The 144,179-nt window shown below is 32.8% G+C and overlaps 1 protein-coding gene and 2 long non-coding RNA genes across 5 annotated transcripts; all 3 read right to left on the bottom strand.

The window, feature by feature from the left end:
- Positions 1 to 63,916: 63,916 nt before the first annotated feature.
- Positions 63,917 to 71,473, bottom strand: LOC149084736 (uncharacterized). Of its 2 annotated transcripts, XM_089235171.1 has the most exons (5): positions 71,049 to 71,473; positions 67,358 to 67,527; positions 65,962 to 66,134; positions 65,051 to 65,088; positions 63,917 to 64,368 (listed from the first exon to the last, which is right to left on the bottom strand). In XM_089235171.1, exons 1-4 carry the CDS (start codon positions 71,086 to 71,088, stop codon positions 65,079 to 65,081), a joined length of 393 nt encoding a protein of 130 aa, XP_089091297.1. In that variant the 5' UTR covers positions 71,089 to 71,473; the 3' UTR covers positions 63,917 to 64,368; positions 65,051 to 65,078. The 2 variants fall into 2 exon arrangements, with proteins under 2 accessions (XP_089091297.1, XP_089091296.1); XM_089235170.1 differs by lacking the exon at positions 65,051 to 65,088.
- Positions 71,474 to 84,369: 12,896 nt separating this feature from the next.
- On the bottom strand, positions 84,370 to 98,936 carry LOC149084735 (uncharacterized). Its single transcript, XR_016193002.1, has 3 exons — positions 98,661 to 98,936; positions 89,843 to 91,047; positions 84,370 to 84,446 (listed from the first exon to the last, which is right to left on the bottom strand). It is a non-coding gene; the product is annotated as an uncharacterized LOC149084735 (long non-coding RNA).
- Positions 98,937 to 114,660: 15,724 nt separating this feature from the next.
- LOC149084734 (uncharacterized) lies at positions 114,661 to 143,074 on the bottom strand. Of its 2 annotated transcripts, XR_016193001.1 has the most exons (3): positions 131,181 to 143,074; positions 127,793 to 131,012; positions 114,661 to 123,933 (listed from the first exon to the last, which is right to left on the bottom strand). It is a non-coding gene; the product is annotated as an uncharacterized LOC149084734 (long non-coding RNA). The 2 variants fall into 2 exon arrangements; XR_016193000.1 differs by having other exon boundaries at positions 127,793 to 143,074.
- Between the last annotated feature and the right edge of the window lie 1,105 nt (positions 143,075 to 144,179).

The following is a 144,179-nucleotide window of genomic DNA, read 5'->3' as shown; positions in this document are numbered from 1 at the left end:
TTATTTGGCAATATTTTGATGATTCCCTTTTCATTTAAAAAAAGGTTACACAAATTGACAAAATTTGGTAAAAAAAGTAGGACAAGTAAGAGCTCTGCTGATGTTTAAATAACTGGTTCTTGATGTATAACTGTTCATGCAGGTTATAAAGAAAACTGGATATTGTGAAGATATTTATTTTTCGAGATGTTGATTTTTTAAGGAAGGAAAAACTCATCTCTGCCTCTACTGGGAGTTGAACCCGGGTCCCTCGTTTGCCAGATGAGTGCTCTCATCCATCCGGCAAACGAGGGACCTGGGTTCGACTCCCATTATAGGCAGAGGTGAGTTTTTCCTTCCTTAAAAAATCAACATCTCGAAAAATAAATATCTTCACAACATCCAGTTTTCTTTATAACCTGCATTAACAAGTGGAGAGCAACATCACGTCATATATAACTGTTCATATCCTGAAATAACTAATTTGAATTTTGAATCAACTGCAGTCATTCGTCAAACAATTTTTTGTGGACTAAGTGACCTTTACTTGAATGTGGACGAAATGTGATACAATAAATATTAATTTCACAAAACAACATTGCATTCAATAATGAAAAGGAATGATATAAATCAACACAGACCTTATGATAGTTTATAATGAAAATGCTTTTCATACTTTTGCCTAAATATCTACAAGTGCCAACAGTAGAGAGCAAAAAAAACTTGAAAGGTTTAATTAGTTAATGAGTGCTTCACTTTATCAAGTAAAATCATCTAGTTTTAAGACATAGCTTAACCAGATATGTGGTGTGTGCGTGACCTTGGCCGATATATTTCTATAGGTACCACTGCCTTCAATCTTTCAATTGCATCACATAACTCAAAATTCATATACAGCACATTCTAAAATTAATTTTATTTCGAAAAAGTCTATAACTAAACAAGAATTACAGAGACGCGTGGAAAGATTGCGTGGAAAAATTTTAAATCTTTCCAGTCTTCATAACCACAGAATGTCGGGAGAATAGATGATACCGAAGAGAAGGTTTCTGGATGAAATGTTTGTTGCAATACTTGCACACATGTGGACGTTCTCCGGTATGTCTTCTCATGTGTCGACGAAAATTAGAATTGTTGAAAGCAAGATAATCGCAAAAACTACACTTATAGCAAGAAGCAGCAGGAATCGATACTGCCGAATCAATACCATCAGTCTGACATTGAAAACCTAAATTTAAAAAAAAAATACATATAGTGTACAAATAATGGGCTCAACAATTACAGATTTGAAGCATTATACATGTATAGATAATAAATCTGTGTTAGCCACCATACTGTATAAAGCTGAATTGATTAATGGGTTAAAAAACCCACCAAACTCTTTACTGTGATTATCACTATAAATTGTTTCCAGCAGAACCTTTGCACATACATTAAACTGTTGAGGATGCTCCCCCATATGTTCCGTAATGTGCCTTTGTATTTCAAAGAGAAAATCTGTAGTGTAATTACAGAAGCTGCATTGATATTCATAGTCGTTTGGTACACATGGTATTTCATTTCTTCTCTGTCTTAATACTGTGAAAGCGGAAAAAAAAAATGTTATGTGGATAATCTTTGATATAGTATGGGATGAAACATTCATTCCACATATATACAAAGTAAATTTTATATATCAATAAGTGATTTTGACATATTTAAGATCATGATAACCATGATAAAATAAGATTTATTTTTATAGTTCAAATGTGGGTCTAAAACATGTTTTACATTGCAAAAGTTACTATATTATTCAGTGCTGGAAATGGTTGCACAAATAAAATAGTCAAAACACAATTGACATATACGTCAATATATGTTAAGGGTAATGTATTGAAATTGTGATATAGTCAAATCCCATTATAACAAACTCCTAAAGAGCGGAGAAATCACTTTGTTATAACAAAATTTCTTTATGAAGGAATTCCAGATTTTTACATTGTTTCTATATAAACTTATCTGGGATCAGAAAAGTATTAGTTAAAACTAGATTTTCGCTGTAATGGTATTCATTAAAATGGGATTTGTCTGTAATTGACCAATTCATTTAGTCATACCGCTTAAAATATTCGATAGCGGTTCTACAGCAGTATTTATAGTTTATTCAACTTTAGAAAAAAAATTTATTTCAAGACAGCTATGGCAAGAAAAATATGCCAATATCAGACCTGGAAATGCTGGATTTCTCAATGGTTACAGGGCTTCTATTAATATATTCTATCTCTATAACCATAACTCCTTTATAATGATACACCACTCTAGTTCCTTGAGTATAGTTATATAGGTGTTTCACTGAATATTAATATCAATAAATGTAGATTCTAGGAGGCATTACAGGTACAGCATATATATAGTCCTCCAAACACGAGATAAGACTTGGCTGAAAATTGTCAGATGATTTTATTATTTTCTCAAAGGAGAAGCCAAACGTGAAAGCTCAGCGCCAACGAGCAATTTTCTATGCACAATTGTTTTATCTAAAAGAAAATAATTGTCTGACATGACATAGTCGAGTCTCATCTTATGCTTGGAGAACTATGCCTCATATCTATAGGAAATATATTGATTACTAAAAAAAAATGTCAAGTAATGGTACAAAAAAAAAAAAACCATGAAGATTTACATGAAAACAGCACTACTGACTAGTATGCAATGAATGCTGTTAGAGTGATTTGTTGCTTCATGGGTGCACAGGAAAAATATGAATCAGAATCGATATTGAAAAATTGCTAAGACAGGGAAAAGTTTAACCTACCAAATATAGGTTTTGAAAAAGAGAGATAGAAAAAAAATGTTATGGAATACTTTCTTTTTAACTAAACGTTTCCATACACAACAGACTTCTTGCCTAGAACAAATTTACTAAAACTAAGTTGACTTTCAATCCTTAGACAAAAAAAAAAAATTTGAATGAATATTATATTGATATTCTGAGAAATAAGTTGGGAATATATATCTAGATCATACCAGCCTCATGAAAAAATATAATATCTATTTACATTAGTTTTTCTATTCTTTCATCACAGGGTTGGAGTAACCTGTAAGAAATCTTGAAAGTCATTAGTGTTGAGAGGAACAATTGGAATATAAGTCTTAAAAAAGTTTTTCAAGTTAAAACATTTATTTTTCTCCAAAACAAGATTGATACAAATAATTATTTGCATAATATTATTAAAAAAAAAAAAACATGTGAATAATTACTACATAAACATGGAAAATGATTATGTTTAAAACCATCATGATAACTGTTGAAAATTAAAATAGTTACTGGTATCCCTGGCTTTATGCGATTTCGCTTAGCACAATTTTTAAAAGTTGATTTTAGGAATCTCAACCTGCAAAATTCGGCTTGGGGTTTAACTTTAATCAATGGGCTTGTAAATACTGAAGATATACAGTGGAAATCAGTTAACAAGGATTTTAGATAACGAGCAAAAATTTGTCACATTATCATAACTGAGCCAATGGTTTTTCGCTTTCGTCCACATGCATACTGTGAAATTGTGGGTAATATTCTCCCCAGTCTCTAGTCAGCGCGCGCACACACACACACAAAATTTCAATATACATTCTTTTTCAAAGTCGGACAGAGAATTAAGTTTGCAGAAAAAAGTGGGTTCCTACGTCTCCAAAATACTAGTCCTCCCCTCTCTCGTCGTTTAGAGTAAGTTAATTTGTAAACACATTATCATATTGCATGTTTATTTATGGCGTTATTATATATATATATCCACTGAATGGATGAACGCAACTATAGAAATATATTACGAAATACAGTTTGTCTGCTTGAAGCTATTTCATATCATTCCCCTTATGTCAGAAGCATGAATGTTCAAATTTCAAGAACTTTTTTTTTGTTCATTGAACAAAACCAAGTTCTTTGAACGTTTGTTCTACCAATATTACTCTATAGAACTTGTTTGCTCAAAATGTTTAGTAAAACATTGTCTGAAACATAACTGAATCGTGTTTTAATAGGGGAATACACATTTGCGTTTCTGGCAAAACGTAGATATCAAAATAAATGATTCAAGCAGCTGATAAACCCAAAAGTGAAAATTTATGCATTCATGTCTCTGGCATAAAGGTGACGATATGCAGAACATGCTAGCCATATCCTGAAATTTTTTAAAGTCTACGCTTTGGATCTTGTCGGTTTTTTTAAATCAGTTAATCAGTTATTTTAGGAATCATCACTCGTTTTCATCGTATTGACTTGTGGTCCCTCATGTTAAAAAATTTGATCAAAATATTCATTTAAATATTTTTAAATATTGCCGCTTATCTGATATGTTATGTATAAGAACATAATTTAAGACATTGAATCGGTTTAGCCAAGTAAATCAAGTTAAACTAAAAATTTTTAATAAGAATTTTAATCAAATTTTGATGGAGTTGATTAATTCAACTAAGATTTTTAACCATGATTAACAGTTGATCGATTAACCAAGATTAACAGTTGATCGATTAACCAAGATTAACAGTTGATCGATTAACCAAGATTAACAGTTGATCGATTAACCAAGATTAACAGTTGATCGATTAACCAAGATTAACAGTTGATCGATTAACCAATCTGATTAATCAGACTAGCCCTAATATTAACACATGGAATTTCAGATTTCAAAAATAATTTGAAAATAAGTGTTTTTAGATTTAGCTTGTAGAGAGAGAGAGAGACTTGGTAATCACCAATTAAAAAAAAATCACTAAAGAAGACTTGAAACACTCATTTGAAAATTAATTATTTTTCTTGTTTTTGCCGCTGATGCCAGTCAAGTTGTGCTTTTGTTCACTTCAGTTTCAGGCAATTTTGAATGTTTGATCTTGCTTCTTTTTACCAGAATTTAACCACATTTCATATTTAAAATGATAAGTGTTTCTTTTTGGGTTCAGTCTTCATCATTACATCAATTTGATTCAACATACTTTGAGATGCCTTCTTTTGCTGGGTCATTCTTAGAATATTTATTAAAAATTCTAAGAAAATTTAACAGTGATAAAAAACTATAGACTTAAGTTATTTTTAATTTTAAACTATAGAATAATGATTAAACTATTAGAAATTTAATAGAATGATTCTATTTTCCCAAAAAATTTAATCCGAGTACATCTGTTTCCACTCCCTATTTTTCAGTTATTTCGTGACCTTTTTCTCATTTCATTAGTTTTCCGGGATTTCATCACTTTCCCATGATCGTAGCACCCTGAATTTACAGATGCTTTTGTGTTGCAACACCTGATGGTGATGATGGATTCGTTATTGCTTTTTTTCCAGTGCGATAATATATTCTTTCACAAATTTTTCCGTTATGTTAAACGATACACAAATGTTTCATCAAGTACAGCCAGTCAAGGAAAATTGATGCTACTTAAAAAATAATTAACGTAAGGATTGCATAAATCAAAGGAGTCAACCTTTTTCACAAAAAAATAGCTGGAAGCAGCCATTGAAGGTTTTTTTTGTTTTTCTGTGGATGAGCGGCAATTCACATAGTTTCACCACATTTTATAAGTTGTCGGAAGCCTGAGCGCTGAATCCTGGGGAGGGGGCCTCAAGCTAATTCCATTTGTGATCCCAAGAAATAGAATTGAGGGGAGGACAAATGATGTTATTGAAAAGTCTGCTTCAATTGTGAAGCAACTTCAAAGTTTATTAAGAGGAAATTTTGTTTTTGGTGCAAGATGGCACAGAATTGCAGAGTTTGAGTTTTTATAGCAAATGGCCGGAAATTGTAAAAAACTATAGCAGACATCAGGAATTGTAGCACACAGCTTTAGCAGATTTTCCACCTCTACCATTTCATCTTATAAGACTATTTTATGAAACCAATTAATCGCGTAAAGCGAGGGATGCCTGTACCATTAAAATATAATAGTTTTACATGAAAAGCCATTCATTTGTTAATTCATATCTTTGCCATCAGCTCTTCACACAGTACAGGCCACTAAACCATACCAAACATGTTATGAAAGAGCTTGGCAAGCAATGAATCGAAAAACTCTGTCTAATCTCCATAGAGAGGGAAGTTTTCAGGCAAAAGTAGCATGGTTCAGTGAAATTAGAACTTCCAGAGGTTCTGGTCTCATCTGCAATAAGAATATTCAGTGGAGACAGTAATAGCATCAATGTGACTTTTTTTGCTGTCCAAAAATGCTGAGCTCTCAGTCCTAGTTTATTACAAATACAGATAAAATGTTTAGAAGTAGCATTCCACTGAGACCGGTTCTTTAGCCTGAAATCTTACCTTGATGAAGAAAATTATCTAACACAGTCTCAAATATAATGATGACATCAATATTAATTTCAAATGGAAAAAAAAAATCTGCGATATGACTGCCCAAAACTTGAGAGAGTATAATGATAACAGAAGAAATAAAACAATATGAAAAGAACTTTGCTAAAAAAATCATCTCTATGGAATAGTTTTTCTTATCTCAAGATTGTTTTATGCACTGAATACATATGGTATTTGTAGCTCGATTTCTGGATGAATCCTTTACCACAAACGTTGCACTTGAATTTCTGTTCGCCAGTGTGAATAGCTAGGTGCACTTGGAGATTGTACAGTTTATCCATCACTGAGCCACACGCGCTGCACATGTACTGCTTTTTTCCTTGAGATTGTAAATGAATGACTTTAGGTGCATTTGGATTTCCTGAAATTGAAATTTATTGCAGAGAAGTACAGGAATAACCATCACGAGAAATTCCTAACTACAGATTATATCACAAGAAAACAGACTATACAAAAACTAACTGTATGAATATTAAAGAGAAAACAACAAAAACGGTATTACTACAACATAAAGAGCAAATATAATCCAAATTTCACTCGATTGAAAATAAATCATGAGACAGTACTATAATTTATGTTTATGTGGAGCATGTAAAGATATACTGAAGCATCAAGACCAGAACACTGACTTGATAAGCTTATGATTTGATATTACGAGAAACTACTCGAAGTACAAATAAGGTAAATATAAAATGCATTTTTCTCACATGCATATGCAATAACAGTATATGCATATCAATACAAATCAACTGACTATCATTTTATGGTGAGAATACATATGGTATTTATAACTTCCTTTTTGTATAAAACCCTTTCCACACGCGCTGCATTTATACTTCTGTTCGCCAGTATGAGTTGCAACATGACTTCGAAGATTGAAAAGATTATGTGCAGTATAACCACACACACTGCACATATACTGTCTTTTTCCTAGTGATGGTAGACGAATCACTCCAGCTGACACATTCACCATAAACCCTGAAAAATGAAATGTGAAAAATACAACTTGGATCACAGCTTCTGATCAGTAATCATATAGTAAAGTTTTCGTATTTCCACGCTTTTGGAATTTGATCGAAAAAAACAAATAACATCTTTAAAATGCATATGAAGCACAGAAAAAGAATATTTAACCAACTATGTGAAAAAAATTTTATTGAACACATTTTTGAAAATGGTACAACTATTTAGACCGATGTCTGATAAAATTCATTAATGCCATCCAAATTAAAATTACCAAACATAGTGAAAAATCATGTCTTAATTTTATGAATTTACTCACTTAGCAAACAAAGCTTTACAGTAGAGGTGCCACTTTTTTTTCAATCTGCCAATCAGGTATGAGATATGGCTACCACCCACAAGCCAGAAACTGGCATACAACTAATGTAAAAATATAAAATAAATTGTGGGTAAAATAACACTTTTTAGAAACACCTTTTGCATGCCGGATGGAACCCATTGGCAGGGTTGATGTGGTAAGATATATATATGTAGAATAGTATAAAGGCGGGATGGCGCAATTGATCTGAGCAGAAAATTTGAGGGAAAACCAAAAACACAGTTGAAAAAACAGAATTTTGGTGAATAGGGCAGTAAAATCAATTTTGTAATATTCTTTGTGCACCCATGGTATAGGTGGCGTTTAACATACAAAAAAGGCATGATAGTCTAGGTCGATAAGATACTCGTCTAAAGCACCAATAGATATTTAGAGGTGTCGCAAGTTCGATAGCCAGTTCATCTTTGTCAGAAACTTTCCTGACATTGGCGTACAACAGAAATGGCGACATGACCACAGAAAAAGATTGCTACTGCAGGGAGTCCTACACGGAGGGGTTAGCGCACTAACATCTTTATTTTAAAAAAGGCTGCCGTTCAGAATCGGCAAAAAATTGTAGGCCACGTTCTAATTCGCCCTTGTGTGCAGAAAATGACAATGGTGCAATAAAAATTTTTAAAAATCATACAAAAATGAGTTCATAACATACAGGATTGTCTATATACCCTTAAAAAAATACACCTTGCATTTCTTCAAATAGTTTTCAATTGAAAATACACACTTGTGCAAGTTTTAATAAACTCATGTTTAATGAACGATTCAGCATACATTAGTTGAAAAAGTTGTGATTAAAACTGCATACAAAATTTATCAAAACGAAATACTGATTTCTTATCAAAATTAAGAACATCATATAGCATCCCTCACTTTGCACATTTTTACTATGATAGGAATTGACAAGTTTAAATGATTGCTTCATTTAAGAAAATTTATTTAGCTGAGAGTTGAGTTTCATTTCATAAAATCCTTCCGCTGAAAACCTTCTCATTAGGGTGGATGAAAAAGTATAGGAAACTTTTTTTTTGAAATTACAGTCGAATCCCGTTTTAACGAATACCATTATAGTGAAAATCTCGTTTTAACGAACACTTTTCTAATCCCCCAAATAAGTTTACACAGGAATAATACTAGGCAACCTAGAATTAATTTATAAAGAAATTTCATTTTAACAAAGTGATTCCTCCTGTCTCTTGGAGTTCGTTATAACGGGATTCGACTGTACTTTTGGCTTGGGATGGGAAAGTGTGTCCTGGGTTTATCAGTTTTCATAATTTTTTCACTGAAATCAATTCGTATCTTCCAGTGCCCCAAGCGCCCCAAAAATGGTTAAGAATTCACACTTTTATGAAAATGTATTAAAAGTTGTAAATTAATGTTAGCGAATACCACCTGCTCTTTAGATGTAGGTGCGTAGCAGAAAGACACCTGCCATGTAGCGGTACTATCATTTTAGTATCATTCGATGTCGAAGTGTGAGACCGGACGCATGCAAGAAAATGCGCTCCCGATGGGTCTCTGATGTATCATATAATTTAATCATTTAATTAAATCTCTCATATTAACGATTCTGTCTCTCCATCAAGAAACGTCTCATTCGTTTAGTCTATAATTCAGAAGTGGGATAGACATAGACATAGATATATAGTGATAACGATGATGCTATGCATATCCCACGTGCGTTGATGTTTATGAACTAGAGCCCATAATCGGCAGCTTGCGAAGTTTGTCTTCTCGACGACGAAACAAAAAAAAAAAGTTTCTTCTTTTCTACTGATGATTGCCGATGACGTCCGCTGGTTGCTGTTTCCGATGTCACCCGAGGATATCCGAAGTCTACCGAGGATTGCCGAAGTATACTAATCGCTGTTGAGGTTAAAGATTCCGTGGATCTCCGATGTTACCGAAGATATCGATGTCTCCCGACTATTGCCGATGTCACCCGAGGATTCCCGAAGTAGTCTAATGGCTGTTGAGGTTAAAGATTCAGCGATATTTCCGATGTTTCAGTGATTCTACGACCTATCCTTGCTGGTGGAAATATGATGTGATGATTTAGTGCGCGATATTAGTATATGCAGTGCGAGATATTAGTGCGTGTATGATGTATATTATTCTGCGACGTTTCCGATGTGTCGAGGTGTTGTGATGGTGAGAGTGCGCGAGTGTGATGTTTAAAATTTTGCGCAAACTTTGATTGATCCACAGTGAATTTATTTCATACATTATTATATGGTTCCACGTTTGACGATGCGAGGGTTATATTAGCGCGCAAGTGCGATGTACAAGATTTTGCGCGAATTTCGATTTATTTTCAGTGAATTCATTTTTTTTTATTCATTTCTTTTCGCGTATATGCAGTGAAGTGAAGTGATTAATTTTTTTATTGTTGCTATATAGTGGTGAGTTGAACTATTTTCGTTTCATGATCAGAGTCAATTTAATGCTATATATATCTTCCGTATCATTATTTAGCAATAATACCATAGCATTGGTCATTTTCTTTTCTTTTATTATTATTTTTTTTTAATATTGCAAGATGTCATTCTTAGCGAAAGCGAGAAAAGGTGACTTGAAAATTCTCGCCGAGGAACTTGGGGAAACAGTTGATCCCGATTTTAAAGTTGCTGATTTAAAACTATTAATTCTAAACTCGAAGAATTATGAGGAAGAATTTGTTAGGGTCCTTGTCGATACCGTTATAGAAACTAGAATACAACGAGAGATTGATGAGCGCGAGGAAAGGAAGCGTCAAAATGACATGGAGATGAGGAAGCGTCAGGATGAAATGGAGATGAGAAAGCGTCAGGATGAAATGGAAATGAAAAGGATGGAATTGGAATTGGAAAAGAAACGGTTAGAACTGTCTCTAAGTTCAATTGGTGGGGGTCTAGCGAGGGAAAATGATAGTTCATTTAAAGTAGATCTTCATAAATTGATCCCAAAATTTGATATGAAGAATGATATTAGCTTATTTATGACCTCTTTTGAGCGTCAGGCTAAGATCATGTCCATCCCGAAAGAACATTGGGTTACGCATCTCATTAGTGTATTACCATCAGAAATTGTTGCTCTCATTGCCAGAGAACCTGAGCAGGAAGCTGCTGAATATGACTATGTTAAGAAACTTCTGTTGAGACGATTCAAATTGTGCCCTGAACAATTCCGTCAGCTTTTCAATAACCACAAGAAAAGTTCGGAAATTACGTGGAAGGACTTTGGTTTCGAATTGAGAAATTATTTCGAGGAATGGATAAGCGGATTGGGAATAAAAGATTTCGAGGGGCTAAAAGAACTTATCGTGACCGATCAACTAAAACGTAGTGTGAATACAGATGTTCGTAATCATTTCATTGATGAATGGTCAAAAATCACAACCGTGGTAAAGTTGACAGAAATGCTTGATGAATATGAAAGTGTGGTCATGAGCACTTGTAAAAAAGTGTATAATAATGAATATTCAAAAGGCTCTAGACCGCCAACTCAAAACTTGACTCGAGAAAAATTTAACAAAAACAAACCACAGAAAGAAGATTATCATTGGCGAAAGGACATTGATACTGGTAAACCTGCAGACCATAATGCGTGTTATAACTGTTACCAGAAGGGACATTTTTCCAGAGATTGTCCTAAACCAAAAAGGGTGAAGTTCTGTACATCTTGTAAAAAAGAGGGTGATGGTACTAAAGATTGTTCAACAAAACCAAAAAATCTTCTGGTGAACACAGCTATGTTCATGCCGAAAGTAAACATTCCTTCTCACAACAAAACTGTTCGAATCAATGAGGTAGAAACTGAAGCTGTTGTAGATACAGGTGCTGACATATCTATGATGAAACAAAATTTTGCTCAAAGGGTAAACGCCGACGTTCGTAATGAGGTTATTTCTCCTATTAGAGGTATTGGTGGTCTTAGTAAACCTCTAGGAATTACAGAAGTGAATGTCGCCATAGATAATGTAGTAATGAGAAGTATTACATTCTATATAGTAAAAGACGATACTTTTGAGGGACCAAATGTACTCATTGGTAATAATGTTATCGATTCACCGGAATTAATCTTGATACGGAAAGAAGGAAAGTCACAGTTCCTTAATATCGATGAGTTTGATAGATTGTGTAAAATTCAGGTCGAGGAGGTATGCCAAATACCAATAGAGAAAAATAGAGGTATTTTGCGTGGATTCTGGCATGATGAGAATAGCGAGCCTGATTCCAGTGTTGATGTTTCTGATGTTATGGTTGCAAAAGCAATCACAAGCAATAGGCAACCTATTATTTGTGAAGAAATTAAAGTCGGCGATGTCATAAAGGAACAAGAAAAAAATAGGCTGTGCGAATTACTTAATGATTATCGTTCATGTTTTGCGAAAGAACCTGACAGAATCGGATGCATCAATACAGCTGTGATGCACATAAATGAAATTCCAGGAAGCAAACCGGTAGCACGATCTCCATACCGTGCTTCACATTATGAAAGACAAATACTGCGAAAAATTACAACTGAAATGAAAGATCAAGGAATTATACGAGATAGTATATCGGAGTACAGTAGTCCAGTACTACTTGTTCCCAAAAAGACTGGTGAATACAGAATGGTGATTGATTACAGGCAGTTAAATGCTCAAACCGTGAAAGATAAATTTCCCCTTCCATGTCTTGATGATTTGCTTGACCGTCTTTCAGGATTTAGCATGTTTTGCATTCTCGATGCATGTCAAGGATTCAACCAGATCCCAATGGATGATAAATCATCACGTAAAGCTGCGTTTACAACACCTGATGGGCATTTCGAGCCAACTCGTTTATTTTTTGGATTAGCAAATGGGCCTCCAGTTTTTCAGCGTGCGATGTCTGTTGCTTTGGGTGATCTATTGTGGAACACTGTAACATGTTTTGTTGATGATATATTTTTTGGCGCATATGATTTCGATGACATGATGGTAAAATTGAAAAAGGTTCTGGAAAAACTGCAAACAGCTGGGGTGACATTGAAACTATCCAAATGTGAATTTTGTATGCCTGAAGTGGAATATCTTGGTTTCGTGGTAAACAGAGAGGGATTGAAGCCTGGGCCAAGGAAATTAGTTGCTATAGCTGAGTATCCAGTTCCCAAGACTAAAGAAGAACTACGACGATTTTTGGGTTTGACTGGTTTCTTTCGGCGCTTCATAGAACGTTATGCTATCATAGCATTTCCTCTTAACCGTTTACTTAGGAACAATCAGTTATTTGAATGGAATGACGAACAACAAAATGCTTTTGCGATCTTGCGAGAAAAACTAGTGTCACAACCGGTGTTAAAGTTATTCGATCCTCGTGATAAAACAGAATTGCACACTGATGCAAGTGCGGTTGGATTAGCAGGTATGCTACTTCAACGGGACAATAGCAACAATCTAAGGCTGGTGTACTGTGTGAGTCGTAGAACTCATCCTAATGAAGAAAAGTACCACTCCAGTCGTCTTGAACTCATTGCTGTTGTATGGTCAATGACGCGACTTCGACCGTTACTACTTGGCTTGAAATTTACGCTTGTTACCGACTGTTCTGCTATCATATACTTGAACACTCAACGAAATATTAAGCCTCAAATTGCGAGATGGGCTGAACAACTTAGCGAATTTGATTATGAGGTGAAACATTGTCCTGGAAAGAATATGACGCACGTCGATGCTCTCAGTCGTTCACCTGTGGAAGAATGCGAAAATACATCGTATGACGGGATTCGTTCTAACGGTCCAAGCGAATTTAATGTAAATCCCAAGGCATTTTACATTTCCAACGAAAGAGATAGAGTTTCTCTTATTCAGTCTCAGGACAAAGAATTGCAGAAAATTATTTCCGTTCTCCACAAGCAAAGGCCACAAGCAAATGGTCAAGTCGAGCGTATAAACAGAGTTCTTATACCTATGATAACCTCGTCTGTTAAAACTGAGTCGCATAGGGATTGGGATCGAGTATTGCCTGAAGTGCAAAGATCAATAAATTGGGCACCCAGTAAGTCCACAGGCAAGTCCCCTTTTGAACTTCTACATGGATACAAACCCGAAAGACCTGGTTACTTCCCACCGGAATTATTGCCAACTTCTTCCGAATATGAGTCACCAAACAAATTGCGTGATCAAGCTCGAGAAAATATTCTGGACTCAAAAGAGAAAATGAAAGAGATGTACGATGCTCATCACAGCGTTGCTTTTAAATATTCTATTGGTGATGTGATAGTGGTACGACGGTTACCAGAGCAGACCGGAGTAAGCACCAAAACACAAGCAAAGTACCGAGGTCCAATGGTGGTTGCTGGAATACTGCCATCAGACACATATAAGATCACTGATTTTCGTCAAAGTGGTCAAGGGCGAGGAAGACGAAAAAATTATACAACAACAGCCCATGCATCTCAGATGAAACTATTCCATCTTGTTGACGATGAAGATCAAGTTATTGACTCAGAGCTCAATGACGATGATGGTGAAGTGAAACAAATCAACGATAATCATGTATCAAATGCATGTACACCGAGAGAGGAATATTGCGATCCTGACAATGATTCAAACAGAGTGAACCGTACTAAAAGGACGAGAAAATTGCCGTCGTATTTGAAAGACTATGAACTATGAGAGAACTGTCATTATTTTCTGACTTCAATTCATATTATGTGTGTTTACTAATTTTTGTACTTTGTTATATTTTGACATTTATATTGTGTATCGTATTTTATAGTTTCCATAATTTATTTTTGCAATTAGTGTATTTGTTGATATACTCCAGAAAAATTGTGCTGTGCAAAATAATGTATCATGTGAACGAGGACGTTCTTGTAGCAGGGTGGCCGAATGTTAGCGAATACCACCTGCTCTTTAGATGTAGGTGCGTAGCAGAAAGACACCTGCCATGTAGCGGTACTATCATTTTAGTATCATTCGATGTCGAAGTGTGAGACCGGACGCATGCAAGAAAATGCGCTCCCGATGGGTCTCTGATGTATCATATAATTTAATCATTTAATTAAATCTCTCATATTAACGATTCTGTCTCTCCATCAAGAAACGTCTCATTCGTTTAGTCTATATTAATGAAAAATGTTTATAAATTTTGCATAGTATTCAGGTATTAAAGTATAAACTTATAAATAATAATAATTTTATAATAATACATAAGTATAAATTTCAAAATCAAAGCAATAAATCATGAAACTTATAAAAATTGAACTAAAAAATGGCTTTTTTAATTGTATTAATTTGAATGGGTATGACATGAATATTTTCACCATTCCTTCCAACTTTTACTATACTAAATAATTTCATACATTTAATATTAAACAATAAATGATTTTTCATTCTCTGCCTATACTATTTTTCCTGTGAAATCGATTGTTTCACTCATTTTTTTTAAATTCAAAATTTGCATAAAAATTGATTTTTGGCAAATATTTAAGTGTCTTGGGGCACTGGAAGAAATTAATTGAAGTTGAAAAAATTTTGCATTTATGCTAGTATGCTTAAAAGATAACTTTTGCACCCTAAGCCGATTCTTTTATCCACATTTCGATTTTTCGATCCACCCTACTCTTCATCCCTATATTAACTATTTAAATTCACCTTACTTTATGCTATAATTGTGCAAAACTAATTAATTGCATAAAGCGAGGGACACCTGCAAAAAAAAATTAGATAACAAGCACAGGATGACATAATAGTTGTACATATCAAAGCATTTGACACAAAATATAAATTTGGGCAATTTCAGAAATAAAAATAAAAATAAAAAATAAGATTAAAAATTTTTTTTATAATTTCACTTAACAAAAAAAATTATACACAAAACTATTAAATATTCAAAATAATGCATTTCTTAATTGTAATCAAACTGCAGTAATCTCTTACTTATGCACCCTCTCGTTTATAAGTTACTCTCACTCAAAGGACAATATTCTGCATTCTGGCCCAAAGATATAGGAAAATGTTATTTTTCATTCATTTATAAAACTTTTTGTTCATGCAACATACCTCTCAGTTATGAATTGCAGAAAATTTTGATTATTTTGCTTTTTTTCCCCTCTAGAAACATTTTTTTTCCAAAGAATATAAAAAGGCTAAGTGAAAAAACCATTATGGCTGACTTAATTTCTTATATTTGTGCTAAAGAGCATATTCGCTTCCTTCCTTGGACAATATCATTGTTTAGAGGTTATTCAAGTATTATGTCAGCATTGATGGGAGGGGGGATTCCGATTTACTGACCTTTGATGATTGGGGGGGGGGGGGGGGTTGGATAATGCTTACATCATCAACCACCCTTTATGAAAATATGAAATATTCTTAGTGGCATCTTACTCTGTGCGTCAAAAAGGAGAAAAACCTTTGGATAATTTGTGGGCACCTGAAGCAATATTCCCTCCCCCATTGATAAGTGCCCTACCAAGCAACTTTAGTGATCTCAAAATGTTTCGTAAATTCAAATGATCTGGAAATGCACCTGGGCTGCTTAAGTGCTCTGGAACTGTGTCTTGCATCACTCAAGTGATCCGTAATTATGCAGCGGATCACTTAAGTAATCGGGGAATGGGCTGCAGGTAACTTGAGTGATGTAGAACTGCATTGGGTGCCGCTTAGGTGCTCTAAAACTGTGCTAAGAATTGCTTAAGAGTTCTGGAGCTGTGTCACGGGTAACTTAAGTGATCTATGAATGTGCCACAGTCCTACTTGAGTGATTTGAAAATGTGCCACTGGCTGTTTAAATGCTCTGGAATTGTGCCACGGGTCACTTAAGTGATCTGTAAATGTGCAGCTTAGTTCATTTTAAAAAAATTAGGTTTGAGGGGGGGGGGGGTAGGCCACATCAGTTACACCCCAGGGCCATATTTGATCATCGGGTCAAGGGTTTACCATATATGGCTTAGAAGGCGGGTCACAATGAATTTCTTAAAGAGAAAAAAAATTGAGTTCTTAGCCTTGAAATAGCATTTAAATTAACAGAAATATATTATAACAACATAGAGAGATATTTTCTTCAGAAATTTAAATTTTTAAAAATATTTTTTGCATTAAAGAAATTTGATAGTCTGGGGGAGGGGGAACGAACCCACTATACCCCTCCCCCGCGTACATCTCTAATCCTACCAATATGCATTAGGATTCGGGGGGCACAGTTGATGATGAAATTTAGCTGACAGGGGGAGGAAGGGGTCAAAAAAAAAATACGGCTGAACATTTGCTGACGTAATACTTGAACAGCCCCTTATGACTAAGATTAATCAGAAAGGTTCTGTTTGAAATCCTGTTTCTGAGATTCTTCTGCACTCCATACACCTTATGGGGGGTTTACAGTATCCATCATCACTCTGTCCAGGGAGGCTTATTTATATCAATGAACCATTCTGCTCCATAGGTGTTGGGAATTTCAACTGAAGGGGGGCTAGTTAGTTGAATTCATGTGATGAGAAAATGGTGATAGTGATAAGAATTTTTAACCAATAGCAAGTGTTTTTGAAAGGGGTGGTACATTTTCGTTTTTGCTGCATGTCAGGTTTGTGGCCTACAGTCATTCCAGATTGTTTAGCTTTACTATGTTCCAAAATGAGTAAAGTAAAGCATGAAAGTTTCATGATAACTGAGTTATGAGAAGTACAGAATATCACAAATAAAATGCATAATGACAGTAATAAACAATGAGGAAGATAATTTTTTTTTAAAAATTGCCACATTTGTAAAAATTTCAGAGATGTACTAGAAACTCTTTGTAATTACATAAAACTTCAAAAAACTGATGCAACTTTCTTGTAATCATAGGGACTTGAAAAAGTGGTTTCCCGGAATAAACAGTAGCAAAAACCATCTTCAATTTCAAGTTACTTAAAAAAATTACAAATGTAACAAGGTAATATTTTGATCACAGGGCGTATAGATGTTGATTAAAATATTACTTTCTTACATTTCAAAGACACACAAAACCAATACCTATATTTTACTTTGGTACTTGCATACATCAATTTTTATGCTACACATTTTTAAGTGAATTTTTTCTTATTTTCACTTATATGCATATAGTGTTTATACATCTTTTATTTTCTTGCTATGTTGCACCAACACATAAGTTAGCGATTACTGTATAATTTTTCATACAATTTTAAGTCACAAAATCAACCATCCTACGCACATGAATAAGAAAAATAATAAGCAAGCAATCAAAACTAGAAAAAGTGATTTCTCACTTTAGGACAGTAGTCTATAATGTATGTTAATCAAAAAGAATCACTTTGCCCGAAACTATAGAAAATATTCACAACGAGATGGATTACCTCAGAGACTAAGGTGAGATTCAAGAAGTTCGATCACAATTTTTTTTAGACTTTGAGGGTATTTATATAAAGGGTTTTCAAGAACAATTAGTAAATGACACAAAATCAATCTCCTCCATTCCATTGCCCTACCACATTTCATTTTGAAAAACATTTGAAGAATATTCGAAGGGGGCCAAGCAGGACATAATGTCACTAACAACAAAAGGCAACGGCTATGGCATCAAAACTGATAATAAAAATACTGAAGTGAAGGAAGCAACTCTGACCACTATGGATAGTCTTTCATCCTGATCATATTTTTCGTTGGGACAGAACGCGTTTTCAACCTTAATAACCGCACCCATGAGTGCCAAAACATATGTCGGCGTATTATACATTATTTGCTCTCATCTTGTTGTGAATATTTTCTATATAAAGTGTATGTGTTTATGTATAGATTATGTACTATTTTGATTGTACACTGAAGAGCCAGAAAAACTGGTTCACCTGCCTAATATCGTGTAGGGCCCCCGCGAGCCCGCAGAAGTGCTGCAACACGACGTGGCATGGACTCGACTAATGTCTGAAGTAGTGCTGGAGGTAATTGACACCATGAATCCTGCAGGGCTGCCCATAAATCTGTAGCAGTAAGAGGGGGGTGGAGATCTGTTCTGAACAGCATGTTGCAAGGCATCCCAGATATGTTCAATAATGTTCATGTCTGGGGATTTAGATGGCCAGCGGAAGTGTCTAAAGTCAGAAGAGTGTTCCAGGAGCCACTTTGTAGTGATTCTGGACGTGTGGGGTGTCCTGCTGAAATTGCCCAAGTCCGTCGGAATGCACAATGGACATGAATGGGTGCAGGTGATCAGACAGGATGCTTACGTACCTGTCATCTGTCAGAGTCGTATCTAGACGTATCAGGGGTCCCATATCACGCCAACTGCACACGCCCCATACCATCACAGAGCCTCCACCAGCTTGAACAGTCCCCTGTTGACATGTAGGGTCCATGGATTCGTGAGGTTGTCTCCATACCCATACACATCCGTAAGCTCGAAGCAATTGGAAATGAGACTCGTCAGACCAGGCAATGTGTTTCCAGTCCTCAACAGTCCAATGTCGGTGTTGTCGGGTCCAGGCGAGGCGTAAAGCTTTGTGTCGTGCAGTCATCAAGGGTACACGAGTGGGTCTTCGGCTTCGAAAGCACATATAGATGATGTTTCGTTGAATGGTTCGCACGCTGACACTTGTTGATGGCCCAGCATTGAAATCTGCAGCAATTTGCGGAAGGGTTGCACGTCTGTCACATTTAATGATTCTCGTCAGTCGTCGTTGGTCCCGTTCTTGCATTTTTTTTTTCTGGCCGCAGCAATGTCGTAGATTTAATTTTTTACCGGATTCCCGATATTCACGGTACACTCGTCGAATGGTCGTATGTGAAAATCCAAATTTCATTGCTACCTCGGAGATGCTATGTCCCATCTCTCGTGCACTGACTATAACATCACGTTCAAACTCACTTAAATCTCGATAACCTGCCATTGTAGCAGCAGTAACCGATCTAACAACGATGCCAAACACTTGTGTTATATAGGTGTTGCCGACCACAGCACCATACTCTGATTGGTTCCATATCTCTTTATGTGCATACGCATGCCTGTATCAGTTTTTTTGGCTCTTCAGTTTATATGTATGTATTTGTTTTGTTATTGTGATGCATGTGTTGTGTGTTCAGATATAAAAACAAATTATAGATACAAAATCTAGATTCTAAGCAACTATTCTACTATATAAAAAGCACAATGGTTGCAGCATTATTATTATTATATATATATATATATAAATAAATAACCCCAGAATACTAACTCTACACTTTAAAAACTTAGATGCATAGGCAGTTAACATGCAGTTTTTTATTTTAGTTAGTATTATAGGGTTAAAGCAACTGCTGAATTCCAATTAATGCATTTCAATGTAATTTAAAATTCTTATTTCAAGACTATCTTATGTACAGAATACATATGATATTTATATCCCCCTTTCTGAATGAAACCTTTCCCACAAATACTGCACTTGAACTGTTGTTCGCCGGTGTGTGTTGCAATGTGCAATTTCAGATTGTACTGTTTTTCAGTTGTATAGCCACATAAGCTGCACATATGATGTTTTTTCCCTAGATATAGCATGGAGACCATTTTCGGTACTTCTGATTTTCCTGAATGAAGGGGAAAAAAATCATCAACTATGAAAAATTTAAATAATAAGAAATAAAATACATACGGGAAGTGAACCGAATAGTTTAATAAAACAGGCAAAAGAAAATATTTTCCTACACTATTATATGGGAGATGTCTTCTCACTGTTTTTATTCAAAAAATTTCAATACAGTGAAACTTCGCTAGAACGATACTAAATACAACGATTAATCCCCCTACAGTGATATTTTTCAAGTCTCGTTTGGAAATGTCTATACTCTAATGTTAAACTGCTTCCCTCAATATAAAGATAATCCCTCTACATTTTTTCTTGGTCCACAGAGTAGTGTTATAGCAAGGTTTCACTCTAAATGAAAACAGCAGGTAATAATGGTACCAAAATGTATCTGAATTGAGAGGAAAAAGAAAAACTGCTGATTTAGTTCAAACACAATGTTGCAAGTGCTTAAAATATACAATCACAAAAGATTTTTATTTTCATGTGGAGATTATATTATGTGCAGAATACATATGGTATTTGTAGCTCCCTTTCTGTGTGAAACTTTTGTCACAAACATTACACTTAAATTTCCTTTCACCAGTGTGAGTTACGAAGTGCCTCTGAAGGTTATACAGTTTATTCCCAACTAAGCCGCATATACTGCACATGTACTGTTTTCTTCCTCCAGACTGTAGTTGAATCACTTTTAAGGCATCCGATCTTTCTGAAATAGAAAATTTGTTTTAAAAAGTCTTAAGAAACAAAAAATTGAAACTATACAGGCTGCTAAATATTTTCTTAGAAACTAAATTTATTTTTTTAATAACTCATATAAAACTCAGAAATTTAATTCCATTTTATCATTATAAAAAAATTATAATTTTGAAACAAAAATTATTTCTTGTAAAATTAAAGAATTCATGCAGCAAAGATCGCATTACGATGTGTTTTTACATTTAAAGAAGAAAACTAGACAGTAAAAATAAATTCACGTTTAAGAGAACTATTTTACAAGACTAAATGAAAATATAATTCAAGAAAAAAAAAAACTTCCTGCTAAACATCTCTGCATCTGAAGAATCTATATATGTCTTGCAATATCTTCCTAAAAAGATGCCTATTTTTTTAAAATAAAACTGACAAAACAGATATTTTCATTTGTTCATATTTTACTGACACATATACAATAATTTGGTACTCAAAATATCAAATGGAAAACTCTGCAAAATCTCTATAACTTGCAGCAGATTAAAAAATTTACTGTATCAAGTCTATAAAGCAAAATTTTTGGACACCACATATGATTAAGGGCATTATAATTAAACTACATTTAAATCAGCAATTAAATTCAAAATTTAAGTACATTAAATCCTTTAACCAGCACAGCAGAAATCAATAAACCCTCTTTCAAAATGTTATATCTTTATTATGGAGTAGGCATTCTTCTGATTTTCAGCAGGTGCAAAGTAAAGGGGATGAGAAAATGCATTAAGAAATAACATATCCAAAATATCTGGGCTTGTAAAATAAAATGGTTTTTCTTGGCCAGAGACACGTGGCCTCGTCCGTTGAAGGGTTATTTGATTAAATAGTTTTTTAATTCACTAGAATTTTTGATACAAGTTAAAACTGCACATCATGATCATATATGCAACTTTTTTTTTTCTAATTTTAAAGAAATGTGATTTTCCATTAATAAGACTAGTGTGGTTTGAAATAACACTGGTAGCAAGGTGATATCAACTGATAAGCCACTAGTACTTCCATAAAGAGAACTTTTACATCTAATTTTGTAACCCCTCAGATATTCATCACTGGGGTTAACAAATCTATTTCAATCTGTTTATCCTTGCATAAACAGAAATTATTATATTACTAGTTTAAAGAGGTCACTAAAATGCTAACAAGCATGTCACGATAAGTCTTTACTATTCATTTTTGACAAAATCAACTATTTTATTTCTTCTTTAATAATGTTTAGCGCAGAAACAAAACACACAATAAGAATAAATGTAAGACATTATTAATGTCTTTTACACTAACATTGTTGTTGACAACAAAAAATATAATATATATATATATATAAGTAGTATGATAGTAAAGTGTCAATCATGGCGAATGGGATTATCATCAAAACGCAACTACAAATCAGGTAATAATCGACACCAGCACAAAAAATGAACATCATTAAACTTAATAATAATACTATGATGGAACATGCACATCGTAAACACTTCTAATGGACACAGCACAGATGAAGTAAATCAAATGACAATTCTTTTACTGTGAAAGGGTTTTTAAAATTGACCATCATCGCTTTTGAGCATAGCAATATTCTTTATCCTTTACATAGGATTATGATATCAGTAGTGATGCATGAAGATAAAAATGTCAATTTTTTCCCAAATACAATAGCTATAAAAAACTTGACTTGAATACTAGCATGCAGGAAAATATTAGACTTTAAAACAAGTTATATTTATTCTATTATGTAACAACAACATTATGCTTGGACCACATGTGATACTTGTAGCTTCCTTTCTGGATAAAACCTTTCTCACACTGACCACACCAAAACATGTGCTCCTTCGTGTGAGTGGCGACATGATAACGATAGTTTGTAGAATGCATAGTTTTATATGAGCAATAATTGCATTTGAAGATGGTCTGAGGTCTTTCTGCTTCTGTCAATGACTTTTTGAGAGATTGCATTCGTTTACCTGGAAATATGTATGACAATAACTCGTTTTAACATATTCATTGTAAGTCTAATAAATGAATTCAATAACTCATTCAAAATGGATTACAATTTCTTGATTGAAGCTCATTCAATATGAAATAACAAAATTCAGAATAAATTTAGAACAAAAACCTCCAGTAAACATCAAATTGAATATAATTTTATTCAATTCTGTCAATAATAACATTTTCAGAGGACTTTCCAACAAAGCTATAATCAAGTACAATATTGCATAAGTGCATTATATTACTTATAATGCACTTTCTTCCAAGCATTCAAATAATACAGGTGGAACTGATTTAAGAAATATGAAAGATATATGTGAAAATTTAAGAAATATGCATATTTTTCATCACACATTTTTCATATAAATCAAAAAAAAAAAAAAAAAAAAAAAAAAAATATTGTACCTAAAAAACAATGGAGTTATATAGTTACATTACGAATTACCTAAAACCTTTATGTTAGAGAAAAAGAGAGACATTTCAATGTATGAGTTTCTGTAAATTTTTTCTCACAGAATTAGCATTTGAATCTGTAATCTCTTATATTAACTACCATGTGTAATTGGCCGCGATACAATTTAGAGTAACACAATTTCTTGTGTGAACAAGAAAACAATCAAGTTCTAATGCAACAATCAATTAGAACATCATATGCAACCTTGTGAAAATAATTTTTGAGAAGCAAAAAGCAGAAGACTGGAAAGAAGCTGAAGATGAGAAAGTGATTTGGAAATGAGATCCCCAAACTTGGCCGATATCTTTTATTTTTGATGACTGGCTTGGTCACAGCTTCCTACTTGGGGCCAAACATTATTGATGAACTGAGCAAAAGTTTTATTTTATCCAAAATCAAGAAGCCTAAGTCAATCCTTTTAAGAACTTAATTATCATAGAAATCTAGGCAAAAGTAAAATCACAAGCTACTTGGGAATGTTACATAAATTCAGAGTGTAAGAATAAGCATACAACAGCATAATTTAAATTCACATACATCATTTGCATATCATACAGAACATTTAATTATCGTATAACTATTTTATGCACAGAATACATATGATATTTGAAAGGCTGTTTCTGTATGAAGCCTCGTCCACATTCTTTACAATAATAAGTTTTCTCCCCGGTATGTATCGGCTCATGTTTCCGAACATCACTAGGATATCTTGATGTGTACGGACAGAATGAACACTTGTAGAGAGATTTCAATGGCTTTTGTGGTACTCCTGTCAACCGGGATGACCTTAATTCTTTATGTAAACCTAGTTATGCCATATAAATGAGAAATAAGAGCTTTTCATAACCTTGATACAAATTTTTCGTATGCAAGACAAGAATCTTGTTCTCGGTTAAAAGCAATTAACAACCATTGTTAATATAAAGACATTTATTTATACAAACAGAAGCATCATGTTATTGATGAAGAAAATTCACATATATACTAGAAATTCTCATCAAAAAATGACAAATTTGCTTCTGTATCCTTTTCTTTTATTTTTACATACATAGATCAATAATGGCAACACAACTGGGAAAATATTTTTCACTCTTTCACAGTCATTTATTGCGTTTGTAATTCTTTCAAATACAGGATGATTATTAATGCAGAAATTTAATATGTGCGATACTTTACTAACAGTATTTACAATTGCTATGCACTTTTTTTTCCAATGGAATCATGTATCAATTAAGAGTTCATGGAATAAATGCAAAGAGAGAGATATCGTGAAACCTTTATAAACTATTATAAATATAAGATATACAGTTGACTGGATGTTGTGAAGATATTTATTATTTTAGATGTTAATTTTTTAAGGAAGGAAAAAACTCATCTCTGCCTCTACCGGGAGTCGAACCCGGGTCCCTCGATTGCCGGACGAGTGCTCTGACCACTAAGCTACAGAGGAGATAGAGATTTTCCTTCGCTAGAGCGTATATATATATATTTTTTTTTTCCTTCCTTAAAAAATTAACATCTAAAATAATAAATATCTTCACAACATCCAGTCAACTGTATATCTTGTATTAACAAGTGGAGAACGACATTCATGTCATATTATAAATATAATATATATATAATATGACATTCTTCTGCATGTGATGTGAATTTTAGAAAAAAAGAAAATAAAATGACAAAAATACATAACAAAATGGTGACAGAGTATTATTTATACAAATCTTAATTTTTGATTACTAAAACAGAGTATGACATTAATTTACAGCATTCAAAAAATTCTATTGAAATTTTAAAACAATTTACAAGGAATTTAGATTAAAACTCATCGGAAATGGTAATAAAACACTGGGAAATAGAATTAAGCGTGTAAATAATAATTATAAAACTCATAACAAAAAAAAAACACATTCATTCATAATATGATAAAAAAGAAAGTTACCAATTTTGCAAAGTAAAGATCAAAAACGGAAAAGTCAAATGGAAAAAAGTTGATAATTGCTACATTACACTACAGTTCGGTGAATAGAGTACATGTGATATTTATATCCTCCTCTCTGAATAAAAGCTTTTCCGCATATCTTGCACTGATATCGACGCTGTCCTGTATGTGTATCTACATGTTTTTTAATATTCTGTTGATATCTTGTATTGTAAGGGCAATAAGGACATTTGTAATTGTCAGATTTAAATTGCTTTGGGAATTCCACTAATGGTGATTGCATACTTGAAGCGCTTCCAAACCCTGAAAAATATTTCCATTGTTAAATTCCTAGTGAATTGCTATTATTTCATGAATAATGCTCATTATCTGTATCATTAACAAAACATTTTAAGAGAGGAATCTTACAACCAAGTCGAAGTGAGACAGTTCATAATTTGAAATCATTAGTGTAATCAATACTTCACAAAGATAGACATAAAATTTTCAGGACATTTCAACAAGAACACCTCTGTTAAAAAATGAATTCACATCCACTATGGCAAAAATGTAAAAAATAAAAATATTTACCCCACAGTCTGAAAAATTCTGTTAATGGAGTTATAAGTAACAAAATACGCATCTGCACACAGGAAAATCTGAACGGTTACTTTTTTTTTGTGCTTACTAGAAAACAAAAATGTATTCGATTTAAGATGGTTAGGATTGTGGTAGGAGTGATGAACACATAAACAGAGCTATATGCACTCAAAATGAAAGCTCTTGTTTTATTTGACCAGTTGCAAAGGCTAGTCTTGAGTTTGCCCTGTACAAGTAAGAATATAGCAATTTTTTCTTAAATGTATTCTCGAAAAATGAAATAATGAAAATACAGGAAAAACATGCCCACACACACCATCAACTAGTAATTATAGTAACACATAGGAAGATTTTCCCCCCATTTACTATCTATTCAAACAAAACATTACATAATAAGAAAGAAAAATGACACCATTCCAGTCCAAAGAAATAAAAATCGCAATCTTTAGACCTTTTATAAAATTCATTCGCCATCCTCAAACGTGGAATGTTTCGCAGAGTGTGTCTGAAAGGAACAAAAGTACTACGAATGATTCTAAAATTTAAAGTGAGGTATGAAAAATCAGCAAAAAAAAAAAAAAAAAGGTAAAATTAAGCTGTGATATCGGAAGAAATTTTTTGTACGGCATTGAGATTGTATGCTAAAATGAGATTGATAGATTGATAAAAAGAATAAAGAGATAATTGTAAATAAAAGTGGCAAAAATAAATAATTTTAATAACCAATAATTTGACAAATTTTCATAGAAATATTACAGAATTGAATAAATCTTTTGGTAGAACAGATAAAAGTACAAGTTTTACTTATGGTCATTTATTTTTTATTTGAGGCCACATTGAAATTTTAATTTTTATATTTCTTCCTAATTATGAATTTGCGGAGGTAAAAAAATCACAGCTCAACTTCAAAATATTTTTATTTTAGAAACAACCATAGAATTTTTATTTCTTTTGAACACTATTCATGGAAAAACCCCATAGTATAACCATTTCACCTAAGAATATACAGTTTATGTATTAGCAGACCTATTCTAATTTACCTGCTTGAATCAGCGTACATTGATTAACACTACAATCAGATCAAAATTCAAGAAAACATTTCCGATTATACAATAAAGTATGAATTACACCAAAAGTGAAAGTTATACAATTTGACCTTGGTATAATGTCACCATTGGGGACAAAGTAAAAGGACTTCATAAACGGGATGACTCAATTAAGTATGCCCAACTTGATAATTATGCTTGCAGGAACCTTTAAAAACTGGTATAACAATGTTAAAAGCCATCAACGTTATACCGAGATCTTATTGTACGATAGCGTTATGTCTGGAGTACATATGGTACTTGAAGGTGTTCTTTTGAATGAAGCCTTTGTTGCATGCCTTGCAGTAAAATTTTCGAGTACCTGTGTGAATGGATATATGTTCCAGAAAATGAGACTTATTGTTTGAAGAATATGAGCAATATTGACACTTGTGGCGACTCTGACTTCTCATGGCATATTGTCTCTCTCTTGCCCAACGACCTGAAAAACAATACTCTATATGACATAAACAATTTATGAAAGAACCAATAAGTTTTCACCTCCCAATAACAAACAAAATCAATAAACGCAATCTCAAATATCACCAAGACCTGGTAAAAGAAATATGGAATCAATGAAAAATACTTAAACTCATACAGTAAAAATGATTCTGTAAATCACTAAATACATCCTCAGTGTACTGACACATTACTTATCTACACACAAAAAAATAATAATAATAATTAGAGGGAGTGGCAATGATGCTACCAGAAACAAAGAAGACGTATACGTCTGGTGAGGAAATATTGTATCAGCTTAGGAGAGAAATAGACTTGTTTTTCTTTCTCAGCGTAAAATCAAAATATCAAGGAAACGTATTTACAGGATATTATGCAGAGGTAAACTTGGAAAGAAAAGTCTTCTAGTCTCTGCTGGGATGCAAGAGGGCCTAGGTTCATGTCCCAGTGGAGACCAGATGACTTTTCTTTCTGAGTTTGCCTCAACATAATATCCAGAAAATATGTTTCCTTGATATCTTGGGCTGAAAAAGGAAATTCTAAAAGGACATTTTTCTATCTCTCTCTACTGTCCCACCTCAGGGCTATTTGCTGAAGTTAAGAAAGGCTACTAATGCCTCTACTTCAGCACCTGACGTCACAGTGCATGAAATAAGGAAAACAGGATCATGGTTCTAGTGGTGTGTAGATGGCATACTTGCTCAGTTTGCAAGAGGGCCTGGGTTTATGTTCCGGCGGAGACCGGACGACTTTCCTTTCTGAATTCCCCTTGACATAATATCCAGAAAATATGTTTCCTTGATTGCAACAGCTCATTGGGTGAAATTATTGCATATTATGTTATACAGTGTGAGTTGCGTCGGAAGTGTCTCTGATTTATGGAGCTCGGCTCAAGCTTCAGGTAGAAAACTTTTTACTTCTAAATTGATTCTGAGAGGTGCTTTGGTTCATGGTATAAAATGTTATCCCACAGCACCCCCTGACACTGACGCTGCTGTAAAATATTATTTTGTCAGCTCAAAATGTTTAGACATACTGTAATGTCTCTTTATAACAATCTTCAAGGGACCAAAGAAAATCAATGCTATGAGGGTATAGCCATATATAAATTTAATTAATGCACATTATCAGAATGGGAAATCTCCTGAACCAAATGGTAATACACTAGAACATCATTGTATGGAAGTTTCACAGTATATTATTGCCAATGGCCAATGTTTGATCTTGAACTGGCAGTATTTCGATTAACACTATTTTGTTACTGTTAGACTGCTAAGGTGGGGGTGTATCACAAAATTTTTTTTTATTTGAAACTGTCTAAATAAAAACTAATATGAATGAAAATAAAAAGTATGTACCGACAAATGATAGAGTATATTTGTTAGTTAAGTTTTGATGCGAACAAATTTATTTTTCATTTATTACAGGCTGCACTACTTCTTAAATAGCCTTCATTTGAATACACTCATGGTGGCGAATGACTGATTCACTTTTTAATAAGAAAAATTCGTACACAGCAGGAATCAAGTTCTTCGAACATGTGGGTAATACTATATGATCGCCGAAAAAGTTTAATACATTCATAGCACTATAATGAACAGCAGGAAAAAGTTAAATTTATAATAATAAATAAATTGTTTACAAACAAAAAATAGTTTAAAAAGAACAAAATTCAGTAGAAAAAAGATGTAGTCTAAAATCAAATACAAAAAAAAAAAAAAAAAAAAAAAAAAAAGATTTGAAATCAAAAAGTTTCAACAAATTTTCAATCTACGATATAAACTTGTATAGTATTCTCCTATATCACTATTGTATTTGAATACACAGACAAGTGAATGAGACAAATTTTAATTCTAACATCAATTATGTCTTGCCCATAAAACTGTGGCTTGAATTAGAGTACAATTTTACCACCATGATTAAAACTAATTAGATAGAATATTTATTAACCCTGCACAATTTTATGCAGAGAAAACAAATGATATTTCAAGCTTATCTTCTGAATAAATGCTTTGCCACAAATATGACAACGATGCTGCCGATCTCCTGTATGAATAGCGACATGGTATTTAAGATGAGAAGCATTTTTTGTTGACTAAGTACAGTAAGGACACTTTGATCTGGTTGTTTCCCTTACAACACGTGCTTTCTGGTGGGTGCCTGTTGAAACAGGTATCGCACATCTTCCTGTTGAATGCAAAAGTTCTAATTCAAAAAGCAATTACGATGAAAATTTCAGTGAATTCAAACATTATAATGAAAAATGCAGTTGAAGCTCATTATGATGACCTCCATCGTCTCTTCAAAAAAGTATGTTATATTAAGGTCATTATATCGAAAGGAAAAACATATAGGTAATTTGTTACATGAAAAAATTTCGGACTTTCCTACCGGCTGTCGTAATGGAATGGTATTTATAACGTGGTGCTATTATAACAAGCGTCGACTGTATTTCATGCGAATATTATTTTAAAGAAAATTTTAATCTGAATAAAATTCATTAAGAAAAAGATATAATGCAAAATCAAATAAAAATTTCTACAAGTCCTTAATCCATGATGTAAATTTTTATAACATCCTTTACATCAAAATATTAAGTTTAAATACAAAAACTAATGAACGAAGACAAAATTTTGAGTTCTAACATCTTGATTAAAAATATTTTTGATATTCTCACCACCCCCATAAAATTATGGTTGCAAATTAGAGTTCAATTCTCCTTGTATGATTGGAATAACTTCTGTATTCACATTATTTACTAGCATGCAGGGAATACCCCTATTTTCTGGCATGATCAGAGAAGTTCGAGTAACAGATTCCTGAAAAGTTTGAATTCCCGATCTTTATTCCAAAAATCTATTGAATTGGTGCATATTGTGATTCTTTTTAAACCTTGCTTCTCTCGGCATGCCAGGAACAGACCAGACCACCCCCACTAACTTTCTACGGCATGCCGACTAATGCAGAAGACTATGGTATAAAAATGCAATATTTATTAGTGCTGTACAATTTTATGCAGAGAATACAAATGATATTTCAAGCTTGTCTTCTGAATAAATGCCTTGCCACAAATGTGACAACAATGTTGGCGATCTCCTGTATGAGTAGCGACATGATATTTAAGATTAGAAGTATTTTTTGATGAATGAGTACAGTAAGGACACTTCAATCGGGATGTTTTACTTCCAACATGTGCTTTCCAGTGGGATCCTGTTGAAGCAGGTGCCACATGTCCGCCTGTTGAATGTAAAATTTACATTTCAAAATTTTTTTATGATGAATAGTGAATTTAATAATGAATTTTTATGATGAATCAGTGAATTGAAGCATTATAATGATAAATAATTCACTTGAATATTATTTTAAAAAAACAGTTTAAAGTGAACAATTTAATAAAAAAAAGAGATGTAATGAAAAATCAAATACAAGTTACTACAAATTTTTAATCTATGATTTTGTTTATTATAAGATCCTTTAAATATATAAAATATTACATTTGAACACAAAAACGAATGAACAGAGACCAATTTTTAAATTTTAACACCTTGACTAATGATATCTTCAGTATTTTTATCTGCCCCATGAAAGTGCAATTGCAAATTAGAATTATTTGTAAAATCTGATTGCAATAGCTGTACAATAAGATGCAAATATTTATTGACGCTGTACAATTTTATGCAGAGAATACAAATGATATTTCAAGCCTGTCTTCCGAATAAAGGCTTTGCCACAAATGTGACAAGTGTGCTGGCGATCTCTGGTATGAATAGCAACATGGTCTTTAAAATGAGAAGTCTTTTTAGTTGAGTAATTGCAATACGGACACTTCAATTGAGTTGTTTCCCGTCCAACACGTGCTTTCCTGTGGAAGACTGTTGAAGCAGGTATCACATGTCTGCCTGTTGAGTGCAAAAGTTCCAATTCAAAAAATTGTTGCACCATATGTCTCAGCGAAATAAAAAATTCTAATGACAAATATTCCACTTGAATATCACTCAAAAAATAGTTTTAAAAGAACAAAATTCAGGGGAAAAAGAAGCAATACACAAAATGAAATGCAAATTTTTGATGTACAATTTTATAACATCCCTAACATCATTTAACTATAACACCTCATTCAAATACAAAAACAAACAATTGGACAGAAATTTAGATTTTAACATCTTCATTGGAGATATTTCAATTATATTCTCTCCAATAAAACTGTGGTTGCAAATAAGAATTCAATTCTCCCTCTATGATTGGAATATTCAATAAAATGCACCATTTATTGGCGCTGCACAATTTTATGCAGAGAATATAAATGATATCTCAAGCCTATTTTCTGAATAAATGCTCTGCCACAAATATGACAACGATGCTGGCGATTCCCAGTATGAGTAGCAATGTGATCTTTAAGATGAGAAGAATTTTTTGTTGAATAAATGCAGTAAGGACACTTCAATCGGGTTGTTTCATTTCCAGCATGTGCTTTCCAGTAGGAGCCTGTTGAAGCAGGTATCACATATTTTCCTGTTGAGTGTTAAAAGTTCTAATTCAAAAAATTATTATGATGAATTTAAAAATTATGATAAATATTCAACTTGAATATTTAAAAAAAAATAGTTTGAAGTGAACAAAATTCAGTATAAAAAAAAAAAGAAATGTAAAATCAAATACAAATTTTTAATCTGTGATGTAAATTTTTTATCATCCTTCACATCAAAATCATACTACTACATTTGAATACAAAAACGAATGAATAAAGACAAATTTCTAGTTCTAACACCTTGACTAAAGATATTTTCAGTATTTTCCCCTACAAAACTGGTTGCAAATTAGAATCTGTTGCGAAATCTGATTGCAATAAATGTGATAAGATGGAAATGTTTATTTAATTTTATGCAGAGAATAAATTGATATTTCAAGCTTTTCTTTTGAATAAATGTTTTGCCACAAATGTGACAGCGATGCTTGTGATCTTTGGTATGATTAGCAATGCGCCCGAGTGGCACAGTGGTAAGATGCTCGTCTTCCACTATGAAGGTTGTTGTCAAGGTCCATGGGTTCGAATCCAGCCAAAAGAACATCACACAGAAGAAGTTCTTTACCTATCGAGCCTGGGATGACCACCGATAGATGGGTCTTCATTTCTCACCCAATTCTACTAGTTGGAAATTGCCATATGGCGATATATGGCTGGAGTTGGTGTGCAGTAAAGTAGTATGAATAGCAACATGGTTTTTAAGATATGTGGTTTGTTGCTTAAGTGCAGTAAGGACACTTCAATCGCATTGTTTTGTTTCCAGCATGTGCTTTCTAGCAGGAGCCTATTAAAGCAGGCATGACATATCTACCTGTTGAATGTAAAAGTTTTGATTCCAAAAATTATTATTGAATTTGAAAAATTATAATAATTATCTCACTTGGATATTATATAAAAAGTAATTTAAAGAGAACAAAATTCAGTAAAAAAAATTAATGTAAAATGAAGCACAAATTTTTAATCTATGATATATATTTGTGTAACACATCCCTTACATCATTTAACTATAATGTTTCATTTAAATACAAAAACGAAGGAATGGAGACAAATTTTGATACCTTTACTAAAGATATTTCAAGTATATTTCCCTCCCATAAAACTGTGGTTGTGAATTAGAGTTCAATTCTCTATTGTTGGAATAAAAAAAAATGCAACATTTATCAGCTCTACACAATTTTATGCAGAGAATTGCAAATGATGTTCCAAGCTTGTCTTGTGAATAAATGCTTTGCCACAAATGTGACAATGATGTCGACGATCCCCGATATGAGTAGCAATGTGATCTTTAAAAGTAGAGGTCTTTTTCGTTGAATAAATGCAGTAAGGACACTTCAATTGGATTGTTTCCTCTCCAACGTGTGTTTTCAAGCAGGAGCCTACTAAAGCAGGTATCATATGTCTGCCTGTTGAAAGTAAAAGTTGCAATACAAAAAATTATGATAATGTATATTTAAATAAGTTCAAAAATGATAATGATAAATACTCCATTTTGATATCACTCAGAAAATATTATAACCCCCATAACGATACATATAGTTGAAAGCATAACTTTATATATGTGCAAAAGAAAAAAAATCATTTTTCCCCTATACAGTGATACCTTGGCTAACGAATGGCTTGGCTTACAAATTTTTCGGCTAACAAAGATTTTTTTAATAATTTTTCTGCCTCAGCTGATGAACATTTTTGTTGATATGGATGTGCATGCTAACCTAAACAGTCCCATTGTGAGCAGAATTTTGCACCAGTCATCTCACACAATTCAGCATTACTGCCACTCGAGCCCGATAAACTGATGTCCACATTGGAATCTTTCATCAGATGTGTACATCAACTTTTCTTTCTGAAGGTTTTTGAATCATTTCGTTCCATATGATTTTCGAACTGTATCAATCAAATGATAGATTAATGATAGACACAAAATGAGTTTAAAAAATAAATAAAAGAGCATGTTTTTTCAGAGCAAACGTTCTTTCAGTGCAAGGTTTTTGGTGTCTAACCGAATAGTCTGGACTTTTCTAGGAGCTTATTTTTTCCATCTCTATGTTTCAGACACAAAAATGAGCTGACCAAATCACAAATGAATTGGGTCATCAACAAACTCGACTAAGACTTGTAAACACCTAGCGTGCCAACAAATGCATATTGGTTGTGTACATAGTGTGAAATAGAAAAATGTTATAAGTATCTTATCTTCCTACAAATTGTCATTTATCCAATTTTAAAGCTGTTAATTTTAGCTTTCGGTCAGTTTTTGTTTTTCTTATGGGGAAGGGAGCTTCCAGTGCTTTTCAGTGGGAGCCTCTTGGTGTTTTAAAAAAACTTACCCTCAAATTTTGGGCCATACCTGGAATGAATCAAATAATTTTACATATAAACCTATAGGTAATCACATTTTGGGTAACAAACGCAACTCTGGAACAAATCATTATCCAACATTAGCAGAGATATCACTGTATTGCAAATCATCATAGTTCAGCAGATCCCTAGGCTCATCATCTACTTATGATGGGAGCAATTTAAAAATTAAATAGAACAAAATTACATTAAAAAAAATAATGTAAAATAAAATACAAATTTTGACAAATTTCTAATCTGCGATACAAATTTTTTATAAAATCCATTACATCATAACTATAAAACTGTATTTAAATAAAAGAACTGATGGAAGAAGGCACATTTTTAATTCTAACATCTTTACTAGAAATACTGAAATTTTGTTGAAATTCAGTATCCTTCTAAAACTACTAGTGAATTAAGAGTTGAATTCTCCCTCCGCAATTAGAATAACCATAATCAGATACAATATTCATTAGCTTTGCACAATTTTATGCAGAGAATACAAATGATATCTTAAATCTCTTTTCTGAATAAATGCTTTGCTGCAAATGTGACAATGATGCTGCCGATCTCCAGTATGAGTAGCAATGTGACTCTTAAGATGGGACATATAGTTTGTTGAGTAGGTGCAGTAAGGACACTTCAATCGGGTTTTTTCACCTCGAGCACGTGCTTTCCAGTGGGAGCATGTTGAAGCAGGTACGACATGTTGGCCTGTTGAATGTAACAGTTTCAGTTCCAAAAACTATTAACATACATGTTAATGAATTTATAAATTATAATTATAAATATTCCACGTGTATATTACCCAAAAAATACTAACACAAAAAAACTGTCTAACTGCACAAATAATTTAAAATATACTTTTTTTTCTGTATGAAGGAAAAAACACTTTTTTTCTCTGTATTCTAAATCATCAAGCTACTATGTTCATAATGTATTTATGATAGCAGCAATTTAAGGACTGAAAAAGAACAAAATTAACTTTAAAAAATTGTAAGATTGAATACAGGGAACCTGTACACAATGGAACATGAAGAGACTAAAATAATATTCTGTTTTAGACAGATTCCCATTTTATAAAAGTGCACATCAAAGCAATAATCACTGAATATACTATCATTTAATTCCATTCAAGACACATTTCCGTCTCATGTAGACAGGTTTCTCTGTACAAGTTTCTGAAAAATTTTAATCCACATTACAAATTTTTTGTAACTATAATATAATATTCAAATACAAAAAAATGAAGACAAATTTTGAATTCTAACATTTACTGGAGATATCGAAACTTCAAAAAAATCACTAAGATACACAGTATTAACCCTGCACAATTTTATGCTTGGAAAACAAATGATATGTCAAGTTTATTTTCTGAATAAATGCTCTGCCACAAATATGGCAATGATGCTGGCGATCTCCAGTGTGAGTAGCAACATGGTTCTTCAGATTAGACTTATGGTTTGTTGAATAAATGCAGTAAGGACATTTCAACCGGGTCTTTCTACTTCCAGCATGCATTTGTTGATGGGAGCTTATTAAAGCAGGTATGACATGTGCACCTGTTGAATGCAAAAGTTTTGATTCCAAAAATTATTATGACATATTTTATTGAATTTGTAAATTATAATCATAAATATTCCACTCAGATATTAGTCTAATGACCACATATAAACCACCATAACAATTTCATTCATGTATAAATGGAGCTAATTTTCTACTTGTTATCCCAGAACATAGATGTACAACCTCCAGCCAATGAAAGCAGTGCCTGAGTGGCATGGTGGTAAGATGCTTGTCTGTCACCGTAAAGATTGACGTTATGTTCCAGGTTTGAGAACTGGGGGAAGAATATAAAGATATTTTCCCTAATGAGATTGAGATGACCAACAATAGATGGCGCCTCCATTTCCAACCCAACTTGTTAATGCCAGTAAATTGCAATGTAGCGATATGGCCAGAGTTGTTTGGTGAAGACGGCAATGAAAGAACTCCTAAAAAAGTATCACCACAATGTACCACCAATCTGTAGCCTGCAAGCGGTATCATTTATATCTCATTCACCAACTGAAAAGATTATGCACCGTTGCTCCAGAAGCTGAAAGACCTCAAAGCATTAATGATAAATCAATTGGAAAGAAATTCACTAGATAAACAGCTGCATATGTCATCAAGTATGTCACTTTAAAATGCAAACAAATAAGCAATTATGCTTTTTGAAAGATTATTTGTAGAGAAGGCTGTGCTAAATGTTGAAGCAGCTCATACATTAGTCTTTATTTTAAGAAATATAGACCTACAGATTTAAAGGAAAAGTCAACAGAACAAACTGAAGTACAAAAGTTGACTGTAAAAAGAAAAACAAATACATATTTTTAAAGATGGTGTCTATTTTAAAAATAAATGCATAACATTTGGATAGTTCAAGTTTACTTGAAACTGACTGGAAATACACACCCCTAATGTGATTTTTTTTTTGCTTCTAAGAGGCTTGCAGGTGTAAAAAAATTATTTGCTCACAGGAACAAGAGATGAGTCTAAAGAAATAATGTACACAACTGTATAAACTGCCCTGCAATATAAATTTATTCAAAAAATTTTGAAAAAAAAAAATCTAAAATGTAGAGAGGAAAAATAGAGAAAAAAAACAAAATTTTTTTTTTCAAAGAGTGAATTTGAATAAAAAAAACACTGATAAAATTAATGAACAATAATAAACACACCATAGAAGCAGCTTAGAGAGTTATGAAGCTTACAACAATAACTTTAATAAAGAACAACTCGGTTGTTTGCATCAAAACCTCACACCTATATCATTTTATGTTGAGAATATATATGATATCTCAGTCCTTGAGTTTCTGTAAATCCTTTTCCACAAAATTCACAATTGAATCTGTATATCCTTGTATGGACCACCATATGTCGCTGAACATGATACAATTTTGGAGATGTGTAATCACAGAAAGTGCACCGATGTATATTTTTAGAGTCTCTGCTTCTAGGTTTATAATAACGTGGCAGTCTTTGCATACCTGAAAAAGAAATAGAGTTAGTAATATTCTTATTTAATCTTATTACTCATGCTCATACTATATAATCTTATTAATACATAATATTAGAGTTCTCTAATATTGTATATGCAAGCATATTTTGAAACATAACTATAAGAGCCATACAGAAATTAATAAAATGCATGATTTCACATAAAACTATAATCAAAAACCTTCAAATTTGAAAAAAAAAAAAACCCCAACAGAACACACAAAGTGTTATGTTTGGCAACTTTATCAATAGTATTAGCCTGGAAGCATATCCACATCCCATATTAGAACTCATAATAATTAAACTGACATGAAATAAATAAATAAATCACATGTATGGTATTTACCTATAAAATCTTTATATCGTACAATATTATTAGTATTGATTCAGTAAAATTGTTACTTAAATTAATGAAACTATTTTAGTGCTAATCATGAGGGCCACAGAATTCATAGACTGCCCGGGGAAGATTGGAAATTTGTATAAGAAATATGTTTGATTTTAGTGAAAGATTTCCACTTTTTCAAGTGTATTGAAGTATTATGAAGGATATTTTGCAATAAAATGATAGATATCAACTTACCTTCTGAATAAGTATGAAAGATATTTGTAAATAATGCTACTTCTTGAAATATAACCAATTTTGCAAGTGAAAAATAAAATTGAGGAATAGATAGTACATAATACATAAGGTAAGTAGAGCAAACTTTAACACATGATATTTGCAGAATAAAAAGAAAAATATAATGTGTATAAGTTAAATTTTATCATGACACGCACAAATTTCAGATATTGGTCATAACACATTTCCTAATGCAAGACTTAAAGCAATTTTTTTCCTCAATCTGATAAATATGTTTCAATATAAATGCAATATAATGTAAAATTTTTATTAGTTCATTATAATTAGCTTCAAATTTGTCACTAGTGCAAAAACTCCACGATATAAGTATAGTATGACAAAAGTTCTAGGAAGAAATTTGAACTAAAGTTTTAACTTAAATTTTTTTGCAGAGGATAAATAACTACAGTTCAGGTAATTAATGTCAATTTAATAGTTGCTAAATAGCTTTAACAGTAGAAGCTTGATTTTACACACCAACAGGTGTTTACAAACTAGTTCTTTGACCCCAAACAAATTTTTTTAGAATGTTTTTCCAATTCACCATTGATTTTGTGACTAATTGATTTAGTATTTTAATTCGTAAAAAAAGCATCAAGTATAGTTATTAGATTAATACATTGTTAATTTTTTATGCATTGTGAAGTGCAAGAATCTTTTTAAAACCTTTGCTAGTTCCATTTTATAAACTTTTATTTTTTTTAATTTGTTTGATATACTTTGTTAATTTTTTGTGCCCTCAAAAGCAAATTATACCTGAACTAAAAACACTGTACATGGCTTAGGCTCAATTCTTAATTTTTTTATTTTAGCTATTGTTTTCCATAAAGGGTCTGGGTAGTACCTCCCTAGAGATAGGCCTCCACATGCTGCTCGTGACATCAGTAAGTAGTCCATTTTTCCTCAGAATATTAAGGGGAAAAATTCCCTGCTTGTGCCAACATCATCATTGTGCAGAAAAGAAATGATCGGGCTCAGAATTGGCGATTTCTATGCCCCATAACCAATCGCCATGCTGTATTTGTGAGCCAACCAGGAAGGTTCTACGCCAAAATAAGAAGAAACAAAATAGGATGCTGCGGTTCAAAATGTGGCATTACAAATGAACTTGACAATCCATGCGTAGGCTTTCTATTTCTAGGTGTTGGTCTGGGCCATGTCAAAGGCAATTTAATCAGAAAACAAAATGTATATATACATAAGTATATATATTTTCTTTTAAATGACAATAATTACACTTTGCAGCCATTAGGAAAAATTCATTTACACCGATTCTAATTTTTTTTTAATGACTAAGGTGAAAGGGGAAATTTGTGTAGACAAGAAAGTAAGTTAGACTAAAAACCTGCAGTCAGGGCCAGAACCAGGGAGAACAAGAGGGGCAGGCTGTCCCCTACTAGAAACTGGCTAATTTAAAGGGGGAGCAAAAAATGTGGTTATAAAATCATCTTTTATAGTGGAGGAGAGGCATAGTCTCAACCAGTTATGGCCCTGCCTGCAGTGTGAAGCAAATTCCAAACATGTCTGCTTTGATGTTTCTTACACAGATAAGAATTCAGAAATAGCAAAGATGAAATTAGTGCACTGTTTGACAGTTAAGCAGTCTGTTTTTGAATACACACAATTTAATTTTTAAATGTATCAAATACCAGTAATATTGTATAATTTCACTAACCAATGGTAGATGCACTAAATAATGCTGCAAATGATCAAACAACAATTTGTTGTACAAAACCATATTACACAGTTAATGGAGAGAAATACACACTTAAACTATAATCACTAAGAACATTGGTACACATTCAGAACACCTTTTTAGAAATGACATATTTAGGGGAAAAAATAACACCTAAAAAAAGCTATGGTGGCAATTTATCCAGTGGACAAGAAAATTTTAATATGTTTTCCTGACACAATTAATGAAAAAGTAAAGCTTTTCATTCAGCGTGGAGCTGAATCTATTAACAAACATTTTTGCTATTAGCCCGAAAGAACATTATGCATGCTATACAAATGGTATCTAAGTTGCCTCTTGGTAATGAAAGATTTATCACAGGCATTACAACAATGCTCTCGAATTCCAGTATGAATAGCTACGTGTTCAGTTAAATGAGAAGAAATGTTTGTTGAGTAAGTACAATATGGACACATGTGACGAGCTGGTTTGCTTCTTTTTTGCTGTGGTCTACCAATACGGTCATTCATTCCTGCTCTAACAACTCGTAAGCCTGTAAAACACAAAAATTTGAATTAGAAAAAAAATTCTTATATTTAATTTATCAAACATGATTGTGCATTAATTTAAGATTAACATTGTGCAGTTAAAAAAAAAGTTGTCTAAAATTATTTTCATGCTTTGTGTGAACTAAGAATCAACCTTACCATACTTTTCTTAAGCATTGAAAATACAAAATATAAAAAAATTCAAGAAATACAAAAACTTAATTCAAATGTGTTTTATAATGCATGAAAAAAATATATTGTTTTTGAATTCATACACGATGCTCTAATTAAAACAAAGATCTTGTGAGTGTTACAATATCCTTTCAGCATGAATATAAAGCTAATAGAAATATTATCACAAAGACATGTATAAATTAATAGAAATATTTCTTTCTTAAATGAATGAAATATAACAAAACGATTCAAAATTGAGAAAACCTTGCAATAAAGTTTGTTTTATTCAAACATATCCTGGCTAATTTTTAGGAATATGCATAAAAAAAAAAAGAAAAAAAATCAACTTTTTTTTTAAGAAAAAATTTTATGCACATTATACAAATGACATCTTAAATTAGTCTTTTGAATGAAGGCTCTGCCACAAACATGGCAACGATGCTGGCGATCACCAGTATGAGTTGCTATATGATCTTTTAAGTGACTAGAAGAATTTGTTGAGTACTGGCAATAAAGACACTTATGACGAGCTGGTTTCTTTTCCTTCAAGCATGATTGACTATAATAATTGTTCACATCTGCAGTACGGCAACCTAGAAAAGAAAAGGAAAAAATGTCAATTTATTTTATTTATTCAATATTGCATGGCCGAGACGGCCTAATAAATAAATAAAGCTCTGTCAAATAAGACAGATTGTTGTATATTAAAGATTCGGATCATAGGCATGACCAACCCCTTCAAAAAAATTTTATTATTAGCATAGGTGGGAGGGTGGAGATCGAAAATTCCCCCTCACTTACAATTTAGATATGTGAGTAAAATGGTCTGCTCTAATTTAAATTTTTATCAAGTCTTACGCGATAAAAACTTTCATTCATTTTTGACCTTGATGCAATCATTTGAAAGAAATTTACATACGAAAACTAATTATGCATGGAACTCAAAGTTTCTAGCTGATTCTGAATAGCTAATTTCATCATGCCAGTATAGGGATCTGGCACCAGAGTGACGCAGTGGTAAGATTCTCGGCTATCACTATGAAGGTTACCATCAAGGTCCACAAGTTCGAATCCAGGCATTTAGAATGTTAGAAACAAGTTCTTCGCCTAGGGCAACCACCATTAATTGGTGCCTTCATTTTCCACCCAACTCTACTGGTAGGAAATTGCCATATGGCGATATATGACCGGAATTGGTGTGCAGTAAGGTAGTGTAGGGATCTGAACTTAACCTGTGAAACTGAAAGTTATACACTAATCACTCATCTGACTATGAAAACTTTTTAAAGCATGGTATTATGAATGTATCACATAGAATTCTATCTCAATGTTTGAATATCCCCAGCTGAAATTAATAGTAGTTTTAGTTCTGAAAGATTAGTTAAAAATAAAATATGAATAACACAAAAGCCATACAATTTCTAGAAATTTCTCAACAACTTCTTCAACATAGGATTAAGTTTTTAGCTACTGTAGTTTGCAATCGATGCAATTCCTGCATACTTCAAGATGTAAAAAGTTTTAATAAATGCAGCTGAGTAATTTCAGAAAGACAGAGATTATATAATGGTGTTACTCTTTCAATAACTTCAACTTAAATGAAATAACTACTAGTTCACATATGGCCCTTCAGCCTCTGTCAACAAGGCCTCTGCTTAATTGATCTTGAATTGTAGCACCAGACATACTGAGATATCTTTACATGACCAGAAATAATATACTTCAATTACTACCATAATGTAAGTGTACTTATTTTTTCTAAAATTTATTTGAGAATATTTATACATTCAAGTTACCATGGCTGCACTAATAGTTTTCATTTTGCAATCATTTTATGCACATGGTAATTAATCAGATTGTGACCAATGCTAAGTTCTAAAGTAATACCAATTGCCTAAGCTTCTCATCAGAATTCAGCCAAGCAAAGTTGAACTGGAGGTTTTTGCTTCAACTATTCATCTGCAAGGTAGCTTCTATGATTATTTAAAAAAAAAAGCATTTAATAGTCATGCCAACAACGTAATATCCTGAAAACTCCTATAATACACCTTTACATTTTGAAGTTCTTAGAAGAATAATTATTGCAAATTTACAACTAACAATCAATGTTTCCTCTAATTTTTTTTACCTGAGCATACCTGTTTTTCCTTACATGGCAAAGCCATTTGTCATATAGACCAATGGTTAATTTTGAAATTTCGCATGAGCAAAAGGACTTTCAGAGAGCACAGCCATGCACGCACACAGCTTAGAAAGAGCATTGATGACACAAATAAAAATATAAAAAAAATAATTCATGTAATTCAAGATTTGTTTTTTTCAATATTCAAAGGAAAGTACAATCAAGTGTAAACCATAAATTTAATAATAACAGAATACAATACAATGGATGAATTTTTTGGTTACAAAATAATAGTTGATAAACCATTGGCATAATTTAATTGACAAGAAATAGACTTAATCTACGTGGCAAAGTATTACTTCCAATAGTCTTTCCCATTTGCTTAAGTTGGATTCTTCCAGGTGTGAATTGTCTAGTCTCCCACTTATATACATCTCATACAGAGCTTCATTCCCTCTTAACACTTTGTCATCACCAATGAACTAGTTATCTGCATTGTGTGTGAATCAAGACAATTTTAGTAACTCTGGTGCAGATGATAAAAAAAGGTTTCTCTCCTTCAAATTATAGTTGATATCTTCCTGTCTCCCCCAGAATAATCATTTAAATAATAGACGCCAAAGCTTTAACTTTTGATAATTTTCTCCAAATATGACATGAAACAAATTTACTCAAAACAACAAAATTTGCTGTTTTTATTTATAAAGGAAAGGAACCAATATTGCATTAGAAATTATTTGAGCCTTCTGGTACTGTACAGTGTCACCCCTCTCTTTTCCTAGGGAGGGAGGTGTTTATTAAGTAACAAGATGAACTTTTAGATGAACAATAGAATGATCACATCAAAGTTAATGAAAGCATCTTCATAAAAATAGTAATAATAGTAATATAATTTAAGCTAAATAAAATTAAAAGACCACCAAACCAGAAAAAACTGAAAATAAAATTTATTTTATTTACAGAAAAACTTTTTTTCATGCATTTCTCGGTAATACTAAATAAAATATTTAAAAAAACTCACAATCAATTTTCAAAAAAACAAAGGCAATCAATTGGTTATAGTATGATATTGTGACGGGCATACATATGATATTTTAATTTTGATTTTTGAATGAAGGCTCTGCCACAAACACTGCAATGATGATTGCGTTCCCCGGTGTGAGCTGCAATATGACGACGTGCCGTAGTAATGTAGTTTGTTGAGTAAGTGCAATAGGGACACTTATGACGTGCTTGTTCCTGCAATTGTTGCATGCCATCAGAGATGATCATTCTTGCATTCCAAGCTTGAATACCTACTGAACACAACAATATGGATTATAAAAGATCATTCATCCAATGATTTCACTGTATGAACTGTCTAAAATTAAACAATGAAATTATTCAATAGAATTATTAAAAGTGATCAGTTTCAAGTTTTCAGTTTCCACTAAAAGTTTTTATGAGATAAAAAGTTTTCTTACGTGAAAAACATGAAATGCAACTGGGCGAAAGTCACACTGTATGTCACAGAAATAAACAACACATTTATAACTCCTATGAAAATAATACTGCGACTTCAATGTTTTACAGAAGAAAGATTGTCACAAATATTTAGCTATGAAAACCCCTTGCAATTTGACAGGATTTTCTTGTTAATGATGGAAGGACCACCCCACCCATATCGTGAGCTTCGGCAAAGCTTTATACACCTCGGCCAAGAAAGGATTTTTCAACTATTTGCAACAGATAGCACTGCAATCAGGGTTTAAGCTACGGTCGCATTTTTTGCAAAATGTGAAAAAAAATTGTAGAATGCGAAAAAGTAGCAGCCACTTTCGCAAAAATGCATACAGGAGGTATGCAAAGAGTAGACATCCAACCATCAATCATTACATTAGTATTGCAGCATTTTGCTGAAGCTTTTTCCCCCATTTTTGCTTTTTTGCGAAAGGAATTTTTTATCCAGCTTAAACCCTGATTGCAATTCACATTCAAAGACCACTCAGGCTCAACAAATACAAAGGCGAACTCTCCAGGCAACCAACCAAAAGTAAATATCACACCCCCTCCCCAACGGTTTAATTACTTGTGTATGGTTTTTGGCCACAGGGTTCTGATGACGGCTCTCCATTGCAAGGCAGAAACTCGTAAACCAGTAAAAAGAAAATATTTATTTGTCTTAGAAACGTGTTAATTATTTTTCTGTGAAAATAAAATACGATCTTTAATGTCTTATTTGTAAACTTATGACATATCCAGCAACACATCTGAATATATTAAAGTGTAAAATTTACATATAATGCATGAGGTAGCATCCAAAACATATTTCAAGCATTTTTTGCATGACATTCCTTTTTTTGGAAATTTGACGATTAATTTTTTTTTTTGGTTTAGTTTGCAGTCTCATAAAAACTCTATTTTAGGAAGCAGGTTTGAGATGCACGAAAATTAATTGAAAGACTGTTTCTCTCACGAGTGAATATTTGAGAGAGAAAAGGGTTCCTTTATCTTCTTTTTTTTCACAATCTTTTTCTGTGTTAAAAAGCCGAATTTTAGACTTTTGCATAAGATTGCCAGTGGTTAAAAAAATTATAGGCTTTTAATGCACAAATAATTTTTGCCTATGTATAGCATACGCCTATAATAATAAATGTGGAAAATTTTCAGAAACCATATTTAACTGATTACAAGAGAGCTTTCTCACCCCCTCCTGTGAAGTAAATTTTGTAAAAATATTATAGAGACAAATGTTAAGAGACAAAGAGAAAGAAAAATTATATCACATACAGCTTTTTCACCCTACATACTATCATACATTGTGATAATTACAACTGTAAATTCAATTACACATTCACCAGACCTTCAAGATTTTGAATATTGCTAATCATTTTATCTAATTTTATCTTCACTGTTCGTATATCGTACCATAAAATATTTTTTCCAGGTCTTGTCAATAACATGTGAATACAAATGTTTTATCCTCTCAATAGTGTTATACAGGTCCAGTGGACCACGCTTATAATATTCCAAAAACTATCATGAACAAACATTGTATGCAGGAAAAGGCTTTAAATGAGAAATCATGATGACTATTAGCAAGAGTTGGGACCACAAAAATAAGTCATACTAAGCAGGAAAACGTTCCAAGGGGGAACATCATAAGCTGGATACACCTTTTCTGGTGTTTTAATCTTGAGATATCAACTGCAATAATATGTTTTTAATTTCAACTATTAGTGGATAGGAATGATTTATAATTAACAGTTATTCACTATATTGCCTCGAAACACAACTCCATAATAGTTAATTTATGATTAAACACCAGACCTTAAGTTGACAAATCATCCCAAGAGTATCCATTATAAAATCAGAATTCATTCTTTGGGATAAATAGATATAATCAGAATTTTGGGGATGCATCCATCTTGAAACCAGATGCACAGTGAATATCATAACAAAGAGCTTTCTGATGTGAATTTTTTTAATATCATATAAGATGACTCTTGTCGTCTTATATGATATTAAAAATTCTAACATGATAACACTTTGCAAGAGAAAAAAAAATGAGGAAAAAATTCTGTCTTATAAGTTAGCTGAATAATGTATTTATCATATACATTTGTACAATATAACATGAATGAAAAAAAAAATATATATATAAACAAAAATACTAAGAAAAATAAATAAAAAACATGAATCAAAATACTTTTAACACAAAGGAAGAAATGCTCTTTCGTTTATCATCCAGTCAAGTTTATGAAATAAAAAGGAAAAATATGTGATTCAAAGTCAACTGCAAACTATATTCATTGAGTATTTTTATGCCAAGCCAAGCATACAAATGGTACTTCAAATTAGCCTTCCTAATGAAGGCTTTACTGTAATCATCATGGCAATGATGATTATGTTCTCCTGAGTGAGCCAATATGATGTTATGCAGTAGAAATATACAGGGTGAGCAAAAAGTCAGTAGAAACTTTAAAACTTCATAAAAACTGGAAAAATAACAAATAAAAATGGTTTGCAGGGTTTAGCATCACTAGGTCACCAGATTTTTTTAAGACAGGAAAAAAAAAAAAAAAAAAAAAAACAACAGCCGATAGCTCGCTATGACATATGCAAGTCGAAGAAAAGATATGCAGATATGCGAATAACAAATAGAATGTCTCCAAATCGGTTATTACAGCAGTGTGTGTTCCACAAGACCACCACCACAGGGGATAGCATATTGCAGGCGTTACTGGATTTGTGATGCAATGTGTTATTCCCTGTGGTGGTGGTCACTGGGAACACATACTGCTGTAATAAACAATTTGGAGGCATTCTGTTCCTCATTTGTGTATCTTTTCTTTGACTTGTGTATGTCAGCACCACTTATTGGCTGTTTTTTGAGTTTTTTTCCTGTGATAAAAAAATTCATGACCTAGCGATGCTAACCCTGCAAACCATTCTTTATTTCGGTTATTTTTCCAGTTTTAAGTTTCTACTGACTTTTTGCACGCCCTGTAGTTTGTTGAGTAATTGCAATAGGGACATTTATGCCAGACTTATGTCTTCAGTTGGTTGTGGTTTGCCTTTAGATGCATTTTTCTTTGCAGCAGAGGCTTGAAAACCTGTAAAACAGAAAAAAAAAATAGTTAGGAAGGGTTATCATATGACATGCTGTTATTATTTGAACGAAAACCAAAACAATAAAATGACATGAATTGAAATTATGAAAACACAAATGAAGTGCTTATTTCAGAAACCCCATAACCAACAAAAAATTTTAAATTGAGTTAATACTGGTTTCTTGTAGTTGATTGATAAACGCTTCGTTTGGAGCAGAAGCCCACTGAAAAACCATTTTGCATACTCCTATTTTGCATCCCTGAAATATATTTGTTTAGTACAGAAACCCCACAAGCAACATCGCTTATGGGAATTTTGCACTAAAAACTTGTGGCAGGTAGCAGCCTTGACATCACTGGAAGGTTTTATGAGATAACAGGGGGTTAAACAGGTTGTTTCTGCTTAGTCTGCATTTTGAAAATTTGTTTTGAGGATTTCAGCAATTATTTTCGTTCTTTGTTTTTTGTTTGAAAAAACTGTCTAGTGAATCGTAATCGGACATGTAAATTCTGAAGAAAAGGAGAAAAAGTGTCGTGAATCCGGGCACTTACAAACGTAATATAATACACAAATCATGAGTTTAGGGGTAAAGAATATACCACTTACAAAGGTAAGACAATCACTCTCAAAACTCTTCCTGACAAAATCTATTGCGAATGTTTCGACAAGTGTTTCAAACTTGGCACCAAAGAAGTTCTGAGTGAAATTTGAAGTAATTTCTACTTAATGTGTGGAAGGTAAAAATACAAGATGAGTATCTTTGAAAAGTAGTGGCCATGCTCATACAAGAAAAAACATCAACTGACGGAATGTCAGGAAGGAGCATTCGAAAGGAGAAAAGAATCCCATTTAAAATATCTACATACGAATACTTTGCCTTCAGCCATGGTTTACCTGGAAAAGTGAAAGCAAAGATGTTCATTAATGGCTTGACCACGTAAACATTTACTTTGAGGAAGATCACTTGTTCTCTTGAACAGCCAACTACGAAAGACTACACTGCTGGAAAAACTCCCAATCAACAAGAAAATTTGTAAAAACACAATTTGTAATCTGCAAAAGCTTGCTGAATATACCACAGAGGCTATGCTGAATTCTACAACATGGTTTTGAGTTGGCCGCCATCTGAAGTTAAAATAAGAGACGATTCTGACTATACATATATAGTTAATGATATACAGATTGATTGAAAACTCAACGTAAAAACTTTTAGGGGAGGTAGAAAAAACAAAACATAATAACATAGGAATGTATGACTGGAAACCCCAACCTGATCAGCTGGAGGATAAACGATGATGCAGAAATGACAAGCCAATAATAGGTGGAAACTATTTAGGGATACTTTACGTGAGGACAGTACGTGTAGCCTACACAGTCTACCTACACGTCTAACCTAGACAGTACGTTAGGTTTCACAACAAGTGCTCAAAGTTCTTATCATAAGCAATTACGCACAAAAAAATGGGGGTTTTTTTGTTTTTTTTATACATTCCTATGCAATTCTGTTTAGTTTTTGTTTTTCCTACCTCCCCTTAAAGTTTGTATGTTGAGTTTTGAATATCACCCTGTATATATATGTAGCGAATAATATTACATATGAGTATTTTATTTCTACAAAATATCTGTAATTCACCAAAATAAGATTCATTGTTATTAAGTCAGTTTTGTGTTTATTTTTTTCCCCTAAATGAACCTATTAATGTCATAAAAATGGTAAAACAGTATTGTAAATTTAGTCTATTTGCAGAAACCCCATAACTGCCGAGGCTGGAATTGTTTTACTCCTCTACCCCGAACCTTAATGAATATATCACGTTTCCATTTTACGTATAGAACCATCCTTTACATTCATGAAATTTTTAATAAAAAATATCTATTTTAGTCAAGTTAGAAAGTTTTTCTTGATTATATCAAAATTAGAAATTCTGCACTTATGGGGTTTCTGAAATAAGCGCTTCAAATGTAATATTCTGCAAAAGGCGTTATGTTGAAGTATCTGTGTAACTTCTTGTTTTTCACATATGAATGAATGAATACATACAGTAGACTCTCTGTAATCCAGCACATATCAGACCAGGGATATCCCGGATTACTGGAAAGTCTTCGAAAAAATACATTCAAATTATTCAAACTACTGTATACCACAGTTTTATTGACAAAATGCCATAAAGCTAAAAAAGAACTGAACTTTAAATATGGATTTAGAATATTGTATATTTTATAAATTCACTGAAATGAGTTTGCATAATGAATCTGCACATTCCTTTTTCATAACAAAACAAAAAATATAATTATACCTAGTAACTGTATTATTTCATTGGGGTAAAAAAACTGGAGTTGCGTTGGGCATATCCCTTGCCAATCAACTTCCTGCCTTTCTGAAGCTTTTTAATATAATCTCTTCTTTTTTTCTTGAATGAGAGTTAATGTTTTATGCTTTCATTTTGACTGCAAGAACATTGCATATAAAAGAGATACAACAGAGTTGCAGACAAGACAACATCACAAATGAAGGAGGCAGAATAAAATCAAAGCAAAGACAACTGTATAGACACAATGGATGGGTTAGAATACGGAATATTGTCTGGTATTGTTTTTCCTCCAAACAGCACACACAGGCAGAGGCATGTGGTGACATTTTCCATTTCTCCATGCATGCAAGGAGTTAACACTCCTACTAGCTAATATCTTCATGGGATATAGTCCCCGAATTCTGCAGAGGAATGTGTACAAAGTGCATATACGGTTAAGTAGTAGTATATAAGGCTCTTGAGGCCACACATGCAACACATAGACTGTTTTTTCTTTCATTTGTCTTGTATTTGTGGAATATGTGTATACGCATATGTTTTTCATGTAAAAAGTAGTCTGGCAAGAAAATAAAAGAACTGGCAAGAAAATGTTGGATTACTGGACAGGCCAAATTAACGCACAGCCAGATTACCAAGAGTCTACTGCACTTAGAAAATTAAACATATGACAAATAATCACTAATCACAAAAAGATTTTTTCAAAGCACACATCACTTATGTCATAAAATGCATGCGTTTCATGTCATGTCATTAGTTTGAAAAAACAGAGTAACTATATTAGCTTCAGAATCTGAATCATCAATAATTTTTAAATAATTAAATAATTGATAATTTTTCAGTGTGGATCATAAAAAATAAATTTTAACTCAACTGGCCGCCTCATCAGAAAATTTAAATTTTTATCAATAACAAAATTATACAACTATAAACACGGAAATCGATGCAATTAATATATTTAATAAATAATCAATAATTTTTTTAAATTAATAATAATTTTTAGTTCTCACTTGCTAATAAAAATTATATGCAGATTATAAAAATCTTAGCTGCCTGGTTATATTTTTTTGGGCTTTTCATTCACCATCTAATAGAGCATATTGACCAGTTTTCAGTAGAGATCAAGTTCAGAAAATAACAATGGCACAGACTGATTTAACTGTGGATCATAAGGTTTTGCAACAAAACATTGCCAACAAAAATCTCACCAAATGAAGATTTTAATATTAAAAAATGGATTACAAATAACTAAAATAGATTAAAAACATCTGACGATATTTTTTTGATGACAATGTTTTGACGGATAGTAGATCAAAATAATGAGCATCTAATGAGAGAAAGGTTGAAGTTTTCAAGGAAAGGGAGTGTTAATATGCATACATTAAAAAAAATAAGTTATACAATATATCCACCTGACATACTATAAGGTACAACCCGCTTTCTTTGGAATGCATTCTCCAATAAAAAAAAAAAGAGCTAAAATAAGATCCTTGAAGGTAATAATGTGATAAACATATTTGAAATTAGTTTTTTTGTTCACAGGCTGTCACATATAACTGAATAAATTTGCTCACAAATCATTTGCACAACTTCTTTACAAAAATAAAAATTCAGTTTTTTCCCAAGCATCTTTTCAAAACACGGTCTGTCACATAGAAATTTCTTCATATTCTTCAACATAACATGGACAAAGACAACATCTGAAAAAGACCCAGACCGGAAATGTTAACTATAATATTACTGGGATTTTACAATGTTTTTTGAACTTCAGAAGGTTAATATAATCAAGTATTAAAAATTCTCACCTCGAGTAAATAAAATCTTTTTCTTTTTGGCTGTCATTTGGTTATCACAGGTTTCAGTGTTAATGCCTTTCATTGAGATACCACGTGTGTCCACTATGCCATAATGTATATTTTCATGTACACCGTCTCAGCAGCAGTGTCTTTGAATATGCACGTGTAAAAATCTATTTCTAATGTTTCAGATATGAAAGGTTTTATGGAACTTTTATCAATTTTATGAGTGTAAGCTTGAGTAATTAATGTTATTAGAAGATATGTGTAAACGCAATATTAACCCTCTATGGTCCAGTGTATGTTTGCAAATATAGTCAAAAACCCATTATACCAATTTCTTTTTTCTATTTTTTTTAGTGTTTTAGAAAGTACAGTAGAATCTTGAATCTTGATAATACGGCCCGTCCAGTAATCCAGCATTTTTTTTTAGTGGGCTTTCTTTGAGCATAACTATATTTTCTCTTGTGAAGAGGAAAACATTGCTTGTCACTGCTTGTCTTTGCACAAAAGTTTATATTTTTTAGCTGGGCTTTTTCAATTAACTTCCAGTAATCCAGCTCACCCTGCGTCTGATATGTGCCGAATTAGCAAGAGTCTACTGAATATTTTTTGACGTCATTTCATACAGCTATATGAGTACAAAACCTTTTTTTTTAATAGAAAGAATTGATTCCTTGTCTGGTCATTTTTTGAGAGCTGTTGAAGTTTTATGTGTTCAAAGATTTATAAAACTGCACCAAATAGAGGGATTTGGAAATAAAATTCAAGATAAAACTATTCAAATTAGCTAAGAAAGATTTTATCTGTTTATAGATAACGTTAAAATCAAGGGGCAACTGTATATTTTACCCTCAATTAATTATTAAAGCTAATTGTAATTTTTAATATGTCCTTATGGGAGGGGGCATGGGGGGGATAAGCATTGAATCTGAAACACATACACAAGGCTAAAGATAAATATTTCATTTCATAGGTATATTGCTTATAAGACTAATTTTCACTAATCTGTCAAACAGTTTTCATTAATTAATTTTTACAAGCTATTTTTCACAAGATAATGCAATATATGCAAAATTTTGTATTCCACTTGGGATAAAACTAATACTAACTAACAAAAAAAAAAACCATTGAAACATATAATTACCTTTATTCTAAGTAAAGAATCATTCTTAACAAAATTCAAACTACTTATCAAGCACAAATTTGTGCACAGCATACATCCTTAGCTGACACTCACCTGATCTATAGCCAATTGAGTAGATATGGGACCAGCCAGGATGACGACTTCATCAAACTGTAAGCATGCAGAAACTAGAGGCCCAGTTGCAACAACCATGGACAAATCTGCCTCAGCCCAACTTACACACCTTGTATGCATCAGTGTCAGACAGTATCTATTCTTGTATCTGCGCAAGAGGTGGTCATGTGCAGTTCTCCACAATAAATGATCATTTATGTGTTCTAATACGACAAAGTTTTCCTTTTTGGTGTGTTAATTTTTTTTACCAGGAGTATACATGTTTTGAAGCATTACATCAAATTAATAAATACACAAAACAAGAGGAAATATTTTGCATGCACAATATCATGTATAGCATGAAAATGATATGACTCTTTTCGGAACAAAGCGTTTATCATATAAACATAAAATATCATCTTAAGGCAATATCAGTGATATATTTTAAAATTAATTGAAGAAATATTCATGTGACATTATAATAAAACAACGCCTAAATAATAGAAGCCATCTACAAAAATAAGTAAAATATGATAATATTGTCTCGAATAAAAACTATAAAAATCTTATCACATAAAATAATGGATAATTTATTATATCTGCAAGGCTCCCACTCAAAAAAATGAGAAAAAGTAGGAAAATGCAGGACTAAAAAGTAGGATGGGGGAGGGTAACCCCCTTAGACAACATAATCATAGCATAATGGAAAAAAATTCCTAAAAAACATTTTTTTTTTGCAAAAAAAAATTAATTTTGAATTAATCCGGGTTCGAACCCCACAGTGGTGGTCGGCTGAAGTTGGTTTTCTGTGGTTCCCAACTTCAAGGCGCAAATGCGAGCCGATCTCCCCGTTAAAAAGTCTCGCCACAGAGAGCAACAGTCCTACAACGATAAATCATTCACCCATAACACTTCACTCATAGTTAGTAAAAACTGGGGGCAGATGACAGCACTACACATAACAAGCATTACACAGAAACAAACTTTACGTCAGGTTGCACTACACGTACACGCACATTCCCGCATGTACCGATTCGTTGGGGGGTTCCGTGGGGGGGTGCAGGTGGGGGTGTAGCAGTAGTAGGTAGGGGCTCGGGGATCCATGATGTTCTTAAGTCAGCCACCTCGGTGGGCAATTTGCCTGTTGTGGCGTTGTATTTGTATTTGTAACTTTTTTCCCCCCTTGCACTATTTCAGTCAAGTCAAAACAAAATGACAAATGACTTGGTTACAAAATCAATTTTTGGCCAAAACAGTGCACTAGCAACCACAGATAATTCTTTGCTGTCTCTCCTCATATATATTACATTCTTTTTTGGAGTCTTCCAAAGTGAAGAACTTGTCAACTCTCTTTGACATTGCACAGCAAATTTCGAAGACATAAGTTTTTTAAGAATGAGGCACCTTCGAGACCACTTTCGAAAGTACAATGCAAAATGTGTAAATTACAAGATCCAACGTAAATAAGGCGAGGTGAACCAGATAGTTTTACTGCGTTGTTCATCATTTTTAAATTTTACTGTTTTGTTCACATTTTACTGTTCAATGCCAGTGTAATCATTTTTGACAAATGAAGCACTTCCATTTCTAGCTCTTTGCTCAGCATTGTAAATATTGTTTATGCCTCTTCATGCCTTAAAAATACAGAAGACAACTGAATGCTATTGGGTAGCAACTGAATCACCAAACCTAGAATACGCCTATGTATCCAACTGCTTTGAAATGCAAACTGTTGTTTCACCTATTTGCACCATAATTTTGAATGATGAAAGTTACTGTCCAAGACCATGAAGTAATAAATACAAAATCATTTTTCCATCCAGACAGAAGTTTTTAATGACTACTATAGTTGTTGAACATCCAAACTAAGCAAATGAAAAATTTATCAATCAAATGGTCCACATACATCCCCCTCCTCCAAATTACCTTAAAAATGATACAATTTCTGCTTTGGCAGAATCATTAATTGCATTCTCTAACATTTGTAATATTTGGCAATATATAAATAGTTTCCGGCTCAATTAAAATCAATTACAGAAATTTTGTTGATAGGATTTGGTAAAAAAGTAGGACAAAAGTAGGGCATTTCACCAAAAAGTAGGAAAAGTAGGACGAGCGGGAGCCTTGTATCTGTTCTATTTACTTCGGCTCTATACAGTTTAACCCTGATTTAACGAATCAGATAAAAGCTTACATCTTTATTCCCTAAATTGGAAAAAAATCAATACATGGAGGGGGGGGGGGAGAGAGAGAGAGAGAGAGGTTGAGATCAACACAAATATACACATGGAAGCTTTAAAAAAAAAATTGTTAAATTAGAGTTTGTTATATTGGGGTCTGACTTCATATGATGCACTACTACAGTACAACTGCTTGTTTTTACAAACAAAATAAATCAATAACCAAATGCTCATTTTTACAATAAAATATGTGTGACTTATCTTTGAAAAATATGTACAACACTGAGCACAGAAAACCCCATACTTCATATGAAGTTAACGGATTAAAATGAAAAAAAAAAAGTTGCAGGCAATTTGTAAGGTTCAGGAGAAAAGAGTGGAAAGAAAGCCTAGGAGAAACAGGAGTCGCGAGAGAAACAAAAGAGAATGATTTAAGACATTCGCAAAAGAGAGTAGTGTGAAATTTTGTACTGAAGAGACATGATGGTTTCGTGGGGAATGTTGGATAAAATAAATGAAATAAAGTGTTGTTTCTTCTTTTGGGAGCCTAGAACCCAGTCATTTCACTCTGAAATCGTTGTATAAGGACAGCCGAGAACCTATGACCGATAAGAAGACGGGGGAAACTTTACTCAATTCAAAGCACCAACAAACTAATATTGTGCAGTTTAATGCCAATCATACAAATTATATTTCAGTTCAGTCTCTGCAGCAATACCATAAATAGGTGTGAAACATATCCATGTTTGTAATACAGTTGCTGCTCAATTTTTCCAACCTCCAATGCACATACAAGTTAATTGTTTTTGTTAAACAAAACTCTGGTCCCTAACAATGCGGCATATCCTTGAATGTCTTTTTCATTCACAGATATTTAATTTTACGAAATACAGTCGAGTACACTTACAACATACACTGCAAATATAACATATACTGTTTTGTAATTCAGTCTTTTGGACGATTCACTTCTACATATTTTCATTTCTCTGATATTACATACCCCACTGTGGATATAACATATCAAAAACACTCTCTTAACCCACAAAATGATTCAGATTTAACGTACTGCAAACAAAAACCTGGAAAAATGAAGCCAAAAACTGACTTATATGAGCAACATTCATTGTATTCGACTGATTTCTTCCCCCCCCCCCTCCCAGATAAAGCATGGGGATTTTTAAAATAACAAAAATTTTACTGTCAAAATAATTATATTAACAGTGAGCAGATAGCATTGTAATGATCTACAGCTAAAAAGCACTACAAACATTAATTATTTTTCTTCATTTAGTTTTTGTATAAATGCTGACAACTTTGAATGAAAACAATTAACATAAACTAATATAATACAAGTTGAATTAATGGAATTAAGAGAAAATGTAAGTATGCACCATATATTTCTGTATGAACTGTACTATAGTAAATTTTCAAAATTTCCAGGAGATATCAATAAAAAAGTATATTTATGGTATACTAAATTTAATTATGTGCTCAATAAACTCATTTCATCTGGGACAATCTTAATAATGCACTTTACACATGCATACAGATGTTATATAAGCTAATTACAAGACCTTGCTTATAACATACACTTCTCAAATCACCAGGAGGGTATGTTATAAGCAAACTTGCCTGTAATTTTTAAACTCTATTTGAGCTCATAAAAACAAGCTTTCACTGGAGACAGTATTAATGAGAGGACTTTAAAATGTTTAGTTTCATACAAAGCAAAGCACTACCATAATTTCCTACTTAGAATCTGCAAATTAAAGTAAGAAATTATGGCGGTTCTTTGAATTTGCATGTGTAGATTATTTGACACTGTAAATCACAGGTAGGAAATCATGACTGCCAAATTACAGGTTCTTATAAATGCATTTAAAAACTACAACACACAATTTTCATCCACATGAAAAACTATTTGGCTAGCATAATTTTATGCACAGCGCATACATGATATTTTAAGTCTAATTATTGGTTCTTTACAATTTTGTGTAAAGCATACAGATGATATTTCAATTGAGCTTTATGCATGAAGGATTTGCCACATGCATGGCAATGATGATTGTATTCCCTGGTGTGAGTTGCTATATGACGCCGTAGATTATGAGCATAATTTGATACGTAAATGCAATAAGGACACCTATGGCGGCTTGATTTCGTTCCCTTTGGTAGTGGTCCAACTCGAATTGTGGTCTCCAATTTGCTTACAGTAGGATGTAGAAAGCCTGCAAAATGTAATATTTCCAGATCAGAGACATTAGCATACACTATGTATCATATGCTATTATTCTTTGGGGAAGAAACTAAAAACCTTTGAAACAACATATATAATTTTTAAATTTTTTTTCTTGTTTTCAAAACACGTACACAAAAAAATAGATAGCAGGAAAGAACATTCAAATTTTAAGCAGCTCAACAGTCTGTTGATAAATTTACCTGATATGCTTTTGATTAAATATAACCAACACCAGTTGATTTTCAAATATTGCAACGATATGTAACAATGTATACTGCTCATTCGTAGTTTACTCTGAAAGTTTATAATTTTTTGATGGTTTTTTTATAGGTCATCTCCAAGTATTACTTTGTTGCATTTGATGCATTTTCATCTGCAAAAACCAAGAATAAAAAGCACCAAGCCCATATATCTTTCCCAAGTACTTGTGTGTACACTTGTACAAGCCAACCCCTTTCCCCCACCAAAACCAAGATGCGGATCAAATATTTTATCAGTAAAAATTTACCTGTATATATATACACCAGAAACTTTGGAATGAATTTTGAACAAAAAATATTTGGTTTATACACAAGTATAGCAGTCAAATCTTGTCGTAGCACCACCATCTTTCCCAAATAATTTTAGCGCTATATCAGATCATGGTAGGAATAAAGTTTCAGAGAAGCTCCATTGCATAAATTCACACATTTATTATGAACTACGGTATTTCAGTGTCTTATTAGTGTACTCCATAAATAAATAACCTATTTCATACTCGTTCAATTTCAATTAGAGAAAATTCATATACAATTGTAAACACTGTACACACAATTACTTAAATATTTCTTGATATAAGACTTGACAGAAAAACAAACACTTATCTTTGAAATTATTTTAATTCTGCATAAATTTAGCAAACCATTTTATAAGCACAAAAACAAAATAAACAAAGGAAAATAAAGGTGGCATTGCTTTCAGTCATACCGGTTCTTTATAACCACAAAAATTTCCCATTTTACTGATATTGGAAAGAACATCTTTCAAACCTCTCAACATGATTAAATGAAGCAAATCAAGGGACATGATACCACTTGAAATGTAATGATCAGCAAGTAAAAACATGAACTGTTGAAAAACTTTTCTTGCCAACCTTGAACAAACGGTTGCAGTCACTCATTGTACACTTTGCATTTTCAATAAATTTGTTTCTTTGAATACGTTAGTTCTTTCTGTCCCTACACACGTGCAGGTATTCAATGTGCTTTTAAAGACCCTTCCCCCCAACCTCACCATTTTTTATTCTACAAGTCATTTGCTCAAACGGTTATTATGTTGACTAATAATAACAGTGGAATGAAAAAATGATAAATTTCCAACTCCTTAAAAAAACCAAAATGATGAAAAGAAATGTGGAAATATTTAGAAAATGACACATTGACAACATCCAAACAAGGGTCGATGTTAAAAATAGTTGAGACTAAAATAGTTTTTTTTTACATTATAATCCTCATATGACCGATCAGTTCACTGAAAATTTGTGGCGCCAAGTGGGGTTGATGCTATAATGGGGGTCAACTGTACAATATATAAATAGAGCAGTTTAATGTTGGCTATATTTTCCTGGAATAAAAAGTACTTGCCTTTGACGATTTCACATTCTGTAACTTAATTGTAAAAATGAATTACTTCTGGACAAGTCTGTAGGATGGATATAACAAGTTAGAAATTCGACTCTGGCAGAAACTCAATTATTCCTGAGGGTTATTAGTGAGCTGTGCTGCACTCTAATGGGGAAAAAACACAGTTTATCTCTATCTTTGGACACCTTTCACAGCTTTTGAAAAAAATAAATGCAGGGATATAAAATAACATACACCATTTAGCACATTGATTGTCATTATATTTTTTAATGGAACAATGACTATAGAAAGTTGCTTTTTCCAGAGGAAAAAAAACCCATATTTGGCTCACTAACCTACTAGAAGATTTTACTTTCTTTTGTGTCTATTCATTTGCAAAATGGAACTTCAGACTTCATTTTTTACTGGATTTTATTGGCAGATAAAGTTTCAGCAACTGTGATGATAACCCAAACAGGTCTTGAACCAAAATTTTCAATTTCAAGTGTTTTTTCAGTGATCTTTCAATGAGTGAGGACAAGTGTTCCTGAAAAAAATATACAAGTTGTTCTTTGCTGAGCTGAATGCTAAAAACTACCCTATTTCTGAGTTATGTTGTCTTTACTCATTGTGGTGTCTATACCAGATCATTTCATTTTGAGGAGGGTTCACACAGCTGTACAAGGCATCTTACATGGTTCATTATAGTCCAAGCCTGTTCTGTGACATTCAGACAAAGCAAACCAGCTAAAATTGTGTGTGATCGAAAAGAATTTTAAAATGCAGAATGGAAAAATGTTCATGCGAATGTTGTATAAAACAAATATATATATATATATATATATATATATATGCTTGGTATCATACAAGAGTTCTTGAATAAAAGAAAAAAGGTTTTGTCTATCTATCAAGCTCAATAATCACAAAGGATGAATAAATAAAATAATATCTAACACAGTTGCCATTCGTTGTAATGTTCCCTTCCTCATTAAATGGATAAATACACAGTATATTGAACATTTAGAAAAAAATGAGCTTTTTAAAAGAATTTATATTTTGGATGAAACAAAAAATTATATTATTCATTTTGTTATTCCGTAAGCAGTTGCAGTGAAAATGCATATCACGTTAGAAAATAATATTTAATAATTACATGCAAACACCTATGTACTGAATTCTCCCATATCAAGGGACCAGGTTAAACACAATTTTATTTGAAAATTGCATCAGACTAAATGGTCTTTGCAGGTCGTTATATTAGGTAAAAACAACATGAGATGAATACAAAAAATTTGGAATCACAAGACATTATAATGGAACTGTCTCAATACTGCATGATCATTGTAATGAGCTACAACTGTATTGGGATCCCAGGAGTTCTTTTTCATATTCCGAAACCTTCAGACCACCTTATGTACCAGGAGTGGCCAAGAGCTGGCCCCCGAGAGGAGATTTTGTGCAGCCCGCAACAAGATGGAAAAAAACAAACAAACTATTATGTTTCTGACATTGGTTTCAATTGACGAAATTGTTGTTAATGTAGAAAAAATAATTTCTGATTTGACAAAAGCAATTTGCTTTTCAACACACAAACACAAAACCTCTTTGGGGCCGTTCCAGTATTACGTCATCATCGATGGGGGGGGGGGGGGCAGGGGGTTTCCAATTTGCTGACTTTTGATGACAAGAGGGGAGGGGGGTTAGGATAATGCTTACCTCATCAACCACCCTTTATGAAAATATGAAATAGATGACATGAAAAGATATGAAAAAGATGCCATTAAGAATATGAAATATTCTTAATGGCATAATAATATATATATTATATGAAATATTCTTAATGAAATATATTAATATGAAATATTCTTAATGAAATATATTAATATGAAATATTCTTAATGAAATATATTAATATGAAATATTCTTAATGAAATATATTAATATGAAATATTCTTAATGAAATATATTAATATGAAATATTCTTAATGAAATATATTAATATGAAATATTCTTAATGAAATATATTAATATGAAATATTCTTAATGAAATATATTAATATGAAATATTCTTAATGAAATATATTAATATGAAATATTCTTAATGAAATATATTAATATGAAATATTCTTAATGAAATATATTAATATGAAATATTCTTAAATATTATCCACTTAAATGTTCTGGAATTGTACCACGGGACACTTAAGCAATCAGTGAATGTGCTGCTTAGTTCATTTTTTACAAAAGTAGGTTTGAGGAGAGCAGGCTGCAACATATCACCCCCAGGGCCATATATAGTCCACGGGTCTTTATGCGATTTATCATATGAAATATTCTTAATGGAATCTTAATTGGTGAGCCAAAAATGAGAAAAACCTTCGATAGTTTGTGGGCACTCGAAGTAACATCCCCCCTTATTGATAAGTGCCCTACAGAGTCACTTTAGTGATCTCTAAATTTTTCACGCATCCAAGTGATATGGAAATGTGTCTGGGCCGCTTAAGTGCTCTGGAACTGTGCCTCACATCACTCAATTGATCAGTAATTATATGCCGCGGATCACTTAAATAATCTGAGAATGTGTCGCGGGTAACTTGAGTGATGTAGAACCGCACTGGGGGCCAGTTAAGAGCTCTAAAACTACATCACATGTCACTCAAGGGATCTCTAATTGTGTCACAGATCGTTTAAGTGTTCTGGAACTGTGTCCCAGGTCATTTCAGTGATCTGAAAATGTGCAGCAGGCCATTTCAGTGATCTGAAAATGTGCAGCAGGCCATTTCAGTGATCTGAAAATGTGCAGCAGGCCACTCAAATGTTCTGGAATTGTACCACGGGACACTTAAGCGACCTGTAAATGTGCTGCTTAGTTCATTTTTTACAAAAGTAGGTTTGAGGAGGGCAGGCCACAACAGATAACCCCCAGGGCCATATATAGTCCACGGGTCTTTATGCGATTTATCATTATATGGCTTAGAGGGTGGGTCGCAATGAATTTATTAAATTTCGAGTTCCTAGCCTTCAAATAACATTGAAATGAACAGAAATTGATTATAATAAAATATAAAGGTATTTTCTTCCAAAATTTCAATTAAAAAAAATTTTTTTTTTGCATTAAAAAATAAATTTTTGATCGTGGGGAAGGGGGGCACGACCCCCCCCCCTCTTCCGCGTACGTATCTGATCCAACCAATATGCATTATGATTTAGAGGGGCAGAACTGATGATGAAATTTTGCTGACATGGGTAGGAGGGGGTCAAAAATGGCTAAAAACTTGGTTACGTAATACTTGAACGGCCCCTTTAAACACACACAGACCACATGATTGATTTCAAAAACCTACTGTGCAAGTTATGGAAGTAACAGTAGCAGATTTTCTTGCACAATCATCCGAGGTCAGTGATGGTAATCTCGATGGGCAAAATTTTTTCTTTTAAGTAGGTTTTTCCATAAAAATTCAAAACTAATGTGTTGCCGCCTATTGGAAAAATATTCAGTCAAGTATTTATTTAGCAAGAAAAAAAGCAAACTAGAAAAGCATTGCATGAAATTCAGAATAAAAAATTTTAAAATATCAAATCGCTTTTTTTGTTCTATATATTTTAAATGTTTTATGTTAGAAGTTACATTCTCTACACTGGTTAGAGTATTAACATTCGTAATTTGCTGAGAGAAAAGAAATGGAAAAAGTTCTCTTAACAAAATAATTCATTAATAATTACTACTTAATTAAATGAGGAGCTTAGTTAATTACTTAGATCCCATCAAAAAATGCTTGTGGCCCACGATCCCGTAGCAAGTGATCATACTGGGTGCGGCTTGGACTTCTCTTCCCTGTGCATGTGACTTATATACTAGAGTTTTGCCCCTGGTGTGGCCTGTGACACTGCATCTAACATTGTGATGGCCTTTGAACAGAGGGAAGTTGGCCACCCCTGTTATATACTAAAGACTCATTGTTACAAAAACAGAGTATTGGTTGAATGAATAAAATTTTGTATTCATAAATTTTAAAAACTTCATTTTTTTGAAAATTAAAAAAATTCAAAAATACGTATATTTAAAAATGTTTTGAAAAATTGTAAGAAATTCCTAAAACCTTTGAATAAGCAGAAAATTTGTTTAGTTTTTGTTCACATGCTTGTCATGCTCTCTCACAATACTGCTTTCACAAGTTGTTAGGAAAAATAGTGCACTTTATCACTTAAAAAAACGAGTATTTCCTGTTATTTTCAGAAGATTTGCATGTTAATTTTATATTAGCAAATTTTGCAATGTTCGAGAGATGTCAGCATTTAAATTAATTGTTGTCAATAAATACAGGGTTTGTGACATACAAAGTATGCACAGGATACAAAATTACACTAGCATCCTTCAAAGAAAATATATAACAAATTAATGGAAAGATAAAATGAGGAAAATAAAAATAGGCGACTTTATCGAAAAATCGTGTTGATTTGTGTATTTGCCTTTTTTTTCTAGAAATGGTATTCCCTATTCGATGTTTTTTCTATATTACATTTTCAAACACAGTAGCTTTTGAAGTTTTCTAAACTTAGAATGAGACATGCCTGGAGCTAAAAAAAATTATTAAGCATATTTACTTTCTTATCTTATGAAAATTCTTAAATGGTATTTGAAAATTAGTGACAAATTTAAAAAAAAAATTTTAATCAACATACAGTAAGTATAATGATGTATATAATAATACTGTATAATGATACCATCTATAACGACTATTGCCTATATGTAACAATATAACTCTCCTGTCCTGGCACAATCCTAACAGAGTTGATACATTTCATCTACAACGTTAAATCCTGTACAAAGATTATTTTTTATTCCTTGAGCAATTACATAAAAGTTTCATTGTATAAACCAAATAACAATAAATACAAACATTTATATTTCAGAATATATTTTGAGGAATGGGCTGTCTTTGACAGAAACTTCAGACAAAATCACTCCTCATAGTCTTAAGTGATTCCAGGTTTTGTCATCATCGTTTCTTCCATTCATGTAAAACAAACCATAACTTTTAGAAACAAATATCACAAAAGAATAAAAAAATCATGCAAGTCAAATCAACGAGTAGCAAGAGTGTGCAATGAAGGTCTTTAAAACGTATAACATTCTCAGAGAAGAAGTAAGGACCATTACTTCCACTTTTCAGTAAGATCTTATAATTCAGGTTATAAAGAGACACAGAATCTAATTCAGAAGAACCAAGAAGAAAAGCATGAAAAAACTAGAGTTTCAATAACTTAAAAACTCACATGAGATTAATGACGAGTTTCATGAGGACCAGACTGATATCTACAGGTTAAAAAATATCTTCTAGCTGTACATTTTCCCATTCTATCCAGATATGTAGGAGGATTAGTGCACTAGAAAATAACTCAAAAGCAAAACTTAGGCTAAATAACTAATGTAAAATTTGACTACATTCAAAATTTGTAGATATTACTACTTTTTTTTTTAAAGTAATCTCTCGAAATAACAAAATGCAAAGTACAAGGAACACAACAAAAACCTGCTAGCACAAAACTCAATTTTCTCTGTATTCATTACAAGCAGAAATAACCAAAAGGAGTCAAAACATTACCTTTATTCAAAGCAAAGGAGTGTTTACTGCTAATGACAAAGATTCACAAGTATGTCTTCATGCGTTTCAGAATAGCACCAGCTTCAATTATCACAAAATCAAAAACTATCGGTTCTTTACAATTTTGTGCAAAGCATACAAATGATATTTCAATTGAGAATTCCGAATGAAAGCTTTGCCACATACATGGCAATGGTGATTGCGCTCTCCAGTGTGAGTTGCAATATGACGTCTTATAGTAGTAGTATAATTTGTTCTGTAACTGCAATAAGAACACTTATGGCGGCCAGATTTATTTTCATTTGGTAGTGCTGGTTCAACTAGATATTCTTTTTTCCTTGCAGTAGGAGGTAGAAAGCCTGCAAAAAATATAATACTTTGGATCAGAGAGATTAGCGTACACTATGTGCATCTTATAGAAGAAACTAAGAACTTTGAAATTACATATAATGTAAAATAATTTATCAATATGATCTTATGAATAGTTTTTTTGTTTTTTTTTTTTTTTTGCCTCAGGCACACACACACGAAAAATAAAATAAACATTTGCATTTTATACAGCTTAACAGTCTGCAAATAAATACACATTATAAAAGCTTTCACAAAGTTATCAACACAGTGATTTTCAAATATTGGTGCAACTATATATAGTAACAATGTAAGTCACTCCAACCGGAAAAAACACAGTATCTCTGGAAACCTCTCATAGCTTTTGTAGAAGAAAAAACGCTGGGGAATAAAATAAGATTACATCATTTAGCACAGCAATTTTCTTCATTATTTTTGAATGAAAATAAGAATAAACGGCTATTTCTTCTAACCAAGGAAACCTCTAATTTAGCACATCAAGCTTTTACAGCACTTGACATTTTTCCCGTGTCTATTCATTAGCAAAGTGAAACTTCATACTTCATTTTTCTTACCAGATTTAACTGGCAGATGCAAGTTTCATCAATTGTGATGATAATCCAGACATAGAAACTAATTCAGAACCAAGAAAAGCATAAAAAAAACTAGGGTCTCAATAATTTCAAAACTCACATGAGATTAATGACAGGCTTCATGAGGACTAGTGATATCTAGAGGTAAAAAAAAAAGACAATAAAAATATGCCTACAAAAATATCTTGCACAGGTGCATATTTCCCCCTCCCTTCAGATATGCAGAAGGATTGGTGCATTAAAAATAATACAACAGCAGAACTCTTAGTTTGCCACAGAGTAAATGAAAAACTTGTTCATGTGTGAAATTTGTAGATATTGAGGAGTTACAATTGGTTTCCGAGCTGTTAGGCCATGGTCTAAGACATTTTCTTCCTGGCATTTCATCCACATCTGTGGCAGCCAGCTTCTGAGACACACAGGTGACAAACGAGAAAGGCCTCATACACATCTAGTGTCATCAAGTTTTTCTTTAAATAGATCTGAGGCTTGATTGACAGAAGAGCTTTATTGGCTTTCTCGCATGTTGTAGAGACCTATGTGTGTTTAACCTCAGAAGATGCCCACCACAGATGTGGGCGAAACATCAGGAAGAAAATGCCTTATACCATGGCCCAATAGCCCAGAAACCGTTTGTAACACATTGAATGCCTGCCATGAAAGGCTCAGACAGTTTTTTGTAGACATTGTTACTGTTTATAAACAATGAAAATAACAAAATACAAAATTCAAGGATCACAACAAAAACTCGAACAAAACTTCATTTCATCTGTGTTCATTATAAGCAGTAATAACCTGAGGATTCTAAAGATTACTTTTATTCATAGCAAAAGTGTGTTTACTGCTATTGTTGAATTACAAAAGTATGAAATCGCAAGTATTTCTTCATGTGTTTAAGAATAATAGCACCTTCAATTAATACAAAATCAAAAACTATTGGTTTATAATTTTGTGCAAAGCATATAAATGATATTTCAATTGGATTTTTTGAATGAAGGCTTTGCCGCATACATGGCAATGATGATTTCGTTCTCCAGTGTGAGTTGCAATATGACGTCGTGCAGTAGCAGTATGATTTGTTCTGTAACTGCAATAAGGACACTTATGGCGACCTGATTTATTTCCATTTGGTAGTATTGGTCTACCAAGAGACTCTTCTTTTCTTGCGGTAAAAGGTAGAAAGCCTGCAAAATGTAATATTTTCAATCAGAGAGATCAGAATACACTGTGTATATTACACCATTGTCCTTTGGATGAAACTAAAGACTGAAATTACATAAAATATAAAATAATTTACTATTATAATTTTTTAATAACTTTTTTTTGTCTCAGGCACATGCAGAAAAAAATAAATAAGAACTGTAAAAATATTTGCATTTTATGTAGCTTAGCATAGTCTGCTACTAAGTATACATAATAAGCTTTGGATAAAATTACCAACACATGGTGATTTTCGAATAGTGGTGCAACTGCACAGTAACAGTATACTGTACATATGTAAGTCACTCTGAAAAGTTTTGTATACTCAGTTATTTTTATTTCATCATCTCCAACCAATTTTTCGTTGCATATGATAAGCATTTTCATCTGAAGAAACCAAGAATGAAAAGGTGACAAGCCCATACTTATTCCTTTCCCAGCACACTATATAACTAGCAGTTTTGATGTTGACTATATTTTTTCTGGAATAAAAGTACTCCATTTTTGAAGACCTCTCATTTTTTGTAATGAAAACGAATCAATTTTTGAAGATTTCTCATTTTTGATAATGAAACTGAATCACAGTTTGGACAGTGTGGGTTGCAATATGATATCATACATTGTATTTGTAGTCAGCTGAGTAACTGCAAAAGGGACACTTGTGGCAGGCTTGTTTATTTTCATTAATGTTTTCTACCGTAGGATGCATTCATTCTTGTAGTAGGTGCTTGTAAGCCTAAAATGAAAATACGAAATTGATGCGAAAGATATTAATATACAGAAAGCCTTTATCCTTGGATTTCTTCTTTTTTATTATTGATAATGATCTTCTAAAGTTTTTCTACTACAAAATATAAAAAACTGATTTTTATATAGTTTATTATACAGCATGCCGTTTCTTAGAGATACATCTTTTTATGCATCCCTGCCACAAGCTTATAGCATCTTATAATTAAAGTATGCATTTTATGTATTTCAACTATTCAGAACTGGTTCTGCGCGATTGGCAAGAAAATTTCAAGCAAATATTGATTTATAGAACACAAGAAAAAAGTAATTTTTGACGAGTGTCTTCACGTATTTAGTAATAACACCAACTTTAATTAATTACACAAAAAATCTAAAACTATTGGTTCTTGACAATTTTGTGCACAGCATACAAATGATATTTCAAATGGGTTTTCTGAATGAAGGCTTTGTCACATACATGGCAACAGTGATTACGTTCTCCAGTGTGAGTTGCAATATGATGTCGTACATTAGATTTAACGTCAGTTGAGTAACTGCAAAAGGGGCACCTGTGGCAAAAAAGTTTATTTTTATTCATTCGTTTTCTATCATAGGATGCATTCTTTTTTGCAGTAAGAGCTTGTGGGCCTACAAAGAAAAAAAAAATTGGATCAGAAAGATAATATCAACACTACCAGCCTTTTATTCTTGGATATCACCTTATTGAAGTTTAGTCTTTTTTTTAATTTTCTAAGACAAAATAAAAAATATTTTTGATTATAAAGTTTATTATATTGCATGCCGTTTCTAAGTAATACATCTTTCTACACATCCATGACACAACAAGCTTATTAACACTGTCTGCTAACACTGCTCTCTCTCAACACTGATTTTGTTCTCAAATATATTTTAGTGATTTTAGGGAACTGATCATGAATCAACCATTGATTTTGTCAGATTGGCTCTAGTTGTTAAGATAAAGTGAAAATTAAATTTCAATGGTAATACATAAGCAGAATACAAATCACATTGAAACTGCGCGTTATAAATCAATCCAGTAAATCATTGGCAAAGATATTTCAGTGATTTTAGAGTCATTTTGGGACTGATTCTTTATTTGCTCTAGTTTTTCAGGAGATGCATAATCTCAACAATGTGATTTGTATGCTGCTTATGTATTACCGTCAAAATTTAATTTTCACTTTATCTCAAAAACTAGAGCCAATCTGACAAAACCAATGCCAGATTCTGAATCAGCAACCCCAATATACCCTAAAACCTATTAAAATTTTCTTAAGAACATGAATTTTTTTTTGGATCAGTGTAAATACAATTATATACTTTCTGTATTTGAATGATCCAGAATTGGTTCTGAGATATTGGCAAGTAATTTCTAGCCCATATTGGTTAATAGATTACAAGAAATGATATTTAAATAAAAGTTAAATTGCACCACAGATACATGTGGCGGATATGCTAATGCATATTCTAATAACCACTCATTTTTTTATAACCTGAAAAGCATTGGATTATTTCCAATAAAGCTAATAGATGTACTGATTACTATGATGATTATTATCTTTTCATCTTTTTAAGTAAAGAATGATTAGACATGAAGACAACAAACTATCATTCAAGTAGAAAAATAATAATAATCAAACTTTATACTTAAAAGGGCAATACAGCAAATATTAAAAAAAAAAAAACCAAGTGATGAATGTTACTTTCATTATACACCATATTCTTAACATATACATCACCACTTTAAATACATTTATTGACAATTTCACTCATGAAACAAAAGAGAAAATTTGATATAATTAATGAATATAAATTGTGATTTATAGTACAATGAAATAAAGCAGAGAAAATTTGAAGGAGACTGGCATCCAGCAGTAGCTTGAAAATGGCTGTTGATTATATAGCATGATCAAAAATATGTTGAACAAATACAAATACAATGCCACAACAGGCAAAATGCCCAACGAGGTGGCTGAGAAAAGGTGCCCATAAAAAAAAAAGGATTTCATAAATTTAAAAATACAGCAACCCAATTAAAAATGCAATTAACACAAATTATAAACAATATATACACATGATAAAATATTATATAATGCCCATAAAGAATACTTATGGTTGTCTTATTCTAAGAATGGATAGCTTCTCGATTTACCCCAACATGTTTATCGTATTTCTTTTTAAACGTGTCAATTGTGTTACAATTTACTACCTTCGGGGGTAAGCTATTCCATTTATTAACAACCCTATTAGAGAAAAATCCCCTGCGACACCATAACCTTGCATTGTCCCTCACCAATCGATACTGGTGTCCCCTTGTAAAAGCAGTCGATTGGCTGTGTACTAAAAGTTCATGGTCCATCCTATCCATCCCACTAATAATTTTGAACACTTCGATCATATCTCCTCAACACCTGCGTTCATCCAATGTAAACATATTCAAAAAATGAAGTCTCTCTTCATAACTCAAGCCCTGTTGAGTTATGAAGTGTTTTGTCAATCCAACAAAGCCTATTTTTAGAAATAGTTTTATTACAATAATGAATGAAATAGGTTCATTTTTACATTGAGGTTCAAATATAGAAACCATATGCCAAAAAAAACTATTTATAGACTATAAAATCACAAATGAAAACCAAATTAATCTATTTCTTATTCATCAAAAATGAGTGCCGAGAGTACAGATGATATTTTAAACCCCGACTCTCAATGAATCCTTTTCCACAGAAATCACAATGGTGTCTTCGCTCTCCAGTATGTGTTAAAATATGGCGACGGACATCAGCTTTTCGAACCGAGACATATGAGCAGAAATTGCACTTAAACTGTTCCTTTGAGATATGGACAACACATTCAGAATCATTCTGCTGATAGGGATTTGATACACAACCTAAGAATAGAAACAAGTTACTGAATAAAAACTTTACTAATGCTAATTAAATGACTGAAATGTAAAATCAGTTATCACATGTTCATGTACAAACACACAAATACGTACTTGTTTTAAATCAATATTAAAAATTATAATTATATAATATAAATTGTATACTCTATTATAGGATAATTTATAAAAAAAGAAAAAAAATCAGAAAATTTTATTTTTTATTTAAACAAAGCTCGTCCAATAACAGAGGAGATCACGATCTTGATCAATCATTTGTGGCATAGATGATACCTGCACACACAATAAAGAAATATAAATTTTGTAAGTAGTTTATTGAAAAGATGCAATAATTTATGCAGATTAAACTTTTTTCAAAATTTTACAGCATAACATACCTGTTTCAATATATGGAATTGTGTATAATCATTGATAAATCGTCTTTCATCAAATCATTCCATGTATAAGTCATACGTCACACTTTGGATATACTTCGACCATGTACAGTCAAAACTGTCTAAGTAACACCTCCACTTAAGGGACAGACGTCCTGATCAGTGTCCCTTCGAATAAGAACTATGGAATAAAGGACATCTATATTTAAGAGACAAAAAGTCTGGTCTTATACGTGCCCCATATTGAGAGATCTCCCTGTAAATAATAATGAACTATCTCTTATTTTATTCACATAAACCAATGTCAACCAAAAACTGTGAATGAGATTTGTTTTATTCACACACACACTATTTTTCAACACTAGGCTTTCACAGGTTACTTGGGGAACAATACTACATCTGGATTTTGTTTCTATTTTCCACCCTAACACAAAAAAATTGTAATTGCATCGCAATAGCTTTTTGCCATACAAGATTTGGTCAGAGTGATGTATGATGTACTGTTACAAAATAAACCTGGCCAGCAGCTAATTCATTGCTTGTCTTGTAACCTGTCATCTTATCTGTATTACACGAGAGCTCGACAAAGTACTGCATGCCAACATGTGGTGGGGACCCACTTTTAGACATTAACGAATAAATAACTTCATTGCATTGGCTTTCATTCTCAAAAATAATAATAATTGCCTGCATAGTTACATGCATAGAATAAAATAACATTTTATTTCTCCCTTTTCTAAATTAAGGTTTTTCCCTAAACATGCTAAGCAATATGTTCTCACAATTCACCAGTAAACTTCAATGAACAAAAGAAACACTTCTTTTCTTTTTTAGGACCATGATGTTTTCAAGTAACTCTGATGAGCATTTCTTACCTTCCAAAGCTGATATATGTCTCTTGTCTTCTACCACCATATGTCTCTGGCCTAAAAAAACATATCTAGAATGAGACACTTCATCACATTATACATTACTGGAGACTGGAGATAGAAAATTGGTTGTAAGAAATTTGAAGAATATGGAACTGGTATTTGATAGGAGAAAAGTGATCAGAGCCTTTTCTATTAATGCTATAGTTGCAAACGCTTCAGCAACAACATCCCACATTATAATTTTCAATTACATAATGCATTCAGAAAGGGTACAGTAAATAAACCAACAAATTTTAAAAAAAAGCAGACAGATAGAGATACAAAAAATAAATACTACCCAAAAATCTAATTATGGAAATGATTTTATTGAGAAAAGAAACCCTTCATGCTTCAAAAAGTTTTTGAAAAAAAAAGAAGTAAAGACATTGAATTCATGAGAATCCCGGCTTAATTTTATGTATAGCATACAAATGATATCTGAACTGATCCTTTCTAATAAAGGCTCTGCCACAAATATGGCAATGATGCTGGCGTTCTCCAGTATGGGTAGCAATATGACGTCGCATATTAGTCATAACATTTGTCGAGTAAGTGCAGTGAGGGCACTTGTGGCGAGCTGGTTTATTTGAATTTGGTTGTGGTTTATCCCAAGTACACATTCTTGAAGGAGCAGCTTGTAATCCTGCAAAATACAAAACTTTGAATTAGAATGATCATCGTAAGACACATTATAACTGAAAAACTCTAAATAATATTATCATGAATTTCACTTACAAAACACTGAGAATGGTTAACCCCTTTAAATTTTGATTAGCTGTTTCATAAAAGAATAGACAAGCAATCTGAATTTTCAATTGTGCTAATTGACCGAACAAAACATTAATCTGATGCCTACATTAAATTTGAACTAGCACTCTTCCTCTTGGCTTGATATCCCCTAAAACGCATATGATATCAAAAACAATATTCAAAGCTAGCAGAACTTACACCCACATCTATTTTTTGGTGAAAACACCATTTACAAGAAATTGACAATGAACATTATAATTAATAATTAAAACATTGAATGGCTGAAACAATGGCACAATTAATTACATTTCAGCTATTCGCATTTGGTTCCGAGTATCTAACAAATAATTTCTGACTAATATTGGTTTGTAGATGAGAAAATGGTATTTAATGAAAGTAAATTCCATTTTGGAAAAATCCAAAATATAATTTACTAAATGTGTATAGGAGATACACACAATTTGGTGCCACAAATATGTTTCTATATTTGTCAAATTGTGGTGGTTATTCTAAAAAACTATTTTTGTTTCAATTAAGTGGAAAAATACTGAATTATTTTCAATAAAGAGTATGAATTCACTGTTCACCATGAGAGTCAAAAACCTATATCAATATAACATGATTGAAAATTATTGATGATAGTATAGCATGATAATAACACATTTTCAAAAAGTTGATCAAACAAACAAATCCTTAGAATTATAAATTTTATTACAATAATCTAAAATAAAATAAGTTTATTTTCACATTCGATTTTCAAGATTAAAAAAATGCAGAAGTTATATTTCCAAACCTATACTATACAGACTATACAGTTTGTAAGTACATCAAAAAACCAAATTTAACTATTTAGAGTTCATTAAAAATGAGTGCATAGAGTACAGATGATATTTTAAACTTCCACTCTGACTGAACCCCTTCCCACAGAAATCACAACGGTATCTTTTCTCCCCCGTATGTATTGAGGAATGGCGGCGGACATCAGCTTTTCGAACTGAGACATATGAGCAGAAAGTGCATTTGAACTGATTCTTTGAGACATGGACAACGCATTCAGAATCGTTCTGCTGATAGAGATCTGATACGCAACCTAAGAATAAAAACAAGTAGCTCAATAAGATAAGCACTCTAATTATAGTACAATCACGACTGAAATTTGAAATTAGTAATAACATATTTATGTACACAATGTTATGTACATAATTTATGACACAGAAATTATCAGAAATTTAATTTTGATATTAAAAATCATTTTCCAATAATAGATGAAATAAAGATCTTGATCATGCTTAATCATTTGTGACTTCATAGATGATACCTGCACAACAAGGCGAGTGTCTTTCCTTTTACCTTCTGTCCAGCAGACAACATCTCTCCTGTATTCACCACAAAATGAAATAAGACAACTCAGTTGTGAATAGTATATACACAGTGTATGTCATGTACGACAAGGGGGGGGGGGTTAAATTAGTCTATATGAATTTTGATACATAACTGGATGAAATATGGTTGAGAAAAATTGCAAAATTTGGAGAAGATTTGCATCCCACAGGGGGTTGAAAATGGTAGTTGATTATATCGAATGGTAATACCACGTTCAAGTTGAACAATCAAACAAAGCATATCTTTAGAATTATCAGTTTTATTATAATAAATGAAATGGGTTGAATTTTACATTTGAGATACAAAATTAAAAAAATGTAAAGGCCACATATGTCAAAAAACCTAAGTACATACTATAAAATCACATTAAAAATCAAACTAATTCATTTCGTATTCATCACAAATGAGTGCCGAGAGTACAGATGGTATTTTAAACCCCCACTCTCAATGAAACCTTTCCCACAGAAATCACAACGGTATCTTCGTTCTCCTGTATGTATTGAGAAATGGCGCCGAACATTACGTTTTCGATTCGAGACATACGGGCAGACGGTGCATTTGAACTTATTCTTTGAGATATGGACAAAACATTCAGAATCACTTTGCAGATAGAGATTTGATAAGCAACCTAAGAATAAAAATAAGTTACTGAATAAGATAAGTACTCTAGTAATGGTAAACTCAATAATTAATGAAATATGAAATTGGTTTCCACACATTTATCTACACACGTTAGAAAATGGAAAAAACTTTAATATAGAATTCACGAAACCAGAACAATCAGAACTTTGATTTTTAAAAAACGTATCCAACAATAGAATGAACAAAGATCATGCTCTGTCATTTGAGACTTTACTCATGATAACTGCTCAATAAAGCAATACAAGCATTATTAATAATTTTCAATGAAAAAAATTCTGCTATATGAATTTAAAATTTTGAATTAATATAGCAGATTCTGTTTTAATGTTAAAAAAATTCTAAAAAATTACTCAACTTGTGGCACGTTCAAAGAAATTCCAGGTTTTTGAGGGATTGCCTAAAAATTTGCGCACCAAGAAATAATTGTGGGATCGAAACAAAAGTTGGCCTGAAGGTACATGTCGGGCAGATATGCAAATGATTAGAAATGCAGCGTGATTGTGCATTGCGTAATGCCCCTAGAGGGCGTTGAACTTTGTTCTCCTTGGAGTATAAAACAGGTAAGCAGAGCTTGCTGGAGTGTATTTAATCGTTTGCAAAGGAAATGCTGAGGTAGACATGCCGTTACGCCGCCGTCAAAGACCATATGAGCAGTTGTCAGAGTTCGATAGGGGAAGAATCAAGGGGAAGATGATGGAAGCTGGGTGGTCAGCTCGGCGAGTAGCTCGTCAACTAAGCCGTTCTGATTTTACTGTGAGGAGGTGTTGGGACCAGTGGACAGAAGAGACGTCATTTGCACGGCGACCAGGTTCAGGACGCCCTCGACAGACCAGTCGTCGAGAATACCGTCACATCATCCGAAACGCACGTGTAGAGCCAACTGCCTCATTGGCCGCTATCCAGACACAGGCAGCAGCTTCACTACGGGCCCCTGTCTCTTCCCGAACCATCGCAAGGCTCCTGGCTGAAGGATATCTGGTATCGCGGCGCTCATTACGTGTGCTGCCAATGACACCCACCCACCAACGCCTCCGTTTGGAGTGGTGTCGAGCACGACGGGATTGGACTGCAATGGAATGGAACCACGTCGTCTTCAGCGACGAATCAAGATTCAACTTGAGCAGTAATGACAATCGTGTTCGTGTGTGGAGGCCCCGTGGTGAACGCTTCAATCCTGCCTTTGCTTTACAGCGACACACCACTCCCACAGCTGGTGTCATGGTATGGGGTGCCATTGCTTACGATACACAGTCACCCCTAATATTGATCCATGGCACAATGACAGCCCAGTGGTACGTCCATAACATCCTTCAGCCACATGTGTTGCCACTCATGGCAGGGCTCCCAGGAGCCATTTTTCAACAAGACAATGCTAGGCCACACACAGCAAGGATGCCACAAGACTGCCTCTGCCACATTACCACCCTTCCCTGGCCTGCTCTATCCCCAGATTTGTCACCAATCGAGCATATCTGGGATCATTTGGGACGGCAAGTTGGACACCCTACGAGGTTGGTCGAACTAGAGGCGCATTTACAGCAACTGTGGAACGAGATGTCTCAGGACATCATACGGAACTTGTATGCCTCAATGCCCGCTTGTATCGCATCGTGCATTCGCGCTAGAGGGGGTCCAACAGAGTACTAAAACTTCTGTTCATCTTTACTTTTTTTCTGCAATAAATGATCCTTTTTCTTGGATTTTCTAATCACTTACTTATATCAACGTAGTACTTACATGTGTAAAATTTCGTTTCATTCTGACGACTTCTTCTGGGTGCGCAAATTTTTATGGCAATGAGTGTATGAGTATGAGGAAAAATTACTATACGTTTTATTCCGTTTCCTTACAGAAAAGAAGAAAAGGGAAATAGAAAGCAAGGATAAAAATAGTAAAAATGAATAAATTGACATTTTTTTTAAACGTACAATAACCTATTCTTTCTGTTCTGTATCCCACATTGTTGGAGAAACCAGGTCTTTAAAGAGCAAAGTATCCTGTGGGATTCGTAAATTTACATTTTGTACACCTTTTTTTCAGAAATTTTAGATATTTGGCATGATACAGCAACACTAGTGACATCACTGATGAAAAAATACTGCCAAAATAATACCAAATTTTCATATTATCTTTGATTTATCAAGCAGGGGTCTGTCCAGACTTTATTGTAGAATATTGTTTTTTTTAAACTTTCCTTATTTTTGTGGAAAATGTTCACTGATTTTGAGAAAACAAGTATAGGAAGCGAAATCATCTAGTTAATCTATCACAAAAGAAATTAAATGCCAAATTTATGGTTTCATTCATTTTTATTTTGTGAAGGGTCCAGAAAATGCACCCCAATTTTGGTTGGACAGACCCCTGTAAAGGAATCTACTGACAGTAAAAAGAAGTTTTGAGGAGGAAGAGATATGAAGAGTACACCTAAAGAAAAAAATTTATAATGGGAAAAATGCATAGCTGCCAAAATTGGAGAATAAGAATTAAGGAAGGTTTCTTGAGGATCCAAATTTCGTACAAAAATAAATATAACAGTGATTTTTGAAAAACATTACAGTTTTTTCATTAGTAAAATTGTAGGCATTTTTCCCCATCACAAAAACATGACATTGTGCATGCTATTGTCAATCAGCGCCAAATCACCAATCATTGCCAACCCGAAGGTTATATTATCTATCATTACCACTGGTCTCAAATCAAGTCCCACTAATAAAAAAATTACCATCAGGAACTTGAGAAAGACAAACAGACTCAACGGAACATATGGTCAGAGTCACAATTACAGAGGAGCAGGCAGGTCTGGTGCCCCGGGTACAGGATTAGACTCAACATCAGATTCACCCTTTATGTTTATGTATAGAAAGGGTGAAATATATATATATATTTTGTTCCGGATAATTTCTCACAAGTCCTTGAAATGATCAGAGGATGAATCAATTTTCAGGACGTCACAAATTTATTTACAGAAAACATCTATTTATAATTTTTCACAAAAAGAAACTCGCATTGAGGATAAAGCAACAACTCCCTCACCCTTCTCTTGGGACGGCTTCATTTTTTACAGGTACCATAAAAACTTTGAGAAAAAGGATATTCCAGGAAAAAAGAAAGTTTGAGATGATTCTATTTATAAAAATTCTAGTTCCCAACAAGCAGAGCTTCAGTCCTGGTCAAAGAAACCTCGCAAAACGTTATTCTTGAGTTCATTTCCAGTACAATGACTTAAAGCAGAGTCAGTGGATAACATGTTTGACATGAATGTCGCTCTCCACTTGTTAACACAAGATATACAGAAGACTGGATGTTGTGAAGATATTTATTATTTTAGATGTTAATTTTTTAAGGAAGGAAAAAACTCTGTCCGGCAATCGAGGGACCCGGGTTCGACTCCCGGTAGAGGCAGAGATGAGTTTTTTCCTTCCTTAAAAAATTAACATCTAAAATAATAAATATCTTCACAACATCCAGTCTTCTGTATATCTTGTGATAACATGTTTATTTCTTGGATAAAGTACACAAGATAAGCCAGATAATAGATTAAGATAATAAATGCTAGTAAAAATAGCCAGACTATATTCTACTGAACCTCCTACCTTTCCAATACACAATCAACTACTGATTTATGTATCTACTATATAAAAGGGAAATTTTCCCAAAATCCCCTGGGCTTACTCTGATTGGAGGATAATTAGTGATGTCACATAATTGCTAATTTACATATACTGATGAAACTTTCTAAAAATGTATATATACCAATTATCTCTTCAAACAAACTTAAATTAAACAAATATTATCTATAACTTGATAATTACACAAACTATAGTTTATAAACATAAATATAATATATATTTCATTTCAGCAGAAATGCATAAATATATAATTCTTTCAATCTAACTGTTCTAGACCAATAGAATGATTTCTCTCTTTTTTTTCCTCATGGCTTTGTTAACTTGAAGGGTCCTCAACAAATTACACTACCAATATTTTTCATAACACTGCCCTCTCTTTTAAAAATGTTCGTCCCGACAATTCAGTCCTCAAGTTGGTGGGTCGCACTTGGTCACTCACTGCGGTAGGGAGCTAGTCTGTTAAGACTAGCGCACCTAAGATGGACCATCTTGCATTTTGATGATGGAGTCTTTTGCATCCGAATAACCACACAGTTCAATTTCTTCATGACTCTGTAGGGTCCTTCCCAAGATTTCTGGAGTTTCGGGCAGTCTTTCCGGTGCTTTGGGTTCCAGAGCCAGATGAGGTTTTCTAAAAAGCTTACATTCCAGAAGGAACAGAGCCTGGGTCGTGTCTGGTCAGACAAGGTCTCTTTCCTCAAAGTCATGAAGCATGGCCCTCGTATCATAGCGGTTCTTCATCTTCTCGGAGTCTATGTTGATCCAGCCATTAGCGATTCTGTGATCTCGTCTCTTACGTGCCCCCCCCCCCCGGCTTTTGAAAATACACTAAAAATTGTATATATATACATACATTGAGTACATGTGCTTTGCCCCCCCCCCCCGGAAAAAGTTGAAATGACGGTCCTGTCACAGACCTTCTGAAGAGTCTTAATTATGCCGAAATGTCCACCGGTTAAGCTTCCGTGCAATTATTTTAACGCTTCTGTCACATGACTCCTTGGCAGAACGAGTTGCCACCAGTCCGACTGACATCAACTATAGCTGGCAGGACCTGGTGAGCGTCCGTGGAAAACGTAGGCTCTTGTATTTTTTTTGAGAGCTTCTCGTGGACTGCATTCATTGCTTGAGTTCTTTCACGGTGTTAACTATTCCATCCACCCTGCTTTTCATGACAGCGATATCTCCCTTCACTCCGGCGACCGATGTGGCAATGTCTTCCTTCACCCTGGCAATTGGTTTCCTCTTTGACGGCAACAATGGAGGTGGTGATGTCTTATTTCATGGCAGCGACATCTTCCTTTACTTCAGCGATAGAGGCGGTGACGTCATCCTTGACAACAGCAATGGAGTGTTGTCGGCTCTTGTGACAGCGCCACTTTTTATAGGTACCATAGAAACTTTGAGAAAAAGAATATTCCAGGGAAAAAGAAAGGTCGAGATGATTCTATTTATAAAATTCTAGTTCATAACCAGTGGCGCTTCAGAAAAAGTGGCGCTTCCTGGCTGAAGAAACCTTGCAGAACGTTCTAGACCAATAGAATGATTTTTTCCCCCCTCATGGCTTTGTCAACTTGAGTGGTCGTCAACAAATTACGCTACAGATACTTTTTTGTAACAATATACACTGCTGGCCACCGTAAATGCAACACCCTGAAGGAAGCATGCAAATAATATGAAATTTACAACATGCATTAGCGGAGGTGAGATATGCAAATGATTAGAATTTCAGCGCAGACACACATCACGCGCGTCTGTGGCGCCACTTCAAAGCGCTATTTAAGGCTTCGAGATTTCAACGATTTGAAGTACGGCAATTGTGCTTTTCTTGTGGTTTTTTCAAAAAAAAAAAGATCAATTATGCCTCGTAGAAAACAGCGATCATCTTTTGATCAAGTATCCGAGTTCGACAGAGGAAGGATAGTGGCCTACCGAGATTGTGGATTATCTTTCAGGGAAATCGGTAGTCGTGTTGGACGAAACCAAACAACTGTAATGCGGATATGTGATCGTTGGATGCAGGAGGGTACGACGGACCGACGTGTTCGATCGCATCCACCTCAGTGCACCACTTCACGTGATGACAGGCGTATTGTGCGTATGGCAGTGACGGATCGCTCAGCCACATCACGAACCATAGCACAGCACATTCAGTCTGTACAGCATCATCCAGTGTCTGCGCGTACCATTCGACGCTGTTTACAGCAGAGTGGTCTGTCCGCAAGACGTCCATTGCTTCGTCTACCCTTGACGCAGAACCACAGACGTCTCCGCCGCCAATGGTGCGATGAAAGAAGGATGTGGACGGCACAATAGAATGAAATTGTCTTTACTGACGAGTCACGCTTCTGTCTGCAACACCACGATGGTCGGATTCGAGTCTGGAGACACCGTGGAGAGAGGATGCTGAACAGCTGCGTTATGCACCGCCACACTGGTCCTGCACCGGGTATTATGGTATGGGGCGGTATTGGATATCATTCTCGCACTCCTCTAGTACGCATTGCCGGTACTTTAAAAAGACAGCGCTACATCTCTGAGGTGTTGGAGCCAGTTGTCCTTCCTTACCTTCAGGGCTTGCCCCCAGCCATATTTCAACAGGATAATGCGCGACCACACGTGGCACACATTGTCCAAAGGTTCTTCGTCAATCGCCAGATTGAATTGTTTCCCTGGCCAGCTCGCTCTCTGGATCTTTCGCCGATAGAAAACATGTGGTCCATGGTTGCTCAACGATTGACCCAGATTACATCCCCAGCTGCCACACCAGATCAACTTTGGCAACGCGTGGAAGCTGCTTGGTCTGCTGTACTCCAAGAACACATCCAAAGTCTATTTGAATCAATGCCGAGGCGTGTGGCAGCGGTGATCTCCAACAATGGCGGCTATTCTGGCTACTGATTTTGGCAGGAACCACACTTCACAGAAGTCTATAAATTTAATCATTTGATGCTTGGTTAACATGTTATCTACAAAATAAATATTGTTGCGATATCTCTTGTCTTTCTTGGTGTTGCAATTTGGGTGGCCAGCAGTGTATATATAATGGCTCCTTGTACATTACACGAAGGTGCCGAAATGTGTGCTTGCCCCAGCTGACAAAGTATCTAGTTGTGGCCCTACCTGGTGAATGCAGACACAAAAATTTTGAATGTGAAAACCTGATTTGATGCCATGGCAATAATTTATATTGCTTGTAATGTCATTTTCGGGATTAAAAACAAAAGGAACTGTTTTTTTCTGGGTAAATTCTTTGGGAATAATTTTTTTCCACAACAAATAGGGATAAAGATAGTTTTACTATCACGGGTAAAATTTGGGAGATATAAGAATTTTTTGGGAGTCCGAGAGACGGAGTAGAAATTCAGGAGCCTCTCAGAAAATCAGAGACTTGGCAGCCATGAAAATGGTACAAAAAGCAGCACAGGCATGAAATAGAACAGAAGTGAATAACACAAAGTAAAGGAAACCGATCGAAGCTGGTCCATGTTCTTCCTGATTTAGTGTCTATCGTAAGGAAGAAAAATCGCTAACAAGGAAATATGAAAATCATTCAAGAAATTACTTTGAGAACCAAGATTGGTTATCATTTTGATACACAATTTTATGCACAATACGCATTTTGATCACAATAATGTATTTTTTAAGACATAAAAAATGATGTAAAAATCAATTGACAAATGTCTCATTTATTCATTTAAAAATTTATTTACATGCCTTTATAACGGTGCATAAACTGTTTTATAAATGAAAAATTTCTTAAATTCACAGGAAAACCAATTGCCAAAATTTAATCAAATATATTCATTTACTGCACCCAGCACTTCATTCCTATGAACTATACATTATATATGTGAGAGACTTCAGTAGTTTACATAACAAGTTTACAATTCAATTACCTGGCTAGTATGAAATATTTTCTTATAAAAATAGTAAAGCCTAACACAAAAATCACAGAAACAAAATTGAATTCAGCAAATATAGTTGGAGTGTTAAAAATTCACATTCAAAACAAACCACAGTGAGCATGATCAAGATTGTCTCAAATTCAAATCACTTGTCATTGTTTCCAACAGCAGAATGTTGCGAATATAGATGATACTTGAGTGACTGAGTGTCAAAGAATGCCTTTCCACAAAATTTGCATTGGTGCTTACGCTCCCCTGAATGTCGTTGAGCATGTCGCACGACAGCAGATTTGTAATTTGATGAGTAAGTACAGAGGCTACATTTGAATCGGTTTTCACTGAGGCAAATGACTCCTTTGGGGGTGACATTAGTACGTCGACGAGGACGTGTATTAAATAAGCCTGCGAAAACAATAGAGATAAAGAAATTATATCAGGTGATGAACTTTATGATAGTCCACTTTTTTATTTTGCTCATTTTAATTGACCTCACTGTGTATATGAGTACAAATCTTATGTAATTAATAGGAAAATATAGAATCCATTTGAACGAACATTGAAGTTCATATGAAGAACATAAAAAAAAAGAAACTACTTCATGATATTGGTCTTACAGTGCATATTGATTGAATTAATAAAACATATCCCAGATACATACAATGAATCCAAACTGTTCACAAATTACATTAAGTTTTTTTCAACATAAATACAAACACTATGAATTGAACTGACTACTTCATTAGAAAATCAACCAGAATGAAAAATATCAATAACTAGAGAAGTTTAAATTGGAATAGCAGTTGTCCAGAGGAGATTTCAAACACAGTTTTTTGTTGTTGAATGCAGCGAGTAGAGATGATATTTGAGTGATCCTGACTCAAGGAAAGCCTTCCCACAAAACTTGCATCGATGGTTGCGTTCTCCTGAATGGCGTTTGGCATGACGTACAACAGCTGACTTATAATTTGAGGTGTATGGGCAGAAACTGCATTTGAACATATCCTCACATATACGAATTATTCCTCTGGATGTCTCATTCTGTTGGCGAAAACATGAACTCAAACTCAAATGCCCTGCAAATAGAGCATGAGAAAAAAAATCAAATGAAATGAAATCTATTTTACTATCGCTTTTTTGCAGCATAACAAAAAAATTTTCATATTTTATTATCTCATATGATTCCCACAGCATTGATTCATATAGTTCATCTTTTCAACATCCCTTTTCAATTTGCGTATAACTATCATGCAGTCTACACAAGATAATAAAATTTCAAGTTTGCATGGTTTATTTTTTTTTTTCAGTTTGACTAAAAGAGTCAGGATTTTACTAATCATAACATTTGCCTTTACATTTTGTTCTCCATTTTTTTACTTGATAGCACTAGTATAATGTAGAAAATTTCCAATTCTTCATGATAGTTTCAAATATGAGTGATTTCCTTTAATATTTTTAAACATGCTGATAGCGACCTCATACAGAAAATTGAAGCTGATTTTACTACTCAGTTCAAGGGACTAAGGAAACAAGCTCCATAAAATTTCTATTTGCTATAAGAATGGGTAAATATTGATCGGCAGAATAATTTGCTTCAGCTAAAATTATCATTGACTCTGCTGCTTTCCTTTGCTAAAAGTAATTCTGTAAAAGTCCCATCCTTAAAAATAAGTCCCAAAAAAGGGATTCTCATGTACAGCGCTGCTGTACTTGCAATTAAAAAAAGTTTTACAAGAGGTTTAGAGCAGAATAAACAAGCTTCATATTTCCTGATCATATATTGAAATCATTGGTCGCTAATAAGTACAGCACATGTTTAGTTTTGATGATTCATTTCCATTACATTAAATAAAATAAAAATGAAAGTTTATGTGCACATAGTAAATAGTGGGATGTAAATTAATTTACAATCATTTAATGACAGCAATGCAATTTGCAAAAATATGAACAGCACGATATTCATAATCCATTCACACAAGCAACATCTGACAGTCAAGATACGGTGCTATATTTATTGTTCATATGTATACATATATTAGTGATGATGAACAATACATTTATCCAGTATTTTTAAAATACAATTGATTCTTCATGAGAATCTTGAACAATGTGACTGAAAACAAAAATAAATTCATAATCAGTAATTTCTAAACTAAAGTTCAAAAATACCCTTCTGTTGTTTCACATTTATCAAGTCCTAAAAAGTAGCATACCATCACCCATTCAAATATATCAACATTTTTAATTGGCATAATTTAGTAAATTTGGTATTAATTTTAAACAAGTTCAGTTGTTAAAATATTAAAATAAGCTTGAAATATTTGAATCTTTCATCTTGTTATTCTAGCACTTTTTCTGAGTACCTCTGAATTCCTTCATTACCACAAAATCTAGAAGATCCTGTTAAACTGGATTCTCTTGATTTAAAACTTATTTATTGAATGGTTAGGAAGAAAATTAATTTTTTTTATCTAGGAACTACATAGAAATATAGCATGTTATCTCATGTGTATTTTCCTTGATACATATATACTTATGTACATTATAATTAAAATATGCACTCCTCTTTGCATATACTGCACTTATAAAAGAAAGATAAAAATTAACCCACATACCTACAAACTAAATGATTGATAGTTAAAAACGAACTGTTTTTAAGAGAGAAATTATTTCTCCACCAAGAATCAACAAGATAAAGCCATCCATTTCATTCACTATAAATATGCTTTTATTTAAGAAATATTGGCATAAAGTGTACACACATGAAAAATGAATATGACTGGATAACTGATATAGCACATCGCATCATATCAAGGACAAATTTGTTTCTCCATGCTTTGAAAATAAATGATACTTCAAACCCTGCTTCAAAATAAAACCTTTCCCACAAAACTGGCATTTAAAGGGACGTTCTCCGGTATGAACAGCAACATGACGTTTCATGGCAGTCATATTAGGAGTAACATATTGACATATATCACAAACATATTTGCGAGATCTGTTAGCAGCAAAGGTGTTTCGCTGGTCTTCTGATTCAAAGCAAACTTCTTCAACTGAAATTTTTAAAAGAAAAATATTATTAGAAAGAAGAACATTTTTAATTTGCACATCAAATGACATCTTTTTAAAGGCAAAAATTGCAGGGAGAAAAATTAAATGCTTTAGAATACTTGGAAGCTTAACAAAAACCGTATATAAGTACTTGAATGATAATCTAAAAAATGATTGAAACAATTTAGTGAATGTTTAGGGCTAAGTCTAGTCCAATGTGCACAATGACCAGTCATTTCACCCAGACTTCAAACACTGGTCATGAAATAAGTTGATAAAAAAAGTTTTTGTAATATAAATATTATAAAAAAACCTTTAATCATTAATCGTCTCAAATTTAGCATGAAAAATATAACAATCATTTGGATAATCAGTGATAATTAGAACAATGCACTTCCAGCCAAAATGAAGATACTCAAGTTGCAATCTCCAAGCAGTAGCATCAAACAAATAGCTGTGATCTAATGAATGCACCCATTATTGTCATCTTTTTTGCTTACGAAAATATGTAAAAAAATTTAGTATCAACATTTTGATAAGCATGAAAAAAATCAAACCCCTTTCATATACAAATAAAGGAAAGAAAAACATTATCAACTTTCAAGTCCCTAATGATACACAAGCAATTTTTCTTGAGGCTGGCAGATGAAAATGTTCAGGTTTATTGTAAAAAAATGATGAAAAACAAAGAAACACAGATGCCCACAAGTCCCAAGTGGACTACATATGAAGTAATCAATAAAATAATTAAGTATAAATTATGTATTTTTTTCTAATTGGGAAAAGAGAGGGGGACAAAAGGAAATTTTGGCTTAACCATATTCACAATCATAAAAACTATAATGTTGACAAAATATTGCAGATTATTAGGTTGAAATAAGCTTTTATTTGTTACAACAGCAAATAAAATCAAACATTATTTCATTAAAAAAATATTAAAGAAAATTTTCTAATACAAAAATTACAAACACAAAATTCAGCAAAATCTATAAATTTATACAAAAATTGCCACGTTTTCAAGACATAAAATTTAATTGGTAGAATGGTTGACATGTTTCGGCTCTTCAATGGAGAGCCGTCATCAGAACCTCGTGGTCAGAATTTACACGAATTAGTCGTGGAGGGGTGATGTTTACGTCTGGAGAGTTTGCCTTTGTATTTGCTGTGTCCGAGTGGTCTTTGGATGTGAATTGGGGAGCCATCTGTTGCAAAGTGTTGAAAATTTTGTCTTGACTGAGGTTAATAAAACTTGTCCAAGCTGATGAAATAGGTGATGTGTTTCTTCCATCAATAATGAGGAAATTCTGGCATGTTCTGATGAAGTATCCCTCGAGAAAATTCTTCATCAGAGCATGCCAGAATTTCCTCATGAATGATGGAATAAACACGCCACCTATTTCGTCAGCTTGGACAAGTTTTATTAACCTCAGTCGAGACAAAATTTTCAACACTTTGCAACAGATGGCTCCCCAATTCGCATCCAAAGACCACTCTGACACAGCAAATACAAAGGCAAACTCTCCGGATGACCAGACGTAAACATCACCCCTCCACAACTAATTCGTGTGAATTCTGACCACGAGGTGCTGATGACGGCTCTCCATTGAAGAGCCGAAACGCGTCGACCATTCAACCAATTAAATTTTATTTGTCTTGAAAATGTGGCAATTTTTGTATAAATTAAAACCAGGCAAAGTTTCTAATTTTTGTGATAAAATTCATAAAGTCTGTTACCAATTTTTGTAGTAAAGGATCAAATTTTCCCATTTTCATCATGCAAATCAAAAATAAGAGCGAACAAATTAGACATACTATCATATTTTAGCAGAAATGTTATCACAGAAATATTTTCATGAAATTAAAAAAAAACCGGCATTGAAGTACAAAACTAGCATAAAATACCTCATGATATCGTATTGAATTACACTGATATGTGACAAGAAATTACAGGGCTACACTACATTAATTCCATATGTAAATTTTCACAAAGTAAAAAGAACCCTCAATTTTTTTTCAATGCTAGTCATTGTATTCACTTCAAGTGAGACTGACTTTTATCAGTTAAATTCAAACATCCTCAGAAACCGACTTTTGCAACTTCATGGCTCAAGGCAAAAATCAAGACACATATTCTAACACATGAAATAAATTTTTGTTTTCTTAGGCTTGTTCAACCTATCAACAATGTTCTTTTGTGTGGAGTGTTTTAAAGATATGTACTATATATAAAGTCCTGCATCACACTAATCTTCACAGTCATAGTAGTTCATAGCTATTTCATTTGCAAAGTCATCTTGTAGCAAGTTAATGGATATTGATCCCCCCCAAAAACTCTTCGCTTAATATTTCTAAAAACAAAAAAAATTATTTGACAGATGTTATGTTTCATGCACATAAATAATATGCATCATTTAAGAAAAGGTAAAACAAAAAGACAAAGAATATTTGTGCATTATTATAATACAGTGAAACTCCATTCTCTACGGTCACCCTTCAGACACCGTCCCCTCCTCTCTTTTGAAGACAAATAAATAGAGATAGGAGGATTATAATAGAAATTGAGGAGAAATCTCTTCCAACAGGGCTGCATATTAAGGCATGAATAGGTTTTCTGTGCTGGGAAAAGGTGTAAAACTGCCAACACAGAACACCAAGTGGAAAAGTTAATTAACAGCTATAATTGTTGGATTAGTCTAAATAGGAACTATCAACAGATACCACTCATATTAACCTGCACTGTTATACTTTTTTGAAATTAAAATGTAAATTTTCGTTATGGTACACCAAAGTCAATCCTGTACAAGAACTTAAAGATCGTGATGATCTCTCTAACATCAATATTATTTTATTTTTTCAAATCATATTTTTCCTGGATACACAGAACATTATTACATCAAGGTTAAATTTATAACCTTGGTAAAATAATGGTTAAATATTAATCTATATAACATTTCCAAAGCTCTAATAATTTCTGACTGGGTGACATTTTTAAAATACTAAGATCATAATGAGCTTTTTATATAAACTGAAGAGCCAAAGAAACTGATACAGGCATGCGTATGCAAATAAAAAGATATGGAACCAATCAGAGTACGGCACTGCAGTCGGCAATGCCTATATAACAACAAGTGTCTGGCATAAATGTTAGATCGGTTACTGCTGCAACAATGGTAGGTTATCGAGATTTAAGTGAGTTTGAACGTGGTGTTATAGTTGGCACACGAAAGATGGGACATAGCATCGCCGAGGTAGCGATGAAATTTGGATTTTCACATACGACCATTCGACGAGTGTACCGTGAATATCGGGAATCCGGTAAACAATTAAATCTACGACATCACTGCGGCCGGAAAAAGATCATGCAAGAACGGGACAAACAATGACTGACGAGAACCATTAAACGTGACAGACGTGCAACCCTTCCGCAAATTGCTGCAGATTTCAATGCTGGGCCATCAACAAGTGTCAGCGTGCGAACCATTCAACGAAACATCATCGATATGGGCTTTCGGAGCCGAAGGCCCACTCGTGTACCCTTGATGACTGCACGACACAAAGCTTTACGCCTCGCCTGGGCCCGACAACACCGACATTGGACTGTTGAGGACTGGAAACACGTTGCCTGGTCTGACGAGTCTCGGCTTCAATTGCTTCGAGCTGATGGATGTGTACGGGTATGGAGACAACCTCACGAATCCATGTACCCTACATGTTAACAGGGGACTTTTCAAGCTGGTGGAGGCTCTGTGATGGTATGGGGCGTGTGCAGTTGGCATGATATTGGACCCCTGATACGTCTAGATACGACTCTGACAGGTGACAGGTATGTAAGCATCCTGTCTGATCACCTGCACCCATTCATGTCCATTGTGCATTCCGACGGCTCTTGTGACAGCGCCACTTTTTATAGGTACCGTAGAAACTTTGAGAAAAAGAATATTAAAGGGAAAAAGAAAGTTCGAGATGATTCTATTTATAAAATTCTAGTTCATGACAAGTGGCGCTTCAGTCCTGGCTGAAGAAACCTTGCAGAACGTTCTAGACCAATAGAATGATTTATTTATTTATATTTTTTTTACATTCTATTGGTCTAGAACGTTCTGCAAGGTTTCTTCAGCCATGACTGAAGCACCATTTGTTATGAACTAAAATTTTATAAATAGAATCATCGCAACCTTTCTTTTTCCCTGGAATATTCTTTTTCTCGAAGTTTCTACGGTACCTATAGAAAGTGGCGCTGTCACAAGAGCCGTCAACATGCCGTCGGAATGCACAATTGACATGAATGGGTGCAGGTGATCAGACAGGATGCTTACATACCTGTCACCTGTCAGAGTCATATCTAGACGTATCAGGGGTCCCATATCATGCCAACTGCACACGCCCCATACCATCACAGAGCCTCCACCAGCTTGAACAGTCCCCTGTTGACATGTAGGGTCCATGGATTCATGAGGTTGTCTCCATATCCGTACACGTCCATTAGCTCGAAGCAATTGGAACCGAGACTCATGAGACCACGCAACATGTTTCCAGTCCTCAACAGTCCAATGTCTGTGTTGTCGGGCCCAGGTGAGGCGTAAAGCTTTGTGTCGTGCAGTCATCAAGGGTACACGAGTGGGCCTTCGGCTCCGAAAGCCCATATCGATGATGTTTCGTTGAATGGTTCGCACGCTGACACTTGTTGATGGCCCAGCATTGAAATCTGCAGCAATTTGCAGAAGGGTTGCACATCTGTCACGTTTAATGGTTCTCGTCAGTCGTCGTTTGTCCCGTTCTTGCATGATCTTTTTCCGGCCGCAGCGATGTCGTAAATTTAATTGTTTACCGGATTCCCAATATTCACAGTACACTCGTGAAATGGTCGTATGTGAAAATCCAAATTTCATCGCTACCTCGGCGATGCTATGTCCCATCTCTTGTGCGCCGACTATAACACCACTTTCAAACTCACTTAAATCCGATAACCTACCATTGTAGCAGCAGTAACCGATCTAACATTTATGCCAGACACTTGTTGTTATATAGGCGTTGCCGACTGCAGTGCCGTACTCTGATTGGTTCCATATCTTTTTATTTGCATACGCATGCCTGTACCAGTTTTTTTGGCTCTTCAGTTTATATCTCAGGTTTGTTCTTAAAAAAAGTTCTGCTCTTCACCTTTGGGGAAGGGGCTCACTTGTTTTATGCTGCAAAAGTTTGAACATAAACTTGTCTCTGAATATAAAATAATATGACTAATGTAATGGATGAAATTGAAAAAAACAGTTTTAGCATTCTAGGAAAAAAGTGTTTCATAGAAATAATTTTTTCCCTTTAATTTTAAACTATTTCAAAGCTGGTGTAACCTTACAAATAAATACGCCTACAAATACAAAAATAACCATTTATCATCTACCTCAACATAGCATATACAATATCAATAATTTTCTTCTGTATGGAATATCTTGAAGCATGGTGCAACACATAGCCCTATATCACAATCTTCGCAGTAGTATCTCGATTCTCGTCTTAGCCTTTTCCCATTTTCATCAGTTTTCGAACAGCAAACAACACATCTTCTACTGGGACCTTTTTTTCTAGAACTGTCTGTATTTGGAAGAAGTGCTGGAAAATGATTGCCAGTAAGACGAAAGTTGTATTCATTGAACTTGTTTCCTGCAATCTCTGCATAAATAAAAAAATTATAGTCCCCCTTCAATTTGAAAAAAAAGTTCACATAAAATAAATTATCATAACTATATAGTGAAACCTTGCTACAATGATACTTGATGTAACAATAAGGCTGGTTCTTCACTAGATGCAGCTACATGTGACAAACAACATGAATGACATTTAGTCTGATGACTAGAGGCTACTGAGGTTGTACAATATTGACACCCGCAGGCATTTCTACCACAGTAGAAACTAAAACAATGACTTATTTTCATATAATAAAAGCAAACCATCACTATCAATAGTAAAGAGAAACAAATCACACATTAACTAATACATTTTTTTATTTTTTAAAGATAATATTCAAAAAAAGATAGCTTTGAACAATTTTCATAAGTGGCATGATTTGTCCATGACTTACCATACTCATCGAGATCGATGAAAATAATAGACAAATTCATTCCAACACAATATGCGTGAAAAGATGATAATCATTTCAAAGCAAATATTTAAAAAGTAAAATTTGGTATTATTCAATACATCTCTCATATACATTGATGTAAATGGTTAAATCACTATGATTAACAGTTTTGAGCTCTGAAAATTCTGAATAGATGATATTTATTAATCACAAAAATGTAACACACATATATAATTGCAACACTCAATACTAGCACACAAAAATTTATGAATCTGATTAGTCCTTCGAATTAATAAGGGAAGAATGCTGCGAATAAACATGGTATTTGAAGGAGGAAAACTGTATGAAGCCTCTCCCACAAAATTGGCACTTGTGTTTTTTCTCCCCGGTATGAATAGGAATATGTCGCCGCTCCATTTGAAATTTATCTCTTGTTTCATATCCACAGTAGTTACATTTGTAACGTTTTCCAACTCCCTTAGACTTCACAACAGTGATTTCAGCATCAGCGTCTATTCTCTTCATACCTGTATAAAAAAATCATGGTGGGGGTTGTTAAAATCATAAACAAACATTATCTTGTGCACATGATCGCCGAGATACTTTTTTTTTCATAGGTTATGTTACTGCACTGGAAAAAACTTTGAAGTCAAAACAGAAAAGAAAGATGCGATAAAATTGACAACTCAGTTTTTCTTTAAATTGTTCTAGATTTTTAGAAAATACAGTAGACTATTGATTTAACAGAATAAATAGAGGGTTGAAAGTTTGTTTTTAAATTGAAAGTCTGTTAAATTCATTCTATCATTCAATCTATTCATTCGCACAAATGTCGCAATCATTATGATGAAACTTTATAAATATCACTGTTAATATAATGAAATAAAACATTTACAAATACTATTTTCATCATTTGCATATTTTCAGGCTTTTGTTTTAAGGTAACTAATATTACCAGATCTTGGTAGTTAATATTATCACATTTATTACAAACAGAAGTCACAAATTGAAAATTTGATTTATTTTGCGTTATCTGGATACAATGTAAAGTCACAATAACAAAACAACTTAAACAGTAAAACCCCTCAGATGCGTCACCTGCTCTTTTACAGCCAAATAATAATTTACCTTGTATAATAAGAGAATGCATTTCAAATCCCTGGTAAATGGTCACCCCTCTTCTATGGGGAACTTTTTTTCCCACCGGTATCTGCAAAAGAGGGGTTCTACTGTACTTTCTAGTTCTCTTCACTGCATCTTTATTTGATATTAACAATATTAACATTTTCAATACATATCTTGAGATACCTTGGTGGCACCCAAATGTGCCACAATACAATGATTGGTTATCACAGTTCTACTGATGGATTTCAGTTTTGTGAAAGGCTTGACAAATAAAGAAAGAAGAAAAATTAGGCACCAGCCACATTTCTTATGGGCAAAGCATACTTTTTCTTCAAGAAAAGTAGTCAAAAGTAACATTTTTTTCTTCTTTCTGTAAGTATATAACCCTTTTCAGCGCTGGTAATGCACTGACATAAATTCTAAAAAACAATTGTCAATAGACTAATTTAGCAAATCACACACTGAAAACAATAAATCTTCAAATTGCCACAACAGCCTGGAGACATGTGAAGCTCTGTTTTTGTGCCAAAATATCTCTCAGCATCCTAAAGTGGCACAGAACATTATTCAAGTCTCACCAGTGTATACCTATTGTTCGGCGACAGTTTCACCAAAATCACTCCCTGTTCCTTTTATGACAGATTAGAAATCAGGTCTCGAAACCTTTGAAATCATTCTCATATCTTACAGCAACTTTTTATTAGATGAAATTATGATTGTTCATGATTTTCATCTCCTTCGATATTGTAGCAGAATGGAAGATAGCCGGCTTCAATGTTATACCTGTGCAAATTATGCAGCAGCCTGACTCTCGTTTTTTGAATGAATTTGAAGAATAAGGGCGTACAACTTTGAAATAAATACTTCTTGTTGTCTAGATGGCAGCAGTGTTAGAACTTTTGATGTTTTGAAAAAACATAAACTAATTAATTAATTTTTTTTCTACATATCGCTTATATATCCTTGCAACATAGACAATACATGAAAAGCAAATTTCATAGGTGTTTCATATCATTTTAAATTGACAAAAATGCATATATTTTTAGTTTTGTGTTGCTGCAATTTTGTTCATTGAACAACATGGTAATAAATTTAAACCTGTTGTAGGTCCAAAACAAAAAATGTGGTTGGGGCAGAGGGCAGTTGTCAAAGCAGTTAATTTTAAGGCAATAAAAAACACTGCTAAAAAACCACTGACTTTTATACGCCACCTCATTGGGCATTTTGCCTGTTGTGGTGTTGTATTTGTATTTATAGTGTGCAGGTGAAAATATTACATGCACCTACACAAAAATGGCACAGAAGTTTAGTTACAGCCTTTTACTGTTAAAATGAGTTCCAAGGGACAGAAAATTGGGTTCATTATGAACTGTGTTTGCTATGAATAGAGTTAGACACTATGCATGTAACATTTCTGTGCTTTCACTACTTTTAGTTGTTTGGCAACAGCGAGGCAACAACACGCCCAAAAACTGAAAGTGAAAAAGTAAACTTATCATGTTCCTTGCGCTAGAACAAAAAAAAGGTTTTTTTCTTGAGATAGAATGCCGCTCTTTACCTTGGGAAAGAGGTTCCCATGTTGTTTTATGTAGTTGCTGCAGGGATTTGTTAAATATCTGTTTGGACATTAATTTTTCAATGAACAATGTAACAGTACAACTAATTTAATAAATAAATTAAGAAAAATATTTTTGACATTTCAAAAAGTGCTTAAGGCCAGGATTAAACTATAAAAGTTTGATAAAAGATATTTTACAAAACTATAAAAACAACTGATAGCCTACTGGTTACATTCGCTCTGCAACCAAAAAAAGTATATTGGTTACATTCGCTCGAATGTAACCAGTAGGTTTATTGGTTGCTTTTTTTCAAGTTTTGTAAAATATCTTTAATCAAATTTTTATTGCGTAATACTGGCGTAATACATATTTATAAGTAACAAATGTATAAATAAATCATCTCTTTTTTTTTAACTACAGTAAACTGAGGTAAGTGAGACCCTGAATTCAAGTTCAACCTAGTACCTACATTGGAGAAGTCAACAAAACTTCTTGAACATACAAAAGCAGGTTCTTTGAATCATTCCCTTTTTAAGGGCTAGTGCTTTAACCAAATTTCGTTCAGTGTGTCCCTTTTTTCACAATTAATTTTATTTTGTAGAGGAGTGATGGTTCCACTTGCTCTTTCTTGGGGGGGGGGGATAAGTGGAATCTGACACAGATTGTATTTTAATATCATTCATAAAACGATGATTCATAAATGAACGAACTTTCAACAAAGGAAAAAAATTAATTTAAGCCAATGCAGAGACGGTGCTATAATGCATCAAATACCTGGAATTTCGGAAAAGGTGCATAAAAATTTCATTCACGCGCCCTCCGGGATGCATTCTTTCCTACTTCTAAGAAGAAGAAAGTAGAGAGGAAAAATCTCCCAACTTTTTTCCCTTTCTTTTTACCATTTATCATGGTCATGCGACCTTGAAAAAGTGGTTTTACTACTTTGTACACTGTACCGTATTGATATACACATGGGTTGTTGAAGAATAACATGAGGGGTATCTAGTTGCTTCCCTGAATGAGGGGCGTGTAATTGTCAAATTTTGGAGTTTTTATTCCCCTGCGGATTTTTTCCCTTCCAGTTACATACCGCAAATTACAGTACTTTCGCAACTATCTGCCGGCATTCAAAGATACCGTCTATACAGCATAAATTCTCCTTGTTCCTACAATATTGTGAATGCACATTTTTTTTAATCGTAAAGGATTGGAACGCCCGTTCAAATTGTAAAACTTTCTTGAGATCGTGGAAAAAAAAACCACAATCTGTAAAAACTTGACTTTGATTATCCAGTTTTGTCATCTAGCTGCAATGTAGTAGTCATCATTTCGTATCGTGAAAATCACGGGTGTGTAAGCAGAACTGGCTTTTGGAGGGGCACAAGGATCCAATTCTTCATAGAAATTTTGGGTCACTAACACCCGAAAACAATTTGAAATTAACAGATAGTATAAAGGAAATTATTTTATTCCAATATTTTAATTCTCTACAAAAATATTTTTAATTTTTGATCTGGGGGGGGGGGGGGGGGAAGGCCCCTGATAACCCACCCCCAAATTTTTTGCTTTTGGTGAAAATCCAGCTTTGGAACCTGCGATTGCACAATGGTAATCGGCTAAAAATGTGATTTTCCAAAAGGTTTCAAATTTTGAGTTTTCCTATTTCTTTGAAAAAACTTCTGGTTGCAACGATGATCACACAGACCTACAACTCAAATATTTATACATTAAACTTCAAATGCATGCATTATCAGTTTGGAGGATGATGCAGGCTGCAACTGGGAGGGACAGAAGGATCTAGTGTCCCAGGCTCTGCACTAGAGGGGGGGGCACCAAATTTACCCTTTATAACTGCTTCTACATTACACGGGTGTGCCAAAATGTGTGCATGCCCAGTTTGAGAACGTATCTAGTGGCGGCGCCCGATAGATGGCACCAGGTACTGAACACAAAACACGCCCAATGCTGAGCACACACACATAAGCACACTGTTAAGTTTCTTTAACACAAATCTGACATAGCTCCCATATTCAGATGTGAAAATATGTGGCAGTTAAATGGCGACAGATCAGAGTGGTGGATCATCAGGGAGGGAAAGATAATAATTTTACCAGGAAAACCAATGAATAGGGAATCAGAAGATAAGTGTCTGATAAAGAATCGAATTTGCTTTAAATTTGATCAGAAGATATTGAAAGTGCAACGATTTTTTTAACGAAATGTAACATCAATCAGTTGGGAATTTATAGATTGATTTATTAATAAATATATAAATGTGTGCCTCCAACTGTTAATTAAAGTGGATCCTGCGTATAACGTTTTTCAAAAAACCATCATAAAAAATGTTGTAAATGGAAAAACACTTTAAATGGGAAATCTTAATGAGAATTACTTATCATTAAGACCACGAAAATAAGTTGTACTAAGTGGCAGGGTTGTTTAACCAAGTGGTTTTTTTCAAAAATCAAATAAAAGTGACCTAAATATAATTTTTTTTCCTTGAAAAATATCATACTGGTTCATTATTAGCCAAAAAAAAAATTTTTCATTCTTACCACATTTTATATTCTTGGAGACATTCTGATGGTATAAGGTGTTATTTTCCAAAAATTCTCATAAAAGTGGCCTGAATGTATATATATTTTCTCATATAAATATTTTAGTTATTCAAAGTGATATACAGAAGCCAAAATTTCTCATTCTTACCAGATTTTCTAACTTTTGGCTACCTTCTGATGCTCTATCTTCAGCAAATTAATGAATAAGGATTGCATAACACATCTAAATGTAGTGGTGCATCATCTCGCAGGGTTCCCCCCCCCCTTCACAAAGAAGGAGCAACAGTAGTGCCACCATCATGCTAGGGGCACACACACAGGTGGTCTTATAATAAAATAAAGACACCAGCTGTCCCTAAAGGACCAGTGTACAAGTAGCTACATTACCTCACAGACATTTTCATTTTCTTTCCCATAAGTAGCATCTCATACTGTATGTCCCAAGTCTTAATATTCAATAATTTTTTTTTATACTTTGACCATTAAGGCCAGTTAATAAAGGTTCTACTGTATAGTAGTAGCAGATTTACGAAAAATAATCAGCTATATACAGGGTGATTATAATTTAAAGTTTTGATTCCAAAACTATACAATAAGAACTACTGGTCAGAATGACTTGAAAATTTGCATGGATACTCCTGAAGCAATGAAAATTTCTTTAAAAAAAGAAAATAAAAAAGTGCAAAATGTGCAAATATATGATGCTGTACTTATCCAGCAGGATAATATCATTTTGGCACTTCAACAACATCAGTGCGTGGATAGTACAACTTTTATGAAGATGCACATTGCAATACCAGCAAAGCAGCTGCTGAAGAACCATTTTGACAATAACAGCATGACATGACACCTGGCCGTCAGTTCACCTGACCTTAACTCTTGCAACTTCTGGCTGGCTGTGGGGAGGTGGTGGTACCTCAAAATGTTATGAACAGTGGTCGAATTGCAAACTCTGGTGAATTGCAAGCACATCCACAGCATAACCATGGCATACTCTGATCTGTTGTTGAACAAGCATTTGTGTGCTTTCACCTCATAGCCAGAACACAGTGGATAACATATTTAACATTTCTTTAGTAAGTTGTAGTTTTATTTGTTCAATTACTTCATTTCTGTAATGCTTCCATGAATTATGAAATCGTGCAATGCTAATTAAGTTATTTTGCTCTGACTGGCTATCATTCCATTAAGCAAGCAAATTTCCCACCTATTAGATGAGTACAGTGTTCTTAATTTTACATTTTTAAATATTTTTTTCCTTTTCATTTGAAATTCCATTACTTCAGGAATATTCCTGTAAATTTTGAAGTCATTCTAATGATGGTTCTTTTTTTAAATTGTTTTGAAATTAGAACTTTAGTTATAATCACCCTGTATATCGTAAATCATCGCTAATTAATCTGCATCATTTGTGCTTCATTAAATACATTATATTCACCTAATTTTTACAGCAGTTTTTGCAAAATAGCTTCCTTATTAAGCATACTGAAAGTAACTGGAGAAAAAAACCTTTATTTATATATATATATATATATATATATATATATATATATATATATATATATATATATATATATATATATTATTATATGGTTAATAATAACATTAAGAATTTTCAAACACAAAGTAATTCATTGAGTTAAGCAAAAAAATAACTAAATTGCAAAAGTGGATTTTTATTAAAATGTAAGAAATATTTGTAGATTAATTAATATGGGAATAGTGTTAATTACATTAATAAACATTTTATTTTAATTAATTATTAGAAGTTTGAGTGATTTTTCAGAAATTTTGTTTTAATGTTAAACCGGTTTAAACTAAAAAACTTGATTTTTTGGTTTTTTACCAACCCTGCTAAGTGGAAAAACGTTATAAGCGGGATCAATTGTATATTTGTTTTAGATTTATTACATATGCGGAATTCCATACATTAAATTCTAAGTGCTAATGAGCTTCTTCGCAAGCTTTTCCTACTAGTAGACGTTTGAAAGTAAATGAACCTTTGGATAGAACATGTTTTTAGAAATGAATTATATTTGATGCACAGATACCTTCTTCTCCTACCCAGAACATGACCCACTGCTCAATATCAACGAAGAAATATAAGCAGGTGATCAAAGACCTGGGGCATGCTGGAAGAAAATTCATAGAGATACCAATTAATTATGGGGGGGGGGGGGAGCATAATTTTTTTCAAGATAAATATTTTTTTGAGAGGGACCCATTTTCACTGAAAAATGACCTAGATTTTTCAAATAAATTAGAGTACAGTGGCATCTCTGCAGTGTTTCCCAAAGTGGGCAATATCGCCCACGGGGGATGATGAACAATCTAGAGGGGCGATAGAAACTACGGGTATAGCATAGGATCCTATGGGTTAGTGATGGGGGAGCAGGAGAAAAACATTTTGGAGGAGGGGGGAGCGATCGAACAAAAAGAAAAGTTGGGAAACTCATTAAAAAATCATAAAAGCCTAAACATTTTATTATTTTGACAAAAAAAGCAAATTTGCAATTTTAGTATGCATAAAACCCCAAGATGTTACATTAAAATGACAAAGTAATTAGATAGAATAAAATAGGCACTGAAATATTGATACATTAGTCCAACTCGCAATTCCAGAAATAGTCGAAATGTAAAGGCCACAACAGGTAGTGCCTTTACCACAAACCTAATTTTTCCTTAAGAAAGCTTCTTGTAACCTTGTATGAGCAGTTATCTTAACAACTATGAGTTTACTGAAAAATAGAGTAAGTATGAAAGAAAAATTCTGCATGATACTGTTTGCAGAAGCTAATTGAATTTTACAAATCATGTGTGATTCCCCTTATCCCCACCCCCAATTTCCACTTGCCTCAGTTTACCTTATAAACTATTTCAAAGCTAGTGTAGGCCTACCTCAACAAAGCAGCGACAAAACGACAATATCAAAATTTTTCTTGAGTATGGAATATCTTGAAGCATGGCACAACACAAAGTCCTACATCACAATCTTCACAGTAGTATCTTGATTCACGCCTCTGCCTTTTCCCATTTTCATCAAATTTGGCACTGCAAACAACACATCTTCTCGTTGGACTTTTTTTTTTACATTCTGGGGTGCTCAAAGGAATAATTGCTGGAAAATGATTGCCAGAAAATCTGAGGCCTTGCTTATGGTACCTGTTTCTCACAATCTCTGCATAAATAAAAATTATACTTACTTAAATTAATAAAAATAATAGAACAAAACATTTTCATAAAATAAATTATCATAATGGTTTGGATCAGAATTTATTTCTCACATCTCGTTGAGTCAAAATATATTGAATTGAGTTAAAAAAATGACACAATTTCCAAACATTTATCTATCAAAATACTCTTGTTGCTATGAATGAACTATATTCATATCAAAGTAAAATTAATAAAAGATAACCAACTGATAAATAACATTGAACAGTAAAATAAAAAATCTACTAACATAATTTAAAAACATTAAATTTTGACATGAAACATATTAAATATTTCAGATACGATGGCCAGTCAACCGATATGTTCATCTATTTGAGAAATGTAAGGGAAAAGAAAAAATGTAAACACAAAATTAAAGAGAATAAATGCATCACTTTATAGGGCTCCTAGAAAAGTCTGCTCGATAATTTTCCTTGACAAAAACTCAAAAATTTCCCTGACCTTCTCTGACTAAAATTTAAGAAGAAAAAAATATAATTCAATTACTTAAGTTTCCAAAGTTTTGTTTCCCCCAATAGAGCTTTTCCCTGACTTTTTTGCCAAATACTTCACTTTCCCTAATAATTTTTCATTTCTGTGACTTCTTAGGTCACTGGGAACCCTGCTTTACCTTTGAATTAATGAAGAAATAAAACACTTTATAGTTTGGCTGATGATATTTCAATCGAACACAAGCATTTTCCAAACAGTTTTTAAGTTAAAATTTTTATTTTGCAAGTATTCTAGACAACTACCAAAACATAAAATTAAAAGAAAGATTTCTATATCTACATTTTTTTCAAAAACAACATAGAAAGAAAAAAAAAATCAATACAATGTTTGAAAACCAGAACAGTATTTGAACTTAACATGTATGGGAAAACTGGCTATACGCAGAAGTGGTGATTTTTTTGGACAGAGAAATTCATTTTTGAATCCACACAGTCTTGAACCTCAGATTTAATCCCTTTATGCCAGACGAGTGCTCTACCACTAAGCTATACAAGCAGATAGAATATTTCCTCCTTGCAGCATATATATATCTGCTGAATTTTTATTTAAAAAAAAGTCATCTTTACATATAGCCAGTTTTTTGTACATCTTGTATCAACAAGTGAAGAGGACATCTTTCTCTACATATAGTATTTGAATTAATATCCCTCGAATAAAAATGTTCTATTTATGATGCGATTTAAACAGAGAGGAATGCTGGGAGTAAACATGGTACTTCAAGCCAGAAGACAAAATGAATCCTTTCCCACAAAATTGACATTGGAACTTTTTTTGTCCAGTGTGAGTAGGTACATGCCTTTGCTGCATAACAGTTTTATTGTTCGTTTGATATCCACAGTAATTGCATTTGTAAGACCTTCCTCCTTTCACTGAGATCAATATAGTGTAATGCAAATGGATATCAGTTCCACTCTCCAATGCTAGATAGAAGGGGGGGAAAAATATTGATTTAAATAAAGAAATTGCTGGAAAAACTATTTGCATATTTGCAAGTAAATAAAACAAAGTATAAAAGAATTTTGTATACACCAAAATGGAAAAGCAATGTAATTAAGTAAAAACCAAATTCTAAGACCACTTCAAGCAACTTCTATAAGTCATATGATATTGTGTCCATGGTTCGACATGCTTATTATGATTGATTGAGATCAAAGAAAAAAAATAGATAATATGTATAGAAACAAATTTATTCAAATACAATATGCATAGGATGACAAATAAGAGCATTTCAATTTTTTATCATTATAATAATTAATTTTTTTCTTTTTTGCATTGCCATTTGATATCATTTGACACACATTGATATTAAGCTGCCAATTGATATGCATTGGTATCCATAGAAAGCCAAAACAATACCTCACAGCTAAAAAATAAATGCGAAAGAGTTTTTCTTTCTTTATTTCTTCTAGATTTTGGATCAATGAAAATTACCGTCCAGCCCAAATATAATGAAGTCGCACAAGATTGTGGAAAAAAAATGTGTAATATCTGATATTTGTAAAAACTGATACATGGTAAAAACTTGAATTTAATGAGATGAATCAACTGGAAGCAGAGCTTCTCAACCTATGGGTCACGGACTATAGGCAGTTCTCAGACAGACTTGAAAACCTGATTATAATCGAAATGAAAATTATTCACGTATGTCACTAACATTTAGCATATTTATGAATCCTTCTGGATGAACTGGGATTATCCTGTCACTCCTGCCGGAGTTTGTGCTGAGTAGGATGGCGGCATCAATTCTACAATAAACCTGCATGTCCTAAGGGATGGGTCAGGGCGTGATTCACATAACTAATACTACTACCAGAGCTGGACAAGTTACAAAAAAATCTAGGGAGGGAAAAATTTTTTACTCCAAAAAAAAAAAAAAAATAAATAACAACAATGCTTTTTTTCATCTTTTCAGGGCATAGTGACCCTCTTCCATGTTGGCAGATACGCTGCTATAAATTTCAAATATTCTGTGCTGCTCTCAGCCTGCAATTTAGTAACTACACAAAGAAATTTTAAGCAGCAATACCAATTTTTTAATCACCATAGCGAATTGACGCCTGCGATTTGTCCAGCACTGACTACTACTACTAAATCATACATGCACCTTGTCCATATTCCTCTGTGGAATGGCTAACAAATCGGTACATGTTGGAATGCACATGTATGATTTGTGAACCTAACGTGAAGTTTGTTTCTGGGCAATGCTGAATGTGTAGTTGCTGTACATAAATTATACAGATTCCACTTTACTAACAATTCTGGAAATGAACAGAACCAGCACTATCTATAGCTGGGAGATCACCATATCTAGCTACAGGTGGATCTGACAGAGCACACCCATAGCTTTTTTTGGAATAGTACCATGGTAATTTTATCCTATGAAAAAAATTCTTTGTTGTATCCGATATTCATAAATATGGCAGTTTGATATAAGCAATATTTTAAACACAATTTTGGTATTGCAGGATCACTAGAATGAAAAAACTTCTTTATAATCAATACTTTATATTATCTGATATTCTTGTAAGCAAGCTCAACTGTATTAAACACACACACACAATTTCATTTATATATATATATATAACTGCAACATGTGTCACATTTTAACACTGAACTATACAAATTTGATTAGTTCTTGGAATTGATCAGAGAAGAATGCTGTGAATAAAGATGGTATTTGAAGGTAACAAACTGTATGAAGCCTTTCCCACAGAACTGACACTTATGGTTCCTTTTCCCAGTATGTCGAGGAATGTGTCGCTGCACCATTTGGAATCTATCTTTTGTTTCATATCCACAGTAATCACATCTGTAATGTCTTCCAACCTCTTTAGACAGCACAGCGGTAAATCCCTCGTACACGTCAGTTCTTCTCTTCTTGCCTGTATAAAAGTATAAAAAGTCATGCCGAAGTAAAAATAATGGACATAAATCATCTTGTGCATATGAAACCTGAGATACTTTTTTCCCATACCTCAAGTTACTGACATTTTAAAGAAAATTTTAAAGTAAAAAAAAATGATGAAAACAATGAAGCTCTATTTTTCTTTTTCTGAAGAATATGGGAAATTTTAAATCAGGAAAATCATGTACCTCATTATGTGTTTCAGTATTAAAATCTAAGAATGATGCATATAAGAAAGGATGTGTCTATCTGACATAAAAGGGAGTTCGTACATGAAGAGAGCTGATTAGAAGATCTCAGAGTAACCATTGAATAGTGGAAATAGTCCAAGATATCTCTCAGTATACAAAGAGAAAAATTTCAGTTTTTATCATAAATCACCAATAAGAGGTTCAATAGCCTACCAAACTAATTGTCTGTAAGAAGGAACAGTTCAAGGACTAATTAATTAATCAATATTGATAAAAATTTAATTTAAAAAAATAAAGCATGCAGCAGGACGACAATACATTCTGTTGAAATGTACAATGCTTCTATTGAATAGTGACATTATTCAATATAAACATTAATTGTAACGGTATCTGAATATATTTTCATCTCACTGCATGCTTTATTTTTTTAATTAAATATTCAACGAGTTAGAATGTGTGTGATTTCAATTTTATTTTATGCTCTAATATTGCTACACTTATTTCTGATAAAATATAACTTCATTAGTGCAGCAAGCCTATTTTTTAAGAGGGATTTTTTCTATAAATTGACAGTCAAACCTTATTAAGCAGAGATATTTAAATTGCTGTCTGTTAATACCAAATCAAGTTGTCACACAATATTTTCATCCTAATAAGGTTTGCCTTTATTTTGATGATATAGCAATACATTTATTATATACATTACACTACTATTGCTCTAGTTGTTTCCCAACCAATTGATCATAAAAAGACAAACATTCTCATTATGTATTTATACACACAATGCAATAATAAAGTTTCATACAAGCTTCATCAAGCATGGACCCTTTGAGAGGCACAATAATCATTCGCTATCACTTATACAAAATATTTTGGAATTTCTTTAATAGAGAAATCTGTTAATGTGATCAACTTGTTTGATAAAAATATATATACATTTTTTTCTTTAAGAATATACATACCAACTTATACTCTTCACACTAAACAGTTAGATTAGTCAAAAACGTGATACAGGATTTGAAAGTTCTTGAAAGTGCAAAACAGTAAAATATTTTTCTTATTTGAAAAGGCCTTCTACGTTGTTCGACAAGTATCACAACAAGCCCAAATATTTACTCCACTCCTTCATGGCTACAGGAAAAAAAGTACAGTTTAGGATTATACAAATGCAGATAAACCTCTCAGAATGACCACTTCCCAATAGAAGCTTTTTTTTGGTTGCCCCTCAGAGTTTTTCCCATGCACATTAATTCACCTTTATCGAAGTGGTCTATTGTAAACAAAAAACAGGATTTCTGGGGAAAAGGAATAGCTTCATCAGAGAGGTTTTACTGTCAGCTTTTAAAAATGAATCTTTAACAAAGACCTCTCATTGTCTATAAATACCTGTAGAAATGTTTTTATTGTACACATGATATGGTTCACAGAACTTGAAAGAAATGAATCACCTTAATGAATATCAAGAAAATACAAATGTTAATCTTATGCCAACAAGTCTGAACTTTAGTAAATGAGGTGTAAACATATTTCATGGACTGTTGCTCCATAATTTCAATCAAACAAATAAAATAAAAAATGACGCATATCTAGTGATAAATGAAGGCACAGGCAATTCTCCAATCACCACGATTAAAATCTAAGTATTTGCAATGAAAAAAAAAAAAAAAAAAAAAAATAGGGAGAATAATAATTTGGAAAAACATCTTTATGAAATGAAATTGTATCGCAGAATGAGATAAAACATAATCTGTAACATTCAAAATAATAGTTATAAGTACAGGGTGCATAGGTAACAAGACATGGTATTTTACTGGTTGATCGTAGAGGCATACTTCCAATTAGAAAAGGTATGCAAATAGCATTTAATACTCAGATATGTCATTTATTTTTCAAGGGGTTGAGTAGTTATTAAAATAAAAAATTTAGCTTTTTATAAGGACACCTTGCACCCAAAAACCAAATTAGAAAGTTGTTGCACTGTCTCTCCTGATACAAACAAATAATGGTATGTTTTTAAGTGTAATGTTCACTGAGATATTTGAATTAAAAAAAGGAAGGAAAGTTGGGAGAAAACATTAAATGCAGGAAAACCGTTTTAACCACATTTTTAATATTGTTTTCCTCTTAACTTTCCATCATTTTTCAAATTAGAGTATCTTGGTGAACATTGCACTTAGAAACATATAATTTTTTTGTGCCCATCAGGAGAGACAGGGTAACTTCTTTCTAATTGGGTTTTTGGGCACAGGGTGTCCGTATAAAAAGCTAATTGTTTTTATTTAAACAACCCTTTGAATGAATGACATATTTGAGTGATAAATGCTACTTGGGATACTTTTCTAATTGAAAGTATGTCTCTAGGATCAATGGTTTGCTAGTAAAATGTCATACAGCTTGTTACCTATGCACCCTGCATATATTGATGATCAATTATTCAAACCTTTTATTCCAACATTCACTATTCTTGCTATTTTCTATCAAGTGCTTTTTTTTTTAATGCCATATTTAGCTGGCTGTTTGCAAATCAATCTCTTGCACATACAATTGTATTTATGAGTTTAGACAGCCACAACTCTTTGGACAAAAAACATGTGACCGAATGAAAATGTTATGAAAAACACAAGTGTCACATTTTCTGATTGGGGAATCAGATTTAATATACTGAGAATAACTCATCAATTATTCATTTTGTGTGCTCAATATAATTGAGTAATTCAAAACTAAGGCATTAGGAAGATAAATGAAGATCAAATTAGTTATTCTATGAATTTTATCCTTCAAATGAAAAAATAATGGGCTCAGTTGGAATAATCAAGTTGATACTAGATGGTTTTTATTAACAAACAGGGAGCAAAACACTTTAGATTTTTGGTTTTGAAAAAATCATTACCAATTGTGAATTATAAATTTCACTCATTATTATGAACAAAAAAAAAAACATTTTCCAGCGATACTTGATGAGAATATCAATGTTTTGATCGAAGTTTGGTATGCAAAATTTGTCACAGCAATGCTCCTTAAAGTGATAAATGTTTTTAGATATAAAACTGTAGCATTCAAGTTTACTTTTAGTTTATGAGCAAACCAAAAAAAAAACTTTCCATTAGCATTTAAAAAATCACAATTAATGAATCATTACGAAGGTTTTAACACCTGGCTGTTGCGAAGATATATTTTTGGAAAGAGAGAAAATTCTAGAAAGTGAAAGGACGTGGGTTCGATTCCCTGCAGGGGCAGTTGAATTTTCTCTCTTTCCAAAAATATAGCTTCGCAACAGCCAGTTGTTAAAACCTTCGTATGGTAGCGGAGAGTGACGTCATCCTTGAATGAATCATTAGCTCACCAAAAATATATCATATAAACAAACTTAATTTATGTATGAAAAAAATTATAGAACCAATAAAGACTGGACAGCTATTACTACTACTTTGAAACAAGCTAATTCCTTTTGTCAAATGATGAAATTAATGAAGAATGCTGTGAATAAAGATGGTATTTTAAGCCGGCGAACTGTATGAAGCCTTTTCCACAATACTGACAGCTGAATTGTTTATGTCCGGTATGAGTTGGGACATGTCGTTGTTGCATCATATTTTTATTACTGGTTTGATAACCACAATGATTGCATTTATAAAGCCTTCTACCTTGTTCAGAATATATCACAGTAAATTCAGTGTTGTCACCAACATTTTTCTTCATGGCTACACAAAAGAAAACGTGTTTAGTTTAAAATATGACAAAACAAATTATTGGAATCAAATAGAAAGTAATAGAATTATTTCAATAGATAAAATTATATGTTGTTAGTGAATATAACATGTAAGTACAGAATGAAATGAATGTGAGAAAAAAATTCATTAAAATACATATTCAAAATCAAAATAAAATGAGGTAAAAAATATAGAAAATTTAAAGCATTCCTACAGTTTTAAATCAATCTTTTGAAAGTTCATAATTATGTGGCAATCTAACTATGCATTAATCAATTAGTCATCTGGCTATATATATGTTACTGTAAATGTGATAAATCTAGATATTGTGCATAATAACCAATAAAAATCTGGTTATTTATCACTTTTACTATAATGTATACGTGCCACGGCTACATGATCCAATGCTGGGTATGAACAGTTAATACAGTGATATCCAGGCTTTATGTCATGGCAGTTCAGGCTACCACCAAAATACCTCAAGATCAAAGAGGGCAGCTGTGGGATACAATATCTTAGTGGTTCACAAATGTGTAAAGTTTGGGGATTCTTGTGTTAATGGGATGAGGAAATGTAACTTCAAAACTACAATTACATTTGTAATAATGATCTAAAAGTAAACATTTCATAGTGCATGTCATGCAGCAATTTTAGATAAAAGAAATAAAAATAAAGGAAATGATGGAGAAAAGAGATAAAACTCTCCCTAAAGCAGTATATGAGACAATATTGATCTTTTATTTCCACGAAAAGATGTTTACAAACAAATGTTTTGCTGGAACAAAAATTTCAGCAGAGAAATATTTAATAATGATGTGACAATGAAGATGGTAAAATTCAGACAGTCATAAGTGATGTTTATACACCCCCACATTACTTTATACAAATTTAGTAAAATATTAACAACAGAAAACAAGCTTTCATTTCCTAAAGTAAAAAATAAGAATTCTATTGGAGATGAGCTTCTATATCAATTAAGCTAACCGTAGATGAGTGCATTGAGTAAAGATGGTATTTGAAACTATCTAGGCGTATGAAGCCTTTACCACAAAACTGACATTGGTACTTTTTACGTCCTGTGTGAGTGGGAATGTGTCGCTGCAGTATAACAGTTTTATTGTTTGTTTCATATCCACAGTAATTGCATTTGTAACACCTTCCACCTCGTTTAGAAAGTATGAGGGTGTATTCAGACTCCCGATCAGCTCCCATCTTCGTGACTGAAAATAAAATGGTGCATTTGAAAGAAAAATGTAAGAAAAATCAACTTCTCTCATATGTCTGAAACAAAAATAACATTTTTCCCATTACCTAGGAATTTTTTTATAAATATTCTTCATATTCCTAGTTGGTATATGAAATCTTTTCTTAATTAAACATATATGTAAAAATCACTTTCTTTATATGCTGATTACTTTTGGTAAAGTCCAGAATTACTTGTATCATACATCACTTAAAGAACATCATTTGAACATCACCAGTGCATTTACTATCATACAAACACACAACATTTGAACTGCCAAATATCGGAATGAAACAGTTATAAATAAAAAAATGCTCATGAAATGTCAATTCTTTTGTACAAAGTAATTGGAAATGATAAAAAAAACAAGTATTAATGCTATATTTCAAATAAAAACAAATTTTTGGTATATATATTTTTATTTTACTTGTATTTAAATTATACAATATATTAAAAATCTTATGTACCGGTATGGCCTACCCATAAATATTCTACTTAACAGAAATTGAAACAAATACACAAAAGCAAAACAACTTTTTTCTTCAAATTTTACAAAACATTCCAAATTCTATAAAAGATGTAACTGAATAGAGGGTGCAAAAATAGAGGGATGTTTTGAGTAAAGGTGCAGTTTCAAGGCATTAGGCTGAACCCCAGTCCATTCGCAATACTGACAACGAAGTTTCTTTTCTTTAGCATGAATGGGGACATGCTTAGCACGCATATTAAATTTATTCCTTGTTTCATATCCGCAATAATCACATTTATAACGTTTGTAACGCTTTCCAAGTTTCTTTACGAATATCAAGGAATATCCAGAGTCATTGCCATTGTCTGTCAGGGCAGCTGTACAAAGAGATGAATCACATTAAAAATCAAGATGTCATAATATATAATCATAGAAAAAAATCAGATGGTTTGAAACAAGGACATACCACATGCAATGGCAAACAAACTATATACATATATAAAAAGATATATTGTTACATTGGAGTTTTTTTCAATTTCATCTACATGAGCACTTTGAACATTATCATGCAAAAACCTAATAATCCAGAAAAATAGTTCTGAAAACAAAGTGCCATTACATTAAATAATGGTAGCAAAAGCATTGCATGTTTCAAAACACTACATCATTGACTCTTTCTTGTCATAAGAACATATAAAGAATATCTAAAAATCTATCTGTGAAAGAATAACACCTTGAAACAGCAAGAATACCATACTTTAATGACAGAATCTTGTACAAAATCTGCACGAGACACTGAAAAATTTTCACAATCTACTTAACTAACAACAAATTTACCTGCAGAACTTTCAGAATCATAACAATAATCAGGCCCGTCATTTAGGGGGGCAGGAGGTAAGCAGGAGGGCCCCTGGATTTTGAAAATACACTAAAAATGGTATATATATATATACATACATTGAGTACATTTGCTTTGCCCCCCCCCCCGGAAAAAGTTGAAATGACGGCCCTGACAATAATAATGTCTATTGAGAAAAAAAAAAAAAATGGGAAAAGAAAAATACAAAATATACATACACACAATATTCTACTTAAGGGATCACTTAATCTGTCCCGAGTATACAACAAAAAATTTTCAGTGGTGGCAAACACTTTCATAATATCAAGTACTAAACAAAATATACAAATACACAAAAATATTATAGAGGCTTTGGTATGACACCACTGTATGCTGGGGAGGGGGGCACCTGAGAATTACTTCATTATTGTAGTAAAATATTAATATAATTTTTTGAAAGCTCTTAAAAAAAATCATTTTCATATTCTATTTCATATTTTTCAGGTTATTAAAATATAATTGAGCATATCATATAGTATATATATATGAATTGCTTTTGGTGCTTTTAATGTTTTTTTAGGTTTGTTGGGTATTGCCTGATTTCAAATGAAGTAGGATTTTTATAAACAAACATTGGACTTCAGTATATATATACAGTTTTTCAATATCAAAAATATATAGTCTGGTTTATAGCCTTTTAAGACCGGGAAATTTTTGAAAACATGAATGTTTGTTAAGTATTTCACCTGCACGATTTGTTCAAGCTCGGGCTTAATGAGATAATGGTGTAATAATTATAGGCAGATGGTGTAGCGTTACATGAGGAAATAATATTTAGTTTTTTTTTCTCAGGGCACTTATTAAAACATTCAAGTTGGACTCGTAGTATACTGAATAAGTGAGTAGAACCAATAAAGTGTATGAATAGTATATGTATTTCATAAATTTAATATTGTAAATAATAAGAACAAACCACAATAAATACAAAAAATATACTTTTTGCATAATATTAAAAAAACTTAATAATAAAAAATTGTCCTTCATTCTCAAGATGCCAAGTATGGGTGCAAAACTATGGGCCTGCAGGACAATCAATTAAAAAACATGTCATACATTATTCTGAAATAATATATAGTACACAAGATTTAATCTAATAACCATGCAAAACAGAATAAGATAATGCATTACTGATTTTCATGTAGGATGATACAAAAAAAAAATCTGCCCCTATCAGTATATTTATGTCATAACTGATTAAATCCATATTTAACCCGAAAGAAAGTGCATGAGATTTTCTTTCACGCTGGTAAATATTTTCTTTCTGCATAAAACTAAGGAAGGTAGAAGTTTCAACTCATCTTGATAATCGTTGTGCTTCAAGTCATGGTAAGGATGAGTTTGTCACATACTGTCAACGAGTGCAAGAGGTTTTTCTGTGCGCAAATTCTTGTGCACTAGCGAGTTCTTCTGGGTCAAAATCCAAAGAACAAATATAAATCAAATATAACACACAGGGACACAAGAGCAATCTTGGGTTCTCCTGTTTTCTTTAGATGGCTAAAGAATAAGTTCATAAAAATGGAACAACAAAAAAGGCAAATACACAAACTCTGAATGCATTTGACACCCTATGGGCACAACTTCAGAGGGAAAATATAGCTACTACTATGCTGATTAAGGATCCCACTAGGGCTGTTTACCAAATCTTAACTTCCAGTTGCCATGAAGAAAAATGTGTTTAAGTCAGGCATCATGGTCAGAGGAAGCTGAGAGCCTGCATGTAAGCCTAATACATCATTCTGATTGATTGATTGATTGATTGAGAAATGGAGCTATTTGATTGGTCTATTCAAATTTTCTTAAAACTTCTACTCGTAATGAACATGTCATGGCGTTTTGATCAACGGTGTTGATTTATTATCAATTACCAATGTATTTTTGAAGGCCCAAATATATATATTTGCTTTTGCAGAAGTCTAAATCAAGCGCGGATTTCACTTTGTGAAAAACTCTTCCTTCATGAAATTTGAATCTGTAGCCCTCTTGCTAGAAACAAGAGGCGATGGTAGAGATTTCTCTCTTTCTTGATTCTTAAAAGAATGAGCATGCTCATATGAGCACGATGAAGAATGATGAATGAATGAACCAAGATGAGCCTGAAAAAATTAAAAATTAATATCTTTCATAATATATCATCTTTCCTTATGATAGAAAAACGAATGTGAACATTTCTATTTTTTTTTCTTTAATCAGATGCTTGGATACCTGATTTTGCTATCTAAATTTTGCCCGAAACATGAATGTGCACCCCTATCGAAACAAGTGTTGAAAGATATTCTAGGAAAATAACATCCACAGAGTAATGTGGGTAGAGTAAACATTCAAACATCATTTTCCACTTTCTTTTTTTTCAAGGAAATTGCATATTCGTGCTTCTATAGCATGAGAGGATAATATATATTTTCCCTAACAAAAGCTAACATCTTAAACATTTTCAATTGTTTTTTGAGGAAGACAGTTTTTCAGTAATTTGAGCTGGTCTAGTATTCAATTAAGATTATTGAGACTACTGTATTATTCAATTAAGATTATTGAGACTACTGTATTATACAATATATATTTAATGCAGAAAATACCAATGTATGTGTATGTAGAAAATGCAGTGTATCAATAATTACTTCAGTCTGTAATATGTTGTGCATATATTTTTTTCTTATCTTGTATGAGTAAAAATAAATAAATTTCTTTTTGGAAAAAAAATAAATAAAAAATAAAATTCTACTATAAAATCTCAACAAACAGTATAAAGGCAGCCCTCAACATTTGCACATAATCGATCCCGGCAAATGTGAGCTAATGTCGAATGTTCAAAAGTAGAGGGATGTAAGAAAACCATAAAAAATTTTACATATGTATTTTAAAATATTTATTGCATAATATACATAATTAAGGCAATGAGGCATGTTTAATCGCTTTCAGGTGTTTTCTTTATAAACTTGTCAAGAGTTAGTTGAATACCACCTTTTTTTTTCTTGTCTTGATAAAGTGTTAAATAACATACTATATCTTTCTCGATCGTCCTACGTACTTGAGATATAAGTTCTCCACATTCTTCCATGGTAGTCACAAATTTCTCAAGATACATGATGACTTCATTCATATTTTTGATTGTCAAAATTTGATCAGTTTCTTCTTTCTCACTTTCATTATGCATTTCATTTAACTCTTGTTGCTCAATTAAGTATTCATTTGACAAAGAAGGTACTGACAAAGAAAGGTCCAAAGGTGTCATCCTCAAAAAGTTTTGAAAAAATTACCACTAATTCTATTCATTAAAATATGCACAAAAATATAAAAATATCTGACAGAATTATTATGGGTCACTGAATTTTAAATAAATCCTGGAAGCCTACAATCTTGAGTGACATAATTCAAATAGCATATGATAATGTACAGTGCATACAAAGAAAGTGGGGAATAAAACCAGTTTCTGGAAGAGAAAAGCTACAGAAAAAGAAAAAGGAGAGGGAAAAAAAGGAAAACTAGAGTATGAAAAGCATTTTCTTATAGATCTTGCCATTCATGATTTTATCATTTTCATTTATTTTTCACAGCTTTATTAACTGCACTCCACCGCTAATTTTTTTGTTTTTATGTATTTCTGGTTGAGATGAATGTACTTGAATTTTTTAATAATTTTTTGAGGATGACACCTTGGGACCATTTCCTTGTGAGTGAGATTCAATCAACTAATTAACATCTTTGTTGTTGACATCCAAGTTTAGTTCATTCATTAGGCTAATCATTTCATCTGTGATAGTTTCTGGAGTTTCTTCAGAATTTATAAAATACTCATCATTTGTGAGCATAATTGTTTCCAGGAACCTTTCTTGTTGATTCTTCTATTTCATCACACCAGTCTCCAGTATTGCTAATTGTGTTTCATATATTTTATACAGTTCTTCCAAAAATCTCTTAATGTAGACCCACCATCCCTGTCAGTTGACTTAATGGTCCGATTCATTATTGTCCTCATATAATATCATTTAAACGTAGCTATCACTGTTTGGTCTATGTGCTGTATGAGGCAAGTAGCATTGGGAGGAAGAAACACAACATTGATTTCCCAGGTATAAATTCAGCATAAATTTTGGGTGTCCTGGAGTCTAAGATTAATAATGCTTTAAATTGTAAATTCCTATCTTTACAATAAGAGTGAGCTACCATGCTCCATGGGAGCGACTGCACGGAAGCAAAGAATTTTCGCAGCATCGACAGAAAAGTGGAATATGTGAAAGTTGAGGGCTGCCTGTACTTCATTTATACCTTCAATTGAAGATGTTAAATTCTAAATAGCAAGCCTTATGCAATAATTTTTGACAAGAATATCGGTTAATAAAATTTGACAATCAAGAAAACAATAGATAATAAGACAATAAGCTGATTTCAATCGCAGGGAGAATGATCAAGAAAGTGAGAAATTGCCACAATTAACCGATTCTCTCTCTCTTAAGTATTATTTACAAAATCTCACTTTTTATTTCTCATTCAAACTTGAATACTTTAGGGGTTATAAATATGAAAGAGAGTTTTCGAGAATTATTTAAAAAAAAAAAAGGTTTTTCAATCAATTATTTGCAGAAGGATGGTGGTAATGAGTATGGCATCTTAAACTTTCTAATCGTATGAAGCCTTTTCCACAAAAGTCACACGTATATGTCTTCTTCCCTGTATGAATAGGAATATGCCGCTCCCTCATGTGAAATTTTTCCTTTGTTTCATACCTACAGTAATTACATTTGTAATGCCGTCCAATCTCTTTTGAGAACATAACCATGAATCCTGAATTGGCATCAATTTTTGTCTTCTTACCTATGTGAAAAATCATTAAAGTTACCAGATAAATTTATTTTGCATATTAACAAGTCAAAATATGTTTTCATTATATTACTATGCTTTCCAACATATTTGAACTTGCAAAAAAAAAATTTTTTAAGATTTATAACAAAAAACACAATACAGCACTTAAAAGAAATTCAGAATTACAAATACTCTAATTTGAAAAAAAAATCAGATTCTACCACTAAATAAACACTGTTTAAAAAATGACTACTAATCGAATCACAGAAAAGTACACCTTTCAATGAGGAAAACCAGAATTTTTTTTTATAACAAAATTATGAGATAAATAGGCTTTCCGAATATTATGCAGAAGTGAACAGGAAAAAATTTTAGACTATTTCTCTCTACCGGGAAACAAACACCTTTCAATGAGGAAAACCAGAATTTTTTTTTATAACAAAATTATGAGATCAATAGGCTTTCCAGATATTATGCAGAAGTGAACAGGAAAAAATTTTAGACTATTTCTCTCCACCGGGAAACAAACACCTTTCAATGAGGAAAACCAGAATTTTTTTTTATAACAAAATTATGAAATCAATAGGCTTTCCGGATATTATGCAGAAGTGAACAGGAAAACATTTTAGACTATTTCTCTCCACCGGGAAACGAACCCAGACTTTCATACCAGGCAAGAGCATTTACCTTGATACCATAGAGAGATGATCCCTTTTCCTTTAAACACACACAGTAGCATGACTTGCTAAGTAGAGACATTGCAGCCTTTTAAACGACACTTTTTTTTCTTGTTCATCATGACATAACATTCAGAAAGCCGATTGATTTCACGTATCTCAGCCGTAAAAAAAAATTAACATCCATCTCTAAAATTATGACAGCCACATAAAGGATTTTTATGTAAGCTCACAGAATCATCTACAATGTACATCCTCTATTTATTTAAAAATCAAAAATCATTGTGAAGAAAAAAATTTGACTTTATATGAATTGTCACAAGTCTAACACTAGAAGCAGAATATAAACATTAGGAAATAATCAGGAAGTGTTACATAAGATAGATCGATTTCCTATCAAGGGTGGGCACTGTGTTATTCTTGAAAGGGAAAAATGGAATTTGTCTTTGATATGCCAAATTGCCTCAGTCAGTAAAATATGACATATTACATTAGCATACAGCTTTCAATGCATCCCATTTTATAGAAATTGCATTTTATTTCTAAAATTTTCAGTTGTTGGTTTGTTTTTATAGAAAACAAGGTTCTTATAATATTAGTAACAACCATTTGGCATAGCATTTTTCTTTTTTAATTCATACACCATATTGGGAAATTTGCCTTTACCGGAATTCATATTAAAACTTATTTTTTCAGCCTATTGATGATGACAAAGCATAAAACTGAATGCTACTATGCACAATAAATAGGATATAATTACAATAAATTGCTTACAAGCCTCATCAAACATGTACCTTTCAGGTACTCGATAATCATTGGCTGATTTCCTATATCAATTCCATTTTTAGACTAACTTGAACTGGAGAGAACAGATAAATTTCTTACTTGTTTTACTCTCTTCAAGAAAACTGTTTACCTTTATTGGACAAACATATATTAAAAATGAAGCGTGAATAAAAAAAATAAATTGACACAAAAACAAAAAAAAATTTAAATAATTTGTTATCATTTTATGTTTCGAATACTTGCTCCTTCTAGCAACAACAGAAGAATCTATCACTGCTTTGCTAATGACATACAATTCAAAATCAAACATGAATAACGTTTTATTCAAACTTTCTGCCATCAAAATATTGACATAATTCATCCATCCTAGGGTATCTTAGCTTCCTTTATTATGCATCATAGCAAATTTTGAGAGTTGCCTACAGTCAGAACGTACACATGATTGATCTTCGCAGGGGGCACGAAACGATAAGGAGAAAGGGTCACAAGGAATTTCTTCTAGACAAATTTTGAGTTAGACTATCAGAAAGCATTTAAACAGGGGTGGGAAGTGACTAAGTCCATTTCGGAGCAGCTTTGGAGCAGCAAAATTCAGGATTTGGAGCAGTTGTGGAGCAGCAAATTCGGGATTTGGAGCAATTTTGGAGCAGCAAAATATGGGATTCGGAGCAGATATTTATAAATTGGAACAGTGAAATTAACAAGAATATTTTCGTTAACTCTCAACCCTTTTCAAAATAAAACTGCACTGTCTTTTGTTATCAAACATCTTTTCGTCAACTTAATTTTTGTTTTTGGTGTTTTAGGCTTTTGACACCTTGTTTGAAAGAGCGGCTGTCATAAAATGATTTGCACCCGTCTATTTAAGACGATTTTTGCTTACTGAGGGCACTATTTGCTGCCTTGAACAGCGGCACTTCAAATGAGCTAAAAAAATGTTATAAGTTTTTAATTTTTTTATACTTGGAAAGAAATTGTTGCAAAATGGGAGAGAATTTTGGAAGAATCAACTCGATGTTTGGCGATTCAGCACTCATTATCTGGCAAGATTGGCGATCTGACACTCGCTATTTGGCGAGATTGGCTATTTAACTCTCGTTATTTGGCGATATTGACGATTTAACTCTTGTTATTCGGCAACATTGGCGATTTAACGCTCGTTATTCGGCAAAGTTTCTAAACTAACATTCGTAATGTTTTGCTCGAAACATCGAGATTTAACACATGACAATCGACTACAGTAATTTCTGCTGCTTCCAGTGACGACTTTTTTTTAAAAACGGAAACACTCGAATTTGCACTTTAAAGCTGAAAGGCATTGCAAACCATCTTCAGTTAAACGATCATGGACAATATCAGGGTTTCGCGATGGAAAGCCCGATCAGGGGCCGATAGTCTAAGGCGATAGCTTAAGTATAGTGGAATAAAACACGCTCTCGTAAAGAAACGTTTCGTGGCTAGCAGGAACAAAAATTTTTTGGCATCCTTTCCGAAATTCCGGGCATACTGAAGCGAAATTCACTATTTGGCGCAGAAAAATGCAAAAATACGCTATTGGAGCAGGATGGCGCAAGATATTAGTTTTGGCGCAGTGCGGCGCAGAGTTCCCACCCCTGTTTAAATGAACAGAAATTGACTAAAATAGCATAAAAGAATTTTTTCAATACAGTGATACCTTGGCTAACGAATGCGTCAGTTCATGAATTTTTTGGCTAACAAAGATTTTTTTGTGATTTTTCTGCCACAGCTAACGAATACAGATTTTGGTAATAAACACTTTCGTTGATATGGATGCATATAAAACAGTCAAGCCATGAGATGAATTTTAGTACTAATTGCTGTCAGAATTATTGTCACTTGAGATTGATTACTGTATATACTCGTGTATAAGCTGAGTTTTTTTTTGTGGAAAAATTTCTTCCTCAATTTGGGGAGGGGGGCACTTACTTTTGGGTCAGTTTTTGATGAGAAAATATCGACCCCTGCAATCAGTAGTCATTAGCCATTGTAGCAGTGTTAGAGAAACCAGCATTATTAGTATGGGATATGTTCAAATTCCACAGAACCGATAATGTAAAAGCCGAAGTAAAGAAATCAAAAACATCATTGGCTTTGATACCAGCTTTTAGATGTGAGCATCAACAAGCCTCTAACAAGCATCAAAGGCCATATGAGTAATTTGTGGATTGAATGAATGAGTTCCGATGATAAAGAAACTCATCCATGCCAACTTTTGGAATTCAGAAATCTGGAGATTCTCCCAAGGACAGTACCCCCCAAAAACAATTTTTTTAAATCTATTAAGACAAAATTCCATTTCCCCCCCCCCCTCCCCACGGTAGGTTCTGCATTGCCCCTGAGCAGAATATAATTTCATGTCAGTCTTTCCATGCAGAATAGAGAAATCACATCTACATACTGTTCATGAAACATAAGTTTTTCCTTTCGTGGGTGCCATCAGTGATTGATAATCTTGGATATATAAACTCATAGAAGCTTTATATAGCTTAAAAATTTATATAGCTTAAAGCTTTATATTCTTTTTGAAAACATATTTAATCGGAGGAAACAATTTAAAAAACTTCAAAATACAAAGCTGTGAATGGAATACAATAACAATTATACAGGAATTTCGGCAACCAAGGGCTTACCCCTGATAAATGATTGCCGATAAATGCTACGTAAACAAAGTCACGTCTTTGCCAGTTGCTTGAATGCGTTCACCAAGACTTTTTTCCGGTTGTTCAATGAAAATTACTACGGCTATCCTCTATGGGTGTTTTTTCATTGACAGCAGTCATTGACATCACGACAACATGAAAGCTCGCGTACAATCTAATTTCCTGCCAAAATCCAAAGAAATTTTAACAAATCCGGACAGCAGGAGCAAGGATGAAAAATCTAGAGTCTCCCGTCCAAATCCGAAGAGTTGGCAGGTCTGTGCACGGATTTTTCGGGGTCGGCTTATACACGGGTTTTCAGTTTATTGCAGTTTTGGTGGTCCTGAAGTAGGGGAGTCGGCTTATACATGAGTATACACGGTAGTCTTGTGGTCTACCTTGTAATATTTTTCCAGATGTACCTCCACTTTTCTTTCTGAAAGTCTGTGAACCATTTCATGTAAAGAAAGATCTAGCTAATAGAAAATGCATGGAAAAAAAGAACCTATGTTTTAAGATCATGTGTTTTTTCAGTACAAGGCTCTTAGCGTCAAACTGAACAGTCTGGGCATTCTAAGAGCTTACCTTTTCTATCTGCATGTATGAGACAGAAATGAGCTAACCAAATCACAAATGCATTAGGATACCTATGAGCTTGACTAGGTGTGTGAACAAAAGCTTTAGTAGACTAAAGCTGGAGCTGGTTGTGTACATAGTGTAAAATAAAAACATCTTCAGTACCTAATCTAATTATAAATTCCAATTTATCCGATTTTGAAACTGTTAATTTTGACTTTCAGTCAATTTTGTCATTTTTATAGAGCTCCTTGGTGATTTAAAAATTTATCACAAAATTTTAGGCAGTTTCTGGAATGAATTGAATGATTTTCCATAGAAACCTATGGGAAATCATGTTTCAGCTAATGAACATAATTTCGAAACAAATGATTAGCTGAAGTATCACTATTTCAATTTTTTATGAAAATATTTAAAAGTATTTAAAATTTTTCGTCATCTTGGAGAGTGAAGACTACAAGCTTTCCTATGTACCCTCGATGTCTTATGGGCCATCATTTTCACATAATTTTGGAACTACTGACACATCCTCAGTGTCCCTCAAATATCATTTTAAAAATTGTTAAACCAAGCCTCTACTAAAAATTACATCGTCTAAATGAGTTCTTAATAAGACAAAAAAATGTTCCCTTTCAACTATTTTAAGAACATCTGTGACTGCATTTCACAAAAAGAAATGACATGAAAGATATCCAATTACTTTTGGATTGTCATCTATGGATAAAGCATAACATAAATTTAAAAAAAAATCCAGACAATTGAAGTACTGAAAAATAACCAACAGCAAAAATAATTTTCTTTGATATGCTTTTCTACATAACAACACTTGAAACTTTTAGCTACAACAATATGATATAAAATGAATAGTTGGTATTCTATCATAATCTTCCAGATTTTCCAAGAGACTTGAGAACAGTTGAATGTCGAGAATACATGTGATATCTATAACTTCCATGCTGTATGAAACCTTTATTACAAAACTGGCACTGAAATGGCCTTTCACCAGTATGTGTGTGTATATGCTGCTGCATATTATATTTATCCTTTGTTTCATATCCACAGTAATTACATTTGTGATGTCTTCCGATTTCTTTTGAGAGAATGACAGTGAATCCCGAATGGACATCAATTCTTCTTTCCACACCTGCGTAAAAAGTCATTGTGTAATTTAAATCATAATATTTTTTATTTGGTTACATCACTTACTTTTGAAAGAACTTGTAATCACAAGAAAATTGGAGGTGGGGGAAAAAACAACTCCCTCTCTCGAAAGAAACTTCTGACCAAAGAAACATAAAATCAAGATTTTCCCCCTTCCCATCTGGTGTGTTACAGTTTTCAGCTTTTTTTTGTGGGGGGAGGGGTGCCCACAGAAGAAAACTGATATTAAAAAAAAGAATAACATTTTTAATGAAAAAACTGCAATATCATAGTCCACTAAAATGGTATAATGAACATTAATCTCTGTAACACAATGCTTCTGGCATGAGTATAAAGTAAGGAAAGAGATATTTTATATACTCTGACAAGATTAGCATGATATGAACATCAAAAGATAGTGGGAGGTGCTAAATAAGATACATTTCCTGCCAAGGATGGATATCATCTTATTTTTATCTATGATCAATAATGCAATTGAATTATGAAAGACAAAATACTACCAAATTAAGTCTATTTAAAGGGCAATAATCTTGTAGTTATTACCTTGTTGTCTCTATTAATAATGGTCTTAGAAAACATAATCAAATTAGAAAACTTAGTCAAAATGGGGAATGAATCTTGTCTTATACACAAAATTGTCTTAATGCAGCTAACATGCACCTGCCAGTAATGATAACATATAAACATATTTTCTACTATGCATAATAAACATGATATAATCATTTTTGAGCCTCATCAACTGTGTACCTTTTAGGTACTTGGTAATCATAGGCTGATTCCCTATCGAATGCTAATTTAGAGTATCTTAAAATTTCCAAAACTGATAAATCTATGAATTTATTCAACTTTTTTTGAGGAAAAGGAAGTTTATTTACCAAATATAGAAAAAAGAATTGCATGAATGTACATACATAACAATATGCAAAATAAAAGCTGTGAAAAAACTCAACGAAACATATAGAAATTGTTTTTCGACCATTATTCTTGAATGTTTTAAATGTCAGTTTTTTCTAGAAGCAATAGCTAAACATGTTATTACTCTGCTAAAGACATCCGACATACGATTAAAAATTGTATGCAAATAACTCCTTTTTTTTAACTTTTTGCAATCAAAATCTTGACATTATTTATCTGATTATGTATTGACAGTTCTTTTGATAGGCACCATAATGAATTTTGATTTCATGTTATAGAATACCACCTTAAATAAAAAAAAAATTTAACTGATTTTAAGATTGTTGGATCTATCGCACAAACCAGTTATCAAATACCATTCCAGATGGCGATGAACTAAGCCTACATTGAACATCAGAATGAACACTTTGCAAGACATTAAAAATATTTTCTCGATAATTCATACTTGTAATAAGCCTCAAATTAGTCATTCTTAAAAAATACACTAGTCAAGTTATAAAGAGAAACCAGTTTTAAATGAATTACATTCAATTTTCACACACATCATCATCCACATATAACACGCAATACAGTAAAAAAAAAGAGGAAAAATACAGTACTCGGTTAAACAATTAAATAGTATTCAATGACAAACAAAAATAATATTTAATTATAAGATATATCATATTATATCATATTACACACATAGGGGTGTCTTACAACTCTAACTGCGACCTTTACCTTATCAACTGTTCAGAGTAAAGATATGGTTTGAATTTTAAAAAATGCTCAAAATGTGTTTAGATATCACCCTGTACCAGGGGGTGGTTTAAGCTACAGTCGCATTTTTTGCAAAATGCGAAAGAAAATCTTAGAATGCAAAAGTAGTAGTAGCCACTTTTGCAAAAATGCATACAGGAGGTATGAAACAAGAACGCATCCAATGATAAATCATTAGCATTGTAGCATTTTGCTAAAGCTTTCCCCACCTTTTCGCATTTTTGCTAAAGGAATATTTCATCTTGCTTAAACCCTGCCCTGTACCAATTTTAAAAGTGAAAGAACAGTGTGTGTCGCCAAATAAAAAAAGTATAAATTTTTATACTGTTACCGTCCCCTAACTTCTAATGAAAAAAGTGTTGCCCTGTCTCTTCTGAGCCAAACACAAAAATTTCTGTGTTTCTAAGTTCAATATTTGTTGAGATATCTGAATTCAAAAACCAGAGAAAAGTTGGGAAAGAGCAGCATAAACTAACAGACAACGCTGCTTTCCTTCATTTATGTTGTTCTTTCCCAACTTTTCTTCTCTTTTTGAATTTGAATATCTCAATGAATATTGCACTTAGAATCATGGGATTTTTTTTTTTTTTGCCCAGAAGAGACAGGGCAACAGCTTTCTCATTAAAAGTTAGAGGACAGGGGAACCATACAAAAATTTAATTTCTTTATTTCGTAACACACTATATTTTCACTCTCGAAACTGGTGCAGAGTGATCCCTGAACACACTTTAAGCATTTTTTAATCAGTCATACCTTTACAACAAACAGCTGATGAGATAAAAGCCGAATTAGCAGTTGCAGGATATCCTGTATATTCAATGGCATAACATGAAGTACAGTAGCAGTGTTCTATCGTAATTGTCCGGTTTTACCAAGGGACTTCAGTATAGTTGAATGCCGAGAATACATGTGGTATTTATAACTTGTATACTGTATGAAACCTTTATTACAAAACTGGCACTGATATGGCCTTTCACCAGTATGTATAGGTATATGATGTTGTTGCATAGCAGCTCTGTTGTTTGTCTCGTATCCGCAGTAGTTGCATTTATATCGCTTGGTCATTTCCCCTCTGTGATCAACAGAAATTGTAGAGAAACCCAGGTCTTTTTCAGATGATGAAAAGGTATCTATAGATAAAAAATATATCCCTTTAAAAAAATCTGCAAAAAAAAAATAATAATTAAATTCCTTTCAGAATGTCAAAAAATAGCCTCACTATTGCATCGAATGAAAATGTGAGGTGAGAATGAAAATTTTTAATCAACACAATTATTGTAGTTAAAACAAAATAACAGAACCAAAATCATAATAGTTTACCTGTTCTCCATAACTCACAAAATAAGTTCTCGCACAAAAAGATACTATTAGCTCCATATGTAAGCAGATGAATGCAAAAAAGGATAGCAGCACCATTTAACAGAAAATAAACTCGAACATTGTAACATACTCAATTTATAACTATTCTACCAATTTAACAAATGTTTTGAAATCCCTTTGTGCAGATATTTGATTATCTTTATTCCAGTTCTTAAATTCAACAAATTGAAATATCTGTCCGCTCCAATTCATTAAATATTGAAAAAAAAGAACATGTAATCAGTAAAAAATTAGTTCACAATTAATATTTATTGACAAGAAGGCATATAAAATATTCTCTATAAATGGATGTATTCATATCAACTAAATAATAATTGTACAATATGCAATGAATTTCTCAAAGTTTCTTCACGTAACAACTGTTAAAAATGTAAGGATCTAGTAGGCACATTATAACATTACAGTATTTTCCCACATAATCCTACATGCCAAAAAACAATTTTTTAACGTGAAAGAGTTTGTGAGAATAAAATAAAAATTACCCTGTACTAGATAATCAGGTTCTGAAGAAATGGTTTTTTTGAGGCATGTCATTAAATTCCACTATACCACTCAACCTCATCATTTTTTGGCATGCCGGAAAATGTGCAAGACGACTGCATTTTTTTCATCTATACATATATATCCCACCCAATAAGCTCACCACTCCATGAATCGACAATGAAAACAAAACCTAGGAATTCTTGTGTATGATCATGGTATACTTGATCTAGTTGTAATTCAATCATTGGAAATTATCAATTACTAATTATTATCAATTAATAAAAATTGGATAATTAATTATCCTTTATTCTATGATTTGAATGGAAGCTCTTGAATTAAAGAAAGAATAAAAAATTACTATATTTTTGTTTGTACTCTACCAATAATGTACATAAATATAAATCATGGTTGAATGTCACTGCACAGTAGAAAAAGTTATTATTTAGACAATTATCATGAGATACGTCACTCATGTGTGTGTGTTCCTCCTTTTATATATATATATCTTGTACAGTATTAATAAAATTCAAAATCCTTTCCACAATAGCATTAAAAATAGCACCTAGTTCATAGCAAAAATCATAACATCTCTATTTTTTTCTCCTTGAAATAGTGGAGTGACGGGAAAACAAATGATATTGGTAGGATGTATACTGTATAAAACCTTTTCCACACACTTCACACTGAAACTGTCTTTCCCCAGTGTGTGTAGCAATATGACGAGTCATATGAGCCTTGTTATTAGTGGAATAATCGCAAAAGGTACACTTGAAACGTTTGCCACTTTCTCTTGAAATATCAAAACCACATGGCTCTGGATTAGTTTGGAACAGATCTAAATTAGATAAAAAGAAATGGTAAACTGTCATGTGAACTTGATTGATCAAGCTATTAGCTATAAAAATAATCACAAGAAACACTGATGAACATTATAAGATTTGATTGAACTTTCAAGGGGGACACGCATTTCACACACAAACAATTGAAACATTTTTATATTCCTGTTTTACAGCTTCAGAAGATTCCATTCCCAAAATTTTAGAAGAAATAAACACATGGATTGTTCCTTTGACAATGCAGCATTAGTCATACCATTACATAAGTAAATTTTGAACAAAATGAAATACAATTCAAATAATTACATAAAACTGATTGATAATAGATTGACAAATCAAAAAAAAAAAAAAATAATATATATATATATATATAAATGTAGATGTAGAGACTACATCTACATTTATAATATGCAGAAATATTCTGAAAAAAAAAAAATTCAAAGCTCTCATAAATTTCAAACTTTATTGTGACACTATATGAAGAATCTGACTCAAAACACTCACTTAATCTCTCCCATCTATGTCATTACTGCTCCATTATATAATTGATATACTACAATTTCGTACAAATGGGACTTATCGAAAAAATTATTAAATTGAAAAATTTACGATTTAGGCACTCAGCTGATGTTTCACATATAAAAATATTATGACACATAAATCCAAATTCAAGATTATCAACCTTTATATCCATCCAGGTTACACAACTTTTACAGGAATCATTAATATGTTTAATGATATAAATATGTTTTGTATAATCTCGGCATAGGTAATTGAACATGCAAGTTTATCACTATCAGCCATTCATCAGTTTCATATACAGAGTGGGCAAAAAAGTCTGTATAAACTTTAAAAATGAATAAACACCGGAAAAATAACCGAAATAAAAAACGGTTTGCAGGGTTAGCATCGCTAAGTCACTGGAATTTTTCTAAGACAGGAAAAAAACTAAAAAAACAGCAGATAGGTGTGCTTATATGAACAACTTTGGCGGAAATATGCAAATGAGGCGGTTATAAGAAATTGCGCTCCTAATCCACAATCTGTTCACCATTGTGAACCGTGTATGTGGACCTGTTGCACTCTGCCGTTGCTGGATTTGTTACTCGCCTGCAATGTGTTATCCCCTGTGCTGATGGTCATGTGGAACACATACTGCTGAAATAAATGATTTGGAGGCAATCTGTTCATTATTTGCATATATATTTTTTGACCTATGTCAATCAGCAACCCCCAGCTGTGTTTTGAGTTTTTCTGTCTTAAAAAACTTCTCGTGACCTAGCGATGCTAACCCTGTAAACAGTTTTTTATTTTGGTTATTTTTCCAGTCTTGTGAATTTTTGTAGTTTCTACAGACTTTTTCCCACTCTGTACTTGACAGTCAGAGTTGAAAAAAAGGGGGGAAACAAAATCATAAGCATATAAAATTGTGAAATATATAGAAATAAAATCTTCAATAAGAACAAGCTTGTTCTTTTGAAATGAAAAATTATAATCTAGCTCGATCCATATTTTATACCGCTGGCTTTTAATTAGAACTTACCAACGACCTCTTGGTAAAACACAGTGTAGGGAACCCTTGGTTCCTTCTATATCATCTAAATCAGGGGTGCACAACTTCTGGACTGCAGGCCAAATGTGGCCGGCATAGGGGTTCTATCCAGCCAGCAAAATGATAATCATAAAAATAAGTATCCCCCCACAGAACACAATAGGTATGGCAGTTTGTGGCCAGGGAACGAAAATCAACTTATATATCTGACCAGTGGAGTAAAAACGTTGTGGACCACTGACCTAAATCAGAGGATTTCAACATTTTTGTTCAAATGGGACCTTTTCAATTACAAGACTGTTTCACGGAAACCATACAAATACAATGCCACAACAGGCAAAATGCTCAACGAGGTGGCTGAGAAAAAGATGCCCATAAAAATATGGATGTCTTATATTTCAAAAGTACAGCAACCCAATTAAAAATGCAATTAATAAAAATTATAAACAATATATACACGTGATAAAATATTATACAATGCCCATAAAGAATACTTATGGTTGTCTTATTCTAAGTATGGATAGCTTCTCGATTTACCCCAACATGTTTATCGCATTTCTTTTTAAACGTGTCAATTGTGTTACAATTTAATACCTCCGGGAGTAGGCTATTCCATTTATTAACAACCCTATTAGAGAAAAATTCCCTGCGACGCCATAACCTTGCATTGTCCCTTACCAATCGATACTGGTGTCCCCTTCAATATACAAAATGAATATTAAATCCACAAAGTATATATATGTTACAGTAAAAGCCTGAAGAGGTTTTACCAAGGCGAGTTGGTAAAAGCCCGAAATACTCTTGTAAACATTTTCATTTCGATCTTTACTGTCAAAGACTGTTTTTAATGAATCAATAAACCCATCATCAGCTTACTAGTTCCTGCTGCTTATTAATTAACTGGTAGTTATAACTGTGTTGAAAGTGAAATGAAGCGATATATAATAATTGGATTGGGTGAACAGCCGAGGAGATATGGGTTGTTGAATGTCGGACGAGAGAGCATGTCGAACACTCTGGTTTAGGTATCTATGTAAATAAATGTGATTATAAATTATTCACGTTGGCTCTAGTGTATACTTAAATCGTGAGGTATGTCTAGGAGGCCAAGCGAAGTATTAGCTATTTAATAATTATTAATAAATTAATTAGCCAACATGAACTTGTCAGTTCCTGATGCTAACTATGTAAGAAAATCATAAATTTAGCAATTAATTGATTTAAAGTTCATACTGTTCGGAGTAAACTAAAATGCTTGTTTTTAATTAATAATTGCAGTTATTTTTAGCCATTATAACTATTAATGGTAAACTAATTTATTATTATGGTCAGTTATTAATTATTCAATTAACTAAATTGGTTAATAATAATTAATAATTAATTATGTCATAAATAATAATTAAAAAATAATATGGGGGCACAACATAAAAGTTAACTTTTGATTCATTAAAAACTGGCTTTTACTGTTCGGAGTAAATTAATGAATTGATTAATTACTGTGGAACTAATAATTCGACGTTGGTTATTTAATTCACTTGTTAATTATTAATTCCAATTAGTAAATTTTATAATTATTTGTTAATTAATAAATGACAAAAACTATTAAGTTACATTAAAAAGGGGGCGTGACTTGATAAAAGTCAGAAATGAAAAAGTTCACAAGCGCATTTCAGGCTTTTACCAACTTGTCATGGTTTTACCATAACATATACACATGGGATGTGTACATCATTAATAACAAGACAAATGATAGAAAGGTTACAAAATGTTGCAAAACATGGAACACCACACTTATGCCAATCTCTGTGGCTAAATTTTTGTTTATTTAGTAAAAACTTAAAAAAATTCATTGAAATATTACTCACAGGTATTTTAAAAAGAAAACATGGTTATATATTTCACACACTCTCATTCATATGAACTTGAATAATTGGATCATACATGGGAAAGCCATTCAAAATAATGGCATATTGTTTGGGACCAGCATATGGTCATTTTTTAAATTGAGGATTTGTGAATACAAGCTGTGACTGTATTTATACTTGACAATTCTTGCATTTAATAAAACATAGATTTATCAATGAATCAAAAAAAAATAATGAAGCTGAAAGTAAAAAAAAAAAAAATGCAAAAAAAAAATCTACATCTTTAATGATGAGCAACTGGTGCTACATACTCTGCTGCCACTGTCTATTAATGATTTGAAGTACAGTAATTTTTATGTAGGGTGGAAGAGACAAAAATTAGTGAACACTCTGTTTCAGGCACTCGTATCAGAAAAATAAAATTGTTTTTTGGTTCCTTACCTATTGTTACTTACAGCTACTCTTTTGAATTTTTCCCCTCTGCAGTTTATCTGCCCCAATCTGAGTGATTCAAGAATCTTACCGCCTCATATGCAAATCTTTGTGCACTGAATACATGTGGTATCTGTAGCTGTCCTTTCGTATGAAGCCCTTGCCACAATGTTCACAGAAGAATTCTCGCTCTCCTGTATGAGTGGCAACATGGGTTTTAAAGTGGGATGGAAAATCACACACGTATGAACAAAAATTACATTTGTAACGGCCACTTTTTTTGCCCTGGTTCATAGCAATGCTCCTTCTTCTTTTAATACCCTGATTGGATGCAAAATCTATAAAATAAAATGAGTACTTTTCATCACAACCACTTAGAATAAAAATTTTAAATGACAGAAAAAAATTTTCTATCAAACAATTTACAAATGGAGCATGGACTAAAAATTCTTTATTCACTAACGAAATGATAAAAGTTATTTAACTGGCAGAAACATCAAAAATGAATACTAAGAATTGCATGTAGATAGATTTGCAGAAAAGAAAAATCATATATAATTGAAAAAACATCATCATTAATATTGTACTTAAAAAAGCAAAGGAAATACTCCAAACATTGAATTCCAAATATTCCATGAGAGAATCGAATGCGAGCACATATACTTCTCATAAATACATAACATGCACAGACTGATAAACAGGCAAACTTCGATTTAATGCATCCCTTTTCGCAAAACTTGGGCACTATAACTAATTTGACGTTATAACAAAGCACAGTTGAATTTATTGTAATCCCTACGTATGGAAGATATTTTTACTGAAAATTCCTGGCAATAAGCAGGAATGATGCCAAATTGAGGTTCAACTGAATCAATCTCAATCCATTTTAGAAACAAAAAAAAAGCTAATGATGAAAGTTTTTAGACTTCATACATAGGTTCTAAAACGACTCTACATTCATATATATTCTTCTCCAGGAGAGTCTCACAAAGACTAAACTTGACCGTTTAACGGCAGAATTCAAGTGTTTAGATTGATTTTTATAATTTTTTCCTTTTACTTTTCCTCCTGATCTTTCAGTTTAGACATAGCAATGGAGAAATTCATGAAAAAAAATTTCTCTATATTTTTTGTATTTGCCTATATCCATAGAAACAACATTAAAATTAAAAACAATAAAATTACATTGTATCCTTAATTAAAAATAGGTGATTTAAATAAAACTAAACTGATAGTATGTATGTTGAAGTGATAGAAATTTTTCGTTTGTAAATTAAATTTGGATTTTCACTTTTTTCAATCGAGAAAAATAAAGTGCTTTAATAATAAATACTTCTTTTCTTGGGGGGGGGGGAAGTTTTTCTGATTAAGAAAACATTAAAAAGTTGAGAAAGAATCTCTCTCAGACAAATTACAGAGATATTTTGATTTCCAGTGCAATATGCATCTAGATATACCATTTCCTGTTACATTAATGTATTATTTTAATTTATTCTTTTCACAGTTATTTTTAGGAGCATATTTACAAGTCTGATAAGTGAGTTATAGCTCACTGTGACAAGTTCAGAGAGGCGGAAAATTTCAGTAATTGGTGGTTGAGAACATTAAATCAGAACAAAGGAGGGCAACAAAATTTGAATAGCACACAGACAGCAAAGCCACAAATCCATCTCTGGCAATATTTATTTATAGATAGCACTTAATTTTATTATTTTTTTATTATTATTATTTTATTATTATATATAATAATTACTTAATTTTAACTTAAAATATTTTTTATTAATTAAATTTTTCTGAATTTTAATTTAAAAAAATTTATAACAGACGTCTGTTATAGACATCCAGACAACAGAGCCCCCCCCCCCCCCCAAGACAGGTTCTGCATTGCCCCTACCCGAGCAGAATATAATTTCATGTCAGTTTTTCCATGCAGAATAGAGAAATCACATCTACATATACTGTTCATAAAACAAGTTTCCTTTCAAGGATGCTATCAGTGATTGATAATCTTGGGTATATGAACACTTAAAAGCTTTATATATATTTTGCTTTACATAGCTTAAAGTTTTATATTTCCTTTCTGAAGACATATTTAATCAGAGGAAACAATTTTAAAAACTTCAAAATACAAAGCTACTGACGAAAAAACTTGTGTTTACCAGCTGTTAATGGAATACAATAACGATTATACAGGCATTTCAGCAACCAAGGTCATGCCCCTGATAAATGATTGCAGATAAACGCTAAGTAAACAAAGTCACGTCTTTGTCAGTTGCTTAAATGCGGTCACCAAGACTTTTCTATGGCTACTCTATGGGAATGACCACGACTGTCCTCGACTCCACGACTGAATGGGTGTTTTCCCTAACGGCGATGGTAGTCATTGACATCACGACTACATGAAAGCTCACGGAAAATTTAACTTTCTGTGAAAATCTGAGAAATTTTAACAAATCCGGAGAGTGGGAGGAAGGATAAAAAATCCGGAGTTCTCCCGCCTAAATCCGGAGAGTTGGCAGGTCTGTGATAGGTATACAGAGTGAAAATGTTTCATAAGTATTTTAACCGCTAATAAGATCAATATAATCAATCCTGTTCAGATATTAAAATATGATTGGAATATAAAATACTAAAATTAACAAAAACTAAGTTATCACAAAGTAAAATTGGGTAATAGGGGAGGGGCTAAAATACAAATTTCAAATTTAATAAGGACTAAACACTGTAAATACTTTTATTACATGCAATTTGAAAAATTAATTTACAAATTATTTGCAACGTTTCTAAGATCATTGATCTCATGTACGCATTTTCAGTTAGCACGTATACATATATAAAACTTCCTTTTTTTTTTGGTCCAGACATGGGAAGTTTATTATGTATTATACATGAAACACTGAAAGCTATACATGGCAGATTTTACTTCAGCCAACTCTCAAATTCCAAGTATCATCAATTTACGACGACACAGAATGTTTTGAATAAAGATGGTACTTCAAGCCTTGTTTTTGAATGAAACCTTTTCCACAAAATTGACATTTAAAATTACGCTCTCCAGTATGAGTGGCCATGTGTATACGAAAATGGGAAGCAAATTCACAAACATATGAGCAAACATCACACTTGAAACGACATTTTTTAGATCCCATTTCCTTAGCACCAGACTCTTCGGATCGCCAATTCGAAAAATCCAAACGATTCCTTGATTTCTGCGCCATTTTTCTACAAACTGAATGAGAAAAAAAATTAAGAAAAATCAGGAATTTTTAAAGGAATACGTTTGTTTTAGTTGAAACATATATATCCTACAAATAATCAAAGAATTTTTTGTTAAAAAGAAAAATTCTGTTTTTAAAAAAAATTATACATTAACAAAAATTTCCTATTCGAATCTTACAGATCTTCAATTACTCCATCTACGCAAGATATTTTCAAATCAACTATTTGTATCTCTCAAGCTTCCTTTCTCCTCACTGATTAACAGCAGTTCAGAAAAACCTGTGATCAGATTAAGCACCAGTCACAAGTAATCATCATCACTACAGATAAAACTGCTACTTTAGGCTACAGACATATTGTACATTCAAACTTACAAGAAAAAAAGTTTGGACAATTTTTTTTTATTACAACTAACTACACTAGAAGAGCTTACATACTTAAAAGTAAAAAAAAATTACATATAATTATACATAGAAACAAATATCAACAAAAATTTCTTTTTTTTTCTTCAAAAATTGAGAAACCTATCCATCAGATTCAACAAATATCTCCAGCAATTCATTCTACTACGATGTTAATATGAAAGTATATATAATAGACAGATATACATGATGTGCATACAATACATATGAGAATAACTACAAAGTTTCTGGAAAAGTTTATCCTGAGTTTGCAATATTTATCTTCATAAGATCAACACACAACCAGCGAAGCAACTGACATTTCTTCATGGACATACAATGTGATGTACAGCGTACATGTGATACTTCAGACCACTCTTTCGCGTAAAGCTTTTCTTGCACATATCACAGCTGAAACGAGGACCTCCAGTGTGGGTGATTGCACGATGTCGGGTGACTGGTGAATGAATAGTGGTAAATGAACAAAATTCACTAGATTGAAGTTTGGAATGTGAACCTGAGAAAGAAATGCGAAATTCACCAAACAAAAACTACTGACATCAGAATTTCAAATGAAACATAGGATTCAAAAGTGAGTGGACAAAAAAAAATTACAATCTGCAAATGCTAAGATGTAATAATAATAAGAGTACAAAATGAACAGATAAACATGATATGCACACTACACAGATGAGAATCAATACTAAGTGTCTTGGAAAAATGGTTATCCAGAGTTTTGAATACTAATCTCTCTATCAGATCACCAAATAAAGAAACCTATAGCAACCAACACTTTTTCAAGAACATACGATGCGATGTACAGCATACATGTGATACTTCCAACCACTCTTCCTCGTAAAACGTTTTTTGCACACATGACAGCTGAAAGGACGATCTCCAGTGTGAGTAATCATGTGATGTCTGAGATTTGTGGAATGGATGGTGGTGTATGAACAGTACTCACAAGAGCGAAGTTTGGAATGTGAACCTAAGAAAAGAAATACAAAATTCATCAAGCAATTAAAAACTATTGAAACCAGAATTTTAAGCAAAACCTAAGGACTTGAAAAATGAAATATTAAAAATGTAAAATTCCCACAAAAATTTAACTACTTTGAGGGGAAAAAAATTTGCCCTTACCTAATTATAATCCATACAGCATATAATTCCTGCATGTAAATTTCTAGGTTATCTGCATTGCCACTACTACTACTTAATTGTAAAACTAAACATGTGCAACTCGCACACATTCCTCTTTGGAATTTCTAACCAATTGGTACATGTTGGAATGCGTGTTTTGAGTTGTATGTGTGGCCCCCTTAACATACTGTGAGTGTGTGTAACGTAATAATATGAGAAGTTATGCTTGTTTCATGTTCTTGTCGGTGCAGTCACCTGTCTTCCTTATTTCAAAGTGAAGATGGTAACTGTTCGAATTTTTATATGTAAGTATCCTGTTTAGGTTTGCCCGCTGTCTGCAGAGACTTTTTCAAATGGAAGACTGGCTTGTATTCGTGACTCAAATTTAGAAAACAGCATAAAACCAGCTTCGGCCACCAACTACTGTGCCGTCAATGGGACTTGAACCAGGATCCTCAGGATTAGAGTCCAGCCGGATGACCACACGATGCACTGTGGCTGTACTGCCACTACTGAAATCTCAAGGAGTTGAAATGGATTTTTAGACACATTTTTTTTAAAATGATGTCAATTCTTTTATATTAGTATACATGCACCATCCTGTTACCTTAAATATTATTTTTTTTATGAGTCTTTCTAAAAAATATACATTTTTATTCTGACCATAATGACCTGCCTGAGAAAAATTTACTTTGACTATCATTCTAATTAATTTGAAAATGAAATCATTTTTTTTCAAAGAAGAATAGAAGAATCACAACAAGCTGATGAAATACTATCATTATGGAATAGGTTCAAATTTTCTTCATACAATGAACAAAAAATGTACCCCCCCCCCCTCGTATTTAAGAACATTATTTCCTACTAACACAAGCAAAAATAAATAAAACTCATCAACGTTTTCGTACTCTAAGGTCATTCTCGGACTCAAACAGACCTCCATTTATAGAGGTTATCTCTACTTATTTGGAAAATTTATACATAAGCGCACAATAACATTAAGTTATTCTTACGGAAAACAAATGATACAGGAAAAAAACAAATTAGCGTTATACAACTTTTTATTCAAATCGAAACATTTAACTTCTTTGGCCATAAATCAAGTACCTTCAGCAATAAGATATATTTTGTTAACTCATATAAGTCAAAAGGACGTGAAAAAATAAATAAAATACAGAGCATTCATTTAACAAATTAGTAGTTCACTGGTTTCTTGAAATTACTAACATTAAAACTGTAAAAGAAAATCAAATCACTTTCCTGTTCATTACAAATATGAAAATCTAAAAATATATTTGAACAAAATTGTTATAAAATGCCCTTGCATCCAACACAATCATAGCACAAAAATTTACGCAACCAATAAATTCTTTAAAATTTCAAATAACAACAAAGATGAACATGGCTGAATTTACATTCAAAAAACATTCATGGAACAGTTTGATATGCAAATATCTTCGCTGTTAATCATTCATCTTACTGAAGAATACATAATATGACCAAGTCTTGGGAGATTGCACATAAGAAATGTCACAAAAGAACAAATGAAAGTAGTCCAATGATTTGCCCATAACTTAAGGCCCTGATCACTTCCTGTGAGAACATCTGAAGAAGTGTGTATGGCTAGTGTTTGAAATCCAGGATCCTCATGGAGTGGCCATTGTTCAAAGTCTGACAAAGAGTGAAGATGCTAGAAGTCAGACTTGGATATATACATGAATGAATAGCTCAAAGAGAATCAGGGGTCTGTCCAGCCAAAATTCAGGTCTGTTGTCCAGACCCTTAAAAAATCCCAGGTCTGAAACACAGACCCTTCACAAAATTCGAAATCTGAAAAACAGACCATTTACAAAATACAAATTAATGAAATCATAAATTTGGCATTTCATTTCTTTTGTGATTAATTGACTAGATTTTGCTTCCCACAAAATTAATGACCCTTTTCACAAAAATAAGGAAAAATTTCACAAAAACATACTCCCCTGAGAATATCGATACAGATATTCAAACAATAGATCCTCAAACACTAACTATACTCGATGCTTGCTCAATTTTACAAACCTCCAATTTATGAACCGACATATTTTTAAAACTACTCCTTTGGTTCTAAAAATATGTCATTTTTTTAACATCTTCCCCCATTTACAAACTAATAGTTCAAGTTTGTACGAGTTCATAAAAATGTTTGTCAACTGTACTGTTCAACCACGTGATCAAGAGGGTCTGACTTTGTAAAGGAAACAAATAGAATTCATTTGAAGTATAATATCTTTCACACTTTAATCTTCCTAATGTAGTGGTTCCCAAAGTATGGGTTGCTACAGATTCTCCAAAATAAAAACATCCACGCAAGAAATTTATTTCAATTTTTTGCAACATCAGTAAAAATATCACTCTACTCAACTGAGCTGCCAACCATACAAGTATCATATGATGTAAATTTATCGAATTCTACAAGTACAATAATCAATATATCAAGTTAATACTTTTGCAGGGAGACTCAAAAAGAATCATTTGATTTCAAAATTATACGTGTTATTAAAAATTAAAAACACGGAATAAGTAATATGTGAATGCAAAGGAGAAATGGTCTACGTTTTATGAAGAATATGAAGTTCTTTTGGTAAAGAAATAAGATGGCGTCTAATTAATAGGAAACTCTGCATTCTTTTGTTTTCAAATGCCAGCTGCTAATTACCTTTCAGAGTAATCCTGAGCTTATTATTTGGCATGTCTTGAGGAAACAAATGTGTTATGAACTGAAATGAATGAAATTCTGGCTAGGCTACGTGGGTAGTTTCAAATTTCAAAACAAAACAGTTCTATCAAATAAATATTGAAAAATAATTTGCTTTTCATTCACCATTGATTACATGCTTCATGGTGTATAATCTGTGTAATACACATGGGCAGACCAAAGTAAATTAAGAAAGTGCCATCTCCCTCTTGAACGGGTTGGTTATCACTGATTATTGATTTGAGGCCATTTTGCCTGTCTTGCCTAGCCAGTTGGTACTGGTAGGATTTGCAGTGTCCGGTTTACTATTTTTTCCTGTATGCCCATAGGGATCAGTTGGGGTGCACCAAACTGATTATCCTTGATTGCAAAATTTTAAAATTGAGGCAAACAGGCAACCTGGAAGCACTTTTCAGGACAGCACATTTATCAGCAAAAAATAGGGAGTTTTTAAGGAAAACTGGTCCCCCCCTATCATAGCTGCAAACTTCTGAAAATGAAAATTGGGGAGATTTTCGCGCGAACCCATATTTTATGCTAAAATCACTCCCTAATAAATGCGAAAGGGATTTTTCCAAATAAAATAGGAATTTTCGACACATAAAAGTTAAAGCATAGGGAATAAAATCCCTACTCAAAAACTGAGGTCAAATTAAAATAGGGATTTCACACACATGGAAGTTAAACCCTTGGGAATAAAATCCCTATGCAAAAAACAAGTGAATTTTGAGGCCAAAACTTCCAAAATGGTGATCTAAAAAAATAAATAAATATTGTGTTTGATCAGAAACGCTGTGAACAACTATTCTGCGTAAATGACCCCAAAAATCATCGGAAGATGAAGGGAAAAACAGCGTCAATTTTTGAAGAACACTGACTTTTTGTGACGCTTGCTGTTTTTTTTTTTTTTTTTTTTCATTTCATTTCACATAACTAATGATGACAGTCTTTCCATGACTGATGTTTATGTCTATAACACAACTTGTACAAAAAGGAAAAGTCAGCCCTTTTCTGGAACATTTGATGAAAGGAAATTCATCAGAATCAGTATCTTTAAAATAGATTAAATATGTTTTTGCTTATCAGTATTCATGTTTTGTTATATCGCACGTACATAACTTCAACAAAAGAAATTTTGACCATATGCACGTAACTATAATCTTCAATTACTATCCAGGACTATTGGCTGCTAAGCTATTTCCCGGCACGATAAGACAAACAACTTTCTTGTTACCATTAGAGGGTTTGTAAAACTTCCTTAAAAAGGGAATTTCCCCATTTACAACGTTTGATGTCATTTCGAAAATAGAAAAAAAAAGGTTTCCTGCCCCACAAGAAATTCCTTAGGGGTTGTTTTCATAAGTGGGGATTTTTTTAAATGAAGTAGAGACTTTTTAGGGACAATTAGGGATTTTTTATGCTTTTCGTAAAAATTCGGGAGATTTAAGAAATTTTCGGCAGGTTGAAGGATGAAGCTAAAATTTGGGAGACTTGGCAGCTATGCCCTATGTAAGGGAACACAGATAAAATTCTTGTCAAAAGGGGATCACACTTCCAAAAGTCTGGGAACAACTGACCTAATGAAATTATCCTTAAGTTAGTAATTCCTTGCATGTAATTTCACTCAAATTAGTTCATTAATGAAAATAATGTTAAATCCTAGTCCAGAATTTTGGTCCAATCCATTAATTTTTGGTCCACCTAGTAGGTAGAAATAAAAGTTACCAGCCTACTTTCCAGAATTTGATTTTTTTCTTCTTTGCAGCATATACACAATATAAGACTTGTTTTTCTAATAATCTTACCAGTATTGATGAAATATTTTGCTAAACTTGATACACACACACATTATACTTCATGATCGACAAGAGATATCTTTCAAATTCATTGATAAAATTTATATTAGTATAAAAAAAAACTTGTTCTCAACTCAAAATTATAATAATTTTTTCAACAATTTTTAACGATAGCAATACTTTGCAAAACACACGTGAAATAAGACATACATTAAACATGTCCGAAATATAAATATGTAATAACTGTGAAACGTTCACAATTGGTCATTTCTTTTTCTCAGCAAATTTTTCTTCACTTTTATTGGATTACTGTGGTCATGAGAAGAATAGGAATGACGAGAAAACATATGATAGGTATGACTTCGTCTCTCTATAAATCGTTTTCCACATATCTCACACACAAATCTACGATCTCCGGTATGAATAGCTTCATGTCTCTTAAGTGTTGTTGAATGAGTTGAGCCATAAGAACAAAAATTGCATTTATGAAGCTTTTTTCCAGAGGTGGTACGAATTTCGCTGTTCCCAGATATATCCAACTCATCCACAAATCCTGGAAAATAAAAATGACTCGACATTTAACTGTTTACAGGTTATTGGACTGAGAAGATAAACTTTTTTTAGAAAAAAAAATTTCCCTTTAACTTGTGAAAATAATACTTCATTGAGTGATGGGAACAATATTACACAAAACATAAAACAAAGTACTAGAGTGATGTGGTTTCTGATCAGCAGGGGCAAATTTGCTAAATCAAATATACTGATAGACTTTTACGTTAAAATAAATTATTTTTAAATAGAGCACAAAGACATTTTTCTGAACCAAACATTCAAAACATTCATTTGATCAAAGCATTTTCCAAAAACAAAGTTTAATTTTATACAGGAGCAAAAGTGAACTCAGAGTTGGAGTGGCTCATTGAGGCACTCCAACTCTGAGAATGCGATGTTTCTGAAACAAAGTACAGTATATTTGAGAATAAACAACAGTAAACGAAAACAAAATAGTTAGCTATCTCAGATCATTTTTCATTGTTTATTTATTATCTGCATTCTTGACTTGACTTCAGATTTTAAGATTTTGTATGCTTATCAAAGCCAATTATGTTTTGCTAGCAGTATATTTTTTATCTAAAATAAATAAATGTTTCTTGTGATAATAAACATGCATTTATTAAAGACAGAAAAACTATTAAGAAAAAAATTTTTTACAAAATTAAATAAATTTTCCACTTGCATTAGCCAGCATGCTGAGAAGTTCGAATCACAGATTACCAATAATTCTCAAACATCAATTTTCTAAGAACAAAGATTGATTGAGTTGACTGATTTGAACCTTGTCTGTTCTCCAGATTTTAGAATAATTTCTGTTTTATGAACTACATTGAGAGAATTTTAGTTTTATGTTTTAATTTGCTACCACAAATCTTGATACATTAAAAATATTAGATACTAAGCATAGTTGTTCATGTAGATTAGATAAGTTAAATGGAAACATAAGAAGACTGCAAGGTATTTTATAATCCTTTATTGTCACATATGTAAAACTGAATTAGAGCAAAGAATTTCAATGCAAAACATGGTGTGTTAATACAAAAACAACAGACACTTCTTCAATCATGAACATGCAGATACAGTATAGGACTGACTACACTTAAATGAATCAGTTAAGTCAAGCACTACAACTTCAGCTGCAACGCCAAAAAAAGGAAATGTCTTTACAGGAATGAATTAATTTTAAGTCCAAAATTTTTTTGCAAACTAGAATTTTTTAGAAATTACACAGAGGAATAACTCACACAATAACACACGAGGTGCATGTATGGTCAAACTGCATTACTTATTAAACAAATGACATTAAATTAGATAAGTAAATGCTCAATTTTAATTATTGTTATCACATTGGCCAAAGTGAAAACCCTTATTCTATTCTGAATTACTTATTAAAAACTTGATACAAATTTGTATTGGTCTTTTGAATGAATTCTGTGATCCTTATTAAATCTTGCTTTTTCCAATATGCCAGGAATCGACCAGACTCCAACATTCAAAAAGCTGGGGTTCCCAGAGTTTTGCAGCATGCTAACTAATGCGGGGGGAGAATACAGGAATAGGAATGATCAAATATAATAAAAGAACACTTCAAATCGGAATACATTTCCAAAAAAAAAAAATTATCATGTACAGTGAACTGTAGGTTGATTGTACAGAGTTTATTCATTATCTATTGAATGAAGTGCCATAACATGATATCTGTAATTCCATTTTTCATAGAATCATTTTCCACAAATTAAACAAACAAATTTTTTCTCCCCAGTATGAATTGCAACATGTCATTTTAGCTTTGAGGGATATGAGGCAGTGAATAAACAAAATGAGCATTTTAATGATTTTTGATTTTCTTTCTGTGCTCTCCCAGCATGTGTTATTACCATACCTAAGAAAAAAAAATTAATATTCACAATCTAGTTTCTTTTAGATTGTATTTTTTTATATTAGCTTATAAAAGCAATGATAAAACATTGGCAGTTACACTGATACAAAGAAGTGAATTGCAAAGTTGATGGTCAAATGATTTTAATAAGACACAATTACTATTTTGTTTAGGTACGATAAAATCTCGCTACAACGATACTCAACAAAATTATAAATTTGATCTACAATGACATTTTTGATTAATTTTTTTTTGAATTGCCTGTAGTGGAATGTTAAAATTCCTCCAAAAAAATGATATCCCATCCATGATAAATACCACTATATAAAGGCATTTTTCAATGAAGTTTTGGAATCACTATATTTTTCCGTGTAGTATGGTAATTCTCTTCACAGGAGCAAGACTTTGATTTAGATGAGATGTTATCAATAGTATAAATTTGGTGGCATGTCTTGGTCTGCAGAGTATCCTTATATCAAATTTTCACTGTATTTTTCTTCACATAGCATATCTATCAATTACAGCGTTTGACAAAAATCTTCATTGGATTTCTGAACATTCTCAAAATAAAACTGTCGTAACATAAATACTAATTTGAAATATCTTTACAAATGAAAGAAATGAGAAGATAGAATGAAAGTATTCAAGATTTATCACCATAGATAAATTTTGTTTTTTAAAGGGAAATAAAACTATGCACAAAGACACTGTAGAGAACTCAATTTTTTGTATGATATAGAAACTACAAATCAAATTAAATGATATAATGTTCGGAAGTATTTACAAATCATCACAAATTTGTTTCATGATCAATGTATTGACAGTATATACTATTTGACAAATTTCTAAAAGCATTGTAAGCATACAAAATAAAAATTTATATAACTAAAACTTCTGTGTTAATCTGAGAAATTGAATTTTCTGGATGTTATGCCGAAACTAACATTTCGAAAGAAAAGTGATTTGTCTCCTTCAGGAATCGAACCTGGGTCCCCCTTGTATACTGGGCAAGTGTGCTAACCAATACACCATAGACACTTTTCAATTCCTTATAACACGCATTAGTAACGTGAAGCGCTAAGTGGAGACATAGCAGCCTCCCCTTAACTACAGCAATTTTTGCTCCAGTTGGCATTTTTGTATTAAGATATGGTATTTTTTCTGCCCGAAATGTACTGAGAAATTTGAATTTTCTGGATGTTATGCTGAAACTAATATTTGGAAATTTTGTGTTAATCATATAAAAAATATAATTGGACTAAAAAATTAATTTCCAACTAAGTTTCTTGAGAATTGGTCTTCACAATCATGATGAGAAAATCTCTTTAAACGAACTTGTTCTGATGAATTGCTATGACATGATAGTTACAACTTCTTTTTTCTATGAATCCTTTACCACAATATGAACACAAGTATTTTTTCTCTCCAGTGTGTGTGGCAACATGTCGTTTCAGTTTCGATGGATATAAAGCTGTGAATGGACAGAATTTGCATTTTAGCAATTTCTGATCTTTCTGTTGCATTCTACCAGCGAATGCTGTTACTATACCTAAGGGGAAAAAATCATAATTTACAGTCTCAAAGTTTCAGACATGGATTTCTTTGAGTAAAGCAAACAAAGTAACACTATTTATTAAGGAAATGTAAAATATTAATCATTATATTCCGAATTCATATAGAATGATTCTGTTTCAACAGAATCATTCATAATTTAATAAGCTTTACATCATTTCATTATCACAAAATTATAGGTTCAACCATCATTTTTGAAGTATCACTTTGCATCAACAGTTGCAGATTAAACATTAGATCCTGAAGCAATCATTGTCAAAGAATGCTGCTCATTAATAACTTTTAGATAAATGAAAACTTAAGATTCAGTTAAATGGTGAATGACCACTACAATTGCAACATGAAGGTGCTTTAACAAGACATTTGAACAAAAAACAAAAACAATATATGCACATAAAGGGGAAAAAATTCCTACACAACTGACACAGTCTTTTGAGTTATCTACCAAAATAGAATACTGACTTCAAGTTGTTTGAAAAACAGTCAGCAATATTTCATAGACTTGAAAATATTATGATGAACAGCCATAATATGATATTCATAATCCTGTTTTTCTACGAATCCTTTTCCACAATATGAGCACAAATATTTTTCCTTTCCGGTGTGCGTAGCAATATGTTGCCTCAAATGAAGTGAATATGGAGCCACATAGAAGCACATTTTGCATTTTAATGAGCTTTGATCACAGTTTCCTTTCTGCGCAGGATGCTTCGTCATAAAGTCTATGAGGAAGAAAAAACTAACAATAGAGTTCTTAGTTTTACTATGCATAATATTATCAAAAACATTTAAGAAATATTGGAAGTCTAAAATTTGTAGAACTATTAATTAATATTTAATTCACCCTAATCACTTAATTTTAATGAAGCCTTTTAGAATATATTTATATTTACGACGCCAGACAGTCTGGGAATTGGGTCGAACCTTTATTTAGAAATGAGCAAATCCGTGTATAGAAATAGGTGAGGCACCTATATGCAAAGGTGTTACTTCTAACGCCTTGTGCAGATGTTCAGAATTGACCCTGCCCTTTGGGCAGTGAGGAAAGCCAGACGGATTTTATATGTAGACATCTGGGCGGTAGCGAGATTCCAGTAGGAGATTCTAGATTGGGACTCAAAGGGGGGAAGTGTTGTTTAGGAGACCGGAACCAATGAGAGGGAACAGCAAGAGATAGGATGGGAAAAAAGGTGATTGAAAGAGGCAGAAGGAACTAGGTTTTGATTAGTGGTGGTGGTGGCCCCTTTTGGTTGGGAAGACTGATGGATCAGCAGAAAGAGCGAAAAATTACCAAAAGCTTGGGGAAAGTCTTGACCTATTGTTTTCTCTACTCCTCTCTCGCTCAAGGAGTAGTAGCATAAAATATATGTACTAATTTGTATACAAGTGTGGAATTTAAAAATATCCTCGTATATACATTGTTTGTTATAGCTGTAAATAAATAATGTTTTAATCTGACCTGAGGACATGATTGATTGATTCATACATTGGCAGAAATTGGTATTACACGTATACGATCATGAGCCAGCTTTAAACGCTGAGAGCAGCTCTGGGACAGAACCTTTGCTTTAGATCATAGTCTCCCAAACTTTTTGTTCCATCGCCCCCTTCATCAGAAATTTTTTTCCTCTCATCGCCCCCCCAACTCAAGTAAACCTATAGGATCCTATGTTAAATCAGTAGGTTCTATCGCCCCCTTGGACCATTCCATTGCCTACCAGGGGGCGATATTGCCCACTTTGGGAAACACTGCTTTAGATCCTTCAGAAAAAGCACTTCAACTTTTGATGTGTAACTATAACAAATTAACTCGTGTTTTATCTGTGTGTGATACCTTCTATAAAAATGCTTAGAACATATTTCTCTACTAATATTCATATACAAAACTTGACTACTCTGTATCTAGATGTAGTTTTCTGATTCAGCATTTTTGAAAGGAAAATTTAAGTAAAGAAACAATAACAGAAAAATGAAGGGGAAAAAATTCACAAAATATAAAGTTACCTTTCAAGTAATTTTAAAAAATTATACTTTATCTTAATTATAACACAATACAAATACATAGGCAAAAGCACAACCACATAGCTGAAAAAAAGATGCCCATATGAAAAAAAGATGCCTATAACAAATATGGATGTCATATATTTCTCAGATACAGCAACCCAATTAAAAGTGAAGTGCAATGGTAGGTAATGTCTCTAGGGGTCTAGGTAATGTCTCCAGTCAAGGACGAACTAAGCCCCAAAAAAGTGGAGGAATCACTTTAGGTGAACATGAAGACACGCTCTTAAGAATGAAACCAAGCACTTTGTTGCACAGCTGAATAGTGTTCAGAAAACCTAAGCCCTTCATCAATAAAAATACCCAGATCGATAATTCTAGTTGCAGCCGGAATAATAACACTATTCATTCATATCTCACTTCCCCGGAAAATTTGTGGCCGGGCCATGCCCGGGTAGGCCCATGCGTTAAGACGGTACAGCATCTAAACTAGCGAATATAAAAGCAAGATACATCCAAAAATACATTTTTGATATAATTTACTAGTCACAACAGTATGTTTTTATATGCATATACTGAAGAGAAAAATATACAGTACATATTGAATTAAGATATGGAATTAGACTGTTTCCAATACAGTGCCAATGTATATGCATATAAAAAACACATTTTGATGATCAATTGTTTTTCAAAATTAAATATTTGATTGCTCACTTACACATGCAATAATAATAATAATAATAATTATAAGCTCCAACACGTGAGAAATGTTACCACTTCATTCCAATCATTAAACGAGAGGCACTTTGAAATATAAATCTCTCCGAGTTTTATAAAAAAAAGATTATGATCTCGGACATACGAAATCATAGTTTTAACATGTCCTTTTCAACATGTTTTAGCACAACTCATGTTGAAATAAAATCCTAAATAAACAAATACTTAAAAGCAAAAACAATAACAAAAAGTATGAAGAGGTATTTCCTCACCTAAAAGCTGAGCGAGTGGCATCTACAAAAACACAACCACCGATGAAGTATCAGTTTCCTTACAGGAGTTGTGAAGTAAATTTAAATTCACGGCTTCAGATTCTTCT

This window comes from Pholcus phalangioides, unplaced genomic scaffold (genome assembly GCF_987345545.1).
Source record: "Pholcus phalangioides strain wild (caught in Gottingen) unplaced genomic scaffold, Ppha-v1.0 ptg000008l_1, whole genome shotgun sequence".
NCBI classification, from domain to species: Eukaryota; Metazoa; Arthropoda; class Arachnida; order Araneae; family Pholcidae; genus Pholcus; species Pholcus phalangioides.
Note: the sequence above shows the minus strand (reverse complement) of the source record. Positions and strands in the feature narration are given on the sequence as shown.

What these genes read in the sequence shown, in the direction of transcription:
- LOC149084736 (XM_089235170.1), bottom strand. Translation starts at nt 71,088, where the DNA reads ATGGTGGTAGAAGACAAGAGACATATATCAGCTTTGGAAG. An exon ending in AACGTAATCACTGTTGCCAT is followed by an intron (nt 66,135 to 67,357) that starts GTATGTGACAAA and finishes TACATTTTGCAG; the next exon opens with GCTTTCTACCTTTTACCGCA. An exon ending in AACGAAATCATCATTGCCAT is followed by an intron (nt 64,369 to 65,961) that starts GTATGCGGCAAA and finishes TATTTTTTGCAG; the next exon opens with GCTTTCTACCTCCTACTGCA.